Below are 143,601 nucleotides of genomic sequence, written 5' to 3' on the forward strand. Positions count from 1 at the left end.
ATAAATAGCAGCAGAATCGGTCAGGAATGCATCCGAGTAAACAAGCACATTTTTCGATTCCTGCAGGAATCATCCCATTTGAGCAGCCACCTAATCTCTGCCAGAAGATCATTCCACACGGCAGGTGCCAGCACCGAGTAGGTCCTGCTCCGCACCACGAACAAGTGAATATCCAGGAGGTGTAACTGCAAATCAACCCATTTCTAGTTCAGATTGTTCTCCCCTAGTTATATCTCATATCTCTGCATCGTCCCAGTGAAGCTCTGTTGCAAGACTGCCTATAGGATCTGAAAGATTTGTCCTTCTGCATTCTGCTGCCTGCCAGTGTAGACAAGGCTGAGGCAGTGGGGACTAATGTACTAACGTTTTCTATGTACAGCAAAAACATCTCGTTCCAGTCCCTGTTGTGATGGCCTGGGATTCAGACTTGGATACTGAACCTGAGGGATCCCAGCCTGCACACGATACCCCACCTCCAGAACCAGCTGAGTCAGGGCTGGGGCATGAGCCTGAAGGGTCTTCACCTGTGCTGGATCCTCAGGTGCAGGCACCAGCTGAGTCTGCTCTGGCTCCTGAGGGGATGGAGGACCCATTGCCCTCAGGTGCTCCATTCTCAGCCCATCAGGGGAAGCTGAGGTTGCCTCTGGGTCCGGTAACCCTCCAGCCTCTCCTGAGCTGCAGAGGCTCAGGGCAGAAAGGCGGAGGGAACTAAGTTCCCGCAGGAGGAGTGCTTGCCTCCAGGCCAGGAGAGGCGAGTCACCTGTGGACCAGGGCCGCCCTATGCCTCGGGGCAGATAAAAGCCAGCCAGCCCCAGTCCCAAGAGCAACATTGTTGGTTGCTAGTTCCTGCCTGTGGGACGTGGGTGGCACTGTGGGTTAAACCACAGAGCCTAGGACTTGCCGATCAGAAGGTCGGCGGTTCGAATCCTCGTGACGGGGTGAGCACCCGTTGTTTAGTCCCAGCTCCTGCCAACCTAGCAGTTTGAAAGCACGTCAAAGTGCAAGTAGATAAGTAGGTACCGCTCCGGCGGGAAGGTAAACAGTGTTTCCGTGCGCTGCTCTGGTTCGCCATAAGCGGCTTAGTCATGCTGGCCACATGACCCGGAAGCTGTACGCCGGCTCCCTCGGCCAATAAAGCGAGATGAGCGCCGCAACCTCAGAGTCGGTCATGACTGGACCTAACGGCCAGGGGTCCCTTTACCTTTACATTACCTTAGTTCCTGCCTGAACCGTGTCCTGCTTTTCTGCCAGAGCTCCTGACCCGCCCTGGCTCCCTGCTTGCATGCCTGTTCCTGACTTCACCCGACTCCCTGCCCTGCACCCAGCTTCAGCTACTACGGACTGCCTCCACGTTGCACCTTTGACCACGGACCGGACTTGGACCTCGCGTCTCGGGTATCCCATGGGACCAGCATACCTGTCCAGACTCAAGCAGTGGAACCGTTTAGCTGCCTGTTGTCTGCCTCGGGTGCAAAAACGAGTGAACTTCAACAATGCAAGGCCAGCCAGGATGAAATTAGATCATCCAACGGCAGCTGGCTGGGTAATCAGGACTCCACACTCCCATCTTCCCTTGGCTGCATGTATATAACTGCTCCTTCATTCAAGACAAGACCGTATCCTTTAAGTACTAGGGAATAAAGTTGCACTAAACTGAGGAGCTTTGCTGTTTTGGCAAGGTTAATGTTTTGTTTGTTATAATCAGCGCTTTTTTCCTTCTTCTTAAAAAATGTTTAGGGGTACTCTCATTTTGACTCAAGAAAATCACCACTTTATAGTTCAAATTGGGGGAAATAAAGACAGTAAATGGACAAAAGCACAAAGATTCACAAAATATTTAGGGGTATGCGTACCCTAGCGTCCCTCCAGAAAAAAATGCACTGGTTATAATGCATTTTTGTGTTTCCAGACTGTAAACAGCTCTGTGATCCTGGGTGGTCTATAAATTTAATACATAAAATAAATACAGTGGTACCTTGGTTTCTCAACGGCTTGGCTCCCGAACGCCGCAAACCCAGAAGTGTGTGTTCCGGTTTGCGAATGTTTTTTGGAAGCCGAACATCCGATGCGGCTTCCGATCGGCTGCAGGAAGCTCCTGCAGCCAATCGGAAGCTGCGCCTTGGTTTTCAAACTGTTTCGGGAGTCAAACGGGCTGAATCGAGAACCAAGGTACCACTGTAAATAAATAAAGCCTGAATAGGATTGGGCAGCAAGTCTTCAGCATACTTGAAACCAAAACTGCCCATGTTTCCTTGGAATCAAGTCCACCAAAATTAATGGGATCCAGTACCGAAACATCGCTGTCTGAACTTGTATTATATCAATATTACTACTGCTTCATTCATCATCTTATGCCACAAAAGCCTCAAGGCTTCTTGCAAAAGTAAGGTAAAGGTAAAGGGACTCCTGACCATTAGGTCCAGTCACGGACGACTCTGGGGTTGCGGCGCTCATCTCGCTTTATTGGCCAAGGGAGCTGGCGTACAGCTTCCAGGTCATGTGGCCAGCGAGACTAAGCCGCTTCTGGCGAACCAGAGCAACACAAGGAAACACCATTTACCTTCCTGCCAGAGCGGTACCTATTTATCTACTTGCACTGGTGTGCTTTCGAACTGCTAGGTTGGCAGGAGCAGGGACTGGGCAACGGAAGCTCACCCCGTTGTGGGGATTCGAACCGCCAACCTTGTGATTGGCAAGTCCCAGGCTCTGTGGTTTAACCCACAGCGCTACCCGTGTCCCCTTGTGAAAGTAATCACACACTAATTCCAACCATTAAGTCCACCTTCCCCAAGTCCACCAACACGATCACCATTAAAACAACGAATTAACAGAACCCATCTAGCAAAAGGAGAAGAAAGGAAGGACAACATGCCTGGGACTTGGAGTAGAGGAAAGTCTTGAACTGGCTCCAGAAAAAATAGTAATGTTAGCACCTTAGGTGAGTGTTCCACAGTCCAGGAGCCACCACCGAAAAGGCTCTCTCTTTTTTAGCCCTGCCAGAGGGGGGTCTCGCAGGAGATCCTCTGACGCCGAACTAAGCACCCAGGCGAGGTCACAGGGGAAGAGGTGCTGGGCATCTTTGAACCGAGCCCGGAAACATTTCGGAAAGCCAGCGCAGCCGGGTCAGAATCTGTGCCGCAAAATCCAAAGATGAAAGTCTGTGTGGCAAACCAAATCTCTCGTGAACAGTCTGTCTTGTAAATCGGAACGGAGTTAAGCGGTGAAGTGGCCTGTTCTCGTTTCTTATGACTTTATTAGGGCTCTTTGTTCCAGGCTTTAGATACTCGGCGTGATTTATAGGCAGACCGACAGGCTAAGACAAGGACCCTCTGCCCTGAAGCGGCAAGCTTTGGCGGCTTTTAAATCGCCCCTCGCTCCAGAGTAGTGACCCTCCTGCAATGGAGACGATTCACTTAGCATCGGAAATGCACGCTCAAGCATAATTTAGGAAATTATAACGCTTTCCCCCTTTTCATTTCCTTTTTTAGCTGTTCTTGGACCTGCCAAGGCTTGGTTCCGGTGATGACCCAACATAACGGCACCAGAATCCTAGAAGCCTCACGCTACCCCAGAACCACCAGTCCTTGGGACAACATGATTTGGGGCAGAAGGCAGGTGAGTCCTAACCTCAGAGTCTTCTGTCTTAAGCCACGTGCAAAAAGTTGCATGAGAGAGAGAAGAAAAAAATAGAATTAAGGAAAAATTGCCTGTGAATATTTGCTCACCCCATTTAAATCTGTTAACGGGCGATAGATAACATGGTGACCCCCCTGTATTGCAGCTACTTACTTGTGACAAAACAAAACAGGCGTTCTCCTGCTTCTTTTTAAACAGCAATACGCCAGGCAGAAGTCCAACAGGCTCACAGAGACACCTCCATCAACTGTGTCTTCAGTACCTGAGCAAAGTGTATTTGTTTCTACCTACATTTTTTAAAAAGATCAAGGGCTTTCACACTTCCTTTTTAACAGCAATATGCCAGGCAGAAGCCCAACAGGTTAAAAGAGATGCCTCCAGCAACTGTGTCTTCTTCTTTTTGTATATATATTTTTATTTAATTTTTCTGTTTTGCAACTTAAAACACTCATTTTACATCCTTAAGATATCAATGATTTCCTTTCTTCTCTTTCCACGGTTCATTTTACATATCACAAATCCCTGCATATTTTAAAAAAACTATACCATTCAGTATTCCATTATTGCGTCCATCAAAACTTGTTTACACTGTTCAATTTCTCTTAATTCTGCCAAGAGTTTTCAGTTGTACGCAATTATTTCCCATATATTCAATAAACGTTTTCCAACCTTCTTTAAACTTACGTTCTTCTGTGTTTGAGGAGTGTGCGTTTGTTGCTACCTACATATAAATAATAACAACCAGGGGCTTTCCCACTTCCTTTTTAACAACAATATGCCAGGCAGAAGCCCAACAGGTCAAACCCCCCCTCCATCCACTGCCTACTTCAATGCTTTAGGAGTGAGGGAGTGAATGAGTGTCCATTTTTTTGTGTGGTTTTGCGTGTGTGGTGGGGATTGGCCTGACCTGTTGGATTTCTGCCTGCAGGGGCGAGAGGCTCCCCCTCCCTCCTTTTCCCACAGTTGCCCCTCCCCCTCGTCTTACTTCTGATTGGCTCCTCCGCCTCCCTCCCCTTTCCAGTCCCTTCGCGGAAAAGGAGGGCGGGCGGGCGCTCGCGAGCGCTGATTGGCTCCGGCTGGCACTCTGTTTCTCCCTCCCACGCCGCACCCCCGCCCTTGCGCGGGCGGGCGGGCGGGCGCGCGCTGCCGTGGAACGCTGAGGCCGGCGCGCGCACGCGCAACACGCCGCCCTTTCTCTCTCTCTCTCTCTCTTTTCCCCCCGGGTCTGGCATGCGGGAGCCGCGAGGCTGCGTTGCTGTTGCTGGGGCGGCCGGCTGGCTTGCAAAGCAGCGGGCAAATCAGGTCAGTGGAAGCTGGGCTGTGTGCATGGGTGGGGGTGGGGCAGTGGAGGGGGTCTCCCCTCCTTTACCCTTCCCCCTTCCTTGCAAATCAGCGTTGCACCGCGTTTTACGGCATTGCAGCGCATATGCATTTTGCAATCTATTGCAAATCTATTTTGCAATAAGTCCGTGCAGCTGCATTGTGCATCGTTTGCTGCACCGCGCGCGCATCGCTGCTTTTTTTGCGCCTTGTCCGCCCGGCAACGGCATTGTGTGCTGCAAAAGGCAAGGGCGCCTCCCGCGCACGTGCAAGAGGAGAGGAGGCTCCGTCTGCAGTTGCAATGCACGCCCCGTTGTCCGCGTTGCATTTCCCCAGGTCGGGTTGCAAGAATCCGAAAAGGAAAGGCATGCATGGTTGTTGCAAAAAAAGGAAGGCGCCGCCGCGGAAGAGGGTGCGCCGCGGAAGCGTTGGGCGGGGCTGCAAAACTGCAAGCGAGAGACAGGGGAGATTTTGCAAAATTTAAAATAAAAATGGCTCGTGTGCGTTTCTGACGTGCAGGAGAGGAGCGGCGGGGTGAGGGAGGAAGGGCGCGCGCCTGTGCCATGCGGTGCACTCAAGAAACGGGGGGCGGGGGTGGAAGCAGGCGATCCTGCAGATAATCCTCCCCCCCCCCCGGCCTCCGCCTTCACTTTCGCCCCACTGGCTTTCCAGAGTGCGCAATCGGATGAGGTGAAAGTTGAAAGAGAATCGCTGCTGTGGGGAGAGGGTGGGAGGGGGTGACTGGGGCCCATGCAACCCACAGCCAGTTTGCATGCTAGGTCTTTGTCACCAAGCGCTCCTTTCCCTTCATCCCGGATTGCACCTGCCTTGCGCCACCTGTGTGATTCTCCATCAATGCAAAGGACCTGGTTTGGGGGACAGCGGACTTTCTGGAGGGCAGAAAGCTCATCTTTTAAGTGCTTGCCTGCCTTACGAACCTGTAGCGCCTGGAATGTGGGTTGTTAGCGGGCATCCGTGTGGCAACTGGTTGGCGTGAGATGCACTCAACTGGTATCTGGAGTTCCTCTTTGCTTTTCCACCCTCCGCTGCCTGCAGGATGCGTGATGTTGCTGCGCATGGATTGGAAGGCCCACTTCAGTTCATGTTGTTGTTGTTTAGTCATGTCCGACTCTTCGTGACCCCCTGGACCAGAGCACGCCAGGCACTCCTGTCCTCCACTGCCTCCCACAGTTTGGTCAAACTCATGCTGGTAGCTTCGAGAACACTGTCCAACCATCTCGTTCTCTGCCGTCCCCTTCTCCTTGCGCCCTTCATCTTTCCCAACATCAGGGTCTTTTCAAGTGAGTCTTCTCTTCTCATGAGGTGGCCAAAGTATTGGAGCCTCAGCTTCAGGATCTGTCCTTCCAGTGAACACTCAGGCCTGATTTTCTTCAGAATGGATAGGTTTGATCTTCTTGCAGTCCATGGGACTCTCAAGAGTCTCCTCCAGCACCAGAATTCGAAAGCATCAATTCTTCGGCGATCAGCCTTCTTTATGGTCCAGCTCTCACTTCCATACATCACTACTGGGAAAACCATCGCTTTAACTATATGGACCTTTGTTGGCAAGGTGATATCTCTGCTTTTTAAGATGCTATCTAGGTTTGTCATTGCTTTTTTGGAGACAGGACACCCATTTTAAAACATCTGAAGGGCTGTCCCATGGAAGATGGAATCAGCTTTAACTATACAGACCTTTGTTGGCAGTTCCGTTCATATTGAGCACCAAACAGATGGACGTTTTCCATGTCCTCCATGCACCGATCGAGCTGTCTGGCTCATGTTTGCAGCAGTTGGGGAAACTTTAGTTTAAGAGCATAAGAAGAGCTCTGCTGGACCAGGCCAGCATCTTGTTCTCACAGTGGCAAGCAAGCAGGATTTGAACCCAAGAGCCCTCCTGTGGTTTCCAGCAACTGGCATTTGGGAGCATTGCTGTCCCTCACTGTGGCATAGCCATTGTGGCTTATAGCCCACTCACTGCCCTCTCTCCATGAATGGGTAAAAAGGTAAAGGGACCCCTGACCATTAGGTCCAGTCGTGGCCGACTCTGGGGTTGCGGCGCTCATCTCGCTTTATTGGCCGAGGGAGCCAGCGTACAGCTTCCGGGTCATGCGGCCAGCATGAATAAACCGCTTCTGGAGAACCAGAGCAGCGCACAGAAACGCTCTTTACCTTCCCGCCGGAGTGGTACCTATTTATCTACTTGCACTTTGTGCTGGATTGGCAGGAGCAGGGACTGAGCAATGGGAGCTCACCCCATTGCGGGGATTCGAACCACCGACCTTCTGATCGGCAAGTCCTAGGCGCCACCCGCATCCCACCATAAATGGGTATTATTATAAGATTATTATTAATTTCATTTCTATACCGCTTTACATTTCAAATAAAAAAAATCTCAGTAGTCTTATAATGGCAGCGCCAAATAAAACAACCCAGAATAAAACAAATTCCAGCGCCAAGGAAAATATTTCAGATCCTTCTCTTAAGTGAGGGTGCTGGTTAGCCCTGCCTCATGTGGGAGCGAGTTCAATAGTTTTAACCGTGGGTAAGCAAACTAAGAACTGGGGATCCGGCCCAGTCGCCTTCTCAATCCGGCCTGTGGACGGTCCAGGAATCTGTGTTTTTACATGAGTAGAATGTGCCCTTTTATTTAAAATGCAACTCTGGGTTATTTGTGGGGCCTGCCTGGTTTTACACGAGCAGAATGTGTGCTTTTATTTAAAACGCATCTCTGGATGAAAGGAGGTAAAGGTAAAGTTACATTATATTAAGATAAATTATAGGATAAAAATTGGGAAGGATTTAAAGGATTTGCTGAAATAGCTAACCGAACTAGAATACAAAAAAGGGAGGTGTGAGGAGGTCGCTGAAACAAGTAAAAGAAAGTTAATAACACTGAAAATATAGGATGTTTTTTGTTTTTTAAATTTTGTTGTTGTTTTTTATGTATATGTAGTATTTTTGTCTTTGTATTGTATGGTTTTGTTATGTTTAACTCTTTTTCTTTTTTTTCTGTAACTTTCAAAACTTTAATAAATATTGTTTTTTTAAAAAATATATATTTAAAACGCATCTCTGGGTTATTTGTTGGGCATAGCAATTAGTTCATTAAAAAAAATAAATTCAAAATATAGTCCAGCCCTCCCCCCCACAAGGTCTGAGGGGCAGTGGACCGGCCCCCTGCTGAAAGAGTTTGCTGACCCCTGGCTGTGTGCCATTTGAATAATTAGTACAGTCATACCTCCGGTTGAAGTAGCCTCCGCATAAGTATTTTTGGGTTGCGCGCTGCGGTGACCCGGAAGTAACGGGGCGCATTACTTCCAGGTTTCGTCGCATGCTCAGACGCTCAAAATTACGCCATGTGCAGAAGTGGTGAATCGCGTTCGCGGGTTGAGTTCGCTTCTGGATGCGAATGGAGCGCCGGAACGGATCCCGTTCGCATCCACAAGTACCACTGCATTAGTAATAGAGTAATTTCATTTTAAAGGAAAAAAAAACTGTAAAGAATTCTTTGTGTGTTTTGCGACTGGCGTGGGTCCAGTTGCGACCACGTGGAGATCTTCAGGTGCCAGACCGCAAGCTTTTTTAAGCAGGTTAGCAGAAGAGCTTGTTCATTGCATTTAAATCCCACCTTTATTTCCAAGAACTTCATGGTTCACGTCCCCCCCAAAGTTAATGCCAGGCAGGTTAAGAGGCTTCAAATGACTCCAAAGTCAACCTGTGAGGTTTGTGATGGAGTGGGGGTTTGAATCTCAGTCTCCCAGTTTGTAGTCCGGCACTCTAACCGCTACACCCCACCTGCTTCCTAGGAGACATCTGCTATGGGGCACTGTTTAAATCAAGTAGGCAAATAAATATGGGGAAAGCCAAATGCCACTTAAGAGAAGGGCTTGAAGCCTGAATTTGTTTTATTCTGGATCGTTTCATTTGCTGGTTTAATGTTTGAGATTTTCTTTATATAGTGGAAGAGAAATGTAATGAATAATATTAATAAATCCCATTGGAGTGGGGGGGACAGGCCACCTAGACTTTCTGTGGTGGTGACTATAATGTAGGTTTAAGCTGCCATTTGGCGATTATCTTACATGCCTGAGTTTTCTAACACTGCCCCATTTCCAGCTCCAGATTAGGATCAGGAAATTTTCCAGGGCTTTCATTTTTCTGTGCAAGGTTTTCCATTTCTTAAGTTCGTTAGGAGCAACGAGTGGTGCCAGCAGCTGCTCCTGCAATATCTGGCAAGCTTGGCCACTGCAAAGTTTTGAGCTTGGTTTACTAAATAGAAGTAAAACAAACACGCCGAGTTGGATTACTCTCTAGGGCATCAGGAAATTTTCCCATGCAAGCCTAGTTTGTCTAGAGAGATTCTCCCGCCAAAAGCCCACGTCACCAAAACTGGAGAAGGGGGTTGATTGGATGCTGGGTGTGCAGAGGGAGATTTATGCGCAAGCTTCGCAAGATAACAGTGAAAGCATTTTGGGTTGCACAGTTGACATGCTTTTAGTAAATGTGGCAAAAGGCTAGGAACTGTTAGTCTCTCCTCCTTGTCTGATTTAGTCGCCTGCTCTGACTTCTGAGTCCTTAGCACACATTTTATATATATATATATTTAATAGTTTTTTAACATACCATTTTTAACAGTAATTAAACATGCTTTTACATCTTTACAGTTTTTTAGACTTCCATCAATCCTGTCTGAAAATTTTCCAGTCTAATCTCTTAGTATACATTTATTTTCCTTATTACATTTAAATTTCATAACTTACATCTCTATTCATTATCTATTTTGTAACATTTCACATATTTCTTCTTACAAAACTTCTTGTAGTCCTGCTAGTGTAATTTGTTGATTACAATTGCTCTTCAAATAATTCATATACTTCTTGCAATCTTCTGTAAATCTCTGGTCCCGCAGGTTTCAAATCCTTCCTGTCCTTTTGTCCAATTCTGCATAGTCCATTAATTTTATCTGCCATTCTTCTTTCGTCCTTAGCACACATTTCTTGCATGCTTTCAAACGTTCTTCACAGCCGGTCTAGAATAGGAATAATAGTAGTAGTAGTAATAATAATAATAATAATAATTTATTTATACCCCGCCCATCTGGCTGGTTTTTCCCAGCCACTCTGGGCAGCTTCCAACAGAACATTAAAAAACTGATAAAGCATCAAACTTTAAACACTTCGCTAAACAGGGCTGCCTTCAGGTGTCTTCTAAAAGTCAGGTAGTTGTTTATTTCCTTGACATCTGATGGGAGCAGGGAGCATGTGCTCCTGCAGATCTTGTTGAATGCCATCTCCCATCAGGCCTAGCTTGCTACATTGTCCATGGCCTTGAGAGATTTGAAGATGGCTATGCTATCTCCTATGCTTTTGAATTCTGGTGCTGGAGGAGACTCTTGAGAGTCCCATGGACTGCAAGAAGATCAAACCTCTCCATTCTGAAGGAAATCAGCCCTGAGCGCTCACTGGAAGGACAGGTCCTGAAGCTGAGACTCCAATACTTTGGCCACCTCATGAGAAGAGAAGACTCCTTGGAAAAGACCCTGATGTTAGGAAAGATGGAGGGCACAAGGAGAAGGGGACGACAGAGGATGAGATGGTTGGACAATGTTCTCGAAGCTACCAGCATGAGTTTGACCAAACTGTGGGAGGCAGTGGAAGACAGGAGTGCCTGGCGTGCTCTGGTCCATGGGGTCACGAAAAGTCAGATATGACTATACGACTAAACAACAAAAATCCTATCTCCTCTCAGTCTCCTTTCCCAAGCTAAACGTACGCAGCTCCCTCAACTGTTCCTCATCAGGCTTAGTTTCCTAAGGAGCTGGGGGGGGGCTGCCTTATTATATCTTTAGTTCAATGATTCTGGAGGATTTCTGTTAGGACCTGCTGGGGATCTAACCTTTGACCATCCGCTTGCAGGGCAGATAAGCCTGCCACTGAGCTATGGCCCTTCTTAGCACCTGGAGGATCCTAATTCTTGGTTTTGAACCGTGTTTCCCAAAGTTGGGTCTCCAGCTGTTTTTGGACTACAACTCCCATCATCCCTAGCTAGCAGGACAAGTGGCCTGGGATGATGGGAACTGTAGTTCAAAAAACAGCTGAAGACTCGGTTTGAGAAACACTGATTTGGAAGGTTTGCATTTCTTTTTAAAGTGAAAGGGGAGAATTCTTCCAGTTTTGCAAATACTGCATTCCATTCCCTGGTGTCGCCTACATTTTGGTGAAATCATGTTACCCGCTAAAGCCCTAGGTGCAGAATCGGGCATGTACACCTCCTACAAGCCCTTTGGGTGCTTTTTCTTTTCTTAAAAAGCATTGCCGTCAAAGGTCTTTGTGTGTAATTATTGAGGGGAAGTGCGTGGAACAGGTCTCGATGTTTTGATTTCTGGGGATAGAGTTGAGAGATGACCTAACCTGGGGAGAAAACAGCAAAGGTTATATTTTCTGAGAATCCTCCAGAAAAACAACCTCTCAAAGGACCTGTTGATGGCATTTTACCATTGTACTGTGGAGAGCGTATTAACTTATGGTCTGTGTGTGCTTTGGGAGCTGCACGGCCAGGGGAAAAACAATGCTTTCCAGGGTTGTAAAGACTGCGGAGAGAATAATTGGATGCACTCTTCCCACCTTGGATCAAATCTATGCTTCCAGGTGCCATAAGAAAGCTGCAGAGATAGCGCAGGACAGTGCGTACCCCGGAAATGATCTCTTTCAGCTTCTGTCTTCTGGAAGAAGGTACAGGGTTATAAAGACTAGGACTAGCCGCCTGAGAAACAGTTTCTACCCAAATGTGATTTTGGTTTTAAACGCAGTGTAAGGAGTCTCTATGGGAGTAAAAAGGTAAAGGGGACCCCTGGCCATTAGGTCCAGTCATGACCAACTCTGGGGTTGTAGCGTTCTTCTCGCTTTACTGGCCGAGGGAGCCGGTGTACAGCTTCCGGGTCATGTGGCCAACATGACTAAGCTGCTTCTGGAGAACCAGAGCAGCGCACGGAAACACTGTTTACCTTCCCGCCGGAGCGGTACCTATTTATCTACTTGCACTTTGACATGCTTTCGAACTGCTAGGTTGGCAGGAGCAGGGACCGAGCAACGGGAGCTCACCCCGTTGCGGGGATTCGAACCACCGACCTTCTGATCGGCAAGTCCTAGGCTCTGTGGTTTAACCCACAGCGCCACCCGTGTCCCCTCTATGGGAGTATATTGTATTAAAAAATGAGTATCAGAGTTTTTAGGGGGCTAACCAGGTTGTGATAGCAAGCTTATTGGTTTTTGAATTGTCTTATGTAGATTTTTCAATTTCGTTGTTCTGTATGGGACAACGACAATAAAAATTATCGTATCGTAATTCATCCTGTGCTGTCTGCTGACGGCATTAAGTGCCAAATGGGAACCGTGGGAGACCTAGAATTGGGTGTCAATCACAAGACTTGTCTGCGCATCGAAAGGAGCGGCTGTGGGTTAGGGCCGCATTGAGCGCCTTGGCTCTGTGTTCAATGCCTTGCTCTTAAATCCCAGGGTTAAGGAGATAGAAATGGCATTCCTGGAAGCTGGCTTCGCAGCTGTGGCGTCTGTATCGCAAATGTCTCCTGGAAAACCAAGCCTGGGAATAAGCAAGGATGATAGGGGCTCAAGTCACACAGAAGAGGGAAGAGATGCGGCAGGAGAGCCATCTGATGGAAATAATAGAATCACAGTTGTAGAGTCGGAAGGGACCCCCGCGGTCATCTAGTCCAACCCGCTGCAATCAGGAATCCTGCCCAAAGCCTCCTGGTTAACAGCCAGAGATTCTCTTGACACATTAATAATAATAATAAATTCTTATTTCCCGTATTTTTCACTCTATAAGACGCACCTAGTTTTAGAGGAGGAGAACAAGAAAAAATATATTCCATCCCTCTCTGCGCAGTGCCTCTCCAGCGAAGCGAAGTCAGAACAGCAAGAGGGATTGCTGCACAGCGAAAGCACCGATCCCTCTCGCTCTCCTGGCTTCAGCGATAGCTGCGCAGCCTGCATTCGATCCATAAGACGCACACACATTTCCCCTTACTTTTTAGGAGGGGAAATGTGCCTTATTGAGCGAAAAATACAGTATACCCTGCCCTTCCAGGTTTAAAAACCAGGCTCAAGGCGGCCAAACAGCAAATATAAAACATTGATTAAAATGTGGCTTTAAAACAGCATAAAATATAGCACAAAGTGAAGCATCAATATCAATAAAATAAAATTCAGGGGTCATTTTGGGGGGAAACAACAACAAAAACCCAGTCAGTAGACATCAAATGATCACCAGGGCTAACTGGCCAAGTTGGTCCTACTAGGGCCGGCAGTGGTGTAGCATGGGGGGTGCAGGGGGGGCTGGCCGCACCAGGCGCAACATCTGGGGGTTAGGGTTAGGGGGCGCAAATCCACGGGTTTGGGGGCGCAAATTACTTGCCTTGCCCCGGGTGCTGACAGCCCACGCTATGCCACTGAGGGCCGGCAAGGAGACCAGTGAAGAATTTCAATATGGGGTCCCAGAGAGGGTTTCTTCATAGAAGAGGAAAGGGAAAAGGGAATAGAGGACCAGGCTAATTTACATTAGGGATGATCCAGCTCTGGGTTTTCTGCATCAGCCAGGGGCTTGCATTACAAACTCCCTCCCTCCCATCTCTGTGGTTTTGTTGAGCATGGGGAGCTGTGGGTTTGTTTGCTGCTGAGGTGCTCAAACGCCACCCGTATCTGCAAACGATACTGCATTTCCGCGAGAGCGCATGTCGATTGGAAAATCGGTTCCCATGCGTTCGGTGATGCTTCCCCTGCCTCTCTCTAGCTTACCTGTATGCTGTTCCGCATTTCATCTCCCAAGACCTGCAAAATCAGCAAATAAATTTGCCAGGTGATGGGCGCCACCACATCCGGAGCCATCAGATCACTAAACTGTGATGCAATGCCCTCATGGTTCGCATGTTCACTCCAGCGCCAAAGATGGGTATGCTGGTTATACACCTGATGTTTAGAAAACAGCTCTGTTATTTTGTCAAATGTTTGCATCTCACCATTTAAAGTGCCATTTGGGCCCCGTAGGTTCATAAAAGTAGGTATACCGTTCCCACGGTGGGAAAGGGTTTAAAGACATTGCCAAAGGAGTTTGGATCCTGCAGTGTTCCCTATTTAAAGTTGCTGAGGTCATGTATCTTAGTGTGCACCTATTCTGTCCGGTGCTTGTCCCCTAATGGGGTGTAACTGTTGCTGACACCATTTAACCCAGGCATGTCCCAAGTCCGGCCCGGGGGCCTAACCCTGCCCACTGGCCGGTTTAACCTGGCCTCTGTGGCAAACTTTGGGGGGAAATACTAAAAGATGGTCAACAACTTCCCACCTAAAAAAAGGTCAACGACTTTAGTCGTTTGTTGATTTTTGCTGAGCTGCTTGGCTGAACTGGAAAGCTTGATTTTTGACATTGTGGCTTTGCTTCCTTCCTAGAATCATAGAATCATAGGGTTGGAAGAGACTCCACCACACTCCTTGGCAGCAGATTCCACTGTTGAACAGCTCTTACTGTCAGGAAGTTCTTCCTAATGTTTAGGTGGAATCTTCTTTCTTGTAGTTTGGATCCATTGCTCCGTGTCCGCTTCTCTGGAGCAGCAGAAAACAACCTTTCTCCCTCCTCTATGTGACATCCTTTTATATATTTGAACATGGCTATTATATCACCCCTTAATCTCCTCTTCTCCAGGCTAAACATGCCCAGCTCCCTTAGCCATTCCTCATAAGGCATCGTTTCCAGGCCTTTGACCATTTTGGTTGCCCTCCTCTGGACACGTTCCAGTTTGTCAGTGTCCTTCTTGAACTGCGGTGCCCAGAACTGGACACAGTACTCCAGGTGAGGTCTGACCAGAGCAGAATACAGTGGCACTATTACTTCCCTTGACCTAGATGCTATACTCCTATTGATGCAGCCCAGAATTGCATTGGCTTTTTTAGCTGCCGCGTCACACTGTTGGCTCATGTCAAGTTTGTGGTCAACCAAGACTCCTAGATCCTTTTCACATGTACTGCTCTCAAGCCAGGTGTCACCCATCTTGTATTTGTGCCTCTCATCCTCTTACAGCATAATTCTTAAATCTCAACCCCTTGCAGTGCAGGATTGTCCAGCTGCTACACACAGGGATCAAACCTGCAACCTTGGAGGTACAGTCATACTTTGGGTTACAGACGCTTCGAGTTGCGTTTTTTTGGGTTACGGATGTGCCGAAACCCGGAAGTACCGGAATGGGTTACTTCCGGGTTTCGGTGGCCGCGCTTGTGCAGAAGCGTTAAATTGTGCTATACGTGGAAGCTCCGAATCGCAACCCGTGCGTGCACACACACGGCGCTGCGGGTTACGAACGTGCTTCCCGCACGTATCACGTTTGCAACCTGAGCATCCGCTGTACATCAGCACCACGCTCTAACCACCCGAGCTGTCCAGGCTTTCTGTGTTCCTGTCTCAGTCATCCCCTCCCACACCTGATTATCTGCTCCATGGCCATGCTTCTACCTCTGTTAGAAGCCTTTGAAGCAGTCACAATTTCATTCCTACCTTTGGGAGGCTCATTTCTGAACCCTGCAGGGTCCTCTCCAGTCTGTCGATTGCTAATTTCTGCTGTTGCTGGAGGAACGACGACTTCTCCCAGGGTGCCGGGAGAATGGAGACTTCATTCTCTCCAAAATTGATGTCATCATTGGATGTAATCAGACAGAACATTCGCAGCCACTTTCCCCCTCCCGCTCGTTCCATACCGCGCTGCTAGCAAACTCTCCCTCATAATAACTTGGAGCTAATTTTCCTCGCTCTCGCCGTAGAGCTGGAGTGGAATGCATTATTTGCAAAGATGACACTTATTTGAGCAAACCCGTGCATATTTCCTATTTGGGCTTTTTATTTCGTTTTCCCATTACGACCTCTTCCCCATGGCCCTTCTTTTTTAGTGCCGTTTTTCCAAATTCGTTTGAAGTTGATGTTGTGTTTTCCCGTAGCAAAATGGAACCAGTCATAGGAGGTAGAGGATAGCGAATGCTGGACAGAGGAACAAGTTTTCTGAATCTGTTCTTGGACATTAAGACTCTCCGCATTATTATTTTTTAAAGACTCCAAATTCCTTTTTTCTCCCCATGCAAGCATAACACTTTTGCAATCTCCCAGCTAGTTTGTAGTTTCGCAAGTCTGCCCACTACGCTTGCTGAAGAGGCTACTATCCTGCGTTTCTCTCGCTTCTTCAATATATGATTCTAAAATTGCGGGTTTTGGGGGGGGTATTAGATTTCTATCCATCCTCTGTTCATGTCCACCACCAGCTTCAATTTACTGTCTTGCTGTCTAAATTCTCCTTTGTTCTTTGTTTCCAGGTGTCTTTGAAGTCGGGGTGGGGGTGGGGAGGAGTGGAATTCATTGTACCATCCTGTCTTCACCAACTTGGCCCCCTCCAGATGTTTGAGGCTATAGCCCAATGGGAATGAAAAGAATTGTAGTTGGAACAGACCCAAAGGGTCATCTGGCCCAACCCTTGGCAGTGCCATAGTCTAAAACTTCTGGGGCATCTCAGCTTTGTGAAGAAAATTCAAATACAATGGTAGCTTGGTTCTCAAACGCCTTGGCACGCAGAACAACTTGGAACCCAAACATTGCAAACCCGGAAGTAAACGTTCCGGTTTGCAAACTTTTTTGGAAGCTGAATATGCTCCGTTTTGAGTGTTATGCTTCCGATTTGAGTGCCACACTTCTGTTTCGAGTGTTATGCTGAGGTGTGTCTGTTTTTGCAATTTATTTTGCGTATTTGTTTTTGCGGCTTTTTGTTTTGTTTTTGTGACTCTGTGGAATCCAGCTCATCTACTGATCGATCAATAGTGTGACTGCAGTACACTGGTAGTACATCCACTACACTGGATCAATGGTCTTGTTAAATAGTAAAATTCATGTTAAATTGCTATTTTAGGGGTTGGAACAGGTTAATCCATTTTGCATTACTTTCTAGGGGAAAATAAAAAGTGCTACCGACGCGTGACTAGACATTCTTTTTTGGCACCTAAACCCAGGACCCAGAAGCCATTTGGCTCCTAGCTTTTTTCTCCTAGTTTCTAACGCTGGCTGTGACTTAAAAAATAAATAAATTCTAAAACAAGGTTGAAACGTGGTGTTATTTAGAAGAAGCTAGAAATTAGAGAGGGACACGGATGGCGCTGTGGGTTAAACCACAGAGCCTAGGACTTGCCAATCAGAAGTTCACGGTTCGAATCTTCGTGACGGGGTGAGCTCCCGTTGCTCGATCCCAGCTCCTGCCAACCTAGCAGTTCGAAAGCACGTCAAAGTGCAAGTAGATAAATAGGTACTGCTCCGGCGGGAAGGTAAACAGCGTTTCCGTGCGCTGCTCTGGTTCGCCAGAAGCGGCTTAGTCATGCTGGCCACATGACCCAGAAGCTGTATGCCAGCTCCCTCAGCCAATAAATCGAACGCCGCAACCCCAGAGTCGGCCACGACTGGACCCACAGCGCCACCCGTGTCCCAAGGTTGCGGTTAGGCATTGGTTAATTTCGGTTGGTGGAGGGGATGTGGTTGGCTGTGCCTGCCCCTCCAGTGCTGCTGCTGCAGGGATATTCCGTTAAAGGAATCCAGGGGCTCGCCGTGCTCTTGTCCAAACCCCTGGCAAGGGGCTAAGGCCACACAAGAGCCCCTGGGAACATTTGGGGAGAGGTGAGAGCCTGGCACCCAGCTGTAGTCTCTCCCCAAAAATGTTTACCCTTGCTGACTTCCGCAGGCTTGCGGTTGTCAGTTCTGTTCCTACCTCTGTGTAGGAACAGATAGTCGCTACCCAATGCCTAACCAACCACTCACATACTGTAATTCAATAAAGTTGTGGCCAAAATTATGCCGAAAACCAAAACAAAAGTGTTGTGTGAACTGTGTCTTTATATGGGCGTCAACACACAAACCTGTTGCCTCTTCCTCTCCTCTAAACTAAAAACACCCTGCGCTCTGCAGCTTTTTCTCATTGCAGCACCGCTGCACTCAATCGAGGCGCAGGGCTGCCTTAACGCTGTTTGCAACGTCACTTTCTAATTGCAAGCTGCATCCTTGTTGCTGCACAGCGGGGAGGAAAGCTTGGGAAACCTGGGAGATCTGAGGCTCCGTTAATGAGCTGAACTGATTAGTAGTAGCGGCTTAGCAGGGGAGGAATGCTTTGGCCCAGCACTCGAGAACGCAGCTCCCACTTTTATCGGGCCTTGAAGAGACAGCTGCAGACTTCTGAGCGGGGCAACAGATGCTGGTTTCAAGAGGTACTTTCTACGTCTTTTTGTCTAGCGATACAAAGGATGCTTTCTTTTTTCTTAAAGATTTTCTTGTTTTACAAAAGCGTGTGCAATCTCTCGCTCTCGTATATTCCCCCCCCCCCCCATGTAACATTTTTACAAATCAGTTTCGTTTGTTGAGACGTTGGGAAGAAAAGGGGGAAAGATGAGTGGGGATGAGGTTGGGTGGCGATGCTTCTATTTTACTTACTATATGTAGGGTTTGGTGTCTGCGTTGCTTGTGCAGGTTCTCTGCTAATTACTTGTGTTCCTTTGGTGGTGAGAGAGGTTGGGGTTGGCCTGGGGTGTGGTTGTTCATTTGTGGTTGGCTGTGGTGGTCTTTGTTTTCATGTGTGAGTGGGGTGGGTGGGTGTTTTGGGTCAGGTTAGCCATATTGATTTGTATGCTGTTAGTGGATTATTGCCATTGTCTTGTTGGGCTGTGTATGTGTTAAAGGGGAGCCATACCGGGGTGAAGACGTCTTCTTCTATTTGTCCCTGTGTCAGTTACAGTTTATTGGTTAATTTTTCTAGTAGGGCTGTTTCCCATACTATTTAGTACCATTGGTCCAGGCTTACTCCTGACAGGTCTCTCCAGTGTCTGGCTACGGTGCTCCTGGCTGCTGAAAGTAGGTGGGTTATGAATTCTTTGTGGTGTAAGTGGGCATTATTGTCTTGGAAGATGTTTGTTGTTGTTTGGTTGTGTCCGACTCTTGTGTCATGACCCCATGGACCAGAGCATGCCAGGCACTCCTGTCTTCCACTGCCTCCCACAGTTTGGTCAAACTCATGCTGGTAGTTTTGAGAACACTGTCCAACCATCTCGTCCTCCGTCATCCCCTTCTCCTTGTGCCCTCCATCTTTGCCCACATCAGGATCTTCTCCAGGGAGTCTTCTCTTCCCATGGGATGGCCAAATTCTTGGAGCCTCAGCTTCAGGATCTGTCCTTCCAGTGAGCGCTCAGGGCTGATTTCCTTAAGAATGGAGAGGTTTGATCTTCTTGCAGTCCATAGGTGACCCCCCCCCCACTCCCATTTCTTTAAGAACTTGCCATAGTTTGCTGTGGTCAACACAATCAAAGGCTTTTGCATAGTCAATGAAGCAGAAGTAGATGTCTTTCTGGAACTCTCTAGCTTTCTCCATAATCCAGCACATGTTTGCAATTTGGTCTCTGGTTCCTCTGCCCCTTTGAAATCCAACTTGCACAACATCGCCACAGTCGCTCCTTCCAAACTTCCTTGCACAAAAGCCCAACTCTCCACAGCCCTCAATGGTCAGTACAAGGACCCCTGCAATTGCACTTTTAAAGGTTTGTGGGATCACTAGGCACTGTTTTTACACATTATTTTGACTTTTCTGGGCTATTTGGGGGGCGTTTTTGCCATTTTTAAAGTCACTTTTGGATTCATCATGCGTGCGTGGCTGCGCATAAATCGGTCCTTGCCCATATTTTTTATTTATTTTCAGAATGAATTTTTTTTTTCATGAATGAAATATTTATTTTCAAAATGAGAGCAGAGAGTGTCAGGTGATACCCGAATCGCCTTTCAAACAGAGCGCTAGAGATGACTCGTTTATAATCCATAACCATTTTGGAAACGGTTCATGTTCTTAAGTAGCTGCGTTGTTTTGTACTTTCTGGGTGTCCCGTGATCATACTATAAAGTCACTGTGTTCTATGTTATAAATCAAGCATTGCTAAGAGTTGCTGCTTTTCTGTTTTCAAGTGCATTTTTTATCAATAAAAAAACATTTTTGCAAGCTGATTTTTATTCTGAAAATGTGGTCCTGAGAATAAAGTTTGAGAACCACTGTATTTGCATATGCAAGGTATATATACAAGGTAGGAGCATAATGCAAAACCTTTGGTCATGCACTAGAGAAGTATCTGTTTAGAGACAAGGTACAATTATGAAATTAATGGATTTCTGTCTGTCTCCGTACGTTTTCATGGACAGCAAGCAGAATCATCAGTCAACAAATTGTTGTCTTTATTACATGCGGGTTGGCAATTGGCAAAAGAGTGGCTTCAGTCCAAGAAAGATTAATAACGACAAAGTCCCAAAGGCTGAATTGATAGAGAAAATAAAGTTCGCCTCCACTGCTTTCAAAGAGAGTTAGTCATAGCAGGCTGGATTGGGGGCCAGTGCTTCTCTATGAGACAGAGTATGGCCATAATTCAACTGGACTTTAGGACTATTTAAATACCACTGATTCCTGTGAGCGATTAAAGCAAACTCCCGTTTCTTTACCTCTGAAGCCATTGCAAGTTTAAAATGACTTGTGTCTTAAAGCAATCGATATGTTCCGTTGACAGGAATAATAATAATTATAATAATAAATTTTATTTATATCCCGCCCTCCCCAGCCGAAGCCGGGCTCAGGGCGGCTAACAACAATCAAGTAATCAAACAGTCAAATAATCACACATTCTAAAAATATTTCATTATAAAAATTAATTAAAATCAAATTGATGGCAACCGATTAAGCAAAATTCCGTGCAGGTTGCCAGAGGAGGGAGTCAGGCTGCGCCCTGACCAAAGGCCTGGTGGAACAACTCTGTCTTGCAGGCCCTGCGGAAAGATGTCAGGTCCCGCAGATTGGAGCCACAGCCGAGAAGGCCCTGGCTCTAGTTGAGGCCAGCCTAACCTCTCTGAGGCCTGGGACCTTGAGGATGTTATTATTTGCAGACTATAGGTTTCTCTGTGGGGCATACCAGGAGAGGCGGTCTTGTAGGTACGAGGGTCCTAGGCCGTATAGGGCTTTAAAGGTTAAAACCCGCACCTTAAACCTGATCCTGTACTCCACCGGGAGCCAGTGCAGCTGGTATAGCACCGGATGAATGCGATCTCGCAGCGAAGACCCCATAAGGAGTCTCGCCGCGGCATTCTGCACCCGCTGGAGTTTCTGGGTCAGTCTCAAGGGCAGCCCCACGTAGAGCGAGTTACAATAATCCAGTCTGGAGGTGACCGTCGCATGGATCACAGTGGCTAGGTCAGGGTGAGAGAGATAAATGCTTATAACTTGACACAAGACCTATCTTGTCCCCTTTCTTTCACAAAGAAGCATAGCTGTCAACGTTTCCCTTTTTTTAAAGGGAAATTCCCTTATTCTGAATAGGGTTCCTTGCAAGAAAAGGGAAAAGTTGGCAGCTATGCAAAGAAGCAGACCAAGTTCAGTACACCAATCTAGGCATCAGTCCACACCATTGTTAAGTTGCCAACAAAGGTCCGTATGGTTAAAGCTATGGTTTTCCCAGTAGTAGTGTATGGAAGTGAGAGCTGGACCATAAAGAAGGCTGATCGCCAAAGAATTGATGCTTTTGAATTATGCTGCTGGAGGAGACTCTTGAGAGCCCCATGGACTGCAAGAAGATCAAACCTCTCCATTCTGAAGGAAATCAGCCCTGAGTGCTCACTGGAAGGACAGATCCCGAAGCTGAGACTCCAAGACTTTGGCCACCTCATGAGAAGAGATGACTCCCTGGAAAAGACCCTGATGTTGGGGAAGATGGAGAGCACAAGGAGAAGGGGACAACAGAGGATGAGATGGTGGGACAGTGTTCTCAAAGCTACCAGCATGAGTTTGACCAAACTGCAGGAGGCAGTGGAAGACAAGTGCCTGGCGTGCTCTGGTCCATGGGGTCACGAAGAGTCGGACACGACTAAACAACAACAGTTTGGTGTCTGAACGGGTAAACCGTGGCTTGCAACCAGGCAGCAAACCTAGAATGAGAAACCAACAGTGTTAGAAACTCGGATATATAAGCTTGGTGCTAAGTGGCTGAAGCCCCCAAAACGAAATGTCTAGTTGCTTTTTTTCAGGCCGTATTGCTTTAAAGTCTTATTTTTCAAGTGAAAAATGAGGGGACTCTGATTCTGATGAACGTGGCTCTGCTAGGAATTGCAGTCTGTGTTTCTTGCTTGTATCTAGCCTCTTCCTGTTTGGCTATATTGCTGTAGGTTGTTTTGCAAGTATTGCCTCGTCTGACTTCCCAGCTTTCACCATAGCATCACGTAAGGTGAGATCATGGGCTCCGCAGAACAGAAACCTGTCGTGGATGATTCTCGCTCGACTACTTAAACTTGGGGACAAGAGTCCCCATATCAAAATAGAACGTAACATGCAAAACCTTGTGTTCTCTGAACAGTTTTCCTGTGCTTAGAAACTTTGCCGTGAAGCAGAGTCTTGAGTCTTCTTACTTAACTGCAGGAAATTATGTGTGTCATCTACAATCCACAGCAGTTTTTGAGTATCTCTATGTTGTTGTCTGCCATAGAATCTCAGGCAGCTTTCGTGACCATTTTTAAAAAGTCGAGTGTGTGCCATCTGTGTACATTCTGTTCTCCCTGCAAATCTGTATTTTTACTTAGGATTGTGTTGAATGCATTTGCCTCGCAGCTTGTTGAAGAATCTTTGCGGCCAAAAAAGAAAAAAAAGAGCAGCGTGCTTTTAAATACTGTATTTTTCGCCCTATAGGGCGCACCGACCCATAGGGCACACCTAGGGTTTTTTTTTGGGGGGGAATAAAGAAAAAAAAAATCCCCCCCCCCAGGAGCAGGGCTGGGGTGATGGAAGCCCGAGGTTCCCCTGACCCCAGACCCCAGAACAGGCTGCTCTCCGCAAGCCTAGGGAGCCCAGCGGGAACTCCCGCGGGCTCCCAAGCCTTGCGGATAGCTTCCTGAAGCCTGGAGAGCGAGAGGGGTTGGTGCGCACTGACCCCTCTCGCTCTCCAGGCTTCAGCGAAAGCCTGCATTCGCCCCATAGGACGGACACACATTTCCCCTTCATTTTTGGAGGGGAAAAAGTTCGTCCTATAGGGCGAAAAATACAGTATACAGTTTAGGACGTCGGGATTTTGGCAGGTGTGAAATTCAAGCAATTCTGCTAAGCTTTAAATGGACTGGGCTGCTTTGTGTAGCAGCGGGCAATATCTAGTGCACCATTTACTTTGGTCTGTAACCGGCAGTGATGTGCTTGAGAACAGCGAGATCAGAAAAGTGAGCCAAGTTAGGTGGTTAGGGCACAGGTGGATTTTAAAGATAATCCTAAAGATCCATCGTAGCAGATGATATTATTTTATTTATACCCCGCCCATCTGGCTGGGCTTCCCCAGCTAGTCTGGGAAGCTTATAGCATATCTAAAAACATAATAATAATAATAATAATAATAATAATAATAATAATAATACAAATAATTGTTCCTGTTGTCAATATCTTTACAGGCGTGGGGCTTGGATGGTGACCTGGGAAACTGCTGAGCATGGAATTTGTTGGAGGCAGGTGAATTTACTGCTCCCGGCTTTTGAATCTGTTGGGAGATTTCTTGGATGCGTGTGCTGATTTAGGTAAGTAACTGTTATTTTTATTATTTGTATTATTAAAACAACATGGTTGTGATCCTCTTGAGCACACCTGACACTGTTCCTATGCGCACGCCTTGTGTTGACGGAGTTTTGACATTTGGACGTCTTTCCTTCGCTTGCCATTTTGTCGTTTTGGGTCCAGCCCACGGTCAGCATTCTGGGCAATGATCTGAGGGCGTTTCCTGTCTTGACTCTGTGGTGTTAGAGTAGGAGGAAGTTTTGAAACGCGGTGCCCTGTGTGTTGGTGTTTGGAGGTATTTTACCAACCTGAAGGTGCGTCATGTTCCTAAGGGCCGAAAGCAGGGGTCCCAGCACCCAAATGTGGCCCTCTGGTCTTCTGTACCTGGCCCTCCTCCGGCTTCACATCCTCCTTGAATGTTTCTACCTGGCTGGCGGGTGTTCTTGAGCTCTGATCATGCCTCCCTCCCCCACCCCCATATAAAGAATAGAGGTGTTTGGGTGTGTTGAAAGGACTCCAATGAAAAATGATTTTAATAGTAATAAATTATTTATACCCCGCCCATCTGGCTGGGTTTCCCCAGCCACTCTGGTTGGCTTCCAACAAAACACTAAAATACAATAATCTATTAAACATTAAAAGCTTCCCTAAACAGGGCTGCCTTCAGATGTCTTCTAAAAGTTTGGTAGTTATTTTTCTCTTTGACATCTGATGGGAAGGCGTTCCACAGGCCAGGCGCCACTACCGAGAAGGCCCTCTGCCTGGTTCCCTGTAACTTGGCTTCTCGCAGTGAGGGAACCACCAGAAGGCCCTCGACACTGGACCTCAGTGTCCAGGCATAATGATGGAGGTGGAGACGCTCCTTTAGGTATACTGGACCGAGGCCATTTAGAGCTTTAAAGGTCAGCACCAACACTTTGAATTGTGCTCAGAAACGTACTGGGAGCCAATGTAGGTCTTTCAAGACCGGTGTTATATGGTCTCGGCAGCCGCTCCGAGTCCCCAGTCTAGCTGCTGCATTCTGGATTAGTTGTAATTTCCAGGTCACCTTCAAAGAGTGCATTGCAGTAGTCCAAGTGGGAGATAACTAGAGTATGCATCACTCTGGTGAGACAGTCTGTGGGCAGGTAGGGTCTCATCCTGTGTACCAGATGGAGCTGGTAGACAGCTGCCCTGGACACAGAATTGACCTGCGCCTCCGTGGACAGCTGTGAGTCCAGAATGACTCCCAGGCTGCACACCTGGTCCTTCAGGGGCACAGTTAGCCCATTCAGGACCTATGTTGCTGTGCTGAATTTTGCCTCTGACATCTGGCCCCTGGGGGGGCGATGTGGCCCTTGATCTGAAAGTCACCCCCACGACAGGTTTGCACTCATCCTTTGCGACCCTTTCCTATTCTTCCCTTATCCTTTCCTGGCTCCCTCAATGTCAGGATTCCAGTTTGTATGCAGCTTGGGGCAGAGATTGCTCTTTTTCTGACGTGGCTCCTTGGTTGCAGTCTGTGGAAACTAGCCTACTTAGGAAAAAGCTTCAATTCATTGTCTCACGCACTATTGCCTCCGGCCTTGCCCATGGCATTCGGCCCTCAGAAGGTTTTCAATCGAGGAATGTGGCCCCCGGGGCGAAGTAGGTTCCCCATACATCCAAAATACCCAATACTGCTTCCATGTTGTTACGTCGCTCGCCTAAGGCGAGCGGAATATTCTCCGGGTTATCGGTCAGGAACGCGTGATGTGATTTTGTTCCCCTGCACAACAAATGGCTTGGTATTTGGTTCCTAGGGGTTAATAACCGTGCCTTAACTTTCGTGGACCTGCCTTGTGTGTTAGTTTTCTAAAGAATGTCAGAGTTGGAGCAAGGAAGACTACTTTGGTGTGAACCAGTGGTAATGCATTGCGAGGTGGATACAATCCAAAATCATTTGGTCAACTGTTCTTTAAAAGCCTTAAGTATATTGGAGCAACACACAAGATTATTGAATCCTCAGCAGCCTGGGCGCTTGAACTGATTTGATTTTTGTAACCAGCTTAATTGTGAAACACAGAAATCAACAGCTGCCAGGAACTGGAAAATATAACTTAGCAACGTTAGACAGAGTTCCTGTGAACGATCTCCTGGGCAGTTCTTCTCTTTTGATTTTAATTTTGGAGAGCCCACGTCGTCAACCTGCCAGAGCCAGGGTGGTGTAATATATAAACGTGCTGGACTAAGTCCTCAGAGACCAGGATTCGAATCCTCACCCACTGTCTTCCAGTCCAGCCCATTTCTCAGGGTTGCTGTGAGTTTAAAATGAAGTGGGGACAATGATATGAGGTCTCTGGAGGAAAGGTGGGTTGGATACGTAAGAAATAACTAAGTTGTCATTTTCCGTTTTAAAAAATGGAACAGGGATAGAAGTGGCAATTGCCGAAGGAGTCAGTTTTTGAAGATGGGTCAAGCAAAATACTGAGCAGGGCAATTCAATTTGAAATATGTGGCCTTTCTGCTGACAGTTGTGCCAAGCCTATGGCAAAGACAACCGTGCTGTCTTGAGAAACTTACCGATACAGTGTGCAAAAGGCAAAATTGCTTAGCTCGGAACAGAAATAAACAAGACGGAGGGTGTGCCCGTTTAGCGCATCTGTTCCTGTGTATTCACTTACGGTTCCAGTATGGAAGGGATTCATTGAAAACTTTAAAGCAGGCGTGTGGTGTTGTTTGTGTGTAATGCATCACACGTGCTTAAGGGAACACGCAAATCCCTGTGCGTCATTTTGGGGCGCATGTTACTGAGAGTGGTGGAAGGATCCTGCGACGCAAGGGACCACCCCCCTCGACTCAGCTGGCGATTTGAATTTCAAAGCAAGCTATTAAACCACATCAGAAATGCAGCCGCAGCACCAAAGCAGGGAGAGAAAGGGGGCGCAGCATTAAATTGTAACAGCGTCGGGGAATAGCGGGGTTGGCAAAATGTGTCCCTTATGAGAGCTTAAATACTTTAATACTTCCACACAGCCTCGGTTGCTGGCAGATTACGGGAGGCCCTTTCTGCTGGGGGGGGGGCTTTAAGAGACTGTGGGGCGTTGTATGTTGGGGGTGGGGTTCTTGCTCCCCTCTCCCTCCCCAACTCTTGCTTTTCTTCTCTGCCCATCCCCAGTTACACCCTTGTGCAAATTAAATGAAACAAACAATGTAGTTTATTGTACACATACATGTACAAAACTCACATATACGTACATTAGTAGCGGATATGACCTCCACTATTTTTAAGCAGCATTTGAACATGGTTTGGTGTAGAGTCTACTAGTTTCGAACAGTTATCTGAAGAAGTGTGCATGCACACGAAAGCTCATACCAAGAACTGACTTAGTTGGTCTTTAAGGTGCTACTGGAAGGAATTTTTTTTGTTTTGACTATGGCAGACCAACACGGCTACCTATCTGTAACTAGTTTCGAACAGTTGCTGTTGATTTTTGGATCCCTGTACTATTGAATCAGTGCCTGAATGAGCTTCTCCATAGTGATACAGTCTACAGCACAACACTTCTCGCAGTGAGAGAACCGCCAAAAGGCCCTCAGCGCTGGACCTCAGTGTCCGGGCAGAATGATGGGAGTAGAGACGCTCCTTCAGGTATACTGGACCGAGGCCGTTCAGGGCTTTCAAGGTCAGCACCAACACTTTGAATTGTGCTCAGAAACGTACTGGGAGCCAATGAAGATCTCTCAGGACCGGTGCTATATGGTCCTGGCGGCCGCTCCCAGTCCCCAGTCTAGCTGCCGCATTCTGGATTAATTGCAGTTTCTGGGTCATCTTCAAAGGCAGCCCCACGTAGAGCACATTGCAGTAGTCCAAGTGGGAAATAACTAGAGCATGCACCACTCTGGCGAGACAGTCCGCGACCAGGTAGGGTCTCAGCCTGCGTAGCAGATGGAGCTGGTAGACAGCCGCCCTGGACACAGAATTAACCTGCGCCTCCATGGACAGCTGCGAGTCCAAAATGACTCCCAGGCTGCACACCTGGTCCCTCAGGGGCACAGTTTCCCCATTCAGGGCCAGGGAGTCCCCCACACCTGCCCACCCCCTGTCCCCCCAAAACAGTACTTCTGTCTTGTCAGGGTTCCTTCAGATATACTGGGCCGAGGCCATTTAGGGCTTTCAAGGTTCGCACCAACACTTTGAATTGTGCTTGGAAACGTACCGGTGAAGGAATGGGTTTCCCAAAATCCAAAAAACTTGCTGTGCAGGCAGTTTTAAACTGCACCATTTTCCTGTCTTGGAGCAACACAGACCCAATCGGTGAACTCCAATAAGTCTACACTGGAAGCCAATGTAGGTCTTTTGGGACCAGTGTTCTATGGCAGTGTTTCCCAACCTTGGGCCTCCAGCTGTTTTTGAACTACAACTCCCATCATCCCTGACTAGCAAGACCAGTGGCAAGGGATGATGGGAATTGTAGTCCAAAAACAGGTTGGAGGCCCAAGGTTGGCAAACACTGTTCTATGGTATATAATCAGGTTCTCTCTCATCAATTCAAGTTTGCAATGCGCGCCCGGCCTTTCGAAACAGGCAGCATTCCGCATGCCAGCGAGCTCTACCAAATATGACCGGGCTTGATTAAATCCATTCATCAGGGATCTGCAGCCACAGGGCTGGCTGCTCGCTTTCCACAGACTCCGAGGTGCAGTTGGCAGGCCTGGGATCAAAGTGCCGATCTCTCTGTGGCTCGGTGTGGGAAGCAACCTCAAACAGGTTCTTGCCCTGCCAGGAAGCTGCCAAACTGGAGCCGCGCACCTGGTGCCAGAGGCGGGGAGGCCGTGTCGCTGTTGGCGGCGCTGGCTGAGTGCGCAGGAGGTGCGTTCTCTTTCCCACAGCTGCTCCTGCGAGAGGCAAACAAATGACCTTCTGATAAGGATCTCGCTAGACCGGTGTCCTCCCCTTTTCCTCTCGTACGCCTGTAGGCTCTCCTTCTCTCCCACTGCAGCTGGAAGAGCAGGGCTGTTTGTCTGCCAGGGATACGCAAACAGCCCCGTCTGACTCTTAGGGAAAGTCTTTCTCTCTCTCTCTCTCTCTCTCTCTCTCTCTCTCTCTCTCATGCTCCGGATTGAAAGCATGCAGACGGCTGCAAATCTGCCGGTAAGTGATAAGGCTCGGGGAGGAGAAAGCAGGGGAGATCCAGGGAGCCGAATGCTGAAGAGTCAAGGACAGGTAAAAAGAATATCCTCCTTCGCACAGCGCGTGGTTAATCTGCGGGACTCATTGCTGCAGGAGGGGCCCACCCAACTGTTGTTTGTTTAGTTGTTTAGTCGTGTCCGACTCTTTGTGACCCCATGGACCAGAGCATACCAGGCTCTCCTGTCTTCCACTGCTTCTCGCAGTTTGGTCAAACTCATGCTGGCAGCTTCGACAACACTGTCCAACCATCTCGTCCTCTGTCATCCCCTTCACCTTGTGCCCTCAATCTTTCCCAACATCAGGGTCTTTTCCAGGGAGTCTTCTCATGCGGTGGCCAAAGTATTGGAGCCTCAGCTTCAGGATCTGTCCTTCCAGTGAGCACTCAGGGCTGATTTCCTGAAGAATGGAGAGATTTGATCTTCTTGCAGTCCATGGGACTCTCAAGAGTCTCCTCCAGCACCAGAATTCAAAAGCATCAATTCTTTGGCGATCAGCCTTCTTTATGGTCCAGCTCTCACTTCCATACATCACTACTGGGAAAACCATAGCTTTAACTATACGGACCTTTGTCGGCAAGGTGATGTCTCTGCTTTTTAAGATGCTATCTAGGTTTGTCATTGCTTTTTAAAGCCATCCCAAATGGGATGGTTTTAAAAGAGGATTGGACAGCTCCGTGGAGAAGTCTTATCGATGGCTACTAGCCGTGATGGCCGTGCTGTACCTCCGCAGTTGGAGGCAAAAATGCTTCCAGGTACCTGTTGCGGGAAGGGAGAGGGCTCTTATGTTTGAATCCTGCTTGCTACAGGCCTCTGGTTGGCGGCTGTGAGAAGACGATGGGTGGAATACAGCGGAGCAGATGGGCCATTCGCCTGACCCAGCAAGATCTTCCGATGTTCTTATTTACAGAGCGTTCATCCTCATTTGTTCACAGCAGGCATGGCCAAACGTGGCCCTCCAGCTGTTTTGGGACTACAACTCCCATCATCACTAGCTAACAGGACCAGTGGTCAGGGATGGTGGGAATTGTAGTCCCAAAACAGCTGGAGGTCCAAGTTTGGCCATGCCTGGTTTAGAAGGAAGATGGACCAGTGGTTCCCAAAGGTGCCTTGGCTTTACATAGCGGGGGCGCTGAGAGGCAAGTGTGTGGTGGGGCAGGGGGGCTGCTGGGGGGTGTCAATGACTACCAGGCTTCAGAATCTGTGTCGCTGAAACTATAATTAAATAGTTTTGTTCGGATTTTGAATAAATGTGCAATTAATTGTCACTGCTTAAAAAAAATTTTGTGTCACTCGCTTCCTTTTGCAAATTGCCGCTTTTGAATGATGACGTTTATTATGGCACCGAGGGGGCCTTGCCCCTAAAACATTTGGGAACCACTGGGTTAGTTGACAGAACACATTTGTCCTGTTCTGTGATGCAGCGACTGTGATGCTGTGCATTTTCCATGTCACTTTTCTTCCTGCAAAAAATAATCTTTTGGGAATGTGGGATTTTCGCTCAGGACCAGGGGTCAGCAAGGTGTACCTCACCTGGGTCGGTTCACTCCAGCAGAGATCCTTCCATGGGGCAGATCACGCCCGCACTGGCGATATCCAGCGTCGGGTAAGATGCAATTTCTGGCGTCTGCGCAGACGCAGTTTCCAGTGCCACAGAAGCAGAGTCGCCGTGCCGCACTGTGCCAGTTTAACGCAGTGTGTGGGGACTCGCATAGCAGGCTGCTTGGTTCGGGAGCGGATCGTGGGCCAGTTAAACAACCCCCATGGGCTGCTTGTGGCCCATGGGCCTTAGGTTGCCAACCCCTGCTCATGACCTTCCAATCACTTGTAGCTGTGCCACCTGGTTTTGCTGGTACAGTGGTGCCTCGTAAGACGAAATTAATCCGCTCCGTGAGGCTCTTCGTATAGCGGTTTTTTCGTCTTGCAAAGCAAGCCCATTGACAGCTTAGCGGATTAGCGCTACAGCTGTCAAGCGGCTTCCAGCGATCAGCTGTTAAGCAGCTTATCAGCGGAACAGCTGATAAGCGGCTTAGCGGCTTCAGAAAAGGGCGGAAAAAGCGGAAAAAAACCGCGGGGGGATGCAAGATTTTTTTCGTCTTGCGAAGCAACCCCATAGGGGAATTCGTTTTGCGAAGCGCCTCCAAAACGGAAAACCCTTTCGTCTAGCGGGTTTTTCGTCTTGCGAGGCGTTCGTCTTGCGGGGCACCACTGTACAGTCATACCTCTTGTTACATTCGGTTCAGGTGACGTCTTTTCAGGTTGTGTCCCACGGCGACCTGGAAGTACCGGAAAGGGTTACTTCAGGGTTTTGCCGCTCGTGCATGCGCAGAGGTGGCGGCCCGCGCGGACACAAGTTGCGTTCCTTTCTGGTTACGAACTGGCCTCCAGAACAGAACCTGTTCACAACCAGAGGTACCACTGTATGTGATTGAACCCCCAAATAGTTGCAGTTTGGAAACAATGAGATTAAACTCTGGCGTTGTATGTAGCCATGGCATTAGAAGTTCTCGACGTTTTGGCTCAAGGTCCAGCAAATTCACAAGGCACAAAACTGGGAAAAACCCCTGGAGCTGCCTTTTCCTTATTCCGTCTTCGGATTAACCTTTCATTAAAGGTTCCCTGACCTTTAATGTGGCCGACTCTGGGGTTGCGGCGCTCATCTCACTTTATTGGCCGAGGGAGCCGGAGCACAGCTTCCGGGTCATGTGGCCAGCATGACTAAGCCGCTTCTGGAGAACCAGAGCAGCGCACAGAAACGCTGTTTACCTTCCCACTGGAGTGGTACCTATTTATCTACTTGTACTTTGATGTGCTTTCAAACTGCTAGGTTGGCAGGAGCAGGGACCGAGCAACGGGAGCTCACCCCGTTGCGGGGATTCGAACAGCCGACCTTCCGATCAGAAAGCCCTAGGCTCTGTGGTTTAACCCACAGCGCCACCCGCGTCCCTAACCCTTCATTGGGTGAGCGTAAACGTTGGAAGTGGGTTGAGATGGCTATTTTTGCAATGCTGTTGCGGAGAGTTGCGCAATGCCATCAGCAGGTCCTGATATTAAAGAGAAACAATATTCTGAATGAATCAAAAAGGACACGAAAATCAGACACAGAGGTGTGTCAGGTGCTCATTAACCACCCCCCTGCAGTTGTGAAGTCCTCAAACGCCCACCCCACATTTGCAGGGACTTTTTCCATTTATTTTCACCAGCTGGGTTTTACCGTAAGCGCCGAAATCATCGCGAAAGCAAAGGGCCCCTCGCCGCCGCCTTTTTCGAGTTCTGCTCCGCTCGAGTAGGCTTCTTTTCCCGTAAGATATTTGCATTTCTCCAAGGATTCTGCTCTACATGCAAATAGAATTAAAAATGTAAGCATATGTGCGGCGTTAAGCGCTTTTTTAGAAAAAAGAGTTTTGCATTTCAGAATTGGCTGTGACAAAGGGGAAGTGATTTTTAAATGGGGGGGGCGCGTTCTGGGTGGCAGTTGCCTTGACAAAAGTCTCTTAACAGCTGTATGTGTGATTCTTTTTTTGGATGGTGGAAAGAAACAGCACCATTCACACACACACAGGTATAAGCTGTTAGTTTCCTGTTTTGCTGTTTAACCGGCAATTATCAAGGGTCTCCAGCCACAGGGTTTCAGCATCTGTGTTTCATCCTGTTTTTGTCTTTTTCCCCCTCGTCTCTCTGTGTTCCCCTCCCTTCTCTGTCTCTCTCCAGATAAGAGCTGCTAGCATTTAAGAAATCACATTCAGCAGCTTTGCAAATATGCTGGTATCTGCTTGAATCCTGGAGGCATTCCAGGGCTTTGAGAGGTCATGAGGTTGGAAACCTCTGCTCTCTGCTAATCTGACCATTGGTGCATTTACAGACACGAAACTGTCTTTACTGGCCCCATCTATATCTCAAGATGCCCCCATATCTTGACTGAACAGGTAACCCCCCATGACCTGTGCTTGTCCTTCTCCCCTCCAACCAGTTCTGTGTTTATTTATTTCATGGGTAGGATCCGGCCCGGGTAGCCGGATCCGGCCCAATCGCCTTCTAAATCTGGGAAACTGTGTGTTTTTACATGAGTAGAATGTGTCCTTTTATTTAAAATGCATCTCTGGGTTATTTGTGGGGCATAGGAATGCGTTCATTTCCCCACCCCACCCCCAAAATATATATAGTCTGGCCCCCCACAAGGTCTGAGGGACAGTGGACCCGGCCCCCTGCTGAAAAAGTTTGCTGACCCCTGATTTATTTCATAAAATCTACATACCGCTTGATTGTAAAAACAAAACAAAAACCAACAACCTCAAAGCATTTATTATTGTTATTATTATTATTATTATTATTATTAATTAATTAATTAATATAATTAATCAATGTTATTAATTAATTAATCAATCAATTAATCAATTTTTATTTATACCTCGCCCTTCCCAGTTCAAAAACCGGGCTGAGGGTGGCTAACAACAAATTTAAAACACTTAATTATAAAACAAAATTATTAGTGAAAACAAAACATCCAAAGAATTGAAGCCAGCAATGACCTAAGAAAACCACACACACACACACACACACACACACACACACACACACACACCGGGATTCTGAATATCTGGGCAGACTTGCCTAAGCAAAAATGTTTTTAACGGGCAGCGAATGAAGTTCACGGAAGATCCCTGCCTGGAGTCAAGAGGCAGAGAGTTCCAAAAAGTGAGAGGTGGTTTTGCATAGTGGTTAGCGTTTTCAGAGCAGGAACTGGGAGACCAGAGTTCAGATCCTCACTCGGGCATGCAGCTCGCTGGGTGACTGTTGCCCAGTTGCTGTCTTCAAAGGCCTGGAAACAATGCCTTATGAGGAGTGGCTAAGGGAGCTGGTCATGTTTAGCCTGGAGAAGAGGAGGTTAAGGGGTGATATGATAGCCATGTTCAAATATATAAAAGGATGTCACGTAGAGGAGGGAGAAAGGTTGTTTTCTGCTGCTCCAGAGAAGCGGACACGGAGCAATGGATCCAAACTACAAGAAAGAAGATTCCACCTAAACATTAGGAATGACGTCCTGACAGTAAGAGCTGTTTGACAGTGGAATTTGCTGCCAAGGAGTGTGGTGGAGTCTCCTTCTTTGGAGGTCTTTAAGCAGAGGCGTGACAACCATATGTCAGGAGTGCTCTGATGGTGTTTCCTGCTTGGCAGGGGGTTGGACTCGATGGCCCTTGTGGTCTCTTCCAACTCTATGATTCTATGATTCTCTGAGCCTAACCCAACTCACAGAGCTGTTCTTGGGATTTAACGAGGAAGCGGAATAACCAAGCACATCAACTCAAGCTCCTAGGAGGTAGCACGTTTTATGCTCACTCCAAGAAGCACAGCCCACAGCTGCAAGCCTGCGGGATACCTAATTAGGTGCATTGTTAACCTGTGGAACTCCCTCCCACAGGATGGCTTTAAAAGAGGATTGGGAAAAATTGTGGAGGAGAAAAAGGCTCTCAGTGGCTGCTATCCAGGATGGCTGGGTTGTGCCTCCACCGTCGGAGGCAGTGATGCTTCTGAATACCAGCTGCTGGAAACAACTGGAGAGGAGAGGGGTCTTGTGTTCGAATCCTGCTTGCCTGTTTCCCACAGGCTGCTGGACTAGATGGGCCACGGGAGGCAGCGAAGAACTGAACACGCTTTCCTCCTTGTGTGCATTTCTTTACGTAATTTCCCCCTATTTTGGGGGTGGGCACACTTTTTTGAGTGTTGCATGATATCGCAAAAAGTTCAAAATTCAAAATGCGATTCTGTTCCGATCAGAGCACATTTGGAGTTCGAGGTATGCAGAGAAGACTTCAAAAAACAGTGCCCCAAAATACATACCTGGACTTGTTTTGATTAATGTCTGCAGGAAACTTTGTGGATACAAAAACCTTAACAATTATTCACAAAGGAAACGGGTTTATAAGAAGTAAATAAGGAGGCCAGATACAGGATAAAGGAAGTCTTTTATTTGGTTGGTTGTATTGTATTTATGCTCATTGTATGTTATGTTCATGTTTAATGAGGGTGGGTTTCTGTATTGGGGGATGGGGGGTTTATGTTAATGATTTAAATAAAATTTCCAATAAAAATTAAAAAATTGAGTTCAAAGTATGGTTTGCATGGGAAATCTACATTGCCTGCCTTTGCTGCCTTTAAAATATTCCGCGTGAATATTCCTGGCTTGCAAAGAAAGCAAAATCGCAGCAGCTTTTGTGTGTTTGTTGTTTTGCGGTCTCACGGTCGCTGTGAGCGCTGCTCCGGCTGAATTGCAAAAGGCACTTGAAGATTCGAGTCCGAGGCCCGGGCGGATGATGAGACAGTAACCTACTTTCTGTTTCTGGTTGACAGCCCAGATGCAGACCAGGAAATCTGCAAACAGCTAGTGTGTGTGAGAGAGAGACAGAGAAACAGCCAGTCATTCTTGAGTTCTTGGCGCTGCCGTCCGTTGCCAAGGGCGTAGGATTGGGTGGCCTGCGTGTCGGGGAGACTGGCATGCGCGGAGCATGTTCCTTGTGTCTATGTGAGGAAGAACACTGCGGCCTCAAAAGTTAAATGTCACCATAGGTCGCTTCTGATTTTAATGCGGCAGGCAGGCGCACTATGCGTTCCTACCCGGGGAACTTGGAATTCTGCCAACGTCATGGCAAGCGCCACCAATGTGCAGCTGAAAGGGCGCGGGACGCTGAAGCTTGTGGTGCTTCTCACAGCTCTGTGGTGGCGCCCAAATTTGAAATATCGCCGGGTGACGCATGGGGGCGTTCGTTTCTTGAGCTCGCGCACAATTGTCCGTGCAAAACCACTTCCAGGTGTTAATAATAATAATAAAATTTTATTTATATCCTGCCCTCCCCAGCCGAAGCCGGTCTCAGAGCGGCTAACAACAGTAAAAGTAACACAGTTTACATAAAATCACAATCAATTAATTGAAATACATTCTAAAATCAATTCAGAATCAAATTAATGGCAACCATTGGGCTAGAGTTCTATGAGGATTACAGAAGGAGGGGGTCAGACTGTGCCTTGGCCAAAGGCCTGGTGGAACAACTCCTGCAGAAAGATGTTAAGTCCCGAAGGGCCCTAGTCTCTTGTGACAGAGCGTTCCACCAGATCGGGGCCACGGCCGAAAAAGCCCTGCCTCTGGTTGAGGCCAGCCTAACCTCCCTGTGGCCAGGGACTTCCAAGATGTTTTTGTTTGAAGACCATAAGGCCCTCCGTGGGACATACCAGGAGAGGTGCTCTTCCCACGTGCATTCCCCATGTAAATGCTCACGATTGCAGAGTTGGAGAAATTCTAACACACTGCTTTGTTGTTTAGTCATGTCTGACTCTTCATGACCCCCTGGACCAGAGCACGCCAGGCACTCCTGTCTTCCACTGCCTCCCGCAGTTTGGTCAAACTCATGCTGGTAGTTTCAAGAACACCATCCAACCATCTAATTCTCTCTCGTCCCCTTCTCCTTGTGCCCTCCATCTGGGTTATTTGTGGGGCATAGGAATTCCTTCATTTTTTCCACCCTTCAAATATATTTTTCAAAATGTAGTCCGGCCCCCCACAAGGTCTGAGGGATAGCGGACCGGCCCCCTGCTGAAAAAGTTTGCTGACCCCTGGGCTAGAACCAGAGGAAATGCGGTTTCTGCCTTTATATCTGGGAGTGAAGGCGGGGACTCAAATCCCTTGGCACCCTTAGCAGCGAGCAGTGCATCATTTTTATTATTCCTGACCGAACTTGTTGCGTTTTGGCAGCGCAGCAGGAAGATAATCCTGTTTTATGCTTTTTGCCTGTTGGATTAAAGATGCAAAATACGAGTATTATTATTTTTTTATTCCCGGAGCTGTGGAATACTGCTTCAGAGCCTATTTGCAATGTGGAATACTACCCACCTTCGATCATCCAAATGCTGGCTTCGTCTTACCTTGTCCCTGTCGGCTATATTCCTCTAAGCAGGCAAACGTTTGCAAGCGAAGGTTTTCCCCACCTGTATTCTCCCACCCTCTAATTTTATTAGCTTGAGTTAGCTGCTCCCTCTTCGAGCAGGATGCTAGCGTTCTTCACCTCACGTGACCCCCCTGTGCCTTTCGCGGTATTGAACGAAGGGTGCTCTGTTGCATCACAGTAGAAAAGCGCTGTCTGGGTGGGTTAGAGGAAACTTTTTTTAAAAAAAAAATATTTATTGCTTTTCCAACAATTTAAACACTACAAAAAAAAATGAACAATACAATACAATACAATACAAAAACACTACATAACACTAACACATTAAACTAACAAAACAAAACAAAAACAGTTTAGAACACATCAAAGAATTTCAATATCTTATCTTTCATTCGCTTATTTCAACGACCCCCTCACACCTCCCTTTTTGTATTCCACTTCTGTTAATTGTTTCAGCAATTCCTTTCCATCTTCCTCTGTTTTCTATCCTATAATTATCTTAACATACTCTAACCTTAATTTTTCCTTTAATACACTAATAATCTTTTTGTACTCAGTTCCTTGTAACATTTCTACTAAAGCCATATAACTTCATTCCAACATTTTTCTAACATTCATTAATTTTACAGTATTTCTGTAAATAGTCTTTAAACTTTTTCCAGTCTTCTTCCACCGACTCTTCTCCCTGGTCTCGGATTCTGCCAGTCATTTCCGCCAGTTCCATATAGTCCATCAACTTCATCTGCCATTCTTCCCGGGTGGGTAAAGCTTGTGTCTTCCAATACTTCGCCATGAGTATTCTTGCTGCTGTTGTTGCATACATAAAAAAAGTTCTGTCCTTCTTTGGCACCAATTGGCCGACCATGCCCAGGAGAAGAAACTGTTCCTGCCAAGGACGTTCCCTTCTGGACCTTGTGTTCTCCTAAGCCCTGCAACTTTTGGATCAGTTAACAAAAAGAAATGGTGAAAAAGTTTCCTTCCTCCAGCAGATTGTTGCATTCCTTTTTTGGGGAACCTTCAAGGTGCGAGGTGGCCTTGTTGGGAGACAGGGCAAAAAACGATAGCTCAGTCGGTTAGAGCTCAGTGCCTGGTTAACGCCACAGTCATGGGTTCGATTTAGGACTTAAATATGTAAGGATAGGATTTAAGATGTTTAAAGCTAATTTAGAAAGAATGAAAGATGTTACGTGACCAAGTTAATTTTTTGAGAAAATTGATTTTGGAAAACTGTCAAAATGATATCTAATGAAATTCAACCAAGGGGATTTGAAGAAGTCACTTAATAATGTCATCAAGATTGGTTTAATTATAAATGGGATGTATGTGTGTTTGTTTTAAATTTTTGGAAAATTAATTTTAATAATTTGAAAAAAAGAGATGAGGTCAGGGATTGGTGGAGTGGTTTTGCTGGCACAAAGGCAGCTTTTGTTCCTAACTTTGCAGGAAATAGCATCCCCCCCCCTTGTGTTTTTTACCAGCGATGGGCATCGCCTCCTACTTTTGCCTCCCTCTCAGCTTTCTGACACCAACCAACCGCCTGCGTCAGCAGAAACATTCAGAAAGAGGGGAGCTTATTGGCAGAAATACTGATTTGCAAGTGTGTGGGAAGCGATTCTATTTAAGTGACGTGCGCACAGAACCGTGAAAGTTGGCCACCGTGTTTAATCTCATTGCGAGGCCTTGAGAAAGCAGATAAAAGGGTGCAAGGTGATCTCACGTTTCTGCAGGAATGCAGGGGGAAATAACTAATACGTCTTGCAGGCTCCAAGCCTTGTTTGACAGGTAGCCTTCTGAGAGGCTCAGGACTGCAGATCTGTTACTAATATCAGAATAAACGCTAGCAGGTGTGCTGTTGAAGTCAACAACGTGAGGGATATTGCTTTTGACCACTGAGTTCAGCCGTAAATGTCAGTGAAATTGCCAGAGGTGTGGTGTTGCCTGTGTGTTCCCCCCGCCTTCCTACGGCACTGTGTGCATTTAAATGAAAATTGTCACAGCCTATCTTGGAATCTTTGGTACTAATGGACACCAGCAGTCTTAGTTCAGTATAGTTATATGCCAAGTTAAAGATGTGTGTATGCAAAAAATATAAAAAATTCACCATTTTGAGTCAAGCATTGCGTTTGCTTTTCGTTTTGTTCTTGCCTGTTAAATCCCGTGAACTATTTGAAAGGAGGATGTGATTTTCAGGCCTATTCTGCCCTTAAACCAGAACCAAGCCATTTTGAGACAGGCTGCAATGTCTCTTGCTCTTACCAGTTTGTTTATTTATTTTTATTCAACTGGTGGCCTTGTGCCTGGCATCGCATGGAAATTCCCAGAAACCAGAAGATCTGATTTTGAAATCGCCGGTGAAAATCAGTTCCGTTCTGAAAAGCTCCCTCCGCCATCTTGATTCAGATTGGCACCCGGTTGTCTCAAGAATGGAAACAGAATCCTGTCCCTTCCTCTCAGGAGGCAGTGTGCCAAAAGAGGTGTCCAAATGCAGAGCCGACGACTTTCCAGAATATATAGCAGACGAATTATCCGGGTTGGAAAATCCCCAGGCGCCTGCTTACTCAGGTACCTGAAAATTGCAGCATGCTCATTGTTGGCTAGCAAAGTGTGGTTTAATCAGAGTCAGTTTAGCATGGGAAGTAAGCTTCCAATTTGGATCCTGCCCAGGCAGGATCTTGCCTCAAGACTTCTTCTCAGTGGGGTGATTTGAAATTTCTGCCAGCTGAGAGCACATCATGTAGAGTTTCCTTGGAAGTTTGCTCCTCGGATAGGTTTGCTTGACATTGGTCAATTGGAGATGGGTCATTGAGGTTGGTCTTTTGTCTCTGCTGTGTGTGTGTGTGTACACATGTATACTGTATATGTCTGATACAAACACTGGGTCACAGGAATGGGTGGCCCATTAGCTTTGGGGCCAGATCTCTGTGAACTTGACCAGTTCTTCTCCATACAGGATGCACTCATCCAAAGGGAGTGGGTGGCGCTGTGGTCTAAAACACGGAGCCTCTTGGGCTTGCTGATCTGAAGGTCAGCGGTTCGAATCCCTGTGATGGAGTAAGCTCCTGTTGCTCTGTCCCACCTCCTGCCAACCTAGCAGTTCGAAAACATACCAGTTGTTGTTTAGTTGTGTCCGACTCTTCGTGACCCCATGGACCAGAGCATGCCAGGCACTCTTGTCTTCCACTGCCTCCCGCAGTTTGGTCAGACTCATGTTCGTAGCTTCGAGAACACCGTTCAACCATCTTATCCTCTGTCGTCCCCTTCTCCTTGTGCCCTCCATCCTTCCCAACATCAGGGTCTTTTCCAGGGAGTCTTCTCTTCTCATGAGGTGGCCAAAGTCTTAGAACCTCAGCTTCAGGATCTGTCCTTCCAGTAAGCACTCAGGGCTGATTTCCTTCAGAATGGAGAGGTTTGATCTTCTTGCAGTCCATGGGACTCTCAAGAGTCTCCTCCAGCACCATACCAGTGCAAGTAGATAAATAGGTACCACTGTGACAGGAAGGTAAACGGCATTTCCGTTCACTCTGGTTTCCGTCACGGTGTCCCGTAGCGCCAGAAGCGGTTTAGTCCTGCTGGCCACATGACCCGGAAAGCTGTCTGTGGACAAACGCCAACTCCCTCATCCTGAAAGCGAGATGAGCGCTGCAACCCCATAGTCGTCTTTGACTGGACTGAACCGTCCAGGGGTCCTTTACCTTTACCTTTTTTTATGGCACCCATCCAATTCATTATGCTCTGCCCTGCAAGTCCATTCCAGCTGGATGTTGAGGCAGGCCCTTTGCAGAACCACAGATTTGCACGTGCTACGTTGGAAACCCAGTTCTGCCTCAGTTTCCTGGCCCTGCAGGCTCCCAGGAACGCCTTCCTGTTTCGCCCGGCTTTCACAGGAGTGCCCTAATTATTGGTTGGTGCAGTTTTACTTCTGCAGCCTGGGCTTTGTTTTAATTATGTGGTCTGTGATTTAATTAGATATTGCACAATGGGTTATATAATAAACATAGTACACACTCACTTACACACACACTGTCCCGGTAAAGTGCCCATCATGGGAAGAAGAGAAGAGAAAAGGCTGGTATATTTTCACCAACATTTGGAGGGGTGCAATATCTATCTGTCTATTTATTTATCTATCTATTGCACTCTCCCACCTAGCACTTTCTTCTTCTACAAAGTTCCCTTTCTGTTGAGTCTAGAGCATGGGTAGGCAATCTAAGGCCCGGGGGCCGGATCTGGACCAATCGCCTTCTAAATCCGGCCTGCGGACGGTCTGGGAACCAGTGTGTTTTTACATGAGTAGAATGTGCTCTTTTATTTAAAATGCATCTCTGGGTTATTTGTGGGGCCTGCCTGGTGTTTTTACATGAGTAGAATGTGTCCTTTTATTTGAAATGCATCTCTTGGTTATTTTGGGGGCATAGGAATTTGTTCATTTCCCCACAAAAAAAATATGGTCCGGCCCCCCACAAGGTCTGAGGGACACTGGACCGGCCCACTGCTGAAAATGTTTGCTGATCCCTGGTCTAGAGACCGAGAAAATCAAGTAAGGATTTGAGCTCGCAGCCGCAAAATGTAATGATGGATGCTATCTTTTAAGATGTGGAACAGTCTCCCTTGGGAGGTTGTGGACAAATCCTTCCTTGGAGGTTTTTAAGCAGAGATTTCCTGGCCATCTGCACATGGATTAGCTGAGACTCCTGCATTGAAAGGGGTTGGGCTAGATGACCGCTGGGGTTCCTTCCAGCTCTACGATTCTATGTCCTTTGCATCAGTGTTTGAAATTAGGAGTGTTTTGCGAATGGCACATGTCCGTTTGCGGCCACGTGGAGATCTCTGGGATCCCAGGTTGATGACAGATTTCTCCATCTCTTGTCCTTCCAGCTTTCCTAAACAGGTAAGAAGATTAACTTATTTATTGCATTTATATCCTACCTTTTCCTCCAAGGAGTACATGGTTCACCCCTTTCCTCAGGTAATCCCTACAACGACCCTGTGAGGTAGGTTGACTGTGAGGTAGACTGTGGTATGCAACAACAGCAGCAAGAATACTTACTGCAAAGTATTGGAAGACACAAGATCTACCCACCCTGGAAGAGTGGCAGATGAAGGTGATGGACTATATGGAATTGGCGGAAGTGACTGGCAGAATCCGAGACCTCGGAGAAGAGTTGGTGGAAGAAGACTGGAAGAAATTTAACAACTATTTGCAGAAACACTGTAAAATTAATGAATGTTAAAATGATGTTGGATTAAAAATAAGTGGCAATAGCAACAAAGTTAATAAGAATATGCAAAAAGGAATTGATAATGGATGGAAATATAGAGTTATAATATGTTAAGATATAGAGTTAAGATAAATGAAAGAGGGCAAGGATTTGCTGATTTGATTATGTAAATGGGATTACAAAAAGGGGAGGTGTGAGGAGGTCAAGGAAACAAGCTAATGAGTTTAAAGTTATAAAAAATGGATTTGTTTTTAATTTTTTCTTATTTTTTCGTCTTTTGTATTTTGTATTTTTATTTTTTATGTATTTTTGTATTTATGTCTTTGTAAAATCTTAATTTTACAAAGTGCAGTGCATGGGACGCAGGTGGCGTTGTGGGTTAAAGCCTCAGCGCCTAGGACTTGCCGATCGAAAGGTCGGCGGTTCGAATCCCTGCGGCGGGGTGCGCTCCCGCTGCTCGGTCCCAGCGCCTGCCAACCTAGCAGTTCGAAAGCACCTCCGGGTGCAAGTAGATAAATAGGGACCGCTTACCAGCGGGAAGGTAAACGGCGTTTCCGTGTGCGGCTCTGGCTCGCCAGAGCAGCGATGTCACGCTGGCCACGTGACCCGGAAGTGTCTCCGGACAGCGCTGGCCCCTGGCCTCTTAAGTGAGATGGGCGCACAACCCCAGAGTCTGTCAAGACTGGCCCGTACGGGCAGGGGTACCTTTACCTTTACCTTTTTTAAAATCTTAATAAATATTCTATAAAAAAAAGGTGAGGAGAGGCTGTGACTGACTTCAAGGTCACCCAGTGCACTTCATGACACACTGGGGATTTGAACCCCAATCTCGCGGGTCCTATTCCACTGTGCCACATGTGGCTTCCTAGAGCCCTTCTGCTGTTGGGTAGCTCTGTCAATTTTAAGTAGGTAAATAAATAAATTTGGGGACAGCAAAATGTCACTTAGAGAAGGATCTGAAACATTTTCCTTGAAGCTTGCATTTGTTTCATTCTGGATTGTTTCATTGAATGTTTTGATGTGTTGTATAGAGCTTAGAGATACAGTGGTACCTCTGGTTGCAAACAGGATCCGTTCCGGAGACCCGTTCGCAACCTGAACAGAACGCAGCCTGCGTCTGGGCAGGTTGTAATTTCCCACTTCTGCGCATGCGCGTGGCATCATTTTGCACATCTGCGCATGCTCGAGCGGCAAAACCCAGAAGTAACCTGTTCTGTTACTTCTGGGTCGCCGCGGGACGCAACCTAAAAACACTCAGCCTGAAGCAAACTTAACATGAGGTATGACTGTATTGGTAAAGGTTAAGTCCAGTCGCAGACGCCTGGGGTTGCAGCGCTCATCTCATTTTACAGGCTGAGGGAGCCGGCATTTGTCCGCAGACAGTTTTTCCGGGTCATGTGGTCAGCATGACTAAGCCGCTTCTGGAGCAATGGGACACCGTGAAGGAAACCAGAGCAGTGCATGGAAATGCCGTTTACCTTCCCGCCGCAGCGGTACCTATTTGTGTACTTGTACTAGTGTGCTTTCGAACTGCTAGGTTGGCAGGAGCTGGGACAGAGCAACGGGAGCTCACCCCGTCGCACGGATTCGAACCGCTGACCTTCAAACTTTCCTCTATTCACTTTGGGGATGAGTTTAGAGGTTTAGTTTAGAGGTCCCGGGCCCTAAGGAAGTCAAGACTATCCTCCACAAGGGCCAGGGCCTTTTCAGTGATGGCTCCGACCTGGTGGAATGCTCTGCCCCATGAGACTAGGGCCCTTCAGGGTTTAACCTCCTTCCGTCGGGCCTGTAAGACAGAGCTATTCCGCTTGGCCTTTAATTTGAATTCAGCCTGACCTTTTATTTCCCTCCCCCTCCCCTTTTATGAAGATCACCCACTCTGAGACCCCACAGCTCATTCTCCCCTGGCCTCCTTGCTGGCCCAAGTAGAATCAGTTCAGCCAGCTAGCCCTGGGGATTATCTAATGCTTATTTCCCCTAAATTGGTTTTTGAATTTTATTGTTATTCGTGTTTTTATACTGTATTTTATGCTGCTTTTATAATTAAGCGTTTTAAATTTGTTGTTAGCCGCCCTGAGCCTGGTTTTTGAACCGGGAAGGGCAGGGTATAAATAAAATATTATTATTATTATTATTATTATTATTATTATTATTATTATTATTATTATTTCCATAAACTCCTTACTTGCCTTTTCACTAAACTAAAAATTGCTAAAAGCTGCAAGCGTCCCTCATAGTGGAGCTTTCTCCATCCATTTGATATTTTTGGTTGCCCTTTGCTGAACTTTTCCCAGCTCTGCAACTTCCTTTTTTGTGGCAAACCAAGGATGGGTTTTCCACAATCTCTGGTGGAAGCCAACTTCCATTCCTCATCCTCCTGAGGTGCCCAGCTGTTCACTGGCTCCCAGAGTTGAGTATCTCAGAAAGACAGAGAGACACTTGGCAAGCAATGAATGCAGGCCCCCGTTTTCCCTCCCCCAGTGGAGTTTTGGAGCTGGACTATGACAAAGTCGCTAGACCTTGCAAAGTTGGAAGGGGGCGATGCTTAGCACATATAGCCTGGGAGATGCAGAAGCTGGCAAGCGAAGCGTAGGGAGGAAACAAACCAGGGACGTTTTCCGTTTGTTTGCATTGGTGTGGGTGAGCTGGTCTGGAGAACGGCGAGTTTGGCATTAGAAAAGTCCAGATCATGGCTTGGCATGTTGGAATGCCACTCCATGTGTAAAGAGGAAAGAATAATACGAGCAGGCAGAGAGAGGCCTGGACGCGTTAATTACGGCATTGGGAAGCTTGGGAACTGATGTACAGGTGAAAATTGAAAAATTAGGATATCATGGAAAAGTTCGTTTATTTCAGTGCAGTGGTACCTCGGGTTGCATATGCTTCAGCTTACAGATGCTTCCGGTTACAGCCTCCGCTAACCCAGAAATAGTACCTCGGGTTAAGAACTTTGCTTCAGGATGAGAACAGAAATCGTGCGGCAGCAGCGGAAGGCCCCATTAGCTAAAGTGGTACTTCAGGTTAAGAACAGTTTCAGCTTAAGAACAAATTAAGTACTTAACCTGAGGTACCACTGTAATTCAACTTAAAAGGTGAATCTGAGCTCCCATTGCTCAGTCCCTGCTCCTGCCAACCTAGCAGTTCGAAAGCACGTCAAAGTGCAAGTAGATAAATAGGTACTGCTCCGGCGGGAAGAAAAACACCGTTTCCGTGCGCTGCTCTGGTTCGCTGCTCTGGCTTCGTCATGCTGGCCACATGACCCGGAAGCTGTACGCCGGCTCCCTCGGCCACTAAAGCAAGATGAGCGCCGCAACCCCAGAATTGGTCACGCCAGGACCTAATGGTCAGGGTCCCTTTACCTTTCTCTTATGTATGAGATAGACTCATGACATGCAAAACAAGATACGTCAAGCCTTTATTTGTTATAATTGTGATGATCATGGCATACAGCTGATGAAAACCCCAAATTAACAATCTCAAAAAATTAGAATATTGTGAAAAGGTGCAGTAGCTATTCAATCCATAACCCCTGCAATGGGTTCCTGAGCCTTTAAATGGTCTCTCAGTCTGGTTCAGTAGGAAGCACAATCATGGGGAAAGCTGCTGACCTGACAGTTGTGCAGAAAGCCGTCATTGAGACCCTCCATAAGGAGGAAAAGCCTCAAACGGTAATTGCAGAAGAAGTTGGATCTTCCCAAAGTGCTGAATCGAAGCACATTAATGGAAAGTGATGCGGAAGGGGAAAGTGTGGAAGAAAAAGGTGCACAAGCAGCAGGGATGACCGCAGCCTGGAGAGGATTGTCGGGGAAAGACCTTTCAAACGTGTTGGGGACATTCACAAGGAGTGGACTGAGGCTGGAGTTAGTGGAGTTTTCATCAGCTGTACACCATAATCAAGCAGGACTCGAGTGCGAGAGCTGGTGTGTGAGATTCGGAAGTATTGCTTTGTCCAGTTGTGGAGGCTGATCTCATGTCAGCAAAGTGGCCTGTTCCTCCGTTCTCTTGGTGCATATTCATTCGGACCCATCTTCTTGTATTCAAATACCCCAGTTTAGTGCCAGACAAACTTAACTGCCCCCCTTGGTGTGTTTTTTCCCTTGCCAGGCCCCTTTGGTAGCTCACAAATTCTCTCCTTGCTGCTGCGCTGCTCCAGGCCTTGGCAGGCTGCCACCCCAGAGCTAGAGCACTCTTGCCTTTGCAAAGCTGCCAGTTTAAATGATTATGTTACGATTCCCCGTACAGTTGGCCTCCCTCTTCCCCCTTCTCTCCCTCCCCGGCGCTGCTTTTTCCTCTTAAATTGGCACTTGAGATTGCTAATTGAAGGCAGACATCGCCGCCCGGGACAGAGACGCCTTGCGTTCCCGTCCTTTTCTCTGGAAGACTCCAGTCCCCAAAGGCGACACTCTGCTTTGGGAGGAAAGCGGCAGAAGCGACAGCTGTCTGCAGCGGGGGCGACTCGCAAGGTAGGTCCGGACGCCTGTTTCGGCCACGTCACGAGGAGTTTCTCTGCAAGGTTTTTCCCGGGTCATCCACAGCCTCCTGGAAACTCTGGGAAATTTATTGGCTTCGCTGCGCAAGAGTTATCAGGGTTGGGAAAGTTTCTCCCTTTGAGATTGAGGACTTGCAGCTGTTGGCTCAAAGCGTGGAGTGGGGGGGGGGTTTGGTGGGGAAATCCCAGAAAATGAGGGTTTCTCCCCACTCCGTTTCTGCCGGGGTGGGCTGGGGATAAGCGAGGAGGAAGTGGAGACACCAAGCCGCTTGGAAATAGGCATAAAGGGGGAAGACCTGACGTTATGCGCTTCCAGGCTCTGCAAAGTTGCCAGAGCTGTGCGTTCCTTTGCCGGATCGGCCTTAATTCTTGCAAGCTGGAGTAGTCGAAGGGGCCTGCGGGAAATAAATGCATGCTGCAGGAAGTTTCCTTTCAACCGTGCCCTGGTTGGAGGATGGATGGTGGCTAATGGATTGAGGTTGAATGTTGACAAGACAGAAGTACTGTCTTGGGGGGACAGGGGGCGGGCAGGTGTGGAGGACTTGCTGGTCCTGAATGGTGTTACTGTGCCCCTGAAGGACCAGGGGCACAGCCTGGGAGTCATTTTGGACTCACAGCTGTTCATGGAGGTGCAGGTCAATTGGGTGTCCAGGGCAGCTGTTTACCAGCTCCACCTGGTACGCAGGATGAGACCCTACCTGCCCGCAGACTGTCTCACCAGAGTGGTACATGCTCTGGTTTCTCCCGCTTGGACTACTGCAATGCGCTCTACGTGGGGCTACCTTTGAAGGTGACCCGGAAACTACAACTAATCCAGAATGCGGCAGCTAGACTGGTGACTGGGAGCGGCCGCTGAGACCATGTAACACCGGTCTTGAAAGACCTACATTGGCTCCCAGTATGTTTCTGAGCACAATTCAAAGTGTTGGTGTTGACCTTTAAATTCCTAAACGGCCTCGGCCCAGTATACCTAAAGGAGCGTCTCCACCCCCATCGTTCTGCCCGGACGCTGAGGTCCAGCGCCAAGGGCTTCTGGCAGTTCCCTCATTGCGAGAAGCCAAGTTACAGGGAACCATTCAGAGGGCCTTCTTGGTAGTGGCACCCACCCTGTGGAACACCCTCCTATCAGATGTCAAAGAGATAAACAACTACCTGACATTCAGAAGACATCTTAAGGCAGCCCTGTTCAGGGAAGTTTTTAATGTGTGACATCTTGGTGTCTTTTTGATCTTTGTGGAAGCCGCAGCCAGATGGGCGGGGTACAAATAATAAATTATTATTATTATTATTATTAAGCATTGCAGCCGCTTGCACAATGCTTAACGTTGGCCCCGTGCTAGGTGCTGTACAGCAAGATGGAGATGGGAGGTGAGGTCTCTGTCGCAGAGATGGTTGGATGACAGCAAAACCCAGCCAGACGGGCGGGGTACAAATAAAAAAAATATTATTATTATTATTTAGGAAAAGCTGTTGAAGGGTAGGAAGGACTCCTTCAGAAGGGGGTGGTGGAGACTTCTAAGCAGAGGCTGGATGCCCATCTTTCCAACTGCAATTCCTGCATTGCAAGGGATTGGGCTAGATGACCGCTGAGGTTCCCTCCCCATTCTGCAATCCTGTGAATCTGCACCATGCCACTCCTCCTGGCAGAAGCCAAGCAGGTCTGCACCTGCTCACTGCCGAGATGGGTTTCATAATGGGGAAAAGGTGGACTGCAAATGAAAGAGAATCGATGTGCTAGATTGATAAAATGGGCAGGGATTGAGTTTTGCAGCGAGATCCATTTACCATTGTGTTTATATTCCTTTTTTTATTTTCTGGTTCACTGTCTTAATCCGTTTTGCTCTCTATTGCTTATTTGTTGTGAAGCCACCCAGAGGACTTCTCTCCCTGCCCCCAGCCGGCCAAATATTTTATGGTTTTCTCTTTATTGATCTCGTTGGGGGTGGATTGATCCTGTTGGGTTGCGAGTTTCATCAGCAAACCTTCCTCTTTTATTTGCATTATAGAGCTTTCATTGTTCAGAGAGCTTCAGCATAGGTGATCATCAGCAATAGAAACTCGGATCATGGAATCAGAGAACTGTAGATTTGGAAGGGGGACCCCAAGGTCATCTATTCCAACCCTCTGCAAATGCAGGAATCTCAGCTAATAGTTGCCAGATGGCATCTTAAACCTAGGTTAGCGTTGCCACAACAGAATGTCTACGGTGCCTCTTTTCTCCCAATGGAGTTGTTGTTTTCATTTCTACACTGCTTTATATTTTAAAGGAAAAAAATCTCAGCGGTTTACAACGCATTAAAACACCGAATGAAACAATCCAGAATGAAACAAAATTCAGGCTTCCAGGAAAATATTTCAGATCCTTCTTTTAAGTGGCAGTTGGCTTTCTCCATATTTAGTCACCTGCCTCATTTATATAGCTGCCCCATAGCAGAAGAAGTCTAGGAAACCAGGATTGTCTAGTGGTTAGAGCAGGCATAGGCAAACTTGGCCCTCCAGATGTTTTGAGACTACAATTCCCATCGTACCTGACCACTGGTCCTGTTAGCAAGGGATGATGGGAGTTGTAGTTCTAAAACATCTGGAGGGCCGAGTTTGCCTATGCCTGGGTTAGAGTGATAGACTAGGACCAGGGGGATCCAGATTCAAATCTTCCGCTGGGGATTTGCCACCACCTGACACCAGAACAGTGTGATTCTGGCGTCAGGTTTGTGGCATGGAAGCAGCAGCAGAACACGGAGCGTGGACTGCTGCTTCTCATCCCTGCACAGGAGGGGGTTGGGCTAAATAAGAAGAAGAAGAAGAAGAAGAAGAAGAAGAAGAAGATTGGGCCGGATCCACAAGATGACCCTCGGGTCCTTTTTCCACTCCTCATTTCCACGATCTGTACATTCTCAGGTTTTTGTTCACCGCGTTGATTGCGCAGGAAGCTGTCTTGAGATGTGCAGATGTTTTGGGGGGAGAGGGGTTCACTCATCTCGTGACCGGCTTCCAAAGGAGGGTCCAGCACGCAGCAACCTCTGAAATTAAAGTCACGGCCTACCCTAGCAACCGCGTTGGTGGACCCCTGCAGGCAATAACACGAGTGCTCCTCTCCATTGTGGATGGAGCAATGGACACATTCCTGCATTTATTTAGCGCCTGCATCCCTGTATTTATTTAGCGCCTGCATCCCTGTATTTATTTAGCGCCTGCATCCCTGCATTCATTCAGCGCATGCATCCCTGCATTCATTCAGCGCATGCATCCCTGCATTCATTCAGCCCATGCATCCCTGCATTCATTCAGCGCATGCATCCCTGCATTCATTCAGCGCGTGCATCCCTGCATTCATTCAGCGCATGCATCCCTGCATTCATTCAGCGCATGCATCCCTGCATTCATTTAAACCCTCCGCTCCCTTTCCTCTTTCTAACCCTCCCTTCTGCAACCCACTCCAGTCCTTTCTCTCCCTCCTGCTCCTACAGAGCAACAAAATTCCCTCCCTGCTCCTTTCCAATGCATGGATTTTTCTCCCACTTGCTCCCAAGCGCAGGGGTGGAGCGCCGGACAGAGGTTCCGGTTCGTGAGTAATCGGGAGGTGCGCGAGTCTCTTGCTACCTTTTCCTCCTCCAACCTTTTAACCAGGTCACTGTGAGCACACGCTGGCCTGTCTTTGTGGGTTCGCTGTTGTTCTTGTTGCTTTTTAAGAAAGAAAGAAAAAAACTCAAAGGAAACAGAGGGAGAGAAAGCGGGGGAAAGGGAGACAGGAAGGTGAACTCCCGGAATGTGCATTTTGGCGTCCTTTTTATAGCAGATGCCGTTTCCTTTTGCTTCCAAATGCAGAAGCTCTTTTGACAGCGCCTCTCTCTTTGGAGCTGTCCTGCACATTTCCTGCCGGAGTGGCAGATGTCTGCGGCTATTGGTGGCTTTTGTTCATCGAGGGGGAATAAACCGTCTGGGCGGATGACACTCTGTTGCTTCCTCTCGTGCTCCCTTCCCATCTTTCCAGCTTCCACTTGGCCCCGTATTCATGCAGATGTTTGGGGCGTCCCCCCCCCACCCTTCCCCGCCTCTCCTCCTCCCTCTAACCCTTTCATCTTCCACATCCTGCTTCTCCACACCCTTCCACCCACTGGGAATCGGGCGAACTTTGCTTTCCTGTTGCTCCTTTGTGCCAGACGCACTCAACTGCTTCGCTCTCTTTTCTCTCTGTCTCTCCCCCCTTTTCTTTTGTCTGGAAAACAGTCCTCAAAATTGCAAGCGGGGGAATCCGGCCGCCGCAGTGAATTCAAGCAGAGGTCCCCCGATAGAGTAGGGTGGGCTCTAATCCTTTGCTGCTGCTGTGCCGGCTCTTAAACCTCCCCAGTTTGGTTTCTCTTTTTTAAAAAACAAACCACTAAACTTAAATTTTATTATGCCTATTAACACACGCACAAATATATTCAGAATTGAAGAGGGTGATCAACACAGCAAATCGTAAATAAGTATTCAATCTCCTCTTTCCTTTAACACAACTCTCTGTGTATTCTAAATATAAAAGGTAAAGGGAGGACGCGGGTGGTGCTGTGGGTAAAACCTCAGCGCCTAGGACTTGCCAATCGCATCGTCGGCGGTTCGAATCCCCGCGGCGGGGTGAGCTCCCGTCATTTGGTCCCAGCTCCTGCCCACCTAGCAGTTCAAAAGCACCCTTAAGTGCAAGTAGATAAATAGGTACCGCTTTATAGCGGGAAGGTAAACGGCGTTTCCGTGTGCTGCTCTGGTGCCGGTTCGCCAGAGTAGCTTCGTCACGCTGGCCACGTGACCCGGAAGTGTCTCCGGACAGCGCTGGCCCCCGGCCTCTAGAGTGAGATGAGCGCACAACCCTAGAGTCTGTCAAGACTGGCCCGTACGGGCAGGGGTACCTTTACCTTTACCTAAAGGTAAAGGGACCCCTGACTAGTATGTCCAGTAGTGACCGACTCTGGGGTTGCGGCGCTCATCTCGCTTTATTGGCCGAGGGAGCCGGCGTGCAGCTTCTGGGTCATGTGGCCAACATGACTAAGCCACTTCTGGCGAACCAGAGCAGCGCATGGAAACGCCGTTTACCTTCCTGCCATAGCGGTACCTATTTATCTACTTGCACTTTGATGTGCTTCTGAACTGCTAGGTTGGCAGGAGCAGGGACCGAGCAACGGGAGCTCACCCCGTTGCGGGGATTCGAACTGCCAACCTTCTGATCAGCAAGTCCTAGGCTCTGTGGTTTAACCCAGAGCGCCACCCACGTCCCATTCTAAATATGCAGTTGCGTAAATAACCCAAACGTCATTTCTTCTGTAAATTTTGGAGCAAAAGTATGGAATTGTCAGTATAAATTTTTGTGTCGGATCAGAGTTAAAAGGCATGCCAGTAAATAGATAAGCAGGCTAAATTTCATTTGCGCAATGCCCTCTTAAACCACATGCTGTCTGTTCTTATCCCCATTTCTCCTAATTCTTTCTAGATATGTCGTAACTCCATTTTATTTTTTTTTGTATTCCACTGGAGGTTACTATCGTGTCTTGACACTGTGGTTCACTTTATAACTTCTGGTTTGCTTTCCCTGCTTCATGACCCTTGTCTGGAGCAGGTCCTTGGTGCATAGCCTTGCCTCCTGGGCTTCACTAGAATCTTATAAATTTAGAGATGGAAGGCACCCCAAAGGTCATCCAGTCTGACCCCTGTGCATTGCAGGAATCCTGCCCACAGCTATCCCTTGGGTGAGCTCGTACCACCAACCTTCTGGTTAACAGCCAGATGCACTGAGCCATTGTGATTAGTGTCTTGAATGAACAGGGTGACCCCTCCAAAGGAACACCCCAATATATCAGTGGATTTTGAGGGGGGGATGTGAAGGAGTAGCAGTGGCCGAGCTGTCTTTTGTGGGGCCTTGCCTCCCATGATTAAAGTTAGAGAGGCTCCAACACTTACAGTGGTGCCCCGCAAGACGAATGCCTCGCAAGACGAAAAACCCGCAAGACGAAAGGGTTTTTCGGTTTTTGCGTCGCTTCGCTAGACGATTTTCCCTATGGGCTTGCTTCGCAAGAAGAAAGCCCATAGGGAAATCTCCGGCGACCTCTTTTAAATGCTGGCAGTGGGGAGCAAAGCCTTCCCCCCCCCCCCTCCGGTCTTCAGAAGAGGTCCAGGAAGGCCGGCGGGGGCCGAAAGGCTTTGCTCCCCACCGCCAGCATTTTAAAATAATAATAATAATAATAAATTTTATTTATATCCCGCCCTCCCCAGCTGAAGCTGGGCTCAGGGCGGCTAACAACAGTCAAAATAGTTCAACATTCAAAAAACATTCATTATAAAATTAATTAAAATCAAATTAATGGCAGCCATCAAGCAAAATTCTGTGTAGGTTGCCAGAGGAGGGGGTCAGGCTGTGCCCTGACCAAAGGCCTGGTGGAACAGCTCTGTCTTGCAGGCCCTGCGGAAGGATGTCAGGTCCCGCAGAGCCCTAGTCTCTTGTGACAGTGCATTCCACCAGATTGGAGCCGCGGCCGAGAAAGCCCTGGCTCTAGTTAAGGCCAGCCTAACCTCTCTGTGGCCTGGGATCTTTAGGATGTTTTTATTTGCAGACCGTAAATTTCTCTGTGGGGCATACCAGGAGAGGCGGTCCTGTAGGTACGAGGGTCCTAGGCCGTATAGGGCTTTAAAGGTTAAAACCAGCACCTTGAACCTGATCCTGTACTCCACCGGGAGCCAGTGCAGCTTGTATAGAACTGGATGAAATGAACTGGATGGGCCGGATCCGGGCCTCGGGACTTTCTGTATTTTTCTCTCTATAAGACGCACCAGACCATAAGACGCACCTAGTTTTTGGAGGAGGAAAACAAGAAAAAAAGTATTCTGAATCTCAGAAGCCGGAACAACAAGAGGGATCGCTGCGCAGCGAAAGCAGCGAACCCTCTTGCTGTTCTGGCTTCTGGGATAGCTGCGCAGCCTGCATTCGCTCCATAAGACACACACACTTTCCCCCTTACTTTTCAGGAGGGAAAAAGTGAGTTATAGAGCAAAAAATACGGTAGTTTGCCTACCCGTGTTCCAGACGCTTAGTCGTGTTTTTTTGGGGGGGGGGGTTAAAAGATATTTATTAAAGTTTTCAATATTAATACAATAAAAAAATCAAAAAATAATAATAACAAAAATACAAAAATAAAAATAATTAAAAACACACAAAGTTTCCATAACTTATTTTCCATTAACTTATTTCCCAGACCTCCTCATACCTCCCTTTTTTGTATTCCAATTCAAATTGTTAATTCAGCAAATCCTTATCAATAAGTTTTAACCTGCTTCTAAACCTTTGTTTTCATATTCTCTTAAAACATTCCAGCTAGAAACCGCTTAATTTCTATCCGACATCATTCTAACATTCATTAATTTTGCAGTATTTCTGTAGATAGTCTTTGAATTTCTTCCAGTCTTCTTCCGCTGACTCTTCTCCCTGGTCTCGGATTCTGCTGGTCATTTCTGCCAGTCCCATATAGTCTATCACCTTCATCTGCCATTCTTCCAGAGTGGGTAGATCCTGTGTCTTCCAGTACTTTGCAATGAGTATTCTTGCAGACGCTTGGTCGTTTTGGTGGCCCTTTACTGAACCTTCTCCAGCTGCACGGTATCCTTTTTCCTTACAGCAGGATGGAGGGGAAAAGGAAGTGTGTTGCTGTAACTTACTACTTTTCTGGCCTTGTAACGCAGCAGCCATCCTGCAACGGAAGGTGAGCTCCAGGCTGTGTCTTGAGATGGGGTTGAGGCGAAGTTTGCCAAGGTGGCTCAGTTTTCCCTGCACCTGGACAAGGAATAGGACCAGGGTGGATTTGATTTAAATCAAATCAATTTAAATCACTAGTCAGTAAGAGTTAAAATCGTGGGGTTTTTTGCTGGTACAGTCATATCTCGGGTTACAGCCGCTTCATGTTGCGGACCGCTGAAACCTGGAAGTACCGGAATGGGTTACTTCTGGGTTTTGGCAGTCACGCATGCGCAGAAGCTCTAAATTTCGCTTTGCACATGCACCGAATCGCAGCATGCGCAGACGCGATGCTGCGGGTTGTGGGCGTGCATCCCACACGGATCGCGTTTGCGACCCTAGCGTCCACTGTATAATCTTATTATTTGCAACCTGATGAAGGTTTCATTTTTGGAATAATAAATTTTCAGAGTAGCTTTTACGGTTACATCAAAAACTACTGATTTGGTTATGCTGTTAGAAATATATCAACATAATTATGAAATTATTGTGAGGTTTAATAAGTTAACTGTTTATATTTGGACAACTTTTCTGCTGTACTTGATTGGAAGGAGAAATATAATCCTTAGTAACATGTTAAACAATTTATTTAACTAAAACAATAGCATCATAGCATATGTATCCATGTTTGTTAACTGACATTGTTAAACTTTTTTTTAAAAAAACCAAAACCCTAGACTAAGTTTCAGCACACATGCAAATCTTAAAACAAATCCTTATTTCCTGATGGACTATATAGCCTTTGGGCTATCATGCATCCTAAATAGAAAACTATCTTTAGAAAGATTTTTCCTGCAAAAGCATTTTATTTTAAAAATCCAATTTAAATAAAAAAAAATCTGATTAACAAAAATCTGATTTTTTTAAAATAAAAAAATTATATCCACCCTAAATAGGATGCAGCTCACCAGACTGGGCTGTGACAGCTTTGGGGTGATGGGGCGGGGGAGAGATAAATCTTTCATCTCAAAGGAAGCCGTCTTGGAGAGGAAGGAGGAATGAGCAGACGTGCTGTGACACAACCGTTTAATCTCCAGTGAGCAATCTAATCCTAGGATTTTTGCAAGATGCGGCTGTACCTGGGCGAGGTGAAAGAGAGAGCTAATGCCGCTGGCCGCCCCCCAGCTGTGCTCTAGATTCGATGGCTTTCGTCGTTGTTGTTGTTTAGTCGTGTCCGACTCTTCATGACCCCATGGACCAGAGCATGCCAGGTACTCCTGTCTTCCACTGCCTCCCGCAGTTTGGTCAAACACATGCTGGTAGCTTCGAGAACACTGTCCAACCATCTCATCCTCTGTCGTCCCCTTCTCCTTGTGCCCAAAAAGTTCAAAAGCAGTTCAAAAGCACACCACAGTGCAAGTAGATAAATAGGTACCACTCCAGCGGGAAGGTAAACGGCGTTTCCGTGCACTGCTCTGGTTTGCCAGAAGCGGCTTAGTCATGCTGGCCACACGACCCGGAAGCTGTATGCCAGCTCCCTCGGCCAGTAAAGCGAGATGAGCGCCGCAACCCTAGAGTCGGCCACCACTGGACCTACTGGTCAGGGGTCCCTTTACCTTTTTTTAGTTACAGGGTGAGCGGGCTGCTTTTAGATGGCACCCCCTTCTCTTCCTCTCCCCCGTCCCGTCCTGCTCGCGGCTTCCGCAGTTACGGCCAGTTTGAGGGTTCTGGAAAAGGAGCTCGCGGCAAAATGTAATAGCAGCCTGTCTGTTGCCGGGGCCTTTTCGTTAAGGAGAAAATGAAAGGCTCGGCATTTCCTGGAGTTTCACTTGGTCCGTACCTGAAAATTACTGCTTGTGCCTATATAAATCAGGAGGCATAAAATTGTCCTGCTGTTGCCAGAATCTCACAGGCTTTTATGAGAGATTCTGACGGTTCTGCAGGCTGGGGCTGATGGCAATTGAAGGCACAAGCACTTGTGTGGTGTCAGACTGGGGGAAAGCTGTTTGAGCATCTGTAGAACAACACAACAAACAATACAAGCAACACAGAGACCAGTATACTAGATAGCACTGTAATTCTTATTGTATAATATACATAATTTAGTAACAAAAACAAAATGTGTGCACTTGTAAATTCTCTAATATATTATTATACTTCTGCGGACTTTCAAAGATTGACAGTCGTGTGTTCAATTGATTTCAAATATGTTGTTGTTGTTGTTTAGTCGTTTAGTCGTGTCCGACTCTTTGTGACCCCCTGGACCAGAGCACACCAGGCACTCCTGTCTTCCACTGCCTCCCGCAGTTTGGTCAAAGTCATGCTGGTAGCTTCCAGAACACTGTCCAACCATCTCATCCTCTGCCGTCCCCTTCTCCTTGTGCCCTCCATCTTTCCCAACATCAGGGTCTTTTCCAGGGAGTCTTCTCTTCTCATGAGGTGGCTAAAGAATTGGAGCCTCAGCTTCAGGATCTGTCCTTCCAGTGAGCACTCAGGGCTGATTTCCTGAAGAATGGAGATGTTTGATCTTCTTGCAGTCCATGGGACTCAAATATATTAGAGAATATATTTTCAAAACAGGGGTTTGTTGTTCTGTAGAACAACACAACAGCAATTAGGACAAAGATACCGCCCCCCAAAAATAGCCCAATGTTTCGGCAATATAAACATAACAAGATTACATGAAACGCATTACACCTCTTGGCAGTAGCAGGAAAAAACAAGGGAGCTTAAATTTTCCGTCTTGCTTGTGTGTCCTGAAAGGTAAAAGTGCAAGGAACGTGACTTAATTGCTTTTCAATTAATGGTTTTTCACCCCTATGTTTTTAGCTCTTCTTTCTTTTACAGTGGTACCTCAGGTTAAGAACTTAATTCGTTCTGGAGGTCCGTTCTTAACCTGAGGTACCACTTTAGCTGACGGGGCCTCCTGCTGCCACCACTGTTCTGATTTCTGTTCTCATCCTGAAGCAAAGTTCTTAACCCGAGGTACTATTTCTGGGTTAGCAGAGTCTGTAACCTGAAGCATCTGTAACCCGAGGTACCACTGTATCTGTTAAACCACCTTCAGTCCCTGTCCGGGGGAAAGGTGGGGATATAAATAAAAATATATTAATAGTAATGGGGGTTGATGTAGTTTGTGTGTGACAACTCTCCTCCTGTCGTTCATTTAAGAATTGTGTGCTGACCCTGAAATTTGCTCGTAAGCTAACTTTGGTCCGAATCCCATTTTCTTTTAGAAAGTAACCTTCTCATTGTCCTAAAAAACCTTATTAGAACCCAGATCACACATCACACTAACAGTTGACGGTTTACTCTGAACACACATCACCGGGGCTTTTCGGAAACCACAATCCCTTGCTTCAGCCTTAGGTCTGTGCCGGGGGTGTTGTGGTTCGTATCCCCTTCCAGCAACCCCACTATCATTAAACCAAGGACACACCTGGGCTACAGGTTATAATCCTTCCTCTGGGCATATCGCTAAGCCTGGTATCGCGGTTTGTTTCCTCCTCCCAGACGCAAGAAGCCGAGCAGATTCAGTTTCCTGGCATACAGTAAACCGCGGTTCATAGCTTACCGTGATGCATGAACTTCCACTTTTTAAAGCAAGACTGGCATAATGGTAAACTTCCTCTTGCACCTTTGGACTGTGTTTTCCAAAGAAACCAGCCTCCTGGAGAGAAGCATTGTACCCTTTTGTGTTCAAGGCAGTAAATGCACACTGCTGTACCCATCTGTTTGCTATTGGGAACAGAATAGTGGATCTTGCTCTGTTATAGGAACGCAGTAGGTTGAAGTGGCCTTTCATTCCCTCAGCAAAAACAGTCTTTCCTCCCTGCAGGAATAGAATTAAATAATTTTTAGATCTTGGAGGGACCTTGCAGACCATAGAGCATTGCAAGGAAGAGGCTGGGATGGAAACTTTCCCCCGGTTGTTTTGGGGGTTCTTTATATATATATATGTGCTCTACATGGGGCTACCTTTGAAGGTCCCAGAAACTAGAACTAATCCAGAATGCGGCAGCTAGACTGGTGACTGGGAGCGGCCGCCGAGACCACATAACATCAGTCTTGAAAGACCTACATTGGCTCCCAGTACGTTTCCGAGCACAATTCAAAGTGTTGGTGCTGACCTTTAAAGCCCTAAACGGCCTCAGCCCAGTATCCCTGAAGGAGCGTCTCCACCTCCACCGTTTTACCCAGACACTGAGGTCCAGCACCAGGGGCCTCCTAGTGGTTCCCTCACCGTGAGAAGTGAAGTCACAGGGAACCAGGCAGAGGGCCTGCTCGGTGGTGGCGCCCGCCCTGTGGAATACCCTCCCATCAGATGTCAAGGAAATACAATGGTACTTCAGGTTACATACGCTTCAGGTTACATACACTTCAGGTTACAGACTCCACTAACCCAGAAATAGTACCTTGGGTTAAGAACTTTGCTTCAGGATGAGAACAGAAATCGTGCTCTAGCGGCGCTGCAGCAGCAGGAGGCCCCATTAGCTAAAGTGCTGCTTCAGGTTAAGAACAGTTTCAGGTTAAGAACGGACCTCCGGAACGAATTAAGTACTTAACCCGAGGTACCACTGTAAACAACTATCCGACTTTTAGAAGACATCTGAAGGCAGCCCTGTTTAGGGAAGTTTTTAATGCTTGATGTTTTATTGTGTTTTTACTGTTCTGTTGGGAGCCGTCCAGAGTGGCTGGGAAAACCCAGCCAGATGGACAGGGTATAAATAAATTGTTGTTGTTGTTAAATTGTTGTTGTTGTTGTTGTAAAGGTAAAAGGACCCCTGACCATTAGGTCCAGTTGTGGCTGACTCTGGGGTTGCAGCGCTCATCTCGCTTTATTGGCCGAGGGAGCCGGCGTACAGCTTCCGGGTCATGTGGCCAGCATGACTAAGCCGCTTCTGGTGAACCAGAGCAGCGCACGGAAATGCCGTTTACCTTCCCGCCGGAGCGGTACCTATTTATCTACTTGCACTTCGTGCTTTCAAACTGCTAGATTGGTGGGAGCAGGGCCCAAGCAAAGGGAGCTCACCCCGTTGCAGGGATTCGAACCGCCGACCTTCTGATCGGCAAGCCCTAGGCTCTGTGGTTTAACTCACAGCACCACCAGCGTCCCATTATTATTATATATCTCCCCTAATTGCAATCTGATGTGGTTTAAGTTCCTTCTTCCACCTCGTTCAGGGGTACCCGCATGAACCTTGGATTCACCCAGCAAAAGTCATCACCGAAATTTGTACGTTAGGAGGCAACAGCTTCATAGCTCCTTCTGCAAACTGCCGAGCGTCACTGATACCCTCTGTATCCTTGGTGAAAAGCCTAGACAGCCATCACCTTGCAATTATCTTAGTGACGCTGCCTCTGTTTACAGGGACATGCAGACATCTGCCGCAGCTGTCAGGCTGACGATTAGTTTCCAGGGTGGCCTTTGAGGTTACAGTCATCCACCGCCTAGGTGCAAGGTGGCGTCATGCTCTCTGGGGCCGCTGGCTTTCCCACGCCTCACCTGTCAAGCTGAGCATTGTTTACTGTTCAGGATTTAACGATGGCATCCAGTTCCCCAAGCAGGAGCTGCTGGAGCTCAAACTGGGAGAGTTGGTATCTGAAGAAGTGTGCATGCACACGAAAGCTCATACCAATAACAAATGTAGTAGGTCTCTAAGGTGCTACTGGAAGGATTTTTATTATTATTATTTTGGGAGAGTTGCAGGGATCTATGCCTATGGCATAAAAAGCAGAGACATCACCTTGCCAACAAAAGCCGTGTAGTTAAAGCTATGGTTTTCCCAGTAGTGATGTATGGAAGTGAGAGCCGGACCCTAAAGAATGCTGATCGCCGAAGAATTGATGCTTTTGAATTATGGTGCTGGAGGAGACTCTTGAGAGTCCCATGGACTGCAAGAAGATCAAACCTCTCCATTCTTAAGGAAGCAGGGTTCGAAACTCCCATTGTTCCAGCTGTGTGAAGAAGGACTCTTCCTCGATCTGTCCCGAAACTTCTTTTGGATTTCTTTTCTTTCTTTTTTTTAAAATACATTTTTATTAATTTTTTAGCATACCAGTTCAAGCACTCCTACAACATAACTTCTCGTCTTATACAATGTTTTAGACTTCCGTCAATGCCTCTGATGATTTTCTGTTTTTATCACTTATTCTGCATTTCTTAGTTTCTATATTGCATTCAACTAATAATTCTTTTCATAGTCTTTCTTGTAATATTTCAGATAATCCACCTTACAAAACTTATTGCAGTCCTACTAGCGTAATCTGTTCATCACAATTACTTTTCAAATAGTTCATGTATTTATTCCAGTCCTCTAAGATTCTTAGATGCTTTTGGATTTCTTAATCCTAATGCGTTGTGTGAAGTAACACACACATCCCTTTGTGTTGAGTTCCCCCAACGCCCTTCGCGACAAAGCACAGGGCTCGCAGCTCTGCCTTTTCCTCTGCCAGAAACTTGTTCTTCTGCATGCAAAACAGGGGCAGTCCCTACCTGTCTTCCAGGTGGTGAGCTTTCCCCTTTCCAGCCTTTGATGAAAAGCTTTTTCTGCAGACAGGCAGCATGGGTTCCTCTCAGCCATGTTCAAACTGGTCCAGGCCTCCAGGGCTAAAATATTCCAGTACCTTCATATGTTTCCTTTCTGTTCCTCCAGATTTCTGTCTCCGAACTTCGGAACTGGTTGGTGGGAATGGGGCTCAGCAGGGAAGGCTCTGGTGCTGATGATGAGCACCGTAATTTCTGCAAATGTTTAAAAGGTATTGATCTCAGTGGCCACGTGTCCGGAGAGAAACGAGAAATCGACATCTTCTGTGCCACTGCAAGCTTTTCCCCGCTAGTGAACGCTTGCATTTGTTGTGCATGTTGCAGGATTCATGCAGAGTTCACATGGGGAGACATGTGTGGAGTGAGGAGACAGTAGTGTGGAGACATGAAAGGCTAGGCCATACGCCGTTTGAGTAAGCTGCTCGTGAATCCTAGAATATGTCCCAGACTCCACTGTGTGAAACTTGAAATACAGCCTTTTGCAACTTCTTTCCCCAGCAATGGTGTTTGTGGTGTGATGGTTAGAGTGCTGGATTAGGACCTTAGAGACATTTGGCTTTCCCCATATTTACCGTATTTTTCGCTCCATAAGACGCACTTTCCCTCTTAAAACCTAAGGGGAAATGTATGTGCGTCATATGGAGCGAATATGTGGTCCCTGGGGCTGGGGGGCCGGCTTTCCCCACCGCCAGCCCCACAAGCTTCGGGAGGCTTCGGGGTGCCTTCTGCTGAAGCCTGGAGAGTGAGAGGGGTCGGTGCGCACCGACCCCTCTCCTCTCCAGGCTTCAAAGATTCGGGTTACAGACTCCGCTAACCCAGCAATATTACCTCGGGTTAAGAACTTTGTTTCAGGATGAGAACAGAAATCGTGCTCCGGCAGCGTGGTGGCAGCAGGAGGCCCCATTAGCTAAAGTGGTGCTTCAGGTTAAGAACGGACCTCTGGAACAAATTAAGTACTTAACCCGAGGTACCACTGTACAAGGCTGAAAATGAATGAAATGCAGCTAAAATATTGTGTTCCTTTTTCACACGGTCTAGTCCTTCCCCTGCCCACACCCTAATATTCTTAAGAGAGTCTCTTCTCCAGTCTTCTGAGAGCAGCTGGAAGCAAAGTCCTCCTTTCCTTCATCCTGAAGCAAAGTCCTCCTTTCCTTCCACTCTGCAGTTTTAATCTGAAATCACTGAGCCCAGAGCTCAGAAACGGCTCGCGCTAATGAAATTCCCTGCTGCAAAATGCGCCTGGAACAATGGGAGTTTCGAACCCTGCTTCCCATTATCAGACAGCTTCCTGGTTTTCCACAGGAAATGTGACGGCTAACAGGAGGAGATTTGTTCTGTGACCTGGAGAAGGGACCAGTCATGCAGTTTGCTCCATTTCAGAGTACAGTGGTACCTCGCAAGACGAAATTAATTCGTTCTGCGAGTTTTTTCGTCTTGCGAAGCACGGGTTCCCTGGGTATTAATGGTTTTAAGAAAAAGGAAACAAACTCGCAAGACGTTTCCCATAGGGAAATTCGTCTTGCAAAGCAACTCAAAAAACGAAAAACTCTTTCGTCTTGCAAGGTACCACTGTATATTGTTCTGAAAGACCCTGAGTCACGGCGCAATGTACGCGGTGCAAAGAAACACATGCGCCACGCATTCCCCGGGGTCCCCACTCCACGTTTCAGGGCGAAATTCTCCCCAGAGAACGGTGGGGAGAAGGTGTCTCTGTAGCCTTTTCCACTCCAGTAGCTTTCGATGTGTTTGAAATCTGGATCAAGTTGGTTAAGAGTTTGAGCTCCCTGTGATCCCTTCCTAAATCCTCCTGAGCGCTTACTCCCTCTGTTATGCGCGCAGAGAGCTGCCAGATGAATAATAGCTTGGCAGGTGGTGAGCTGGCGTCATTGTTGGCCTGTCTGTATTTGTGTGTGTGTGTGTTTTGTGCCCGCCTGCGCAGTGTTCATATTGCCGGCGTTGAAGCGTTCGGACGCTGGTTTGTTGCACCGCAAGTGATGTTGAAATGTTTGTGGGCATTCCGTGACCGATAGAACTGTCAGCGTAATGTTCGCAGACTTAGCCCTGTGGGGAAAGGGGCGCTTGTTGGTTTGGCTGGGATTACGAAACCGTATGGGGGGCAGGCTGGCTGGAAAAAGAACAGAGGCTGCCCAGATGAAATTAGGTTGGTGAAGGAGCAAATTAACCCTTTCCAAATCTGGAGAGGCTGGCGGCTGAGCCAACTAGCACTCTGTTTCCTGTTTTTATCAACCTGATGAAGTTTTCAAAACATGCTTTTCCACTGGTCTGTGCAAGTGCACTTGGATTTTCAGGAGGCTGCTTTCATGGGAGAACCCAGACACAGTTGGATTATAGGCAGTAGGGGGTTGAGCTACATGACCTTTGGAGGTCCCTTCCAGCTCTCCAACTCTGGGCACAGCAAAGAGGGAACAGCGTCCCCTTTGTGCTTTTCTTCTTGGCTTCCAGATAGCCTTGCCCGCTGTTGGGGGGGGGGGGTTGTGGTGGGAACAGGATGCTGAACCAAGTGGATTTTATTCGGTCTAAGCTAACAGGGCTGCTCTTAGCTTCTTTTAAGTGTTTTCGTAAAGTCTTCCTCCCAACGGTTTTTTTCCCCCTTGCCATCTTGAAAACAAAAGCCAGATGTTTGCGCCAAGCAGATGTGGGGCAGGTGTCCGTTGCGAGAGAGGAGCCCGCCGATGTTTATCAAACAGCCCTGAGAAGTTTGCACAGGATATGAGGGTATGTCCTTCAAAGCCCAGCGGCTGCATCCTGGCTCTGGTGGGTTCTGCGTAATGTGATTTAGGGTTATAAATAGACCCCGGGCCAAGCAGCTTCGCTTTGCTCCCCTCTCTCCCAAGGGGGATACCAGAATTTCTCGCACTTTAGAACTGTTTAATCACATCATCAAGAGCTATGGGTCAAGGGATAATTTCTTCCCTTTATGCGTCTGGGGCTTGCCGGTTATCAACATTATTCCTAAGTTGCCAGAGGTGATGGTATAGCACCGCTGGGAGTGACTGCTTGCATTTTTTAATAGTGGTTTTCCATTACTATCGCTGCTGTAAAACTCTCCAAGGTACCGAAGTTGTTCTAAGCACCTCTCATAATTACTGTAAAATGGGAAATGGATGCAGCCTTGCTGGGAACGGATAACGCTAGAGACCGCTGGTGGAACAGTTTGTGTGTGCGCATGCGCGCTCAGGCATGCTCATGCCTTCTCACATTTTACATGCACAAACACAGAGCTCATCTTTGCACTGGGAAACACTGAATTTGCTCGTGACCCATACGCGTTACCTAAAATAAGCATATCTGCACGAGTAAGCGTCATTTGCAAGATTCTTTTTAGTCACAGAAGAAGGCTGATGCAAATGTACACACACACACACACACACTGGACCTGGCTTCTGAGATCCTACTAAGCGTTGTCTGTAGGTTTTCAAAGCCATTTTTCCAATGCTAAAAAAAGAGGTGGATAGTAATAAACAACAATAATAATAATTTATTATTTATACCCCGCCCATCTGGCTGAGTTTTCCCAGCCACTCTGGGCGGCTCCCAATCAAATGTTAAAAACAGCACAGCATTAAATATTAAAAACTTCCCTAAACAGGGCTGCCTTCAGATGTCTTTTAAAGATAGGATAGCTGGTTTTTTTCTTCACATCTGAAGGGAGGGCGTTCCACGTGGTGGGCGCCACTACCGAGAAGGCCCTCTGTCTGGTTCCCTGTAACCTCACTTCTCGCAATGAGGGAACCGCCAGAAGGCCCTCAGCGCTGGATCTCAGTGACCGGGCTGAACGTTGAGGGTGGAGACGCTCCTTCAGGTATACTGGACCAAGGCCGTTTAGGGATTTAAAGGTCGAATCCCCGCGGCGGGGTGCGCTCCCGTTGCTCGGTCCCAGCACCTGCCAACCTAGCAGTTCAAAAGCACCCTCGGGTGCAAGTAGATAAATAGGGACCGCTTTCTAGCGGGAAGGTAAACGGCGTTTCCGTGTGCAGCTCTGGCTCGCCAGAGCAGCGATGTCACACTGGCCACGTGACCCGGAAGTGTCTTCGGACAGCGCTGGCCCCTGGCCTCTTGAGTGAGATGGGCGCACAACCCCAGAGTCTGGCAAGACTGGCCCGTACGGGCAGGGTACCTTTACCTTTACCTTTTACCAGCACTTTGAATTGTGCTCAGAAATGTCCTGGGAGGCAATGCAGATCCCTCAGGACCGGTGTTATGTGGTCCCGGCGGCCACTCCCAGTCACCAGTCTAGCTCCCAGGATGCTGAATTGCGAGCCTCGATTTCCAAATCTAAGCAGCATTGCTGCGTTAACGCTATCCAAGTTGGAACAGTGTGCAGAGAGGGGCTTTGTGTGTGGGGCTTCAAGCTTAGAGCCTTGGCTTGTGTCAGTTGCTGGTGGTGTGTGTGTTTGTGTAGATTTAACATGACCTACACTGGAAGCAAGGGTGAAGCAGATAACCAGGGCTCGCCCTTAAGAGCTAATGGGATTTAGAAACACATCAACAATAATATTTCCCAAGGGCTGCAAAAGTGGAAAGGGGGGTCTCCTTGGGCATCCCCCTGCCTGCCACATTCTGAAGCCTTTATCGGCCACCTCTCACAGGCACCCACCAAAATGCAAAGTTGCCAGGAGCATGAAGTAGCCTGTAGCAGCAGCAACAACAACATGGAACTCTCATTATAAGAAAAAAGTTGCCTTCTCCTTTTTCATTGCTGCTGCTGTTTTGTGCAAAGGGAGGGGGGGCGATTGACAAAGATTCACTCTCTTCTCTGTCCGTCCGTCCATCCCCCCCAGCTGCCGTGTCCCTTGCATCATTCAGCTTCCCTGTTCCCGTTTACTTATGTGCTTAGCCCTTGTGTTCTATTTTGAGGCTCTGTGCACCCGGTGCTAAGCAGCGGATGACCCTGCCGAAGGTAAGCGTTGCAAAACAAGAGCTGTCAGGCGGATCACGCCACTGGCTTAGCCAAGCCGGCAGCCTCTTCAAAGGGGGACTGAGCAGTCCTCAGCAGGGCGAAAATCTGGCTGCAAGAGGCGTTTGGGCAACCTGGAGGTTCTCCTCTTCGGAAAGGTAAGCCTCGGGTATCAGAAATCAGACTCCAGGGACTGGTTTTGTTTACCTCCTCCTCTTGCAGAACTTTTAGCCAGCGATTTTCCCGAGCCTCTTTCCCCACCACCCTCGGACGAACGCTTTGTACTTCCTGCAACAGGAGGTTCATGCATGGACAGGCGATGCCTTCTTAAAGCTGCTTTCAAAATTGCTTCTTCCTTCCTTTAACCAAGCCCAGGTATCTCAGCACGCAGCTCTTCCTAAGCTATAGGTTTGCAGATTTCCAAATTTATAATTCACCAGCTCGTCAAAGCAGCACGTTGTGGGCAAGCTGGTAGGGGTTCCGGAAAAAGGAAAGCAGGAATAAATACGTTGTGGGTGGGGGAAAGTTTCCAAGTTTGGGGGGGGGGGATTTTCAAAGTCCCCGGTCTTCTGTTTGGGAAGGTCCATTGCTTAGCAGGGGAGAATTTGCATTGTAGGAGAGCCCCCTACGAGGAATGGAGCGGGGCATATTTAGCTTGGAGAAGAGGAAACTGAGAGGTGATGTGATAGCCATCTTCAAATATCTCAAGACTGTCACATGAAAGATGGAGCATGCTTGTTTGCTGCTGGTTCGAAGGGCAGGACCTGAACCGATGGATTCAGATTACAAGGAGATTCCGGCTGAACATCAGTCAGAGCTTTCTGACAGTCAGAGCTGTTGGACAGTGGAACTGTCTCCCTCGGGAGGTTGTGGAGTCTCCTCCCTTGGAGATTTATAATTGTGATTCCTGCATTACATCATCAAAGGAATGCTTCTGCACTCTTACAAAGACCATTAGAAAGAAACAAAAATTTAAAAGCTAAGAAACTGCCTCAAAGGCATTTTTACAATCCTTCCTCCACAATAAGGTATTAAATAATCCGATCTTTTCACAAAACGGCTCTCTGCATCTGCTCTGGTGTCTTTTGCCATATCATTGCATATTTATGCATGACTGAGATAAGTTTCCTTAACGATGTTATTCAAAAACCTGAAGCTGTTCTTTTACCTCTGTGAAACCTTTTTTAAAAGAGTTTTCTCAAAGTTTCGAAAAGCTATTAGCCACCATCATGGTGTAATAAGACATAATGTTTTCCTTTTAAAAATGTAAGTGCGTGTGTAGAGTTAAGAAGCTGTTGTACATTTACGATTTAATAAAATAATTCTAAAAGGGGGCGGGGGAGATTACTCTTAAGGTCCCTTCCAAATCTAGGATTCTGTGATATCATGCATACATCCCCCCCCCCCCCAAAAAAATACAACTGTAAAAACAGGATCCTTTCCTACCTGAAATGAGTTTGACAGCAATGATAACGAACAGCGGTAGTTGAGATTCCTGCATTGCAGTGGGTTGGACTAGAGGACCTTCAGGGGTCCCTTGCGACTGTACAATTTTATGATCCTATGCATGGTGTACAAGAAGTCTTGGGTTCAGTCCAGAGACCCCTGCCTCTGAAACCCTGGGGACCCCTTAGCAGCCAGGACAGACAACGCTGATCTATACGGACCAGTGGTCTGACTTGGTCTAAAACCAAGACTCCTGGAAGTTTTGGCTTCATATCTCAGACTGTCTTTTCTCACAATCCCCACTTGTTGCAAAGACTTAGAATCTGCGAGGCGTGCGGGGTTCTCTTCCCCCAAAGCCCTGGGATGCTTAGAGCGACACCAGCCCACTCTCTCTCTCACACACACACCCCAATTCCTGGCCTTGGCTACCCAAGCGAGCAGGCGTCGCTGGCAGCGATCCCAGTCCGTTTCCGATTCAGCGTGTTTCTGGTCTGCGGATGTTTGTGTGCTTGTCTCTCTCGACACAGCAGTTTCTGGGTTGGAAATAAGAGGAAACTGCCAGTGTGACGAAGGCCTGGCACACCCAAGGCTTCCGTAGGAGGGGCGCACAAGGCTGATGCTTGCCTCTGGCTTATTCTTAGCACGCTGCAAGCTTCAGAGCTCTTGAGTCGCTGCCAGAGCCAGCCCCAGCGCACCGGAGGCGCACGCTTTGCCGGTGCTCCTTCCGCCACGCACGAACAGGCTTTCTGGCTGCTCGCTGGAGTGCCTCTCCTACTTCAGAGAGAAGAGGCAGCGACGGGGAAGCAAAATGCCTTTGAGGAGGTGGGAGAAACACCTTCGCGCAAAGCGAAGGTAACGTTGGGAAGGTTTAGGAGCCTCTGCCCTCGATGGACCCGGAACCTACTCGCAGAACCACGTCCCAGGGCTTGCCCAGTGCTTTTGGAGCCGTGTGAGGATTGGAGTGCGTGCCTCAACTTGCCGCACCTGCGCTCGGTGTGCGTTGTGTTGGGAAACACTGAACAGGGGAAGGTAAGGCACCCGTCGGCTGTCGTTTCCCCCACACGCGTTTTTGGTGCGTGATTTTGTCCAAATGGCACCCGCTTTCTAGAGAAGGATGGGCCTGTCTCTCTCTGCAAATCTTGTTGCAAAATGAGCACATTGAACCTAAAATAGTTCAGCTCCTGTTTCTTTTTTAAAAAAAGGAAGACTTCCTCAGCGGTGAGAAGCCAGCTGTTCGTGTGTGTGGTGTGTGTGTGTGTGTGTGTGTAGATTAGCATCAAAGGAAGGAATAAGGCTGCCATTGTTTGAGAAGCAAAGTGAGGCTTGGGTAGTCATTAAGCACCAATAAAATTACTGTATGAATATTGGTCCCAATCTAGTGCTCTCTGATTCCGATATGATTGCAGAGGTTTCACGTCAGATGGGTCAGAGACCTGCCGATATTACTCATACTGGATTTCAGTTTGTAGGGTCTTTGGTTTAAACCTGTTCTAAACATGTCTGAGCCCACAGAAGAGGAAACCGAGGCTACACGCATTTCATTGCAACAGAATAAACTGAATTCTATTCAACCCGGTCCCATCTCCTCAATTTCGCGACGAAATGAGGCTGGAGATTTCTCAAAATGTACTTAGCCCCATCTCACCCACTGGTGGTTATCGACACTGCAGATAGGAAACAAGGTTTCTTTGGCGTCTCTCACACCTTCTCTTGTGTTAATGGGACACAAAATTTGTTGGCTTCTAAGTCAGCTGGCCTGTCTTAGCGCAGCACCGCTGGGCATATTGTGCCAAATCCTTCGTCATAAGTAAATTTGTTTTGTTGTTTAATTAAAGAAAAAACCCTATACCTTTTTACTTTACATACCCATGCTCTGACTTCCCCTGTTCTGGAGGGTTTGCAGTCTGTAATCTGGCATCTTCTAGAGGAAGGGCATGGCTGCTGTTAATGGGGTGGTAGGAAAGCCTCGCCCAGGACTGATTTCGGGAACAACAGGGAAAGGACAGGAAATTCTTTAGGACACACCCGTTCCCCACAGCTGGGAGCCTCCGCTATCAGGCAACCTGTTGTGTTGTTTTGTTTTGTATTCTGGGCATGTCGTGTGACCGCTTTTCCACGCTTCTCTCCCTGAGCCTCAGTAAAAGCAATTCTCTCCTGGGAGGGGTGTGTGTCATAGCTGTCAACCGTCCCTTATTTGGTGGGAAACTCCCTTATTCCAGCGCCGTGTCCCGCTGCTGTCCCTTATTGATGATGTCCCTTAAATTTCCCGGGTTTCATGCTCACCCGGCTCAGGAGGGAAGCAGCAACGCGCGAGAGAGAGTGCACGCGCGAGCTGCTGCGTCTCCATCTCTCCCTTTTCCCCCTCGGGCGCGTCGTGAGGAGACGGGTGGCGGTGGGCGGGCAGCCCCTCTCTTGCGAGACTTCCACTGCGCTGCCAGGGAAAGCCGGAGGCGGCAGCTGAGGAGGCGGCCTGAGGGAGGAAGAAGAGGAGGGGATGGGGAGGGACGCAGAAGGGCGGCGCTTCAGCGGCCGCACCGCAACCGCCTCATTCCGGGCTCGTGGGCAGCATGAGTGAGAGTCTCTCTCCCTCCCTCCCTCTCTCTCGGGCGGGGAAGGGCCAATGGAACTCCTCGCGCCAGGACGATGGCAGCCCCAACGTGTTGCTTAGCATACCCTCCAACCAGTGCAGCACCTTAATGTAGTGATGTCCCCCTCTGCATCCCTTTCATAACTCTATTTTTATTAATCATTTGTCCATCCATAGTTTAAATTTTACTACAAGTTTTCTGTCAATCCTACCAATGTATGTAACTCTTTACAATAGCTTTTCAAATAAATTATAAACTTTCCCCATTCTTTATTAAAGAGGTCCTCTTCCTGGTTTCTAATTCTGCCTGTAAGCTTTGCCATCTCGACGTCGTTCATCAGTTTTCTCTGCCCCTCTTCTTTGGTGGGAGGTGTAGACCCTTAGGATCATCTAGTCCAACCCCCTGCAAAACACAGTCAGTTGCGGCAAAAGCAGCATGGCTCCATCAGTGCCAGATTTATGTATAAGTTAAGCAAAATCCCTTATTTTGGCTGCTGATCCCTTATTTTCAAATCTGTAAATTGACAGCTATGGTGTGTGTGTGTGTGTGTGTGTGTGTGTGTGTGTGTGTGAATATTTGGGATCTGCCGAGTAGAGCATATGTTTCTCAGTGCTTGTATCTCTCCCAAAAGAGCAAGCGGTGTTTAGACGGTCCAAGAAGCTGTTTGGTCTGCTTTGCATTATCACCCCGTCTCTTGGCCCGGTGGAGAGATGCAAATCTCTTGCCATGTAGCCAGGGCCAAGATCTTTTCAAAGGAAGAAATTTGGCCACGGCTAGATCTTGCTTTGTTGGCAGGGCTCTCGAGAGAGTGAGATAAAAGTTCAAAGCACCGTTGACAAGCTCTTGGACGTTCCCTCTTGCAGGTGCCGTCGACGTGGTCTGATACCGTCATTGCCACGACTTTGCTGGCCTGGGATTTCCCCAGCAGGGGAGGGCTAATCAGAACTTAATAAGGCTGTAGGCAAACTCATCTCCGTGCTGCAAGTCGTTGCGGTTAAAGTGGGACAGAACAAGATATAAGGTCATTGGGAAGATTGGAAATTGTAATTATTATTATTATTATTATTATTATTATTATTATTATTATTATTTATTAATTATACCCCACCCATCTGGCTGGGTTTCTCCAGCCACTCTGGATGGCTTCCAATAGAATATTAAAATACAATAACCTATTAAAGATTAAAATCTTCCCTAAACAGGGCTGCCTTCAGATGTCTTCTAAAAGTCGGATAGTTGTTTATTTCCTTGACATGTGATGGGAGGTGTTCCACAGGGCGGGTGCCGCTACCGAGAAGGCCCTCTGCCTGGTTCCCTGTAACTTGGCTTCTTGCAGCGAGGGAGCCGCAGACGACTCTAGAGGTATGGCTCTCATTTCGCTTTATTGGCCGAGGGAGCCGGCGCACAGCTTCCGGGTCATGTGGCCAGCAGGACAAGCTGCTTCTGGCAAACCAGAGCAGCGCACAGAAACACCGTTTACCTTCCCGCTAGAATGGTACCTATTTATCTACTTGCACTTTGATGTGCTTTCGAACTGCTAGGTGGGCAGGAGCTGGGACTGAGGAACGGGAGCTCACCCCGTTGCAGGGATTCGAACCATCGACCTTCTGATCAGCAAGTCCGAGGCTCTGTGGTTTAACCCACATTGCCACCCACATCCCTTTGATACTCCTTAGGGTAGTGATAAAGCGGGATATCAAATCCAAACTCTTCTTCCTCTTCCTCTTCTTCTGCCTTCCTCCTCTTTCCCCCTGCAAACAGCTGCAGCTCACCTGCCAGGAAGCGAGTGTAGTGTCTCTGCCCCACATCCGGCGACATATTTATTTCCTCATCTTTTCAATCCCTGACAAGGGCGAGTTCATGCATGTTGATGAACCACGAGAAAAACTTTAAAATCACCCGAGGTCACTGAACCACCCTGCTCTTCTGAGTCAGCAGTTTACAATATTCAGCTGCAAGTTGTTCAGTAACGGCTGTTTGCAACCGATGCTTGCATATGTATGAGTTAGCTCCAAACTGCTGGCGTTTCAGGTTCCGGGTGCAGTTGGGAAGTCCATGCCATAACGCCCGGCAGCAGGCAGGGGCAAGAAGGGAAGAGGGGTGATATCCACAGGCAACCATCTCAAGATGCTTGGTCCAGGTGCTTTCCTTCCTGGCGAAGGGTCACATCACACTGGTTGAGGCGTCTAAGGACCAGGTAACAGGTGTTGAGAAAGACCTTCCTTGGCTAGAGGACTCCTATTTGGGGACTTCCCTGGCTTTTTTTCTGGCCCATGTAGAACCAGTCTGGATAGTTAGCCTTGGTGAAGACTTGACGTTTTCATCCCCCCAAAAATTTTGATTTGAGTTTCCATTGAAATGAGGCTTTATTTTCATGTTTTCATGTTGTAATTTAATCTTGTTTTTAAGTTGTATTTCAATCAATTTGTTTTATATCGGGTGTTAGCCGCCCTGAGCCCGATCTAGGCTGGGTAGGGCGGGGTATAAATAAAATTATTATTATTATTATTATTATTATTATTATTATTATTATTATTATTAAGCTGCTAGCCATCCAGTCTAACTGTGATAGCACTAGACGGTCAGATAATCTGATCCGGTATAAAGTAGCTTCATGGGAGAAGTTGCACTCAGACTCTCAAAATCCTCTTGCTTCGACATGCAGACTCATTAAAACATGGTGCCGTCTCCATTCCCTGCGTTCTCTGAGGTCTCGGATCATTTGCTGAACCCCTTCATTACAGAATTGTAGAGTTAGAAAGGACCCCAAGGGTTGTCTTGTCAGCATCCTTCGGGGGTCAAGAAGCCAACTGGCTAGTCCTCAGCTGGATCGTGCCCTTCCAGCCATGACGATCCCTCGACCTCTGGCTAGACGTAAATCAGCGACTCAGGCTTCAAAGCCTGAGCGCACTTTATCAGCAGAGCAAACTGCGCAAACGGAAGAGGCGTGAGGCTTGTGGAAACATACTAATAAGCTACGGATTTATTAAGCATAAATCAGGACAAAGAAAACATGTCATCTCTCATTGCCGTCTCCTCAGAGAGTCAAAAGCCAAAGCGATACACAACGGAAGTTCCCAGCAAACTGTGCTGGAATGTAAACAGACATGTTGCATGTAACAATCTCACATGTCTGCAACTAAAGGTGGAAATTTCCAACGCGTCTAACCCAGCAGTTGAAATTTGCCAGGTAGATTTTGCACCTGGCTGCGGGCCAGTTGTCACCAAGTGAAGAGGGCCTTCTTGGTAGTGGCCCCTGTGGAACACCCTCCCTTCAGATGTCAAGGAGATAAAGAACCGCACAACTTTTAGAAGGCATCTGAAGGCAGCCGTGTATCAGGAAGTTTTTAATGCTTTGTGTTTTGCTATTTTTATATATATGCTGTAAGCTGCATATATATGCAGAGTGGCTGGGGAAACCCAGCCAGATAAGTGAAGTATAAATAAGTATTTTTTATTATTATTATGAAGATGCCCGGGTGCCAAGATGGCACCTGATGCCTCCACCATCTGGAGGTAATTGCCTGGGGATCCCTGGATATTGGCTACTTTCACAGATACACAACACATACTATAGAATTCTATCCATGACATTTTATCTGCACAGACAGAACAAAATGTCAGGAACCCCCAACAAAAGAGGAAAGGATTTTGAAGTTAATGGACTAAGTTGAGCAGCAAGGATCCTAATTGCTAAAAACTGGAAAAAAGAAACCGTGCCAACAAAAAAAGGAATGGTAAGACAAACTGTTAGAGTATACTGAACTGGCTATCAGTGGTTCTCAACCTGTGGGTCCCCAGATGTTGTTGGACTACAACTCCCATCATCCCTGAGCTCTGATCTTGCTAGCTAGGCATGATGGGAGTTGTAGTCCAACAACATCTGGGGACCCACGGGTTGAGAAATGCTGGGTTGGATTAACAGAGGCTATTAGAGATCACACCAGACAAGAGTTTCAAAAAGCATGGGGAAAATGCATAGAACACTTCACAAAACAGTGCCCTGAAATACATTCCTGGACTTGTTTCGATTAATGTCTGCAGGAGACTTTGCGGATATTTAAGTTATAATTAGAAAAATCTTAATAATTATTCGTAAAGAAAACAGTTTGTAAGAAGTAAATAAGGAGGCCAGATACAGGATAAAGGAAGTCATTTATTTGGTTGTTTGTATTGTTGTATGTTATGTTCACTGTATGTTCCATTCACGTTTAATGTGTATAGGGGGTGGGGGGTTTGTGTTACGTTGTAAATAAAATTCGAATAAAATTAAATAATTGAAATTGCAAGCAGGTCTTGGAAGTTTAAGCAAGGGAAGGATTGTAAGAATGAAGGGAATAAAGAAATTTATAGTAGAATAAGAATTGTGTATAAGGCATAGAGATGGAAAGACCTTGGGAAGCGGAATGGGAAAAAACAGGTTTTTCCCCCAAAGCGCTTTTTTTTCCAGGGAAAAAAACCACACTGTAGAATATTCCAACTATATCAAACTGATTGTTTTTTCATTTTTTCAGGGGGGGGGCTTGGTTTCCCCAAAAAAATTTTCCAGGGTTATTTCCAGGCCTTGCCATCTCTAATGAGGCAGCAGGTAATTTGTCTGTAGGGAAAAATCACATGAATGTAAGGCTTGGAAGTCAAATCGCTAAGAAAAGTGTATGAATTGCACTTGGTGTAAAGTTTATAAAACCAATAAGAATTTAAATATAAAAAAGAATGAATTTGAGGAACCAAAGAGTCATATTGAAAAATACGACCTTTGAGCCGACTGGGCCCAAAATGGCAGCTAGACATTCCATTTTGGTCACCGTAACCCTGGTTTAAGGAGCTGTTCCTATCTTATATATCTTGAGTTTCTAACACTGGTCTAGTTCAGCTGCTTCCCAGTCCAGGATTAACGGAGGATGAAGAATGGGGGCAGATTTAGGAAGGCGCCTATTCTCTCCCCATCCCCTTCTTCCGTCATTTTAGTCCTATTTATTTCGTAAACTTTGTACACCCCTTGGTTGCAAAACGTCTCAAAGCGGGTTTGCAAAAGAGAAAAAAAGACCTTGCTCCCTCTTGGCTAGAGGATGGCTTCCCTGGTCCATATTGTGACCTCACGTGTTGCATACTGTGACAGCAGAATAGGCTGGGCAAGTTCAGGCTAGTGATGTCAACCTTTTGGGTACCACTTCCTAGCAAAAAGAGAGAGAGAAGGAGGGATTATCTGCTGTGCAATGCTCATCCATACTGGATAGTAAAGTGGGTGCCATTATTATTATTATTATTATTATTATTATTATTATTATTATATTTTAAATGAAGTGTTTAGACAGTGCTTCTTACCAGTGTACATTGGTACCTTTGTTCTCAAACGCCTTGGTACTCAAACAACTTGGAACCCAAACACTGCAAACCCGGAAATAAGTGTTCCAGTTTGCAAACTTTTATCGGAAGCCGAACGTGCTCCGTTTTCAGTTTTACGCTTCCGATTTGAGTGTTACGCCAAGGTCTGTCTGTTTTTGTTGTTTATTTTGCTTTTTTGTTTGTGTGACTGTGTGGAACCCAGTTCAGTTACTGATTGATTGATTGATTGATTGATTGATTGATTGTACACTGTTTATTGCTTTCATTTTATGGATCAGTGGTCTCGATAGATAGTAAAAATCATGTTGAATTGCTGTTTTAGGGGTTGTTTTGAAAAGTCTGGAATGGATTAATCCATTTTGTATTGCTTTCTATGGGAAAACGCACCTTGGTTTTGGAATGCTTGGGTTTTGGAACAGACTTCCAGAATGGATTAAGTTTGCGAATCAAGGTACCACTGTACTATATATCTGTATATAAGAGCCGGTGTTAGAAACTCATATACAGTGGTACCTCTGGTTGCAAATGGGATCCGTTCTGGAGACCCGTTCTCAACATGAAAAGAACGCAACCTGCAGCAGCGCGTCTGCGCACACGCAGGTTGCAACTCGCCACTTCTGCGCGCACACATGACATCATTTTATGCTTCTGCGCATGCGTGAGCGAAACCTGGAAGTAACCCTTTCTGGTACTTCCGGGACACCGCGGGACGTAACCTGAAAGAACATGACTGTATATAAGTTGGATGCCAAATGGCTCCTTAAACCAAGGTTGAAGTCGCCAAATTGGAACATCTGGTTGCCTATATTATTATAGGTTATTGTATTTTAGTGTTCTGTTGGAAGCCACCCAGAGTGGCTGGGGAATCCCAGCCAGATGGGTGGGGTATAAATATTATTATTATTATTATTATTATTATTATTATTATTATTATTATTATTATTATTATTATCATCATCATCATCATCATCATTATGTCCTTATCGATGGAGACTTTTCCACTGACCAGAGACCCTTTCTTTCTTTCTCTCTCCCCCATTTCTTCCAGATTGTCTCGTATGCTGAAAGGCTGTCGATTTATGGAGGGTCCCGGGTGCAGCTTTGAGCACTGCCCCGCGCAGCATCCTGCCCGCTGAAGGAAGGACGCCGCCGCCCCGCCCAAAACCGGGCGCCCTGAGTCGTTGGGCTTCACCATTCAGGTCTCCTGTGCATGGCTCTTGCAGCCCGAGGAGGACTTTTGCCGCCCGCTGCCCCAGCCTGAGCCGTCCCGGGTCCCCATCGCTGCCCCCAAATATTCTACATATCCAGATGGGGTAACGTGATGGCGCAGGACGGACGCCGGTGGGGTTAACCGAATGCAGAGGCCTTTCTAAAGAGGGGGAAGAGAGAGATAGAGAGAGCCCAGGCAGGGAAGCGAAGCAGCAGCGAAGGACGTCTAAAATTGCACACACAAAGGAAATTGACACTACAGCAGGTTTTGGTTTTGTTTTGATTTTTTTTGCTCAGCAGCAAGCAAGCACAGGGTTCCTTTTTTCCCCCCTTAACTGTATGGTTTAGAGAATCCAGCCTGCGCTCTCCCCAAAGCTGGGAATATTTTGCACAACATTTGTGTTGATCAGGGGGGAGAAAAGATAGCCTTTTGCCAAACTCTTCCATTTCCTTTTTCGCCCTGCAAATCTCTCTTTTTTTTCCCCACCTCCTTTGCGGGCGTGTTGGATTTTGGTGTGTGTGCATTTGTTTTGTCCCCCCCCCTCCCAAACCAATCTTGAGACCCCCACTCCTTCCTCCGCCATGGCCCGCATGAACCGCCCAGCGCCTGTGGAGGTTTGCTACAAGAACATGAGATTCCTGATAACTCACAACCCAACCAACGCCACTCTGAACACCTTTATTGAGGTAAGTCCACCTGAGCAAATTGGAAAGGTTGGGGTTGAATCGGATTCTGCGTTTGCCCATTGGTTTAAAGGGCCTCTTGCAGGTTCCACCCAGAATAATAATAATATAATATTTGTGCCCCGCCCATCTGGCTAGGTTTCCCCAGCCACTCTGGGCAGCTTCCAACAAAGATTAAAAATACATTAAAATGTCACACATTAAAAACTTCCCTGAACAGGGCTGCCTTCAGATGTCTTCTAAATGTCAGGTAGTTGTTTATCTCTTTGACATCTGATGGGAGGACGTTCCACAGGGCAGGTGCCACTACCAAGAAGGCCCTCTGTCTGGTTCCCTGTAGCTTTGCTTCTCACAGTGAGGGAACTGCCCGAAGGCCCTCAGGGCTGGACCTCAGTGTCTGGGCAGAACGATGGAGGTGGAGACTCTCCTTCAGGTATACTGAGCCGAAGCCGTATATGTTGGGGTTCCGCTGTAACAAATTCTTTTGAGCGGGAACAGATGCAAAGGGCAACAGCCAACGAAACAGTTGTGCGAGGGGAACGAGGAACATGCACGAGGGACACTCCGGCCACCCCCAAATCTGCTTTATTTGGTTCTGGGAAACCGCAGAACCGATTTAGGGGATAACCAGGGAGGAAGAATCCCATAGTCACTGCTTTGAGTACAACCCAAAAAAAGTTAAGACTACATCACTTTTCCAGGAGTCTGTTCCAGGAATGTTGCAACGAAAGAGGGGGATTCCTGGTCCCTGTCCAATCCCAGGTCAAGGACACATCGAGTTAAGAGCTGGAGAGAAAGACTCTCTTTTCTCCCACCCCAAAAGCGCTCCCAGGGATTTCAGGGAGTTGGAGTAGCTGTAGAGTAGAATTTGGGGAGTCTCCCATCTCGGTTAAAGACAACGGGTGAGAGTCTTAAGCCTGAAGTTGCACATTCTTACATGTCAAACAAAGAAGGGTGTATTTCCCCCCGACGTTCTCTCACTTGTTAACTGGAGAGGGATTCAGTCTGAATGTTAGGTGCCTTGTTCAGAAAGCCTCCTTAGTCACCATGGGCGCTTGACGGCTCCAGAGTATGTGAAGATTACCTGTAGTTCTGACGTACTTGGAAAATTCTCAAGGAGCTCAGCTGCCAGCGGTTCAGATAAGCCACAAACTTTTGGCACCGGCGCTCCTGCAGAAAATTGGTTGTGCTGTCTTCACATCCAACTCCTAGACGGAGGGACTATTTGTTTAGCCTACTTAAGGGTTACGTCACATTTGTAGGCTGCAAAATAAAACCATTTTGGATAGATCTGTGGTTCCCAGATACTTTGAGGTTCTGCCTCCTCAGTTCCAGAAACTCACCCCCAAATTCCCCTTGCCCTGCCCTATGAAAAAAGCATCAATCAGAATATCGGTTTTCACAGCCCACTAAGGAAGATAATAACACAATAAAATTCAAAACAGTAACAATTGCGCTTTCATTCTGAATGCAAGTAAAACTGTTTAGTTGGATTAAGACCAGCTTTCCAAAGCGTGAAATTCATTCCGCACCCCGCTTGCCCCTTAGCACTGACCCCCAAGTTATCCCAGTGCCCCCAGCGGGTGGTTCCTTTTCTCCCTGTTTTCCTGGAGGTGATTTTTACTTGCTCGGCAAGGGATCTGGTTCACAGAAAGATTGTTTTGGCTGAATTGTAATTGGCTGGGCCTGGAGAGTCAACAATCAGAAGGAGTTTACCTTTGAAAGTAAGGTAATATTTAGACCAGCAAGGTCAAAGCTGTCTGCATGGAGCCAGCGGAACAGCTCAAAGTGTCATCATTCTTCACCCCTGAGAGTTTCCATTCAGCCCCCTAGAACAGCAAGTTGCCCACATGAAACGGGGTGGTCACCCTTTTAGCCTCTTGAAAGGGCACTCAACTACAAATCCCATCATCCTTGGCCCTGCTGGCCAGGGACGATGATGATAATAATAATAATAATAAATAATAATAATTTATTATTTATATCCCGCCCATCTGGCTTCCAACAAAGTATTAAAATGCAACCAAAATGGTCAAAGGCCTGGAAACGATGCCTTATAAGGAACGGCTAAGGGAGCTGGGCATGTTTAGCCTGGAGAAGAGGAGGTTAAGGGGTGATATGATAGCCATGTTCAAATATATAAAAGGATGTCACATAGAGGAGGGAGAAAGGTTGTTTTCTGCTGCTCCAGAGAAGCGGACACGGAGCAGTGGATCCAAACTACAAGAAAGAAGATTCCACCTAAACATTAGGAAGAACTTCCTGACAGTAAGAGCTGTTTGACAGTGAATTTGCTGCCAAGGAGTGTGGTGGAGTCTCCTTCTTTGGAGGTCTTTAAGCAGAGGCTTGACAACCATATGTCAGGAGTGCTCTGATGGTGCTTCCTGCTTGGCAGGGGGTTGGACTCGATGGCCCTTGTGGTCTCTTCCAACTCTATGATTCTATGCAGTATGTTAAACATTAAAAGCTTCCCTAAACAGGGCTGCCTTCAGATGTCTTCTAAAAGTCTGGTAGTTGTTCTTCTCTTTGACATCTGGTGAGAGGGCGTTCCACAGGGCGGGCGCCACTACCGAGAAGGCCCTCTGCCTGGTTCCCTGTAACTTAGTTTCTCGCAGTGAGGGAACCGCCCGAAGGCCCTTGGCACTGGACCTCAGTGTCCGGGTAGAACGATGGGAGTGGAGACGCTCCTTCAGATATACAGGACCGAGGCCGTTTAGGGCTTTCAAGGTCAGCACCAACACTTTGAATTGTGCTTGGAAACATACTGGGAGCCAGTGTAGGTCTTTCAATCATGGAGTTGCTAGTGCACCTGGAAGAGCAAACTGGGAGGGGTAGCTAATACCGCAGAAGACAGAATCGGGATTCAGGGTGACCTTAACAGACTGGAGAACTGGGCCCAAACTAACCCAGTGAATTTCAGTAGGGACAAATGGCAGGTTTTGCTCTTGGGCAGGGAGAATTGGATGCAAAAATGCAAGACGGGGAACACCTGGCTTCCTAGCAGTACATGTGAAAAGGATCTAGGGGTCTTGGTGGGTCACAAGCTGAACATGAGTCAACAGTGTGATGCAGCAGCAAAAAAGCTAATGCTATTCTAGGCCAAATCAACAGAGGTACAGTGTCCAGATATAGGGAAGTAATAGTGCCACTCTATTCTGCCTTGGTCGGACCACACCTGGAATACCGTGTCCAGTTCTGGGCACCACAATCTAAGAAGGATGTTGACAAGCTGGAAGGTGTGCAGAGGAGGGAGACCAAGATGATCAGGGGTCTGGAAACCAAGCCCTATGAGGAATGGTTGAAGGAGATGGGTATGTTTAGCCTGGAAAAGAGGAGACTGAGAGGAGATATGATAGCCATCTTCAAATATCTCAAGGGCTGTCACATGGAAGAGGGAGCAAGCTCGAACCCATGGCTTCAAGTTACAAGAAAGAAGATTCCGACTCAACATCCGGAAGAACCTTTTGAGAGCAAGAGCTGTTTGACAGTGGAACAGACTCCCACAAGAGGTTATGAACTCTCTTTCCTTGGAGGTTTTTAAGCAGAGGTTGGATGGCCACCTGTCATGGATGCTTTTGTTGAGATTCCTGCATTGCAGCGGGTTGGACTGGATGACCCCTGGATCCCTTCCAACTCTGATTCTATGATGCCACCAGCCACAACCCTGTTCTCTTAGGCTGTGTGCACATTTTACCTTTAAAGCCCGTTCCATGAACATTTGCCTGCCCCCAATTATTCTGGGCAATGTAGTTTGTCAAGGGTTGTTTGGGATTGTGCCTCTGCGAGGGGAAAACTACACTGCCCAGAATTCTTTGCTGGTGGGGGGGGGAGTGATCTGATTCTGCTTTAAAAGGTATCATGTAAACCTAGCCATAGTTCCCCCTCTCCCCCCCCCCATTTATTTATTTTTATAGGGGTGTTTGAGATGCAAGTATTCAGACTACATTTGGCAGGAGGTTCTGACCGCTTTGGCGGTTGAGCTTGCCCAGGCAGATCCTTGGGAATGCTGAATTACGTCACCTGGTAACCAAACCAGGTGCCTGTTCTTCCCAAAAGCAGCCCTTGCTTTTACTTTGAATGAATGTACTTCCGTCACTCTGCTTTGCCACAGGTCCCTTTCTGCATCCCTATTGCCTTTTGTTTTTGTTTTTAAAGCCCACCCAGATCTGCTTAACATTTGCTGGGCAGCTTTTGCCCTCCCCTTTATACCTGGGCTTATTGCCAGGATGCTGTTTTTAGCTGTTCGTCTCTTCTCTCTCTCTCCCCCGCCCCATAGGCCCGCAAAACAGCTCTGTTGACCGCAGATGTTGATCTGGTTACGTGGGCAACTCAGCGAACTTGCAGCATACCTACCAGGATTAAAAATAAATGCCCTCTTTTAACCTTTGAGGGAGCAGCAATGAATATTCTCTATTCTTTCTCTAAAGTAGGACTTGGAAGGAGGACCTTGTGGGAGGAGGAACGACTAGGCCAAGGATGCCGGACCTCAGCGAAGTGTAGCCTTCCAGACCTCCCTCTCTGCCCCATGAGATCTAGTAACTTCATCCTGTATTTAAAACCCACAAGATCTGCTGAGAGCAAGTCTTTGCCTTCCTCTTTGTAGAAGCCCTTTGGGGTTTTTAAGACAGTCGTCGATGGCCCCACTTTGGGTAGTACAGTGGTACCTCTGGTTGTGAACAGGATCCGTTTCGGAGCCCCGTTTGCAACCTGAAAAGAAGGCAACCCGCGTCTGCGCATGTCACGATTCGCCGCTTCTGCGCATGCCGTCATTTTGAGCATCTGCGCATGCGCGAGTGGCGAAACCCAGAAGTAACACTTTCCGGTATTTCCGGGTCGCCATGGGACGCAACCTGAAAAAGTTCAACCTGAAGCAAAGGCAACATGAGGTATGACTGTAGCTGCATCGGGGGCATAGAAGCCTAGATTTGTAGTGTTGTCAATCTCAACTAAGGCATCCATGATAGGTGAATGTCCAACCTCTGTTGAAAAACCTCCAAGGAAGGAGAGTCCATCACTCTCTTACTCTCAGAAAGTTTTTCCTGATGTTAAACTGAAATCAACTTGTAACGATGCCACGGGTTCGAGTTCTACTCTCCAGCTTGCCAACAGCCTTCTTAAATTGTGGCACCTAAAACTGGACACAGTACTCCGAGGTGTGGTCTGACCAAGACAGAATAGAATGGTACTATTACTTCGCTTGGGACCCAGGTGGTGCTGTGGGTTAAACCACAGAGCCTAGGACTTGCCGATCAGAAGGTCGGCGGTTCGTATCCCCGCAACAGGGTGAGCTCCCGTTGCTCAGTCTCTGCTCCTGCCAACCTAGCAGTTCGAAAGCACGCCAGTGCAAGTAGATAAATAGGTACCACTCCAGCGGGAAGGTAAACGGCGTTTCCGTTCGCTGCTCTGGTTTGCCAGAAGCGGCTTAGTCCTGCTGGCCACCTGACCCGGAAGCTGTATGCTGGCTCCCTCGGCCAGTAAAGCGAGATGAGCGCCACAACCCCACAGTCGGCGGCGACTGGACCTAATGGTCAGGGGTCCCTTTACCTTACTATTACTTCCCTTGATCGGGACACTGTACGTCTGTTGAGGCAGCCTAGAAACTCCTCTGTAACACCTCTCTGGGGGGCACCAGTTTGGAGAAGGCTGCACCCAATACCAGTGTGGGGAACATGGGCAGAACGTTTTTAATAAGTTGCGCAAGGCTGCATCAAGGAAGGAAAGAAGGAAGCAGTTCCGCTTAGCCGTTGCAGGACTCCTGCCTCACTGAAGCAAAACGGCTTTCTGAACTGGGCTTCCGGTCGGCAGAGTGCAAGACTCTTAATCTTAGGGTTGTGGGTTTGAGACCAACGTTGGGCCAAAGGTTCCTGTGCAACAAGCAACACAAAGACCAGTATACTAGATAGCACTGTAATTCTTACTGTGTAATATACATGATTTAGTACAACAAAAACAAAATGTGAACACTTGTAAATTCTCTTAATATATTTGAAAACAAATGAACACAAGTCTGTCAATCTTTGAAAGTCCGTAGAAGTATAATAAGTCTATGGTTGAAACGAAGTAATAGATGCTGTCCTGTGGGCTAAGCGTTAAAACTTTTTAGGTGTTCATGGTGCTGAAGTAGTAAGTGAATAACAACGTAGGACAGTAATCCCGGATAGCGTGATTGTTTCGCTGGAATCTTCAGCACCACTACAAAATAATTCAAATATGAAACAATGACCTGTGTACATGAAAGCTATATAAACTTCACACATATATTAGAATCCTGAAGGAGCGTCTCCACCCCAATCGTTCTGCCCGGACGCTGAGGTCCATCGCTGAGGGCCTTCTGGCAGTTCCCTCATTGCAAGAAGCAAAGCTACAGGGAACCAGGCAGAGGGCCTTCTCGGTAGTGGCACCTGCCCTGTGGAAACCCTTCCAGCAGATGTCAAAGCGATAAACAACTACCTGACATTCAGAAGACATATTAAGGCAGCCCTGTTCAGGGAAGTTTTTAATGTGTGACATCTTAGTGTATTTTTGGTCTTTGTGGAAGCCGCCCAGAGGGGCTGGGAAAACCCAGCCAGATGGGCGGGGTACAAATAATAAATTATTACTATTATTATATGCTACAACTACAATAAGAAGGACAAAGGTACAAACCCATAGATTAGAAAATGCACAAGGAGCTGTGGTCATGTGGATATGTAACCACTGCTACCAGTTGCATGAAACCTGAAGTAACAATTCGCAGGTGGCGCTCATTACAGGGCGACTGAATTGCAGCAATTCAGTTTAAAGGTACAGAGCAATATTACAGCAATAAGAAATCATTATACTTCCACGGACTTTCAAAGATTGACCGGTCTTCATGTTGCTTGTGTTTTTGTTGTGTCAAGTTTGCAACACAAGGGTTTGTTGTTCTGTATTAAAAGATTCCTTCACGGAAGATTGTTTTTGTTTTGTTTTGTTTTGTTTTGTTTTTTGAAATGATATTTTATTAAGTTTTAACAAAAAGAAAATTACAAGACAATAAGCAAAAGAACACAAGAGAAATACAAAAACACAAGAATACAAAAATTTAAATTTAGCATAAAAATAAAAATAAAAAGTCCCTCTTTATAATTTCTCACCATTCATTAACTTATTTTCCTGACTTCCTTACACCTCCCTTTTTTGTATTCCAATTAAAAAATGGTTCAGCAAATTCATACCTCTTAATTTATCCTTAATTATTTATCCTCACATATTATAGCTTCAAATTTCTAATATCAATCTATTCTTGCATATTCTTTTTACCTTATTACTAGAACCCCTTCATTTCATTTCAATGTCATCAACATTCAAAAATTTTACAATGTTTCTGTACCTTCACGGAAGGAGATTGGACCAGAATGACCCTTGTGGTCAGTCTATGAAGCCATGATTCAGGCCAGGCGAGCTAAAGTCTTCTTTCCCCTTCTTCCCCTGCACAGGACCTGAAGAAATACGGTGCAACGACAGTCGTGAGGGTTTGCGAAGTTACCTATGACAAGACTCCGCTGGAGAAAGATGGCATCACCGTCATGGTACGTGCCCTGGTCCCATAGACAGCCTTGGGAAGGCTGAAATGTCTCAAGCGTCTTCAAGTTTCCAGGTCTGATAAGCTGGTGGATTTTGTTTTACTTTTCGCAGGCCATCAGACAGGTATCCTCGTACAATGCTTCGGTGTACATTGGTTGTTTAAGGAGTGCTTTTTAGCTCTGTACTGTTCACGCCTTCGCATTGTGGCCGCCTACCATTAGTGTTTTGCGATAATCTGGTTTCCAACATTGTGACAGACCGCAAACTTAACTATCGCGATACACCAGTATAAGTTACAGGGAACCAGGCAGAGGGCCTTCTCGGTGGTGGCACCAGCCCTGTGGAATGCCCTCCCACCAGATGTCAAAGAGGAAAAACAACTACCAGACTTTTAGAAAACACCTGAAGGCTTTTAATGTTTAATAGACTATTGTATTTTAATATTCTGTTGGAAGCCGCCCAGAGTGGCTGGGGAAGCCCAGCCAGACGGACAGGGTATAAATAAATAAATTATTATTATTATTATTATTATTATTATTATTATTATTATTATTATTATTCATGATGCTGAGGTCCTGGGCTGAGGAGGGAGGGAGCAAGAGGAGCGTAAGAACCCTTCAGTGGTTCCCAGCAATGGCCCCTCGTGGCAATATACTGTCATTCTGAAGCCATTCTCGTAATCTTAACTTCAAATTGGTTTCACGCCATTTATTGATAGACCACTCACCCCTACCTAACATGACAGCATTTCTCTGTGAGGTAAAACACGGTTGATGTGGGTATCGATCTCCTCCAAGACTAAAATCATTAGGGTGTTTTGATTTTTGGAAAACATAGCCCTCAATATGCTTGTTTTCTCCTGCACTGGAAGGTAGGACTCGAACTCATGGCTTCAAGTTACAAGAAAGGAGATTCTGACTAAACATTCGGAATAACTTCCTGACAGTAAGAGCTGTTTGACAGTGGAATGGTCTCCCTCGATAGGTGGTAGATTTTCCTTCTGTGGAGGTTTTTAAGCAGAGATTGGATGGCCATCTGTCAGGAATGCTTTAGCTGAGATTCCTGCATTGCCGGGGGCTGGGCTAGATGACCTTTGATATCCCCTTCCAGCTCTTAAGATTCTATGAATATAAATGGAGATGGGATCAACTAGAGCAAATATTAATATAATATAATATAATATAATAATAATTTTTTATTTATACCTCGCCCTCCCCGGCCAGAGCTGGGTTCAGGGCGGCTAACACCAGTAAAATTACAGTAGGAAAAAAACACAACAAATTAAAACACAGGTTAAAATATAATTTAAAATGCAGCCTCATTTTAATAGTAGCCCATAGATCAAAACCATAAGGGGAGGGAAACATAAAGGTCAGACTTGAGTCCAGACCAAAGGCCAGGTGGAACAGCTCTGTCTTGCAGGCCCTGCGGAAAGATGTCAAGTCCCGCAGGGTCCTAGTCTCTTGTGACAGAGCGTTCCGCCAAGTCGGGGCCAGTGCTGAAAAGCCCCTGGCCCTAGTTGAGACCAATCTAACCTCCTTGAGGCTCGGGACCTCCAAAGTGTTGTTATTTGTGGACCTTAAGGTCCTCCGTGGGGCATACCAGGAGAGGCGGTCCCATAGGTACGTGTGTCCTAGGTCCACAGGAGTGCTGGGGACTCAGTAAGGTTGAAAACCTCTGAAAGGCACACAAGGGAATACCAGTAGAAGTAAACTTAGAGGGGTTGGGTCCTGCAAACAGCTTAATGCCCCAAACTCATAATAGGTAAAAGTAAAGGGACCCCAGTCGTGACCAACTCTGGGGTTGCGGCGCTCATCTCGCTTTATTGGCCGAGGGAGCCGGCGTACAGCTTCCAGGTCATGTGGCCAGCATGACTAAGCTGCTTCTGGCGAACCAGAGCAGTGCACAGAAATGCCGTTTACCTTCCCGCCGGAGCCATACCTATTTATCTACTTGCACTTTGACGTGCTTTTGAACTGCTAGGTTGGCAGGAGCAGGGACCGAGCAACAGGAGCTCACCCCGTCACTGGGATTAAAACCGCCGACCTTCTGATCGGCAAGTCCTAGGCTCTGTGGTTTAACCCACAGCGCCACCAGCCTAACAGGCTGTACTTTTAAATAAATAAGGTATACTTCATTGTATTAAATTGTAGATTTCAACGGAAGTCTCATAAAGTTCAACGAAGGTCCATACATGTATAAGTGTCTATTCCACCTGTCTGTTCATTAATCCAATAATCCACGTGAAGGGTTGTTACAGTTCCACAAAATCCTTTCACAGAGTCTAAGAAAAGGATTTCTGGAATATGAGCCTTGTTTCGCCATCCTAGGCCTCATCAATAGTACAGGCTCATATGTAATATTACAGGATAGTGGATCTTACAGCATAGTAGTGGTTGCATAAGGGTCAGACTGAGTTCAAACCGAAGGCCAGGTGGAACAGCTCTGTCTTGCAGGCCCTGTGGAAAGATGTCAAGTCCCACAGGGCCCTAGTCTCTTGTGACAGAGCATTCCACCATGTCGGGGCCAGTGCTGAAAAGGCCCTGGAGCCTAGTTGAGACCAATCTAACCACCTTGCTCCCTCCAGAAGCAGGAAGATGCCTGGGCAAGCTGGCTCACCCTGTGACTTCTGCAAGGAATGAATGGTGAAGAGGTTTAAAGGGGCTTGGATATGAAACCAGCTGCTCGCTTTACCCTCTGTGATTATCTCGCAGGGAAGGAATGAAATTGCGCGTGTTTCAGCAGTTGTCTTTGATTGTTTGAAGCCGTCAGCAAAACTGGGTTTTGTTTTTTTCAAGCGCCTGTTCTGCCCTTTTAATTAGAAATAATTAAAGACGGTGTTAAGACACAATCTTCTGTGCTCAGGGCAAGGAACGGCGTGGGAGAAGGTTGTGGCTTCGCTCAGGTGTAATCTTTGCTTCCTGCTCCAGAATGCATGCTTACAGATCAGTAGTATCGTTTCAGGTAGATCTGTCTAGTTTCAAGCCTGGACTCAGGGCAATTTGCTTCCCAAAAGTCGGGAGGTAACTTAACCGGTGGGGACGCGGGTGGCGCTGTGGGTTAAACCACAGAGCCTAGGACTTACTGGTCAGAAGGTCGGTGGTTCGAATCCCCGCGACGGGGTGAGCTTCTGTTGCTCAGTCCCTGTGCTTGCCCACCTAGCAGTTCAAAAGCACGTCAAAGTTGTTGTTGTTGTTTAGTCATTTAATCGTGTCCCACTCTTCGTGACCCCATGGACCAGAGCACACCAGGCACTCCTGTCTTCCACTGCCTCCCGCAGTTTGGTCAAACTCATGCTGGTAGCTTCGAGAACACTGTCCAACCATCTCCTCCTCTGTCGTCCCCTTCTCCTTGTGCCCTCCATCTTTCCCAACATCAGGGTCTTTTCCAGGGAGTCTTCTCTTCTCATGAGGTGGCCAAAGTATTGGAGCCTCAGCTTCACAATCTGTCCTTCCAGTGAGCACTCAGGGCTGATTTCCTTCAGAACGGATAGGTTGGATCTTCTTGCAGTTCATGGGACTCTCAAGAGTCTCCTCCAGCACCAGCACGTCAAAGTGCAAGTAGATAAATAGGTACCGCTCCGGCAGGAAGGTAAATGGCGTTTCCGTGCACTGCTCTGGTTTGCCAGAAGTAGCTTAGTCATGCTGGCCACATGACCCAGAAACTGTACGCCGGCTCCCTTGGCCAATAAGGCGAAATGAGTGCCGTAACCCCAGAGTCGTTCACGAATGGACCTAATGGTCAGGGTCCCTTTACCTTTAACATAACCAGAGGTCTCTTTACATAAGCTTTGGTAAGATCTGAGAAACCGTACAGTCATACCTCTTGTTACGTTCGGTTCAGGTCAGGTCTTTTCAAGTTGCAACCCGGAAGTACCGGAAAGTGTTACTTCTGGGTTTCTGCGCATGCGCAGACGTGCAAAATGACATCATGCGCAGAGGTAGCAAATCGCGACCCACCTGGGTGCAGACGCAGGTTGCGTTCCTCTCAGTTTGCGAACGGGGCTCCGGAACGGATCCCGTTCGCAACCAGAGGTACCACTCTACAGTGGTTCCTTGGTTCTCAAACTTAATCCGTTCGGGAAGTCCGTTCCAAAACCAAAGCGTTCCAAAACCAAGGCACACTTTCCCATAGAAAGCAATGCAATATGGATAAAATCTGTTCCAGACTTTTAAAAACAACTCTTGAAACAGCAATTTCACATGAATTTTACTATCTAACGAGACCATTGATCCATAAAATGAAAGCAATAAACAACGTACTGAAGTCACACACACACACACACACACACACACACAATCAATCAAATCAGTAGCTGAACTGGGTTCCACAGTCACAAAAACAAAACGAAAAGAGCCGCAGAAATGAAAATAAATAGCAGAAGCAGACAGCCCTTCGCGTAACATTCAAAACGGAAGTGCGGCACTCAAAATGGAGCATGTTTGGCTTACGAAAAATGTTCGCAAACCGGCACACTTACTTGCGGGTTTGCAGTGTTTGGGTTCCCAGTTGTTTGAGTACCAAGGCGTTTGAGAACCAAGGTACCACTGTACAGGAGAGCCATTTTGACTCTCCCAAAAGGACCTCAAACACTCGAGAATCACCTGCCTCCTTCCCGGCAAAAGATTCTCTGGGGGCCCCCTGGACATCGTTTGGTTGATCATTCATGAAGATTTCATAGAATCATAGAGCCACAGCTCAGTGGTGGAGCTTTGCGCCCTGGGTTGAATCCCTAGTGTCTCCTGTTAAGATCAGGTAGCAAAAGAAGGCAAAGATCTTTGGTCAGTGAGCCACTGAGAAGTCAGAAGGCAGCCTGCTTAAGTTCAGAAGACGAGGGCATGAGCTGCGTCCTGATCAAGGGAAGGGATAGGGCCACTCTTATTCTGCCTTGGTCAGACCACAACCGGAGTTCTGAATCTTAAGAGTTGGAAGGGACACCCAAGAATCATCTGGTCCAACCCCCGACAATTGCAGGAATCTCGGCTAAAGCATCTCTGACAGATGGCCATCCCACCTCTGCTTAAAATCTTCCAAGGAAGGAGAATCCATCACCTCCCGAGGGAGACCGTTCCACTGTGAACAGCTTTTGCTTTCAGAATGCTTTCCCTGATGTTCAGTGAGAATCTCCTTTCTTGAAACTTGAAGCCACTGGTTCGAATCTTGCCCTTCAGAGCAGGAAAAACAAGCTTGTTCCCTCTTCCATGGGACAGCCCTCAAGACATTCTATCGTATCTCCTCTTTTCCAGGTTAAACATGCCCAGTGTTCGAAATTAGCTGGGCACCAGTCACTTTTTATAACTGGCAACCCGGCCTTTTGAAACTGGATGGGAGATTCCACATGGCTCCTAGCCTTCCTATCCCAGTTTTCTAACACTGGTTCCAGCTTGTCAGCATCCTTCTTAAATTGCGGTTCCCATAATTGTACACAGAATTCCAGGTGGTATTTCTGCTCATGGTGGTATCTGGCCAGTTAAGGTCTCTTCTTAGGTTTTAAAACTCCTTTAATCTTTACTATTTTGCAGTAGAAAATAGTTTTGTTGGTCTTTGGGGAAGAGCTGTGCAGAGCATTAAAACCCTTCTTCCACCAACCAAAAACTTATTCAACTATTTCTCGCTTCCTGCAATTTCAGCAGCCGTCGCCCAAGTAGCTTCAAGCATATCTCCACAGCCATATGGACTAGAAACTTAATTTTTTGAAAACGTATGAGTGAAAACTGAGCCCCTTGGCACTTGGTGGCTTCCAAACACTTTTCAAAGTAACCAAGATCAGCTGATAATTCTGCACGCAATGTGCTTTTTGTGCTGCAGAGGAATTGTGACCTGTGCATGCAGTAAAGGACCATTTCTTGCAGTCCAGGAGCAGATTGCAAAACTTCCCTTGCCCCGTGCTGGAAATGGCCACCAGGAATGGAGTTTAATCTGGCTTCTGTAGGAAAACATCCTCTCTGGCGCCCATCTCGCCAGCCGTGCTGCCTATATATTTTTCATTTAAGTACCTGTGCCATACCACAATTTTTGTTTCATTTTTAACTTGTGGCACCGATCGCCCACCCAAGAGAGGTGGAGCCACTGGTGGTTTAGCGGTTAGAGTGTTGGACTGGGACTTGGGAGACCAGGGTTCAAATCAAAGCTCAATGGACAACCTTGGAGTCAAGTCACGGCCTCTCAGCCTAACCTACCCCACAAGGTTGTTGTGAGGACTGAGGGGTGCAACTTTGATCTCCTTGGAGATATGGGATATAAATGCAATAAAATCAATCAGTCATTAGGATTCATAAATACTGATTATGACAAATGCTGCAAAATTAGCATGAGAAACCTGCTTCAGAGTCTTATCGGGGCAGAGGGAGAAATCCCTTAAGATGGGACGTTGTTACGAGTGGCTGGCAGATGAGCCAAGGCAACAGGGTGTCGCTGGGAGCGAAGATTTCATCCGAAGGCACGAGCCAGCTTTGTGAGCCTGGCATAAGGCGATTAACTGTCAAGGAGCAAAGGCAGGGCAGGATTTGGGTAAAAATAGAAGGCACAGAGGCAGACTGCAGAGTCCTTTTAACTTTTATTTGCACAATCTGCATAATAATAATAATAATAATACAGTGGTACCTCTGGTCATGAACGGGATCCGTTCCAGAGGCCCGTTCGCAACATGAAAAGAGCGCAACCTGCAGCGGCACATTTGCACACGTGCGGGTTGTGATTCGGCGTTTATGTGCATGTGCGTGGTGTCATTTTTGCGCTTCTGCGCATGCCCGAGCGGCGAAACCCGGAAGTAACCCTTTCCAGTACTTCCAGGTCGCCATGGGATGTAACCTGAAAGAACGTAACATGAAGCAAACGTAACATGAAGTATGACTGTAATAATAATAATAATAATAATAATAATAATAATAATAATAGTAATAATAATAATGATGATGATGTACCTGCTTGTCCCTTCAGGTTCGTTGTTTGCAAATGTCAATAATTAAGGAAGACTTGGGGTGTTGGGACCCCCAAGTTGCTCTCCCTGTGGCCTGGTTCACGTATCACAAGTAAGCCAACTTCCCTTACCACGAGCTGCAGTCAAGGCTTATTCTTAGCTACAGCTCGTGGTGAGCGAGAAATGAGCTTTTCCTGGGCACAGCGGAGAAGCAAAAGGAACCAGCACACCCTCACGGTGCCAGTAAGCCCTAGTTACAGTGACACGTGAGTGAGGCATGTTGTTAAGAGTCGGTCACGACTGGACCTAATGGTCAGGGGTCCCTTTACCTTTAAGGTTGTATCATATTACAAAATCTGGAAGTAAGAATTGTTGGAGGAAATGTGGAGTGATGTAATGGTTCTAGGGGGTTGCTGGTGCGTAAATTGTCGCCACACCTGGCTGGGTTACCTGGGTGAACCCTTTCTGTCCGGACAGCCACCCATCCGTGGCTGTCTCAATCGCTGGCAGAATCCGTTAGTGGGCGTTTCTTGAACTTCTTCCAGCAAAGAAGTTCTTTGACGCCAAGTCTCCTCCTACTCTCCCTGCGCGGAAGTCTTCTGCGCAGGGAGGGTGTGGGCAGCGGAGGACCCGTGCTCTCCCTGCTGGTCTCCGGTGAGGAGTCCAGGAGCCTTCTCTCCGATTCCCCCATCTGCCCCCCTTCTCCACTGGTGCTACGCTGATTTCCTTCCCCAGCAGATGGGCTGCCTCTCTCCCTACTGGGACCCTCTCCGGCATCCCTCTGGAGCCTTCCCTCCGCCTCTGGCTCCGATGGCAGTTCCCTGACAGGAACGTACAGTCATATGCAGTGGGATTGTCCGTTAGTTAATGAATTTTGGAAACGGATTGGTATAGAAATATCGGGACTTGTGGGTAGGAAGCTGGGAATATCTAAATTAATGGTTCTTATTAGTCTGAGTAGCACCAAGTTAAAAACAAAAGAGGAATGTAAATGGGTAAAATCGATGGTAACTGCAGCCAAACAGGTTATAGCGAGTAATTGGAAAAATGCAGAAGAGTTAGGGGTGAACCAATGGAGGAAAAAACTGAGTAATATTATAATTTTAGAATATCTAACTGTGAAGATACACAGAATGAAAGGGTTTAAGGTCAGGGAGAAAGAGGAGCATTGGTTTGTGAAGATGCTGAATTATTTGGGTAGGTCTGAACAATTTGGGGCAGCTAAAATGTTAAAAGTTAAATAAACCTCGTGGATGGAGGAGCGTTAACGTATATAAAATTGTACATATGGTTGATTTGAATATGTTTTCTTGATTATGTGCCTAGACATTTGGTTGTCGCGACCATAACCTAGGTTTCAGGTGCTATTTGGCAAACAGCTTGCATATCTGAGTTTCTAACACTGTTTTCCCCGGGGCACAAAATGTTGGGGTGGCAAGAGGATGGAGGAATAACTTAACCCCACTATTTTCTCTTCGTTTTATTTGCATAACACACCTCTTCCAACCCTCCCTCCCCCCCGCTGAAATTAGGCTTGAAAATAGCATTCGGTAGCAGCCGATGAGTTGTGTTGTGTGTATATCATTGTTGTGACGGTGGTGCGTACATTGCTGCTGTTACTCATAAGAGTTGGGAGGGAGAGTTGAGAGTTTTTGCAGGGGTGTTGTGAATTTTTGGGGGGAGGGGAGCCATCTTCGCCACCTTAGGTTCCTTGGAAGAAAACGGTGGTGGTGGTGTTGTTGTTGTTGTTGTTGTTTAGTCGTGTCTGACTCTCCGTGACCCCCTGGACCAGAGCACGCCAGGCACTCCTGTCTTCCACTGCCTCCCGCACTTTGGTCCAACTCATGCTGGTAGCTTCGAGAACACTGTCCCACCATCTCATCCTCTGTTGTCCCCTTCTCCTTGTGCCCTCCATCTTTCCCAACATCAGGGTCTTTTCCAGGGAGTACTCTCTTCTCCCGAGGTGGCCAAAGTCTTGGAGCCTCAGCTTCAGGATCTGTCCTTCCAGTGAGCACTCAGGGCTAATTTCCTTAAGAATGGATGTGTTTGATCTTCTTGCAGTCCATGGGACTCTCAAGAGTCTCCTCCAGCACCAGAATTCAAAAGCATCAATTCTTCGGTGATCAGCCTTCTTGATGGTAAAACGGTGATATGTAAATGTAATAAACAAACGGCAAGTGGAATTTTGGCAGAGGCAGATATAGGGGTGCATGACTGCTTTGTCTGCCCTGGGTACCCCAAGTGTTGCAGACAATGAAAGGCAAGGGGGAGGCCCCCAATTTTGGCGTCACACTGGGCACCACTGAAATACTAAAGCCTGACGTCCACCACTGAATTTTGGACGCGTGGAGCTGTTTCACTCTCACTGGACACACGTTCTCAGCATCCTGCCTCCTTGTCGCTTTTATTGTAACTCGCTCTACGTGGGGCTGCCCTTGAGACTGACCCAGAAACTCCAGCGGGTGCAGAATGCCGCGGCGAGAGTCCTTACAGGGTCCTCGCCGCGGGATCACATTCACCCGGTGCTATACCAGCTGCACTGGCTCCCGGTGGAGTACAGGATCAGGTTTAAGGTGCTGGTTTTAACCAGCCCTATAAAGCCTAGGAACCTAGTACCTACGGGACTGCCTCTCCTAGTATGTCTTACGGAGGACCTTACAGTCTTCAAACAAAAGCATCTTGGAGGTCCCGGGCCACAGGGAGGTTAGGCTGGCCTCAACCAGAGCCAGGGCCTTTTCAGTACTGGCCCCGACTTGGTGGAACGCTCTGTCAGAAGAGACCAGGGCCCTGCGGGACTTGACATCTTTCTGCAGGTCCTGCAATACAGAGCTGTTCCACCTGGCCTTTGGCCAAGGCACAGTCTGACCCCTTCCTCACAGAACTCTAGCCCAATGGTTGCCATTAATTTGATTTTGAACTGATTTCAGAATGAATTGATTTTAGAATGTTGTGTTACTTTTATTGTTACTAGCCGCTCTGAGCCCGGCTTCGGCTGGGGAGGGCGGGATATAAATAAAATATTATTATTATTATTATTATTATTATTATTATTATTATTATTATTATTATTATTATTTTTATTCCTTCTCTCTTAAGAGATGAAACAAAAGGGGGCATTCATGCGCCCGAATCTGTTTCTGCTTTGTGCGGGTGCCGTTGATTGCGTCCCCGCATGGTTCTCGTTTCATGTCGAACAAGGCGACATTGTGGCTTCCTCCTTATCGGCCTCGCATCGCGTTTTGCGGCCGGGAGCCTGAAAACAGCCTGTCCTATTTACCTTGCATGGCCCTTTTCCTCCCCGACCCGCCCGTTCCTTGGAAAGGATTTGTGGAGGCTTGGTTGGTGAAACTCGTCTCTCTCTCTCCCCCCCTCACCTAACCCCAAACCCGTTCTAAATGGGCAGCTTGTCGAGAGCTGCCCCTGGACACCGGCCAGCTTGCAAACATTTTTTCTCTACGCAAAGAAGAGAGAGAGAGCCTGTTTGCAAGATGCAGCTTTGGGGCTCCAGAGAGAAATCACTCGGAGTCTTCCCTTTCTCTGCAACCCTCTTTGGGGGTGCAATCTTGCTTTTGGGAGGGGTGTTGCCTACAGGCTTTCCTTTCTCCTTTTTGCAAAACGGGCTCTGCTATAAGGCTGATCCTAAGAGCAAAGGCCTAGCCTGCCTTCCAGGTCTCCGTAGCAGGGAGAGAAGACAGCTCCGCGTCCTAGAAATGAACTATTTACGAGCCGCATCTGTGAAACCTCCTCCTTGGGTCGGTGCCTCGCCGATTACGCACAACCAGTGGATTTATCGCCGGCCTCAGGGGGAAGGCCTTCTCCGGGCTTGGCTGGCCGCCCTCTCTCCCTGTTCCCTTTCCTATCCAAGCCTGTCTTCCCTTCGTTCGAGAACGGGCGGCCGTTTATGGTGCAGAAGGTTTTTCGTGTGCCTGCATGCTCTTGTTTGCAAAGGGGTGGAATCAATCCGGGGTTGAAGTCCTTTTGTCGACTGCGGAACTCGTGGATGATCCCAACACGGTTGCACAGGGAAATCCAGATGGATTTATCCCATGTCACATTGCAGCTAGAAACCCAGAACGGTGTGTTATATATCAAGTCAGGCCCAGGTCCCGTCTAGCTTAAAAAATATATTTTACTGGAAGAATTTTTATTTATGAAAAGATAGAGTGACAAAGAAGAATGAAGAAGTGAGAATGGAAAAGAGACTAAAAAGTTACTTTTCTATAAATTATTATGGAATACAGTGGCACCTCTGGTTGTGAATGGGATCCGTTCTGGAGGCCCGTTAGCAACATGAAAAGCCCACAACCTGAAGCGACGTATCTGCACAAGTGCGTGGTGTGATTTGGTGCTTCTGCACATGCGCGAGCGACGAAACCCGGAAGTAACCCTTTCCAGTACTTCCGGGTCGCTGTGGGACGCAACCTAAAAAAACGTAACATGAAACAAACGTAACATGAGGTATGGATAATAATAATAATAATAATAATAATAATAATAATAATAATTATACCCTGCCCATCTGACTGGGTTTCCCCAGCCACTCTGGGTGGATCCCAACAGAATATCAAAAACATGATAAAACATCAAACGTTAAAAACTTCCCTAAGCAGGGTTGCCTTCAGGTTATTATTAGTTTATGCTCTGTCCTTAATACACATATAGTTATCAATAACCTTATATAGTTTGTGTAAAACTCACTCCAAATATCATTGTATTTATCCAAAGGAAGTCTGCGTCTGTTAGGGTTAGGCGATATCTGTTTTTCAACATTGCGATATATCACCAGCTAAACATTGTGATGTACTGATACATCACGATGTCTGAAATAAGGATGGAGCTATGCGTTGGCTGGCTGCACGGTTTTTTCCTGCGTTGTGTGCTTTTGCGTAGCACACGAAACATATGCATCAGGATTTGCGATATATTGCCAAGTCAGAAATTATGGAACCAATATCACAATATGGACTTCAAAGCAGTTTGAGACTATATACTGATATATCTCCCAGCCCTAGCATCTGTAAGCAGCCTTTTCATATATTGTTATGTTAAACTTTGAGTTTATAAAAAGGGCAAATGTTTAATGAAGCCTTTCTCAACCTGCGGATCCCCAGATGTTGTTGAACTACAACTCCCATCATCTCTAGCTAGCAAGGCCAGAGCTCAGGGATGATGGGAGTTGTAGTCCAACATCTGGGGACCCACAGGTTGAGAACTGCTGGTTTAATGCATACTTTTAAAGCCTTGTGTATAACTTTTTTAAGTTGCTTGGAATAAGATGAAGAAAGTTTTAAAAATGGATTATTAAAAATATAAGGTGTGCATGAACAAGTCTAAAATAATGGAACCAAGAAGGGGAGTGGAGGGAAATCAAGCAACATGTTATGGTTTAAAATGTGTTTATATATATTTAAAATGTGTTTATATATATATATATATTCAATAAATTGTAAAAAAAACACACATATATTGTTATGTTCATATGTTTTTAGGTTGACAAGCCATTGATTAAGGAGAATCGTATCTCTATTCTGCCAGTTTCATCAGTATCAATCTCATTAGTGCGCTTAGAGTAATTCTGAGAATAAATTTTTAAGAAAATTAAGGAATTTTGGAATGTAATTTATAATGAATGATTAAGATATCCTTCATTAAAAGAAAAAAGAAAAACCTTAGGCATTTCTCCTGGGGATACTAGGTCCAGATATACCTTAAAATGCGAGAGAAATATTCTTTTACACTGCAGTAGCTGCAAGAATACTAATCAGCACAAATTGGAAAGGAAAGGGAAACCCCACAAAGTTAGAGTGGCTGGAGTACGCCCACTTGGCAAAAATGACAGAAAAACTGAGAGATCATACTGATCAAACATTTATTACGAAATAGGAAATGTACAAAAAAATTATCTTATTGAATACCGTAATAACATCACGCCAGTGGCAGGACTTTGAATAACTTCTGTGGCAGGAAGATCAATCATAAGAGAACATAACACTGATGAAAATTTTAAAAATTAAAATTAATTGTGCGCTAGATGAAGCAGTAAATACATGATGGGAAATGGTTAGAAACTCAAGAAGAATGTACAGTGATGTGACGCAACAAATATTATTGCTTTCTTTGCTTTTTCCTGATTAACCCTTATGTTTGTTACTTCTTTTTAATCTCAATAAAGCATTAAAAAAGGAGGTAAATAAACCTCTCTCCATCTCTCTTTGTGCCCCCTCTCCTCCAGGACTGGCCCTTTGACGACGGCGCTCCGCCACCCACCAAGATTGTGGACGACTGGCTCAACCTGCTGAAGACCAAGTTCTGCGAAGACCCCGGGTGCTGCGTGGCTGTCCATTGCGTGGCTGGCCTGGGACGGTAAGCCGGAGCTCCGTGCTCTCAAGGGAGCCTGGGACGATATGGAGCTCCCCTTAGTCATAAGTCGGGCCATTCTTCTGTCGGGAAAACATGAGGCTCTTCGCCTCTGGGTCGCGAATTGGGCAGAAGAGTCCTGCATTGGGCAGAAGAGTCCTGCAGATTAGATTTCTCAAACTTGGGTCTTTTTTAGGACCACAACTTCCTTCATCCCTACCTAGCGGGGCCCGTGGTCAGGGATGATGGGAGTTGTAGTCCAACTACAGCTGGAGACCCAAGTTTTGGAAATCCAGGACTACATCAAGGGAAGTAATTGTCTAATAATAATAATACAGTGGTACCTCTGGTTGCGAACAGGATCCATTCCGGAGCCCCGTTTGAAACATGAGCAGAACGCAGCCCGCTTCTGCGTGGTTCGCGATTTGCCGCTTCTGCGCATGCACGTGACGTCATTTTGAGCGCGAGCGGCGAAAGCCAAAAGTAACCCTTTCCAGTACCTTTTGGTTGAATCCTAAAGGCCAGATAGAGTGGCCACATGTAACACACTCAGTTCAAAATGTTGGTGCTGACCTTTAAAGCCCTAAGCGGCCTCAGTCCAGTCTGAGGGCCTTCTGGCGGTTCCCTCACTGTGAGAAGCCAAGTTACAGGGAACCAGGCAGAGGGCCTTCTCGGTAGTGGCGCCCACCCTGTGGAACACCCTCCCTTCAGATGTGAAGGCAATAAACAACTATTTTACTTTTAAAAGACAACTGAAGGTGGCCCTGTTTAGTGAAGCTTTTAATGTTCAATAGACTATTGTATTTTAATATTCCGTTGGAAACCGCACAGTGTGGCTAGGGAAACCCAGCCAGATGGGCAGGGTACAAATAATAAATTATTACTATTATTATTATTATTACTATTATTATTATTATTATTATTATTATTACTACTACTACTACTACTACTACTACACACCCACGTCTCTGGTTCCCCACCCCTGCATTAAAAAGTGTGAGGTGCAAGGTAAAGGGACCCCTGACCATTAGGTCCAGTCGTGGCCGACTCGGGTTGCGGCGCTCATCTCGCTTTATTGGACAAAGGAGCCGGCGTACAGCTTCCAGGTCATGTCGCCAGCATGACTAAGCCGCTTCAGACACACCAGAGCAGCGCACAGAAACACCGTTTACCTTCCTGCTGGAGTGGTACCTATTTATCTACTTGCACTTTGACGTGCTTTCGAACTGCTAGGTTGGCAGGAGCAGGGACTGAGCAACGGGAACTCACCCCGTTGCGGGGATTCGAACCGCCGACCTTCTGATCGGCAAGTCCTACACTCTGCGGTTTAACCCACAGCGCCACCCGTGTCCCATGAGGTGCAAGCATGGCACAAAATACCAACAAGACAACCAGCTGCGCTTATAGGGAGAGTGACAAGGGCCTATGCAGGGCTTTAACCAGCTGTAAATATCTAAATGCTCAAGTTGGGACAGAAACTGATTGAAGTCCTGTACCTTCTTCCTCCTCCTTCCCCCTGCAAAAATAAAAATGCCAGCCGTTTTTCTCTAGTTGAACCCTGTTTCTTCTTACTAGTGTGGTTGTTTAATCTTCTCTCTCTCTCTCTCTCTCTCTCTCTCTCTCTCTCTCTCTGTTTTAAACCAGAGCTCCGGTTCTTGTCGCGCTGGCGCTGATTGAGAGCGGAATGAAATACGAAGATGCCATTCAGTTTATTAGACAGTAAGTGCCTCTGAGCCACCTGCTAAGATCCAGATTAATGGCCCGGCATTCCTAGACTGGCTTGATGCTTGTGGAGAGAGGAGTCGGGGGTTGCTTACAGAAAAATCAGAGGTCGTTTGGCCTAAGGAACGCACCCAAAATGGCGAGCGTGTGGCTCGCTGGCATGGGTGCGCTCCACCCAGGAAGCCGATCGGGTGCAGGCTCGTAAAAGATGCCTGGGACAAGTTTCTACCCCTTCTCTTGAACTCTTTGTTTCGGTTTAGCTGAATGAATCGGAACCTGACCTACAAATTTACACAGGCAAATCGGTTTGTTTATGGCCAGGATCCAAGGCCCATGGAAATTTAAACAGCAGTCTTTCCCCCCGCCCTCCCCAAAATTGCGATTCTGCTACGGAGGGGACTTTGAAAAGCACTTTGTTAAATGCTTCTGGGCACTCCCGTGTCTCAAGACGCAGCTTTTAGACCCCAGCCTCGGTCTTCCATACTTGATCATGGTAATGGGTAGAGATACTGCTTGGGTTATAAATGGACTGAGTTTAAGGGGCAGGCTTTTATTATGATATGCCACTCGGCTTTCTCTTCCTGTCCTCAACAACTCGACTCACGGCACACCTGACGATGATCTCAGTTTTGGTCCTGGTGCTAAACATCTGGAAGAACTTTCAGACAGTAGGGTTCTGTTCAGCAATGGAATAGTCTCCCTCAGGAGGTTGTGGACTCTCCTTCCTTGGAGGTTTTTAAGCAGAGGTTGGATGGCCATCTGTCAGGGATGCTTTAGCTGAGATTCCTCAATTGCAGGGCTGGGTTGGGCTGGATGACCCTCGGCGCCCCTTCCCACTCTTAAGATACTATCATTCTACTCTGCTGGAGTCATAGTGGTGGCTGTACCACTTCATAGTCCTAAGCAGTGTCTCACATCTAATTTCCCTTCCTACGGCAGCAGAAACCTAAATGGAGAAAGCTAGCCTATCAAGAGGGACGCGGGTGGCGCTGTGGGTTAAACAACAGAGCCTAGGACATGCCGATCAGAAGGTCGGCGGTTCGAATCCCCATGACGGGGTGAGCTTCCATTGCTCGGTCCCTGCTCCTGCCCACATAGCAGTTCAAAAGCACGTCAAAGTGCAAGTAGATAAATAGGTACCACTCCAGCGGGAAGGTAAACGGTGTTTCTGGTTCGCCAGAAGCGGCTTAGTCCTGCTGGCCACATGACCCGGAAGCTGTACGCCGGCTCCCTTGACCAGTAAAGCTAGATGAGCACCGCAACCCCAGAGTCAACCACGACTGGACCTAATGGCCAGGGGTCCCTTTACCTAGCATATCAAGAAGAAGGATTTAGCTAAGCCTTGTTCTCCCTTAGAGACTAACTCTTCCCATGCAAAGATGCAAGAGGATTCCTGTAATCTTGTAACAGTGACACCGTCACAGCGATACAGGAAGGTGTGTCATACAGGCCAGGCCATTGGTCTTCTCTAGGTTAGTGCTGTCTACACTGACTGGCAGAATCTCTCGAGGGTTTCAGACAGGGAGTCTTTTCCAGCTGCACCCAGAGACGCTCTTGGGGGATTGAACCCTGAGCCTTCTGCATGCTGAGCGGACGCCCTCTGGCTGAGCTCCGACCCTTCCCCAAATCCCACACTTCTAGCAGAAACAGTACCTAAAGAGGTAAAGGGTAAGGGGACCCCTGACCATTAGACCCATTCGTGAACACGAACAACTGATTCTATTTGTCTCTGTCCACAGGGGCATAGTCTCTCTAAGAGTATTGTTTTCTGGAACTGGGATGACTACTTTATTCAGGGTGCTGTGACTTGTTAAAAAAGGTCAAGGACTCCTGACAGTTAAGTCCAGTCGCAAACGACTCTGGGGTTGCGGCGCTCATCTCGCTTTATTGGCCGAGGAACCGGCATACAGCTTCTAGGTCATGTGGCCAGCATGACTAAGCCGCTTCTGGCGAACCAGAGCAGCGCGCCGAAACGCCGTTTACCTTCCTGCTGGAGTGGTACCTATTTATCTACTAGTACTTTGACGTGCTTTTGAACTGCTAGGTTGGCAGGAGCAGGGACCAAGCAATGGGAGCTCACCCCGTCGTGGGGATTCGAACCACTGACCTTCTGATCGGCAAGTCCTAGGCTCTGTGGTTTAACCCACAGCGCCACTCACGTCCGACCTAAAGAGAGACTGTGCCAATCTACTGAGAACCAGTCAGTCTGAGTCAGGGATGTTTCGATCGCGTGACGAGGGACGCTGCAGGATTCTGCACTAACTGATGATGTTGGGAAGTTTAACCTGGAGCCTTCTGCATGCCAAGCAACTGATCTCCCTCCGAGGTGCAGCCCGTTGCTGTCGCATGGCACACCCACCCACCCTGCCTCTCGCTTTCAGGGGGGTTATTCTTGGGGAGCGGGGCGTTGTTGTTCTGCCAGAAAGTCATCTGGGGTTAGGGAAGGACTAAAATGAACCTTTGGGGGGGGGGGAATCCAGTGAAAACTGTCCGGCCGGATCCGGCAAGGATTACGATCCATCTGGCCACATCTCCTGGCTTGCAACTGTAATAGCTGTGTGAGCCCTTCGTCGCTACCAGTTCTGCTTATGAGCTGCAGCTGAGGCTCCTGCTCTCAATCCCTCCTCTAATCTCCTTAGCGTGTTCTGCTAAGGCCACACAACGGGGATTTTTCCTTCAGGCTCTCCCTCATGCTCGTGGCAGAGCAAGGACCTTGGGGAGGGGGTCGAATGGCCGGAAACGTCTCTTCTTGCCGTGGGATCACATTCATCCAGTGCTTTACCAACTGCACTGGCTCCCGGTGGAGTACAGGGTCAGGTTTAAGGTGCTGGTTTTGACCTTTAAAGCCCTATACGGCCTAGGACCCTCGTACCTACAGGACCGCCTCTCCTGGTATGCCCCCGGAGGACCTTCAGGTCCACAACTGATAACATTTTGGAGGTCCCAAGCCTCAAGGAGGTTAGATTGGTCTCAACTAGGGTCAGGGCCTTTTCAGTACTGGCCCCAACTTGGTGGAACGCTCTGCCACAAGAGACTAGGGCCCTGCGGGACTTGACATCTTTCCGCAAGGCCTGCAAGACAGAGCTGTTCCACCAGGCCTTTGGTTTGGACTCAGTCTGACCCTTATGTTTCCCTTCCCTTATGGTCTTGATTTATCGGCTACTTTTAAAATGAGGCTGCATTTTAAATTGTTTTTTCTTTTTCTTTTCCCCCTATCATCTTTTTTACTGTGATTTTATTGGTGTCAGCCGCCCTGAGCCCAGCTCTGGCCAGGGAGGGCGGGATATAAATAAAATTTATTTTTTTATTATTATTATCGTTATTATAAACCCCACCCTCCCGCATCTGGAGTCGAGAGCACACCTGGGGCTGCTCCTACCAGCCCTTTCTGCGGAAGAGAGAGTTTTGCTGCTGCACAGCCTTGGAAACACCTAACTGGGGCTGGCAAAGATAGCTTTTTCTTCCGGCATGTGAGGGTCTCTTCCAGGACTTCAGGAAAGGTTTTACTTGGGGCCAAGAAGCTGTGTGTGTGTGTGTGTGTGTGTGTGTGTGTGTGTGTGTTTTCAACACTTGCAAGGTGTTTTTGATCAGCACACCAAAGCTTTGATTTTTCTATCCCCTCCCTCCCTTCTTTCTCTCTCTCCTCGCCAGGAAGCGCCGTGGAGCCATCAACAGCAAGCAGCTGACGTACCTGGAGAAGTACCGGCCCAAACAGCGGCTGCGTTTCAAGGACCCACAGAACCACAAGAACAAATGCTGCATCATGTAACCTCAGTAATAGCCTTTTGCCAAAACACACACACACAAACTCCGCAAACACAGGGCTTGACCTCTGAAGTCCCAGGCGGCAACTTCCCCACTGGGCAGGATTCCCCTTGTTCAGCACCACCAAATCCGGCAGCGCTGGGATCTGAGCCTAGGAGGGATCCATTCCCCCTCCACACAAAAAAACTAGAAATTATGTTGTCGTTTTTCCCCCTGTCCCCCTCTCCTCGCAGAACACTCGCCAAGTGCGACGATGGCACACCACAATGCAATTGTGCTTCTATTCCTTGGTGCTGGGGTGTATCTATCTGGGACCACCACAGCTCCTCTTCCGTGCCCCCCCAAAACCTCCTTTCCAAGCAGGGGCAGGTCCCAGCAGGGACCGAGTGGGATCGCTTTGGGTGGGATAGACTTCTTGCAGCTCAGATCCCTTGCCACTGCCTCAGCTCTCCCTGATGCCAGCGTGGCTTCCAACGCACCAAGCCAAACAGCCACCCTGCCACTGCCCCCCCTTTCTGCTGGGGGTGGTGGTCTCCAATTGACTTGGTGGGCACCACAGGTTTTGCCAGGCCTCATCGAACCCAGGTGGCAAGTTGGTTTTGGCCGGAGGGATGGCATTGGTTGGGTAATGGCGTGATGGGTCAGTTGCCACCTTCTTGCAAGGTAGTCTTTCTGGCGAGGTAGTCCTGTGGTCTTCTTGAGTGATCTGCTGTGATCTTTGATCTAACCCCATGAACGGGGTTTCCTCCCTCCATTTGGAAAAGGTACAGGGAAATTTCTCTGCAATGCACATCAGAAAAGCAAACAGGCTCTCTGCCAAAGGCATCGTAGTTCTACCTTGTGAGATTCCGTCTCCCAGGTGCTACGATTCCTCTCTGTGTGAATGTGTGATCAGAAGTTGGTCCCTTCACGTTTAAATCATCCGATTCCCATCCTTGCCTCTGCTTGCAAGGGCATCCTAGGGTTGTAGCTCATTGGCAAAGGTTTGGCTTACCTGCACGAGAGACCAAGAGTGAATTCAGGGGAGGCAGGTAGCTAGTAAAAAATGGTTTTTGGTCTGAGAACGGAGGGCTTCAGGAATGTTTGGCATTGGGCTCAGGAACTGGGAAGAGGTGTGAGAGAGACAGACAGCTGTTTCATGCATGGAACGACATCTGATTTGGACATGGAGGACTGCACAATTTATTCCTGTCTCCGCCCTAGGCCTTAAGAGATCAGGCCAGGGAAAAGGAACCTTGCAGCTATTCCTGCGGTCGTGGGACGTTTACGAGGAGATCCCACTTCGCGGGAGAAGAATAAATGAGCATGCAATGTAATTTTGGCACCCAGGGAGATCCCCGGACCTTGTGGGTCCAGTTCTAAGAGAAAGAGGAAGCTGGACCCAGGAGAAGGCAGGCTAATAAATTCTCCTCTGACTCTTCACAGGTTATGAGGAGGTTGCCGGAAGCTTTAAAACCCATTTTCCGTGCTGCAGTTTTGCCCTTGTCAAGAGCACCCAAGCCACACCGTCGGTTTTGATGCTTAAAGTTTTTAATCGCTATTAAACACACAAGTTATTTCTGGTGATTTTGTCTTTGCAAAGCTAAATTGCGCCATATCCACCTGGGTGCTTGCAGATTTGCTGTGTGTGAGCATAGCAGCAGCGGCTGGTCCTATACCGAAGCCATGCAGAAATCACAGCCCCCAAATCCCCCCCTTCAGCAGGGAAATGGCTGTTCTAGGGAGCTGCTCACCTCCTCTTCCCTCAAAGAGAACTAAGCCTATGTGCCCCTCAGTGCAAAAAAACAATGGTAACAATTCTACCCCCCCAATGCATTATGGGTCAAGAAATCAGGGGACTGCAGGAGGGGGGGGTGAGGAATAATAATTCTGCCCCTCTTGCCTCATTCTGGTTTCCCTAGTCCTATTTTGCAGTTTGGCTACTGAAGCCCCACTTCCAAATTATGAAAATCTTCAGCAGGGATTGCTCAAAAGTCATGAGATCCTGAAACTTGCTTCTTCTTTTTTTTTTTTTTTTTTTTTGCTAGCAAAAAAAATGGGAATTCTGGGCACATAGCCATGTTTTGTGTGCTCTCCTCCTTTTCTGGCGCTTGGGAATGGCATGCAGTGTTAATCACAGGCGTGCAACTGGTTGCAGGTGCACACATACCATCTGCATGCAGAACGCCCTGGCCGAAGTGGTAATCTGTGTCAGAAATAGATGATTTAAAGTCCCCATGAGCAAATCGAGGATCTTTGCTTTTGGCAAACGTGCGCTGAGACTCCCTCTGCCTCTGTAAGCCTTGGTATTATTAGCGCTCTAAAGGTGAACATGCCCCGATCTGAAATACGCAGCCCACAGAGACGCCACAGCTACTGCTTTCCTCTTATTTGTGTAGCAAAGGTTTCAGTTGCATTTTCAATACCTTCAAGCAAAAAAGTTCAGCATTTTGCTTTTTAAACTTTTAAGTTCGTCTCCCTTGGCCCGGAAAGCTTTCTTCCGGTTGACGATAAATGTGCAGTCCTCTTGACAGCTTCCATGCGTGGGTGGGAGCGATTTCCTGTGCTGAGAGCTCAATTGTGCAGCCAGCAGGTTATGGGATGGAGGATGGGTGGGAATTGTTCAGCCTGCAAAGGCGTGACTTGGTGGAGGGAACAGTTGGGGGGGGGGCAGGCAGGCAGCTGCTTTGCGTGAGCTTCTACCAAATTGGGGGGGGGGTGAGATTTATGGGGGGGAAAGCCTTGCTGACTAGGGTGGACTCAAGCAGATCGCAGCACAAAACGCACATGGCCTTATTTTGCGCCTGCGCCCAAATTTGGGCTAACTTGTGGCAGAAGCAGGATTGCACCCTTTCCCCAGGATTTCAGGCTGCATGCAGAGAGACTGTTGTGCGGAAGCTTTGACGCACTTGGCCCCTTGCATGTAGACAGCTAGCATGTCGGGGAGAAGGAAGACTCTGCCCACATGCCTCTTCTGGCATATGGCTTTTATGTGGGCTGCTGGGATTCCCTCCCCATCCTGCCTCCCACGTGAAACATTAAAATAATTGGATTTCCACTTCCCTCGGACTCAAGTGGTGCAAATTAGGACAGGGATGCCAACACAACTTTATCCTGACCCTCCCGCTTTTAATTTTTAATTTTATTTCTTAAATGTTGCTTATAGTTGTCACGTCCAAGGAGTGAAGCATTGGGCAATATATAATTTCACTGCCAGCCTCCAGGTAGAGGGGATCTTTCAGGAAGGACATTCCTCACTTTGGCCCCTAGTCAGCAACCTTTTGCCATCAACACATAATGTGCCCAATTGTGGTGAAACCTCATAGCCTGGAGATGCCATCTTTACGATAGAGTCTGGCCACTCAGCTTGCTCCAGAGCCCAAGATTAGTATCTGGGGAACACAGTGCCCTCCCTCAAATTAAAAGTGACCACCATTTTTGCTGACCATGAGCTTGTAGGTTGTGTGTATGGAGAGCAGTGGTCAGCACAGGCAGGGAAAAGTTATTTTTATCTACCTGCTGCATCAAGAATGTTCTTTAAAAGGGCACAAGCGCCAACTTTTTTTAGGAAGATCCTTTCCGAAAAGCGCCCTTCTTTCTCTCAAATGTGCGCCTTTTGCAAAAAAATTCCCCATCGGTCTCTTTTTAGAAAAATAAAATTTAAAAAATCATAGCACATAAAATGTCTTCAGACCTTACTTCAGACACAGACATACCAGCATTCTTAATAGCCTTATAGTGTGGAAATCTTGAATTCAAATTTTAAAAAATGAAGGCTTGCGTGTATCCTCTAGCAGGGAGATGGGGGAAAACATATATATATATATTTGCAATGCCTCTTGTGGTTTTTGTGTGTGTGGTATTGGGAGAGGCGATTGCTCTCTCCCGACTGTTGTAAAGCAAAAGTGATTATTTTCCTCCACAGATCTCAAGGCTCTTTGCACCACATCGCAGCCGAGAGTGGGGATTTGAAACGCCCTCTTGGCTCTGGTATGATATGGCTCATTACAATGTCCAGGAATGTGAATTTAAATGATGTGTGTGTGTGGTTTTTTTAATTATTAAAAACGACGATAATGTTTTTTCGGAGGGGGGATTCCCAACTGCTAATGCAAACGTCGCAATGAAATGACGTTTTATGGTTCCAGGGGAGAAAGGGGGCTTCCAGCATAACTCCAAGCCTCATTCCACCATAGCTGTCAACGTTTCCCTTTTTTTAAAGGGAAATTCCCTTATTCCGAATAGGATTCCTCGCAAGAAAAGGGAAAAGTTGACAGCTATGCATTCCACCCCAAGGCAGCCAGAGAATTCCTCAGATCCTCCTTTGTTGCACCTTCGATGTAACATCCCAGAAGTGATGGGCGTACAGTTTTCCCAACGTTTCCCCGTGCGCAAGTTTTTCCCACCAGAAAGCAATTGATTGCATTGAATGTGCAGCACGGTGGGGTTGTGCAAGGGCTCCCCTGTGGCATCTTTCGGGGCATCGAAAGAGCCTTTTGGGATGAGAGGGGACGAAGGGGACACACCTAGCAGGAAGGAAATTGGAACGGCTGCCGCCACATCGAACTCACACCCTGTTTAATCTTCCAGTGGTCTGGGGGGCGCCTTAAATTCCGCCGACTTCCTCCCACACTGCTCTTGCGCTATCGAGGCGATGGGGTGGCGTCCTAGCTTGAGCATCGCCCGACCCCAAGTGGCCGAGCAAGGTGGAGGGGACAGCCATGCATTTGGCGCAGAGCATTCCTGGCACACCAATGCTCCCAGGCCAGTTTGGGAAGACTTCATGAAGAAACAGCTCCCACTTGGAAAGCGAATTAAACCTTGGTGAAATCGCTGGCGGAAGGTTAATGTTTTAATCGAGGGTAGCTTCTAATCCCTGCTGAGGGCGCAAGGGGGCATTTTTCTGGACTGGTATGCCTGGCTTCAATATTTTAGTGTTCTGGGATGTGTGTCTGAATTTTCCCAACCCACCCTGTTTCTTTTTGAAACGTGTTTTCCCAAAGATACACCGGACGATCCTTCTGATTTCTTTCAGCAGTGGGATTTTACACGTCTCCCTTTACTAAAAACTCGGTGCACCATTAGTTCATTGGTCTGCCTTCCCTAATTCGACGGCCTGCCACTCCCATCAGCCCCGCCTAAGGCTTCTGGGAGTTGTAGTTCAGAACATGGAGAGAGCGCCAAGTTGGGGAAAGCTGTTGTAGACGGAGACCAGTTATTTGGGGTATTTGTTGGTTTGTTCGTTTTTCCTCTGAGCCATAGCTAAATTATTATTGTTGGTTTTTACTATTATACCCAGTGCTTTTATATCGGGCAAGCATCACTTTGGCAGATGCCAACGAGGTCCAGACACTTTATAACCATTTTTTAAAAGAAGAATTATTAAAAAAATAAAATAAGTGAAAACTTGTCTGTTTTTTCTGCTCAAGTCCTGTGTAAAACTGTCAATGCCTTTTTTAAAGTATTCATTTTTTTTTAGTTGTGAAAGGTTTCCTTAAAAGTGTAATAAGGCTGTCCTTGCCTCCGACCGCAACAACAAAGGAAAATTTAAAAAATAAAAAGGCTTCACTGTTTTGTATGAGACTCTGTGTTGCAGTGTGTTTATTTATCTCTCCTTCCCTTAAGGTAAACTTCGAAGCTGTCCATTGAAATAACCACAATCTGACTCCTTTCCAAGTCACTGTGGTTTGAACGCTGAGTTTAGAGGCATCATAGATTGCTCCTTCAAGGTAGAAAATCAGATATATAAGCTAATCGCCAAATGGCACTTCAAAACTTACATTGTGGTCACCACAACAGAATGTTTAGGTGCCCTTTTTTTTTGCTGCAAAAAAATATTATTGTTCATTTCATTTCTATACTGCTTTATATTTTAAAGGGGGATAATCTCAAAGCTGTTTGCAACACAGCAAACAAATCCAGAATAAAATTCAACCTTCATGGGAAATATTTCAGATCCTTTCCTATGTGACATTTTGCTTTTCCTCATATTTATTTACTGACTTTATAGAGCTGCTCCATAGCAGAAGTCCTCTTAAGAAGCCAGTGAGGGGCAGTGGTTCTCAGCCTGTGGGTCCCCAGGTGTTGTTGGACTACAACTCCCATCATCCCTGAGCTCTGGCCTTGCTAGCTAGGGGTGATGGGGGTTGTAGTTCGACAACATCTGGGGACCCACAGGTTGAGAAAGGCTGGATTAGAGGGTCGGACTAGGAACTGGGAGATCAGGGTTCAAAGCCCCACTCCGTCATGAAACCCACAAGGTGACCTTGGAGTCAGTTGCAGTCCCTTAACCTACCTCACAGGGTCGTCGTAGAGATTAACGGGGTTCTAGCCCAGGGGTCAGCAAACATTTCCAGCAGGGGGCCAGTCCACTGTCCCTCAAACCTTGTGGGGGGCCGGACTATATTTTGAAAAAAATAATGAACAAATTCCTATGCCCCCCCCCAATAACCCAGAGATGCATTTTAAATAAAAGCACACATTCTACTCATGTGAAAACACGCTGATTCCTGGAACGTCTGCGCACCAGATTTAGAAGGTTATTGGGCCGGATCCGGCCCTGGGGCCTTAGGTTGACTACCCCTGTTGTACAGAAAGCCAAGGAAAGTGAAATTGCAAGAAGAAGAAGAGTTTGGATTTGATATCCCGCTTTATCACTACCCTAAGGAGTCTCAAAGCGGCTAACATTCTCCTTTCCCTTCCTCCCCCACAACAAACACTCTGTGAGGTGAGTGGGGCTGAGAGACTTCAAAGAAGTGTGACTGGCCCAAGGTCACCCAGCAGCTGCATGTGGAGGAGTGGGGAATCGAACCCGGTTCACCAGATTACTGCTCTTAACCACTACACCACACTAGCAGCCTCGAGCCATTTCAGGATCGGCGTGGGTGGCTGAGGGAAGGAGGCGAAGAACAGGAGTTCGAATGCACCCAAAGCCCAGGTGGAACGGGAGTAGAAGTGACTCAGGCCCTTTTAAGGGCGGGAAAGTTCCTGATCGTACATGTACAGCGATTGGCGTTGCTCGCCCCCAGAGAGCAGTGCAATTAAGATGGCTATCTTCAGCTGCTTAATCTGACAGCGTGCCAATGCTTTTTCCTTAAGCAATGGTAAATCAGCATTGCAGGAGCTCCATTCCTGCTCGGGGGCTAATATTTGCAACTCCCCCCGACAGCAGCTTCTTCCTAAAAAATGCAGGCCGCTTCGTCTGCTAGCAACAACGCAGACCCAGCTCTTCTGTGCGCCATGTGAGATGCATTCAGCAGCTGCAGGGCTCTGTCTGCCAACCCAAACACATTTCTGCCTGGCCAGAGTTCGCTTTGCTGTTGGCATCTCTTGATTTTCCCAGACGATAATGCCCACCTGTTTTGCAGGGCACGGCTGAGGGCTGGAATGTGGAGAGGCATCCTTGAAATCTCTGGGTGTGCCTTCGCTTTTCCTTTGTCGTAATGCTGTGTGGGCCATGCACTGAGAAACAGGGTAACTTTATCCTATACTTTGCGGACTTTGCAGAATGGATAGGTTTGATCTTCTTGCAGTCCATGGGACTCTCAAGAGTCTCCTCCAGCACCGTAATTGAAAAGCATCAATCAGCCTTCTTTATGGTCCAGCTCTCACTTGCATACATCACTACTGGGAAAACCATGGCTTTAACTATACGGACTTTTGTTGGCAAGGTGATGTCTCTGCTTTTTAAGATGCTGTCTAGGTTTGTCATTGCTTTTCTCCCAAGAAGCAGGCGTCTTTTAATTTCGTGGCTGCTGTCACCACCTGCAGTGATCATGGAGCCCAAGAAAGTAAAATCTCTCACTGCCTCCATTTCTTCCAGTCACACAGTTTACCTGAAGACAAATTGCATGCTGCTTATTGATGCCAGGGTCCCCGCGCTAATATTTCCCAGAAACATCCCATTGACAGCTATCTGTCAGGGATCCTTTACAGTGGTACCTTGGTGCCTTGGTACTTGAAGCAGAGGAGGGGGGTCAAGAAGCCATTTAAGAATCCAGGGAATCTCCCTCTCCTGCTATGACAAGCTCCCCTCCTCACTGGTCTCCAAGAATGTGCAGAATAAGGAGAACAGAGGCCAGAGGTGCACAGACCCAGCTGGCGCCTCCATGGGAAACATCTGGAAGAGGAGGAGCCTTAGAGAGTCCTGGCAGCTGTTCACTGGGGGCAAGACCTGCTACTGTGGGTTGCAAAGGTGTCTGCCCATTTCCTCAAGGAAAGAGTTAACTTCCGCGTCTGGCTCCTGATTTGCGGCACCACCACCGAGAGTGTTCTCCAGCCCCTTTAACCTTCAAGCCCGGACCCAAAACTTCAGGCTGCACTCAGTCAGCTTGCAGGGCTCCCAGCCAAGGTGTCACAAGGGGGTTGCACATGTGATATGGATAAATGCTGCATCGGTTTAAGCCCAAAAGCGGGAAATGGTGGGCAGGTATAGACTGTAATTTAGCAGGAAAAGTGCAGAATCTGCTGCCTTTTAATTTCGCTAGACGGCCTCCCTCTTTGTCCTTCCACCAGCAGGTGAAACCTTCTTGTTCCAACAGGCTGTTAGCAACTGGCTGCTTTTAATGAAAGGGCTAGTGCTGTTTTATTGTAATTATCTGTGCATTTAAAACATAGTCTGAAGCATATAGTTTTACTTCTGTCCGTGTTTACTCGTTCGGTGTCGATTCTTCTATGTTTTTATCCGTACGTCTCCTTGAGTCCCATCATGAGGAAAGGCTGGGTATAAATAAATAAATACGGAAGAAGAAGAAGAATAACAACCATTTTAGATGAAATGTGCTTGAAAGTGTTTGTGCAGCACCAGATGCCATCTCAAAATTCAGAGGTGTTATGATTTCCAGTTACGGAGCTCAGGTGCTCTTAAATAACGCAACAGGCATTGCAGGAATCTAACTGCAGATCCAGTTTGGCCCGTAATCCTTGCTTCTGTATTCCTAAGGCAGCTTGCCAATAATTTATCTGACTTGTAGTCATGTTCCTTATTACGGAGGTGCAGAACCTGTCAGACTCCAAGCCCCCATCACCCTCAGTTAGCATGGGCAATGGTCAGGGTTGATGGGAGTTGTAGTTCAGTAGCACCCGGATGGTGTCAGGTTTGTTGTTGTTGAGTCATTCAGTTGTGTCTGACTCTTCGTGACCCCATGGACCAGAGCACGCCAGGCACTCCTGTCTTCCACTGCCTCCCGCAGTTTGGCCAAACTCATGCTGGTAGCCTTGAGAACACTGTCCCACCATCTCATCCTCTGTCGTCCCCTTCTCCTTGTGCCCTCCATCTTTCCCAACATCAGGGTCTTTTCCAGGGAGTCTTCTCTTCTCATGCGGTGGCCAAAGTATTGGAGCCTCAGCTTCATGATCTGTCCTTCCAGTGAGCACTCAAGGCTGATTTCCTTCAGAATGGATAGGTTTGATCTTTTTGCTGTCCATGGGACTCTCAAGAGTCTCCTCCAGCACCAGAATTCAAAAGCATCAATTCTTCGGCGATCAGGCACAGTTCTCTGCTCTAAACTTTCATTCCCTCACCTCTCCTACTCTTTAAAGATCCCCTTGATTTCTGCCTCTGTGGGATTGTGAGGCCTCAGGCTGGAACTTTATTATTATTACTTTTTAAAAAATTAATCTGAGGTTAAAGTGCTTGTTTTTCCGAAGTATATTGCACCTAGCAATAAATAGCACCCTTGCCAAATGAAATCCAAACAGCAGGGCGAGATTTCTTTGGCGATCACTTGTAACTGAAACTATCAACAGAACTGTACGGAACAAGCTTATATTTTCAGAGCAAAATATCTTCTTGAATTATATACCCAACACATGGAACCTTTTGTAAAAGGACAATGTGAGTGGACTCTCTGTGCCCTTACCACAGCAAAAAGACTGATCCTGGTGAATTGGAAAAATAAAAATGCATCTCCCTTCTAAGATTGGATTGAAGACTTACATAAACTTGCAACATATGTACAACTTGCATACAAACACGGAATTTCCATGCAGAAATTCAGTGATATTTGGAATCTATTCCAAATATGACCTCTATAACCTCCTTCCCAATTTTCCGCAAATTGGTGGCTCTCGTTGTTCAATTCAAAATCCTTTATTAGGCATAACACACCACACATTCACTAACAAGCATCATATACAGACTGTATAAAATACGGGCTCAGCAAACACAGTTTATCCCAGTCTTATTCTTAACTCCAAGAAATAAATTGATGAACATAGATAATATAATACAACATAGCAACATCACCTACCATTAAAAACCATTCTCGTTGTTGCTGTTGTTGTTTAGTCGTTTAGTCGTGTCCAGCTCTTCATGACCCCATGGACCAGAGCACGCCAGGCACTCCTGTTTTCCACTGCCTCCCGCAGTTTGGTCAAACTCATGCTGGTAGCTTCGAGAACACTATCCAACCCCTCAGGGCTGATTTCCTTCAGACTGGAGAGGTTTGATCTTCTTGCAGTCCATGGGACTCTCAAGAGTCTCCTCCAGTGCCATAATTCAAAAGCATCAATTCTTCGGCAATCAGCCTTCTTTATGGTCCAGCTCTCACTTCCATACATCACATGCCTTAATTTCTGCAGTAACCAGACGCATGTCTCCCAAGATGGTTCAGAATCCATTTCCTTAAGGACATAGCCTTGAACAGGACCCACGGCAGGAAAGAGAAATGTCCCGCCGCAACTTGACCTCGGATTGTCCACCACCAGAAACTTCCAAACTTTGTTCCATTTTAGCTCAGCTGGGATGGCATGAGACTCTTCATCTCAGGGTTGTGGGTTCGAATCCCATGTTGAGCAAAGGATTCCTATGTTGCAGGGGGTTGACCCTCTAGATGACCCTCAGAGTCCCTTCCAACTCTACAACGCTATGATTGGTGCTTCTGTGGTGCAGTGGGTCAGTGCGTCAAGCTGTTAAGCAGAAGACTGGTGGTTCGAGCTTTTGTAAACAAAATCTGCCCTTTTCCCCTTATGGGGTACCCAAGAGTCCTTATATAGATTCCCTATTGGTAGGAGAAAATAACAGAGCATATTGAGAAGCAAAGCAGCTAGTAAGCCTGATCTTTATTTATCTGTTGCAACAGGGTGCTCCCCTCACACGAAGGAAAGGAGGAGGACCCAGAACAAAGGTGTGCCTGCCCTTATATGTGTAGACATTTTAAATTCCCTGCCCTGGAGCTCAAGACCACCCCTCCATACATCATAATGAAGCCTTATTTACCTAGGGACCCATCAGCCTCGCCATCCCCGGACCTTGGAGGGAACAAAAGTACCAGGAAAGCAAAATCTTCTTTGGAGAAAAAGAGTTTATTGCAATCTGTGCACAGAGACAACCAGCAGGATAGCTCCTGAAAAACTGGTTGTGAAGCAATGTACTTCAGCAGACTTTCTTATACTTTTCTGAACATTCTCCCCCCTCCCATACCTTCTCCAAACTTCCCCAATCAGCTGGCAAATGTTCAACTTATTCCCTTATATGGCACATCTATATTGCTTGCTAAACACATCTATACTGCTTGCTAAACATTCCATCTTCCTCATACCTATCTTTCTGCTGGCTAAGCACTCCCCCCTCCCCTCTTGCTTGTACGTGTCTCTTTGCTAAAGCAGGAAATGCAAGGCAGGAAACGGCCTCCTTAGCAGGCTGGTTAGATTTGCAAACAGCTGCAATTTCTTGCTAGCTGGCAAGGCAGGAAATGGACTCTTGACCTGCCAGACAGACTTAGCAAACAGCCACTGACCACAATTGCAGAAGTAAGCTTGATGCAAAAACTCACTATGTGCAGATAATATTGCAAGTAAAATTCCTTCTTAGGTACAAGGTACAGAGTGAGTGAGTGACCCTTCCCATCTCCCTTCAATAATACATCACAGAAGGGGTGTAACCCAAAACCACCCCCCTCTAACATCATACCTATGTCTCAGAAAAGGTGGTCTACAACAGAAATTTGAATGTTGTTGTTTTTCCTGTTTGCCAGGTTAACTGATAATGCCTTATCTGATTGCCTTTCCTGGTAGTTTGGCCATTCCTTTGAAATGGTGATTACTAAATTCCTGTAACAATGGGAAGGCTCCCTGACCCCCTCCCTCCTTGCAGAGAAAACATTTGGTCAGTTTGGGAGTCAAAATGGTTTCAGGTCAGTCTTCCCGTGCTGATCTATGTACGTGCTTGGTTGGTACATTTATGAACATTTATTATATATATAAGACCTTAAAAGTTTTATAACAGAGCCCACCCAGGGATGCCTGTGGGCAGGATTCTAATTCTATGACTGGCTGCATTGCTCATGCAAGAGGGAGAGACAGTGTGGAGCGATATGGTTGGATAATGTTGGAGCAGGACCAGGAGGACCAGGGTTCGAATCTCCGTTCCACTATCCATGAAGTTCAATGGGAGACCTTGGGCCAGTCGCCATCTCTTAGCCGCTCCTACCTCACAGGGTTGTTGTGAGCAGGAAATGGGGAGGGGGGTAACCACATACACCACCTTGAGCTCCTTGGGAAATAGCGCTGGCATATAAATGCAAGAATATCAAACCTCTCCATTCTTAAGGAAATCAGCCCTGGGTGCTCACTGGAAGGACAGATCGTGAAGCTGAGGCTCCAAGACTTTGGCCACCTCCTGAGAAGAGAAGACTCCCTGGAAAAGACCCTGATGTTGGGAAAGATGGAGAGCACAAGGAGAAGGGGACGGCAGAGGACGAGATGGTTGGATAGTGTTCATGAAGCTACCAGCATGAGTTTGACCAAACTGCAGGAGGCAGTGGAAGACAGGAGTGCCTGGAGTGCTCTGGTCCAGGGGGTCACAAAGAGTCGGACATGACTAAACGACTAAACAACAACAACAACATAAATGTGATAAAGAATAACAAATTGTAATAAACAAAAACAGCCCTTATTCCCTTATGGGGAACACAAGAGCCCTTACAGAGTCCTTTACAGGTTCTCTGTCAGTAGGAGAAAATAACAGAGGCCAACCAGAGACTATTGAGAAGCAAAGCAGCTAGTAAGCCTGATCTCTATTAAACTATTGCAACAGGGTGCTCCCCTCACACGCAGGAAAGGAGGAGGACCCAGAACAAAGGTGTGCCCGCCCTTATATAGACATTTTAAATTGCCCGCCCTGGAGTCCAAGACCACCCCCAGAAACATCATACCTACATCACAGAAGGGGTGTAACTCAAGACCACCCCCCAGACACATCATACCTACATCACAGAAAAGGCGGTCTACAACAGAAATCTGAGTGTGTTGTTTATCTCCTGCCTGGCAGGTTACCTGTTAATGGTCACTTGACTGGATACCCTGGGGAGCCTGGCCAGTCTTTTGTAATGACAAATACTTAGTTCCTGAGCCAGGTCACAGGCTTACCCTATTCATAACCAGACAAACCCTTAAGACAGGATTTGTGAAGGAAAAGACAATAGGGAGGCATTTACATTTTCCTTTGACCTTGCAGAGAAAACATTTGGTCAGTTTGGAAGTCAAAATGGTTTCAGGGCTGTTTTCCTGTGCTGCTTCAGACATGTGGTTTATATATTTATGTACGTGTTTGCTTGATATTCATTTATGAACATTTATTATTATATATAAGACCTTAATTTTTTAATTTCAAAATGAACCAAACAGATTGGCGGAGATCACCTGCCCTTTTTATATATTTCTTTTTATATATTTCTTTGTTTTTCTTGCTTCCTCGGAAGACTAGGCTTTTGCAAAAAGAAACCCGACTCCTTCTGTTCGCTGTGGACCCTTTGAGCTCTCCACACACACACACACACCCCTCAATCCGTTAAGGAAGATGGAGGAACGCTCAGAGCTGGATTTCCCCACTCGCAAGTCCCACCCAGAAATGCACATCTGCTGAAGTTATCAGAGGGTGGAAACTCAAAAGTCAAACGGAGGTTAAATCTCAGCAGGAGCTCCATGTGCTGCTTGGCACCAGAGCTATCGCAAGCAGGGGAGAGGAGAGGCCAGTTCTGCTGGCCCAACTGCGCTTAGACACTCTGTCCTCTGTTTGCACTAGGAAAACCTGGCTGGAGGTTTGGGCTGACATTCCTGCAGCCAGCCACGTCCCGCGCAGGAGTGGGTGGGTGCTTGGGTGCTGTTCTGGGTCCTCGCCGCCAGGGCTGGATTTAGGTTTGATGAGGCCCTAAGCTACTAAAGGTAATGGGGCCCTTTATATGTCCAGCTGTCCTTTGTCAACAGCAAATGGTCGCTGTTTTTTGTTGCTGAATAGATGCTATATGGTAATTTATGGACCTAGTAGCTATCTGGGACACGGGTGGCGCTGTGGGTTAAACCACAGAGCCTAGGACTTGCAGATCAGAAGGTCGGAGGTTCGGATCCCCACGACGGGGTGAGCTCCCGTTGCTTGGTCCCTGCTCCTGCCAACCTAGCAGTTCGAAAGCACATCAAAGTGCAAGTAGATAAATAGGTACCACTCCAGCGGGAAGGTAAATGGCATTTCCGTGCGCTGCTCTGGTTCGCCAGATGCAGCTTAGTCATACTGGCCACATGACCCGGAAGCTGTACGCCGGCTCCCTCGGCCAATAAAGCGAGATGAGCGCTGCAACCCCAGAGTCGGTCATGACTCGACTTAATGGTCAGTGGTCCCTTTACCTTTACCTTTAATAGGTATCTAAAGCCATTTGCACATGTTGCCATGCAACCAGTCCATACAGAATGTTGTTGTTGTTGTTTAGTCATTTAGTCATGTCCGACTCTTCGTGACCCCCTGGACCAGAACACACCAGGCACTTCTGTCTTCCACTGCCTCCCACAGTTTGGTCAAACTCATGCTGGTAGCTTCAAGAACACTGTCCAACCATCTTGTCCTCTGTCGTCCCCTTCTCCTTGTACCCTCCATCTTTCCCAACATCAGGGTCTTTTCCAGGGAGTCTTCTCTTCTCATGAGGTGGCCAAAGTCTTGGAGCCTCAGCTTCAGGATCTGTCCTTCCAGTGAGCACTCAGGGCTGATTTCTTTCAGAATGGATAGGTTTGATCTTCTTGCAGTCCATGGGACTCTCAAGAGTCTCCTCCAGCACCAGAATTCAAAAGCATCCATTCTTCGGCAATCAGCCTTCTTTATGATCCAGCTTTCACTTCCATGCATCACTACAGTGGTACCTCAGGTTAAGAACTTAATTCGTTCTGGAGGTCTGTTCTTAACCTGAAACTTTTCTTAACCTGAGGTACCACTTTAGTTTATGGGGCCTCCTGTGGCTGCAGCTCCGCAGGAGCACAATTTCAGTTCTCATCCTGAAGCAAAGTTCTTAACTCAAGGTACTATTTCTGGGTGAGCGGAGTCTGTAACCTGAAGCGCCTGTAACCCAAGGTACCACTGTACTGGGAAAACCATAGCTTTAAATATACAGACCTTTGTGGGCAGAATGCAGAATGTAGGTACCCTATATATAGAAATGAGCAAACCAGTGATATTTTAGGGATCAGGCTAGCAGGATGGGCCCATTACTTAGATCATAGGAGCCTACACAACACAATACACTGTTGCTGTATATAGGTTTATTTTATTTGTTTTTTATCTTATATTTTGGAAATGTACATCCAGGTTGTTTTTTTCTGTTGGGGCCCTAAGCTATAGCTTGTTTAGCTTATACATAAATCCTGCACTGCTCACTGCCATGTGTCGCATCCAAGGCAGCAAAAGAGGCTAGCCGATTTTATGAGAAATATCTCCCCCTTTTCTCCTTCCCTCAATGCTTCTCTGTGCGCAACACAGACCTCTGCATGCCCTTTCTGCTTTCAAGGGCGCAGCCTGCAAAAGGAAGCTTTTGTTCAGTCCTGGATGCGAAACATATGGCTGGAAAGTGAGGGGCGGCCGAGGCCAAACTCATGGCGAGCACTTAAGGCAGGAGAGACGTTCCTGGGGACCGTGACTGTTCCGGCGCATTAGGCCGATGTTCAAAGCTGGCTTTTAATAAAGAATGGAATGCTCACGCAATGGAAGGTCAGCTTTGGGTAAAGAGGCCTTGAACTGGACGTTATTCAAAGTCTCCTAACTGTTCATTTTGAAGTGCCCGTCTACAAATGAAATTCAATAATCCTGCAGCAATAAGTAGATATCTGGCAGCCGCTGGGCCAAATCCAGCCCATAGGTAGGCAGTCAACAGTGGCCACCCAGTGGCTGAAATTAAGCTGCATTAGAATCAAATATAGGAATGCGGGTGGCACTGTGGGTTAAACCACAGAGCCTAGGGCTTGCCAATCAGAAGGTCAGCGGTTCGAATCCCTGCGTCGGGGTGAGCTCCCGTTGCTTGGTCCCTGCTCCTGCCAACCTAGCAGTTCAAAAGCATGTCAAAGTGCAAGTAGATAAATAGGTACCACTCCGGCGGGAAGGTAAACGGCATTTCCGTGCACTGTTTCGCCAGAAGCAGCTTAGTCATGCTGGCCACATGATCCGGAAGCTGTATGCCAGCTCCCTCGGCCAATAAAGCAAGATGAGTGCCGCAACCCCAGAGTCGGTCACGACTGGACCTAATGCTCAGGGGTCCTTTTACCTTTACCTTTAGAATCAAATATATGCTCCCAGTTTCGGACTATATGGAACTGGCGGAAATGACTGGCAGAATCCGAGACCAGGGAGAAGAGTTGGTGGAAGAAGATTGGAAGAAATTTAAAGACTATTTGCAGAAATATTGTAAAATTAATGAATGTTAAAATGATGTTGGATTGAAACGAAATGGCTTTAGCAACAAGGTTAAAAAGAGTATGAAAAATGGATTGATAATCAGATGAAAATACGAAGCTATAATATGTTAAGATATAGAATTAAGATAAAAACAAAGAGGGAAAGGATTTGCTGAATCAACCATGTGAACTGGAATACAAAAATGGGAGGTGTGAGGTGGTCAGGAAACAAGTAAACAAAATATAAGACATGAAAAGATTTATTTCTTTTTAATTGTTTTTTTTTATATTTTTCATGTATTTTGTATTTTTTCTTTATATTTTTGTACCTTTTTTGTTATCCTTGTTTTTTCTTTCTTTATTCTGTAACTTTGTTTTGTCTGTAAAACTTAATAAATATCATTATAAAAAAAACAAATATATGCTCCCAGTTTCATGCATGTTGACTCTCCAAGTTACTAACCCTCATTGAGGCGAGTTCTTTTCCTTCCAGATCAACTCTTTGCATGTTCAGCTGCCGCTACTAGGCTTAAGCTTCCCAGGCTCTGTGTCCCCTGAGACACCATTGTGCCTACTTACCTGAAAGCCAGGTAGGATTTATATACTGACAGATATATATTATGGTCCAGGCTGACACTGAGAGCTTGTTTTAAGGCCAAACCTCTGAGCATAAACCGAGTGCAACCATAGAACTCTCCCAACCATACTATGACTGTAGCGCATATTGAACTAGACTAGGCTTCCTTCTGAGTAGACGTGCACTGTTACAGAAATTATTATTATAGAAAGCTTTTCATTCATTCTAGGTATGTAAAAGCTTTCATCTGCATCAATAAAATGCAGTTATTTTCTCTTTGACTTACATATGCCTGAGGCAAACAATTTAACCATTAACACAGGGCGGTGTGGGAATAATGGTTAGTAATGGAAGTTTGTGTTGGTTATGAGGACATTGCTGATTTCTCCATTAATTTCTTTTGTTGCCCCACCTGGGAATGGGTAACTGAGTAAGATTGTCTTCCATGAGCACAGTTTTAACGGTGAGTCCATAAGTGACTGTGGAGGCCAATTCTGGATCCATATGTCCTTCCACAGTGGGGACATTGGTTTCCGGGCGAGAGCTGATCACAGTGTGGATTTGCCAAGCATGCCTTCCTCCTAGCACATTTCTCCCTTGGGTCCTGAGTTCAAGTGTCTTCAAAGCCCATGACACCTTTGGTAAACTGTTTTCCAATTGGAGCACTCGCAGGCCAGTGTTTCCCGGTTGTTATGCTACATTTTTAAAGATTTGCCTTGAGACAGTCTTTAAACCTCTTTTGTTGACCACCAGCATTACGCTTTCCATTTTTAAGTTCGGAATAGAGTAGTTGCTTTGGAAGACGATCATCAGGCATTGGCACAACATGGCCAGTCCAACGAAGTTGACGTCGAAGAATCATCGCTTCGACACTGGTGATCTTTGCTTCTTCCAGTACGTTGACATTAGTTCGCCTGTCTTCCCAAGTGATGCGTAGAATTTTTCAGAGACACCGTTGATGGAGTCTTTTGAGGAGCTGGAGATGGCGTTTATAAGTGGTCCACGTTTCACAAGCATGCAGTAAGGTTGGTAGTACAACAGCTTTGTAAACAAGCATTATGCTCCTTTCCAAAGGTTTCCAGCAACTAGTATTCAGACGCACTGAAGGAGAGCACAACTACCCTGGCTAGCAGCCACTGACAGACCTCTTTTCCATGAATGAGCCTGATTTTATCCATTTCCTTCTTTGATCTGGAGATCTTCTGTCTATGTGGGCGTCCTGGAGGCATCTGCATTGCCGCTAGATGAAGCAGGGTGCTGTCTTGCTCTGATACTGCAGGACTCTCCTCATGTCCATCCTTTCTCACCTTTGGTATGTTGGAATAACAGTTCAGCGATGCCACCTCCCGGCTGTGCATGAGCATTGCATGCAAGCAGAGGAACAGCCAGAGAGGATTCAACACTTGTTGTTGTTGTTTAGTCGTTTAGTCATGTCCGACTCTTCGTGACCCCCTGGACCAGAGCACGCCAGGCACTCCTGTCCTCCACTGCCTCCCGCAGTTTGGTCAAACTCATGCTGGTAGCTTCGAGAACACTGTCCCACCATCTCGTCCTCTGTCGTTCCCTTCTCCTTGTGCCCTCCATCTTTCCCAACATCAGGTTCTTTTCCAGGGAGTCTTCTCTTCTCATGAGGTGGCCAAAGTCTTGGAGCCTCAGCTTCAGGATCTGTCCTTCCAGTGAGCACTCAGGGCTGATTTCCTTCAGAATGGATAGGTTTGATCTTCTTGCAGTCCATGGGACTCTCAGGAGTCTCCTCCAGCACCATAATTCAAAAGCATCAATTCTTCCATACATCACTACTGGGAAAACCATAGCTTTAACATTCCCCACTTACTTTCCGTGTTAGTAAAGGTAAAGGGACCCCTGACCATAAGGTCCAGTTGTGGCCAACTCTGGGGTTATGGCGCTCATCTCACTTTATTGGCCGAGGGAGCCGGCGTACAGCCTCCAGGTCATGTGGCCAGCATGACTAAGTCGCTTCTGGTGAACCAGAGCAGCGCACAGAAACGCCATTTACCTTCCCGCTGGAGCAGTACCTATTTATCTACTTGCACTTTGATGTGCTTTCGAACTGCTAGGTTGGCTGGTTGGCTAGGTTAACTTTCCGTGTTATCCAGTCCTGGGCCGAGGCTGTTTAGGGCTTTAAAGGTCAGTACCAACACTTTGAATTGTGCTCAGAAACGTACTGGGAGCCAATGTAGGTCTTTCAGGGCCGGTGTTATGTGGTCTCGGTGGCCACTCCCAATCACCAGTCTAGCTGCTACATTCTGGATTAGTTGTAGTTTCTGGGTCACCTTCAAAGGTAGCTGTGATGGGATAATGAGCTGCTTGTGCGTAAAAAGCTGAATCCCTCAGAGCTTTGCATAGGTCTCAAAGCTCTGCCTTTACGGGAGCCCTCAAAGCATGACTCCCTCAATCGCTGGCAGTATCCGTCAGTGGACGCTTCCGGAATTTACGCCAACATAAGAATTCCTTAACGGAAACTCTACATCTGGATTCTCTGCGTGACAGTTTCCTGCGCGGAGTAGGCGTCCCCAGCGGAGGTCCTGAGCCCTCCCCGCTGTTCTCACTGGAAGCATCTTGGAGCCATCCCTCCGCCTGAGTTTCTGCAGGAACTCTCCCTCTCCCCCTGCTGGTTCCTTCCTCAGCATCTGAGGGTCTCTTAACCTCCTTGAGCCCTTCCACCACCTGACTCTCCGATGGCAGTTCCCTGACAGTAGCCCCACGCAGAGTACATTGCAGTAGTCCAAGCAAGTGATAACCAGAGCATGCACCACTCTGGCGAGGCAGTCCACAGGCAGGTAGGGTCTCATCCTGCGTACCTGGTGGAGCTGGTAAACAGCCGCCCTGGATACAGAATTAACCTGTGCCTCCATGGACAGCTGTGAGTCCAAAATGACTCCCAGGCTGCGCACCTGGCCCTTCAGTGGCACAGTTACGCCATTTAGGACCAGGGAGTCCTCCACACCTATCCCCTGTCCCCCAAGAACAGTACTTCTGTCTTGTCAGGATTCAACCTCAATGATTGCATTTATAGCCCACCTTTTTTGTCCAAAGAGCTCCGCTTCCTCATTTAATCGTCCCAACATCCCTGTGTGGTAGGTCGAGCTGTGAGGCAGCCACTGGCCCCAGGGAGCTTTATGGCAGAGTGGAGATTCGAACCCAGGTCCTAGTCCGATGCTCTAACCACTACACTGGCTCATTTTATTCAGGTGTATTAGTATTCATGTGATGCCATTTCATTTCCAATCGGTGCATGTCCTGTAACTTTTTGCTGAAACGCCACAACCTTCCATACCACAAATATTTCGGGGAGAGTTATTTGTCCTGGTTTCATTGCATTATAAGCCCTCCAGACAAAAATAAGGTATTGGGGAAGCACTGTAGAACAACAAACAAAGCGGAATAAATCTATTATTCTGTCAATAGCATGCTGCAGAAAATATTTGCAATTGGACACTCCGTTCTCCAGTTCCCTGTTTAGGGAAGTTTTTAATGTTTGGTGTTTTGTTGTGCTTTTATTATTCTGCTGGGTGCTGTCCAGAGTGCCTGGGGAAACCCAGCCACATGAGCAGGGTATTATTATTATTATTATTACTACTTCTACTACTAATGTATTATTAATAATACAGAGGGTAGAAAAGGAAATACTTTGACCAAGGTTGTGGGTGTCATTCCACACAATGGCCAAGAGGTGGCAGCAGAGTCCTATCCATTAGTTCATGCCTAAAAGGAGATACTGTATTTTTCTGTGTATAAGGCTGAGTTTCTTCACAACAGTCAAGGGAATGTAAGTAGTGCTGTTGTTTTTAACCCCTCTGCATTCACCATCCGTGTACAAGACAACCCCCAATTTTGGAATGAGCTTTTAAAGCAAAAAATATCATCTTATACCCGGAAAAATACGGTAATTATTTACAAAAATGCTCACACAAGATGAGAAGTGATGTTGCTTTAATGGTCCACCGATTTAGGCATATGCACACCTCCATCACAGATGATTTTGGGAACTGGTTGAAGGCTGTTACAGTAAAAATGATTTCTCCTCTAGTAGGGATAGCTGAATCAAAGTTCAGTTTACCTCATCAGTTTTTTATTTGTTTGTGTTTTTAAAAAGAATACTCATGAAAATTTGTATTTTAGCAAAGATTTGTACAGTTTTCTATTTTGCCAAATATAGGGTTGCCATATGTCTGTTATTTCCCAGACATATCTGGAACATTGCAGTTGGAAGCGGTGTCCAGGCAGAAATCATTAGAACGTCCAGGAAAATCTGGATGTACGGCAATCTATGTTAGCAGTGTTGTTTTTAGCGATTTTCTATTAAAAAATGGCTCAAAACTTTTTTTCTCTTCCTCTTCCTCTTCTTCCTTCTTTTCTAGATTTTGCAAATTTGCCAAAAAAGCTCAACAACTTTTCTGCCCTGATTTTCACTATTTGAAATATGGCAACCCTACCTAGTATGAACAATTTTGCCAGCAATTGGCCCCAACAGAACACTCTTTTGTATGTTTCTTCCAGACATCCACACACACTTTCCCCTAATGTACAAATTGTTGCACACTCATGTTCCTCAGGAACCTGGTATTCAAACACATACGGCCTCTGATACAAGTACACAGCTTTTGTGGCTCATAGCCATTCATAGCCTTAACCTCCATGCATTTGTCTAGTCCAGGGGTTCCCAATTAGCTCATTACTGAGCACCCCTTATTTTTCAAAAGCCAAGCCATGGACCCCCTACTTTTGAACATTTTGATAACTCTATGGTAGTTCCCGCTGCAAAGCAATTTTTGGAACAAAATGTGGGGTAGCCCCTAAGAAGCAGATTTTAGGTATACCAAAAAACAAACTAGGGCTGAGCGATGCCTGGTTTTCAACACCTTGTTACATCAACAGCTAAACATCACGATGTTCTGATATTCTGATATACCGTACTTTTTGCTCACTTTTTCCCTCCTAAAAAGTAAGGGGAAATGTGTGTGCGTCTTATGGAGCGAATGCAGGCTGCGCAGCACTCCCAGAAGCCAGAACAGCAAGAGGGATTGCTGCTTTCGCTGCACAGAGATCCCTCTTGTTGTTCTGGCTTCTGAGATTCAGAATATTTTTTTTCTTCTTTTCCTCCTCCAAAAACTAGGTGCGTCTTATGGTCTGGTGCGTCTTTTTTTTTTTTTAATGATTTTTTATTAATTTACATCAAAAGAAAAAACAAACAAAAAACATATTAGTTTCTCATATAAGTCTGGTGCGTCTTATAGAGAGAAAAATATGGTATTCTGATACCATAAAACCTGTGATATTACCATGCAGAAATGACAAAAAAAAAAAAAATTAGTTGGGGGAAGACAAGGAATGGGGCTGCAGACCCCCTGGGTGCCTTCCACGGACCCCTCCAGGGGTCTCTAAACCCCAAATTGGGAACCACTGGTCTAATCCGCTTTCAAAGCCACCCAAATTGGTGGCCATTCCTTTCTCCTGTGGGAGCAAATTTCATCGTTCAATTATATGTTCTGTGAAGAAGTACTTTCTTTTGCCTGCCCTCAGTCTCCCAAGAGTCAACTTCATTGGATGGTCCCACTGGGTTCTAGTATTGTATGAGACAGGGAGAGAGAAACTTCTCCCAATCCACTCTCCACACCATGAATAATTTTATATTCTCATTTTCTCGAAACTAAAAATGCCCAAATGTTGTAACAATTCCTCAGATTGGAGTTATTTCAGCCCCTGAAGCATTTTGGTTCCATTTTCTGAATCTTTTCCCAACTCTACAATGTCCTTTCTGAGGTTCAGCAACCAGAACTGTACATAGTACTCCAAGTGCAGTTGTGTCGTAGATTTGTGTGATGGCATTATGATGATGGAGAGCCATAATATGTCAATATTATGACTAGTATTGTGTCAAATCAGACCTCAAGACACTGTAAACTTGTGTGTTCATCCTCTTTGGAGAGAAAGGAGATCAGCAGTTTTCACATTCTGCTTTAAGCTAACCACAGTTCCCTGTGATGTCCAAATTTAAGAAACCATGGCTTGTTTAAACAATGTCTAGTAAGAACAAGCCAAGATCAAACCATGATTTCAGATGCTGGCTTGTTCTCAAACTCCTTCCAAACCTCCGAACTGTTTTTGCTTCTCTCGCCAAAGTCAAGCTGTCCGTCTCAGATCAAAGTCGAAAGCTAGCCTTTGCTCTCACCTAAGAAGGAGTGTGTAACATCCTTTATCTGCCCTTGTGGTGTCTAGCATACAGACCTGTTGGTTGGCCCATTATGAACCAGACATCATTAAGATTTACTGAAAGAGTCACTCTGCCTAATTAAAGGACACAGGGAAAATGGCCGACTCGCTCTTAGAATAGGATGCCAACATTTCTCACATCACAGAGCTTGTATGGTACATAGAAATTGTTCTCTCTCTCTCTAGGTTGGAACGGTTTGCCCTTTCCAATCTCCCCAAGCTCTTTCCAGAAGTCCAGTGTGACCAACTTCAAAGTTAGCAGGGTTTCGGGAGGGGGCACGTTTTTCCAGACTACAGAGGCTAGAGGTTACTCTGTTTCATATTTCCCTGAGAATTATTGGCAAAGGAGTCGTTCACTCACTGGGATGCTCGCGCAGTGGGAAGAAGGTTGCAGGCCTGAAGGCTGTTATCATTGCTAGGGCGGCTTATGTGCTTAGTTCCTTGGCTGTTTTATTTTGCCAAGAGAAAATAACGCAGCCTCGTGGATCTTTCCAGCCAGCTTTTGGAGGGTTCTTGAAGAAGAGGCCGTTCTGCTCACCTTCTACAGTGAGTCTACTTCCTCATCGGCTGGGCCTCCTCAAGAACATGAGAGGATCTGGCTGCTGGGTCAGCCAAAGTCCTATGTAGCCCAGAATCCTATTCTAACTGTGGCCAAACAGAAATTCCAAGATGAAGCCCGTGCAGCAACTCCTCTCCTGTGGGATTCCCAGAAACTGGAATCCAGAGGTCTTCTGCCTCCAGCAGTGGAGGGAGAACTTAGCCGACGAGGACCTCAAGGTAGCTACCATAATGTCCTGCTATAAGAAAGCACGGCAAAAAGCCTTTACAGTCATACCTCTTGTTTCATGTTACATTCTTTCAGGATACGTCCCACAGTGACCCGGAAGTACCAGAAGTCACGCATGCGCAGACACGCAAAATGACGTCACACACATGCACAGAAATGGCAAATCGCAACCCACACACATGCAGATGCGGGTTGCATTCTGCTCATGTTGCAAACAGGGCTCTGGAACAGATCCTGTTCGCAACCAGAGGTACCACTGTATAGAGGATTTCACCCCAAAACAACTACTACAACAACAACAATTTATTATTTATACCCCCCCCCCCATGGCTGGGTTTCCCAAGACACTCTGGGCAGCTCCCAACAGAATGTTAAAAACACGACAAAACATCAGACATTAAAAACTTCCCTAAACAGGGCTGCCTTCAGATGTCTTCTTAAAGTCAAATACAGTGGTACCTTGGTTTAAGAACAGCTTAGTTTATGAACAACTTGGATTAAGGACACTGCAAACCCGGAAGTAGGTGTTTTGGTTTGTGAACTTTGCCTTGGAATAAGAACATGTTGATCACTGCAGATGGTGAGATCACTGCAGATGGTGACAGCAGTCATGAAATTAAAAGACACCTGCTTCTTGGGAGAAAAGCAATGACAAACCTAGACAGCATCTTAAAAAGCAGGGACATCACCTTGCCAACAAAGGTCCGTATAGTTAAAGCTATGGTTTTCACAATAGTGATGGTATAGAAGTGAGAGCTGAAACATAAAGAAGGCTGATCGCTGAAGAATTGATGCTTTTGAATTCTGGTGCTGGAGGAGACTCTTGAGAGTCCCATGGACTGCAAGAAGATCAAACCAATCCATTCTGAAGGAAATCAGCCCTGAGTGCTCACTGGAAGGGCAGATCCTGAAGCTGAGGCTCCAAGACTTTGGCCACCTCATGAGAAGAGAAGACTCCCTGGGAAAGACCCTGATGTTGGGAAAGATGGAGGGCACAAGGAGAAGGGGACAACAGAGGATGAGATGGTTGGACAGTGTTCTCGAAGCCACCAGCATGAGTTTGACCAAACTGCGGGAGGCAGTGGAAGACAGGAGTGCCTGGCGTACTCTGGTCCATGGGGTCACAGAGAGTCGGACATGACTAAACGACTAAACAACAACAACAACATGTTTTGCTTCCTGTTGAGTGTGTTCCATTTGCAAATTGAGTCCTCCATTGTTATAGCAAAGCACACCTTGGTTTAAGAATGCTTTGGTTTAAGAACGGACTTCTGGAACGGATTAAGTTCGTAAACCAAGGTACCACTGTAGTTGTTTATTTTCTTGACATCTGATGGGAGGGTGTTCCACAGGGCGGGTGCCACCACTGAGAAGGCCCTCTGCCTGGTTCCCTGTAACCTCACTTCTTGCAGTGAGGGAACCGCCAGAAGGCCCTCGGCGCTGGACCTCAGTGTCCAGGCAGAATGATGGGGGTGGAGACGCTCCTTCAGGTATACTGGGCCAAAATTACTGTAGCAGAAGGAAGTATTTCAAGTATTTGGAAGGCACAAATGCATCACTACATTAATAACTAGGGTGTTTGCAGAATGTAATTCACCTAAGTATTTTAGGAAAAGTTTGGAAGATTCAGATGCATCCCTTAGTAGGGATGATGCTACGTCACCAGGACATTTGCAAAATGTAATTCACTTAGGAATTTCAGGAAAATATCTGAAGACACAGATGCATCTTGACGTCATCAGCTAGGGTGTTTGGAGAATGCAATCCACCCAGGTGTTTTAGGAAAAAAGATGTAGGATGAGGCTACGTCAAGAATGAGGCTGTTGGAAAAACCAAACCCCCTTAGGTATTTCTGTCCTGTTACATTTTAAGTTGAGCTCGGAGTTCACTGAGCTTGTTCTTAGCAGCAACTGGAGAAAATTTACACCTCCCTATGTTTGCGCCAACCATCACAACTCATGCCGCGTTACTCTGTTTTGTGTCTCGCGTTGCTTATTTTAACAAGAAAAAGAAAAAGATACACAGGGAGGTAATTTATTGCCATCATGTTTGGAGAGGCATTATGAACGGATGTTTAGTTTTCTGGCACTCCCCGCACTTCTCTTTCTCCTGTCGTTGTTGACAGCTGGTTAAAAATAACTGTTTAAAAACTCCATGCGTTTGCTTTGAGGAGCCTGAAATGTTGGAAGGAGGTGAAGTTTAGAGTTAGCAAAGCAACGGAGCGGAGACTGGAGAGCCTTTGAGAAATGTGGAGAAAGGAAGACTAGCCAGAAGTGCCCAGCTCTACCCAGGAATTCAAAGGGAGAAAAATAAAGTGGGATTTTTTTAAAAAAAAGCACATTGTGTAATTTGTGAGTTGGGGTGGGGAGTACTTGTCCCACACTTTTGGGTTGTGGGTTCTCTCCAGTATGGAACATTCCTAATGTACTTCCTACAGTTCTAGTTACAGGTAGGTAGCTGTGTTGGTCTGCTGTAGTCAAAGCAAAATATTATTTCCCCCCCTTCCAGTAGCACCTTAAAGGTAAAGGGACCCCTGATGGTTAGGTCCAGTCGCGAACGACTCTGGGGTTGCGGCGCTCATCTCACTTTATTGGCTGAGGGAGCCGGCATACAGCTTCCGGGTCATGTGGCCAGCATGACTAAGCCACTTCTGGCAAACCAGAGCAGCGCACGGAAACGCCGTTTACCTTCCCGCCGGAGCGGTACCTATTTATCTACTCGCACTTCATGCTTTCGAACTGCTAGGTTGGCAGGAGCAGGGACCGAGCCACGGGAGCTCACCCCGTCGCAGGGATTCGAACCACCAATCTTCTGATTGGCAAGCCCTAGGCTCTGTGGTTTAACCCACAGCACCTTAGAGAGCAACTAAGTTTGTTATTGGTAAGGTGCTTCTGGAAGGATTTTTTTTTTTTTTTGTACTTCCTACACTCTGGGTTCAAACAATCCTGTGCATCTTAAAACAATCCAAGAAGATATCAAACGGCAAGGCACATCGAAGATGGTCAGTGCTACAACTTTAGTGGATTGCATTCAGTAACAACAAGCTCAACCAGTGTGTGTGTGTGTGTGTGTGTGTGTGTGTGTGTGTGTAGAGGAAATTGGAATTGAACTGATGTTTCCTGGCTCTCTTCTGCCTCAATCCTACTACAATTTTCACAGCATCTCATAGAAACTCCCAAACTGCCCCGTGACATCTGAATTTCCACAATTCTTCCCCAGTGTGGCACAACCCCAGATGTGTGAGCCCCTGACCTAACTATCCCTCTGAAATGCTTGTATTTTCCGTGACCTTCTTTCTCTGAGCTGAACTTCTCCCCAGCTTCCAGGAATCTGCTATCCTCTCTCTGATCAGAATGATCCGGTTCATTTAAGAAGGAAAACGAAATATGCCCTGCTCTCACAGAGCAGAGGGATGCTGGGAGAAACCAGCTACGGAACCCCTGAGGGAGGGAGGCTCAGAGCCCAGGGATTAGTGGCGGGACAATGATGAGTGATCAGAGGGAGAAGAGGGAGCAGATTGGGGGAAAGAGGTGTTGGGAACTGGATAGGACTTAGTGAGCAGGGAAAGTCTGTGGCAGAGGCAGAAACTGAAGCAGGAGAAAGGGATGAGGGAGACCAAGAGGCAGAGATGAGTCAGGCTGGGGATTCGAACTGCCGACCTTCTGATCAGCAAGTCCTAGGCTCTGTGGTTTAACCGACAGCGCCACCCGTGACCCTTTCACCCCGGTGTGGCTCCCCTTTATCATATACACAGCCCAACAAGACAACGACAAAAATGCACCAACAGCATACAAATCAATATGGCTAAGCTGATCCAAAACACCCACCCACCCCACTCACACATGAAAACAAAGACCACCACAGCCAACCATAAATGAATAACCACAACCTAGGCCAACTTCAACCTCTCTCACCACCAAAGGAACACAAGCAAACAGCAGAGAACCTGCATAAGCAACGCTGACACCAAACCCTACGTATATTAAGTAAAATAGAAACATTGCCACCCGACCCCACCCCACCCCATCTCCCCCCCCACCTCTTTTCGCCTTTTCTTCCTAATCTCTCAACAAATGAAACTGATTTCTAAAAATGTTACATGGGTGGGGGGGAATACACAGTGGCGTAGCGTGGGTTGTCAGCACCCGGGGCAAGGCAAGTAATTTGCGCCCCCTAACCCATGGATTTGCGCCCCCTAACCCTAACCCCAGATGTTGCGCCCAGTGCGGCTGGCCCCCCCCTGCACCCCCCACGCTACGCCACTGGGAATACAAGAGAGAGACATTGCACACACTTTTGTAAATCAAGAAAATCTTTAATAATAATAATAAAACAAGCAGAGAGCCATGCTAGCTTTGAGTTGCCTTTTAGGATATTTTAGCATCTTATATTTTTTAGCACAGTCTGAAATGTGGTCTACAAGCAGGATCCCTGCCCTTTCCCAGTCTGCTCTCTTCCACCAAAATGAGGTCTCTGTACCAACGTAACTTAAGTGCTGCACCTTCTCTGAAAACACGGACATAGTCTTGGGGTGTTGGGGAATACCCTTCCCACTTTATAGTACTTCTCCAAGTTATAAATCGCTCAGCTCTCTGTATCCTGCTGGACTCAGGCTAGTGCTATGTGTCAGAGACCGATGGGAAAGGGTGATTCAGGAAAAGAGTTTCTGCTGGTACATGATGAGCCCGTAGACTGTGAGCAGTTTTCATGGGGATAGATAAAGCCTGACTATAGCCTGACAGCATCTCCCAGCAATGAGTCCTTGGCCGGTGTCCCACAAAGACCCAGTCCTGGAAACGGACTGAAATCTCCATAGCAGGAAGGCATTTCTTGAACGTCAGGAGAATTTGCAGCCGTTTTAACACCAGGCCCAAACGTGGCCGATGCAAACATGCAATGGTGGTGAAATATACTCAGAGTCGAGAGTGGATTTCATGCTCTTTATTCAGCTCATAGTGGTGAGGAGGAATGGAAGTTTCCCCACAATATATGCTTTATATACATTATTTACACAAGGAGCTGCACGTGATTGGCTAATTCCGGGATTCTCCTGTAGGCCAATCAGGTTGTGGATTCACTTCCACCTGGAGCTGGATTGGGTGGCTCCTGTGGACCAATCATACTGCTGCATTGTTCTAGGACCAATCAGACTGCTGTATTCTGAATTCTATTGTTCTAGGACCAATCAGACTGCTGCATTTTGGATCCTATTAAACTCAGTACATAACGCCAGACATGCATTTTAAATGCTGGAAGGAGAAGGAGCACGAAACTGAAGTTTGACCTGACAGAGCCCCCTGATCTACTTGACCTACTCAGCTAGCCTGGAAAAATAAAGGACAGTGAAGATTAATTTTGCTTACGGAGGTGTCGAACAGGGCTGTCCTGGACTACCCACACAGAGAGAGAAACCAGCTTTTAGCCTGCTTATGAGAATCATCAAAGATCGCAAAGAAAGGAATACGATAACAACAAGATGAAGAAAATATATAAAGAACTATCTGGATCAAACTGGATAGAACTGATTAATTAATGCAGTAAAATAAGTGAAGTCTGGAAATAGTCGGAATTTTGGACTCGTGCGGAGCTTGATATATGGGTACTCCCAAAAAAGTTAAAATTTGGCTGTATAATTTGGAACCAATGTGATTTGAATAATATGATGTGATTGGCCTGTTAATAAAAAATATTAAAAAAAAACAACAGACTGCTGCATTTTGGATCCTATTCAACTCAGTACATAACAGGTGGGAATCCAAATTGGCAAAGATGGAACTGCACACTGGAACAAAGCTCTCTTGGATAGTCAAAGGGAAGAAGAAACCATTTTCCTTGTTTTGGGAATCCCGGGGCTCAAGGACACACAGGAGTGAAGAGCGCCTGTCACCAACAACACACAACTACTTCAAGGTGGGGATGGCTAAGCTGCTAAAATGTTGCTGGACTCCAATTCCCATCAGGCCCAGCCAGTATGGCCAATGGACAGGGATGCTGGGATTTGTGATCCACTAGTGATCCTCCTACCCACCTGAATCTTCCACCTGAGGCAAACGCCTCACTTTGCCCAACGGTAGAGTTGGCCCCATGATCAGTGCCATATAGAAAACGAAAACACATAGCCAGGCCCTGTGCCTGGTTCCCTGTAACCTCACTTCTCGCAGTGAGGGAACCACCAGAAGGCCCTTAGACCTGGACCTGAGTGTCGGGGCTGAACTATGGGGGTGGAGACGCTCCTTCAGGTATACTGGGCCGAGGCCGTTTAGGACTTTAAAGGTCCTCACCAACACTGAAAATAATCCCCAAGTGGAAGTTCCAGAGCCTTGTGTATGTGCATCCGTAACCATGCAGATGATTTTGACTTTCAGCATGCATTGGCAAGAGAATTTGGTCAGCTTATGCTTTAGCTGCTGTTATCTGCCTTGGCTTGTAATATGCAAAAATGGAGTGGAGCTTCTTTTGCAGAAGGTTAGGATGACCCTGATTGATTCAAGACAAGACCAGACAAAACATGGCAGGATTCCACAGAGCTTCAGAAAGCTGAAGAGTGTCCGCTCTGAAAGTGAAGGTGATTTTTGAAAAACAGAGTGGATGTGTGGGTGTGTTTTTAATGAAGTAGCTTCTCTCGCAGATCATTCTGGCTATGTCCCATTTGATAAAAGTGTTTGATTAAGCTGGGCGAGATTTGGAAGCAAAAAATATTCAGTATGTGCGTGTTAACTGTGATGTCTTGTGGAAAGGAGAACTGGACCAGGACACAGAGAAGCACGGACAGCTTTAGAACAACACAACATGTCATGCTGAAAGGAAAAAAACCAACAAATTGTGTCCTCCCTAAAAGAGGGCACGTGTTGTGGTGAGACCTGGACAACCGACACCAGAGGAAACTGGTGTTTGTGAACATGGCCAGCTTTGAACAGATGAGCCTCATGGTCCCTTCTAAGTCTGCAATTCCACAACACTGACAACAACACACAGGTTTCCATGGCTGGTGGCCGCCATTTTATGTCTCCCAAGATTCCCACGGTGAAGGTGTTATGTCTCTAAGGTCTTATAATTCTATAATTCGAAGGTCTTATAATTCTAAGGTCTTATAATTCTAAGGTCTCAAATACAGAATAAATATTTATAAATGCACACATATCTAAATATATGAACTATGTGTCTGAAATAGTATGAGAGAGCAATCCTGAAGCCATTTTGGCTCTCCCAGTGACCTCAAATATTCCTCTGCAGTAAGGGAGGCAAATGGGGAAAGTCTTCCCTTACAAATCTTGTCTTAATAGCGTATTTGCATATGAATAGGGTGAGCCTGTGACCTGGATTCAGGAACTAAAGTATTAACCATCACAAAAGAATGGCCAGGCTGCCCAGGTAATGCAAATCGGTTTTCTCCCTTAAAGAGACCACTAATTGTGGTGAGACCTGGACAACCGACACCCTCTGTTGTGGGTGGTTAGCCACAACACCTGATTGGTAGGTCCCTCAAAGCTGGGTACAATCTGGCCAATGGGACGCAGACTAAATGGACCGAGGGACCTATTTATGCCCATGCACGTGACCCAGAGCTTCCTCTTTCGGCGCATGCATTCAGAACACCCACCCACCTCTCCCTACTTTTAGGGCTTGTTGCGCTTGACCTTGCTATGCCGTCGTGTGTCGTCTGTCTTTGGGACAGGGGCACGGCAGGAATTTTCCCCACTTGGCTGATTGGCTGTTGCCATTTGAGTTTTGCCTGCTGCATAGCAAATCGTCACAACTTATAAGGTTGCGGATAGGCACTGGTTCAGGTGATAGGGATGGGAGAACGTTCTCACCATCCCTATGGGAAGGGTATTCCGTTAAAGGAATCCAGGGACTCAGCTTGGTTTGGGAGGGGGTTGTGCCCGTGTCTGAGTCCAGGGGAGCATCTGGGGAGTGAACAGAGTCTGTTCCCAGGCTTTTCACCTACCTCAGGTGTTCACCCTTGGCTGACCTATGATGGAGCTTTGGGTCAGAGCTACCTGCAAGGGTGCAGGGAGCTAGTCGAACCAGAGCCTATGCAAGCACTCAATTTTCTGTAACCAATAAAATTGTGGCCTAAATTCTGCCAAAAACCAGAACTTACATTTGAGTGAATTGTGTGCTTATTTAGGGGGGAGGTCTCTGGGTCTGAACATGCAACATAATTGGATATAACAAAGATCAACACTTTGGGATGTAGGGTGTGTAGGAAAAGGCTGTTGAAATGGGCATTTGCAGGACATATAGAAGAAAGCAGTGCTGGTATGGAGACCCAAAAATTTCAAAAGATGGGAATGGGTGGATGATATCAAACTAACAGCAGAGCTTACGTGGATGAAGGAAGCAGAGAACACCGCAAAATAGTGGCAAGTCCAGTGACATTCACTGATGTACCATGATGGTGTATCAACAAAAAGCCACAGTTCCTCAACATGAGGGTCATCTAGTCCAATGCAGGAATCTTTTTGCCCAATGCTGGACTCGAACTCATCGCCCTGAGAGCCTTGTGCCCTACCGACTGAGCTATCCTCCCCCCGCAACTTCCCTTCTAGTAACAAGCAGGAGAAAAAAGGAACTGCACAAGACTGATGGATCAAATAGATGGATATTAGCGCAGTTAAGGTTGAGAATCAATCTTCCGTCCTCCTGTGTTTAGCAGGACAAGCAATCTGCTTTTTATCCTGGCCAAAAATATATATGATTTTTTCCTCTTGCAAAGGGACGCTGTTTCCACCCTCGGTGCTAAACATCTTCTTTTGAGCCAGCATGCTAATGAGTCAAAGAGATGAATTGCAGCGATTTTGTCCTCGTAGGTAATGATGTATACTGCTGCTTTTTCATTAGAGCAAGGGTCAGCAACCTTTTTCAGCCGTGGGCTGGTCCACCATCCCTCAGAGCATGTGGCGGGCCAGACTATATTTTTTGGGGGGCGGGGGTGGAAGGAACGAATTCCTATGCCACGTAAATAACCCAGATGAAATATACTCAGAGTCGAGTGTGGATTTCATGCTCTTTATTCAGCTCATAGTGGTGAGGAGGAATGAAAGTTTCCCCAAAGTATCTGCTCTATATACATTATTTACACAATGGGCTGCGCGTGATTGGCTAATTCCGGAATTCTCCTGTAGGCCAATCAGGTTGTGGATTCACTTCCATCTGGAGCTGGATTGGGTGGCTCCTGCAGACCAATCATACTGCTGTATTGTTCTAGGACCAATCATACTGCTGCATTGTGAATCCTATTGTTCTAGGACCAATCAGACTGCTGCATTTTGGATCCTATTCAACTCAGTACATAATACCAGACATGCATTTTAAATAAAAGCACACATTCTACTTATGTAAAAACACCAGGCGGGCCCATAGCTGTCAACTTTCCCCTTTTCTTGCGAGGAATCCTATTCGGAATAAGGGAAATTCCCTTTTAAAAAGGGAAACATTGATAGCTAAGGGCAGGCCCCATAAACAACCCAGAGATGCATTTTAAATAAAAGGACACATTATACTCATGTAAAAACACGCTGGTTCCCGGACCATCCGCAGGCCGGATTGGGAAGGCGATTGGGCCGCATCCGGCCCACGGACCTTAGGTTGCCTACCTCTGCATTAGAGGGTCAGATCCTGCTGGCGGACCTCTCAGACTCGCCAGCTCTGCTCTGAGATCCTATTCACCTTGAGTTGTGAAGGGTAAGGAGGCAATAAGGAAAGGCTCTAGGGCTCCAGTAGGACAGCTTGGTTGGTCAACCACAGCCTAATAACACACACACACCTGCACACACAGAAAGTGAGAGGCAGATTTAGGGTACTGAAACCGGTTCGGTCGCACTGGGTACAGAGCCACAGGGCGTAGCAGACTAGGATGCAGAATGGAAGGGGAGAGGTGAAATTCTGGCATTGCCACTGAAACTGAAGACCTCAAGGTCTACCACTGATGCTGCCAACAAGGACTGAACCTGAAGTGAAATCGGTTATGGTACACCGGGCAAAAGATTTTGGATATAATATACAGCTAAACGCGGGTGGCGCTGTGGGTTAAGCCACAGAGCCTAGGACTTGCCGATCAGAAGGTCAGTGGTTCGAATCCCCACAACGGGGTGAGCTTCCGTTGCCCAGTCCCTGCTCCTGCCAACCTAGCAGTTCGAAAGCACAAAGTGCAAGTAGATAAATAGGTACCGCTCCGTCGGGAAGGTAAACGGCATTTCCGTGTGCTGCTCCGGTTTGCCAGAAGCGGCTTAGTCATGTTGGCCACATGACCCGGAAGCTGTATGCTGGCTCCCTCAGCCAATAAAGCGAGATGAGCGCCGCAACCCCAGAGTCGGCCATGACTGGACCTACTGGTCAGGGGTCCCTTTACCTTTACCTTTATACAGCTAAGAGAATGGGAGAGGCTGTGGAAAGAGAATATGATGAAAATGATGTATAGATGGTATATTACACCAGTGAAATTAGCTAAAATGTATAAGAAAAGTAATAAATGCTGGAAATGTAAAGAAAAAGAAGGATCATTTTATCATATATGGTGGGAATGTAAGAAAGTAAAAAACTTCTGGGAAATGATGTATAATGAGATGAAAAAGATGTTGAAATATACATTAAAAAAAAACAGAAGCATTTTTACTTGGCATTATAAGTGAGGATATTAATAGACAGGACATTAAATTGTTTTTATATGCAACAACAGCGGCAAGAGTATTGTTGGCCCGGAAATGGAAGCAAGAAGAAATACCGACGAAAAAAGAATGGCAGACGAAATTAATGGACTACGCAGAATTGGATAAAATGACAGGAAGGATTCGAAACCTGCGGGACCAGAGATTCACAGAAGATTGGAAGAAATATACGCATTATTGGAAGAGCAAATGTAATCAATAATTACAAAGTAGGACTACAAGAAGTTTAGTGTTATGTACTGAAGTTCTCACCCTGGGCCAGCTGGGGGATATTGTAGATAGTTTTCAGTCAGGTCCACATATGCAAATAAGGAATTGAAAGTGACGTTCAGTGATTGGATAGTTACAGAAAGTTGTTACTGTTGCGTTGTAGTGAATAAACAACAGCTGTTTCAAGAATCGCTGTGTCGTCTGATATATTCACCCACAACTTAACATTTAATAAGGAGGAATATATGAAATATTGCAAAGAAGAGAAAGAAGAGAGATATAAGTTTGATATTTAAAAGTAATAGTTAAAAAATAGTTTAAAAACTAATAAAAATATTTAATAAAAAAACAACAAGGATTGAACCTGCAACTTTCTGCATTTGAGGTCACACCTCACCTGGAGTACTGTGTCCAGTTCTGGGCACCACAGTTCAAGAAGGACACTGGCAAACTGGAACGTGTCCAGAGGAGGGCAATCAAAATGGTCAAAGGCCTGGAAACGATGCCTTATGAGGAACGGCTAAGGGAGCTGGGCATGTTTAGCCTGGAGAAGAGGAGGTTAAGGGGTGATATGATAGCCATGTTCAAATATATAAAAGGATGTCACATAGAGGAGGGAGAAAGGTTGTTTTCTGCTGCTCCATAGAAGCGGACACAGAGCAATGGTTCCAAACTACAAGAAAGAAGATTCCACCTAAACATTAGGAAGAACTTCCTGACAGTAAGAGCTGTTCGACAGTGGAATTTGCTGCCAAGGAGTGTGGTGGAGTCTCCTTCTTTGGAGGTCTTTAAGCAGAGGCTTGACAACCATATGTCAGGAGTGCTCTGATGGTGTTTCCTGCTTGGCAGGGGGTTGGACTCGATGGCCCTTGTGGTCTCTTCCAACTCTATGATTCTATGATTCTATAAAGCAGATGCGCTATAGCCCTTTCTGTAAAATACCAGGCCCATTCCTTCCGCGGTCGATCTGTGTGGCCGCCGCTTTCTCCCTGTGCCTCTCCCTTGTCTAGTTCCTCTGTCTCGTCCGGTTCAGGAGGGCAGGAATTTGGTTTCCCCCCCTTTCCACCCACCCTCTCACTCTCTGTTTATTCAAATACAAGGCAAGACCCATCTCGGCAGAGATTTCGTCACAGCAAACCGTGAACGTTTGACATAACGGGAAGAGAGGCCGGCCGCTTTGTGTTCCTTGTGGTTTAAGCTGTGTAAACCATGTCAGCGGCTTTACAAATCCCCTTTCCAAAGCAAAATAAACCCAGTGCGCCCGAAATGCGAGGAAACCGCAGACGAGGAGGCCCCGTGTGGCTCTCGCATCTTGGAGAATCTTCCACAGCATACTTTCAAAGCAATGGAAGGAGACCGGCTGGTTGTTCCATCCAGCCATTATCCTTTCCTTGCTGTGGTAATGGCACCCATTTTTTTTTCTACTTCAGGTTTCGGTTGGTAAGGAGGTAGGCCTGGAGAGGGGGTTGCAGACCCTCCAAATTGTCCCCATTTTCCAGGGACGTCCCAGATTTAGAGAAGCTGTCCCAATTTCTGATCTGATCTCAGAATGTCCCCGTTAGGAGAGATCATCAGGGGGTTTGGGCTGAGTGTTCATCAGTATGCGGATGATACCCAGCTCTACCTCTCTTTTAAATCAGAACCAGTGAAGGCAGTGAAGGTCCTGTGTGAGTGTCTGGAGGCGGTTGAAGGATGGATGGCGGCCAACAGATTGAGGTTGAATCCTGACAAGGCAGAAGTACTGTTTTGGGGGGACAGGAGGCGGGTGGGTGTGGAGGACTCCCTGGTCCTGAATGGGGTAACTGTGTCCCTGAAGGACCAGGTGCGCAGCCTGGGAGTCATTTTGGACTCATAGCTGTCCATGGAGGCGCAGGTTAATTCTGTGTCCAGGGCAGATGTCTACCAGCTCCATCTGGTACACAGGCTGAGACCCTATCTGCCTGAGGACTGTCTTGACATAGTGGTGCATGCTCTAGTTATCTCCCGCTTGGACTACTGCAATGCGCTCTACGTGGGGCTACCTTTGAAGGTGACCCGGAAACTGCAATTAATCCAGAATACGGCAGCTAGACTGGTGACTGGGAGCAGCCTCCGGGACCACATAACACCAGTCCTGAGAGATCTGCATTGGCGCCCAGTACATTTCCAAGCACAATTCAAAGTGTTGGTGCTGACCTTTAAAGCCCTAAATAGCCACTGTCCTGTATACCTGAAGGAGCGTCTCCACCCTCATTGTTCAGCCTGGACACTGAGATCCAGCACCGAGGCCTTCTGGCAGTTCCCTCATTGCGAGATGTGAGGTTACAGGGAACCAGACAGAGGGCCTTCTCGGTAGTGGCGCCCTCCCTTCAAATGTGAAGGAAATAAGTAGCTATCTTATCTTTAAAAGATATCTGAAGGCAGCCCTGTTTAGGGAAGTTTTTAATTTAATGCTGTATTGTTTTTAACACTCGATTGGAAGCCGCCCAGTGTGGCTGGGGAAACTCAGCCAGATGGGCGGGGTATAAATAATAAATTATTATTATTATTATTATTATTATTATTATTATTATTATTATTATTTTCCTTAGGATAAATGTTGGCGGCTATGAAGTTATCCGACTCCCAAGCTGTCTGAAGGCAATCCAATATTGGGAAGTTTTTTTAATGTTTAATGTTTTATTATGTTTTTAATATATGTTGGAAGCCACCCAGAGTGGCTGGGGACATCCCTATTTTCGTCAAAGAAATGTTGGCGGGTATGCAGATTTCCTCCCGTCCCCTCTTAGCATTTTCTCCACGGCAAATGTTTATGAGGGATGGAAAACGACAACAAGCATGCTTCTGACTATTCCAGAAGTTGGTCACTGCAGCAGCGGGGAGTGGTCTTGTGTTCGAAACCTGATTGCGGGTTTCATAATAGAGGTATCTGCTTGGCCACTGTGAGAACAGGGGGCTGTTCCCTCCTCCTAACATCTTTTAACTGATACAAGATGTTCTCCATATTATTAGGCCATGAAACAGGGGACCTGTTTTCGAGAGTGGGGCAAATTTTGTCAGGAGAAGATGAAACTCACAGACATTCCTCTCTGCTCCCCACTGCTGTAATCTGGAATACAGAAAGGAGATTTGGGGTAATAAATATTGTGGCCAGCAGAACAAAAAAAAAAAAGCCAAACAAACCAGGATGTGACCTTTGCCACTGCGCCTACAATTTCTTTTGTACCTCCCAAAATGCAGAACAGAGGAATAGTTTCACATTAGTGACTTTCTCCACCCTGAAGACAGCCAAAAGGACTCAGCAAAGAACTTTCAGTCAAATATTTGAGCTATTGGGGGGGGGACTTCTATTTTCTCTTCCCCGTCACATTAGCCCTAAACTATTCAATCAATCAATCAATCAATCAATCAATCATTGTTTTTATGTACTTTGCTTTGTTGTTGTTGTTTAGCTGTTTCGTCGTGTCCGACTCTTCGTGACCCCATGGACCAGAGCACGCCAGGCACTTCAGTCTTCCACTGCCTCCCGCAGTTTGGTCAAACTCATGTTGGTAGCTTCAAGAACACTGTCCAACCATCTCGTCCTCTGTCGTCCCCGTCTCCTTGGGCCCTCCATCTTTCCCAACATCAGTGTCTTTTCCAGGGAGTCTTCTCTTCTCATGAGGTGGCCAAAGTATTGGAGCCTCAGCTTCAGGATCTGTCCTTCCAGTGAGCACTCAGGGCTGATTTCCTTAAGAATGGAGAGGTTTGATCTTCTTGTAGTCCATGGGACTCTCAAGAGTCTCCTCCAGCACCAGAATTCAAAAGCATCAATTCTTCGGCAATCCGCCTTCTTTATGGTCCAGCTCTCACTTCCATACATCACTACTGGGAAAACCATAGCTTTAACTATATGGACCTTTGCTGGCAAGGGGATGTCTCTGCTTTTTAAGATGCTGTCTAGGTTTGTCATTGCTTTTCTCCCAATTAAAAGGCGTCTTTTAATTTCGTGGCTGCATGTACTTTGCTAGGAACCTCATAAAACAAGCCCTCTCTGTGCAGCATACAGGATCGGTTAAAAATGTAATACAATAGAAAATCCATAATAAACCTGAAATATACTCAGAGTCGCAAAGTGATTTCATGCTCTTTATTCAGCTGATAGTGGTGAGGAGGAATGAATGAATCCCCTCAAAGTATCTGCTTTATATACATTATTTACACAATGGGCTGCACATGATTGGCTAATTCCGGAATTCTACTGTAAGCCAATCAGGTTGTGGATTCACTTCTATCTGGAGCATGATTGGGTGGTTCCTGCCAACCAATCATACTGATGCATTGTTCTAGGACCAATCGGACTGCTGCATTCTGAATCCTATTGTTCTGGGACCAATCGGACTGCTGCATTCTGAATCCTATTGTTCTAGGACCAATCAGACTGCTGCAGTTTGGATCCTATTCAACTCAGTACATAACAAAACCTTTAAAACCTAACCCTGTGTCAAACTCCAGGCAGAGAGAGACAAGCACAGAATAGTACAAAGTCACAAGCACTGAAACCACCAGCCTCATTCCACAGGGACTAAAGTCACAAGATCTTATTTCTTACTGGGAGAATGAAATTCAGGATTCTGAAAATCTATGCCCTTTGCTAGGGGGGCGGGGAGTTTAATTCCATATAATCAGTTGGGAGTACAGATCAGGTAATATTTTTCTTAGAAAGGCATGAAGTCAATTGAATTGTGTGATTTATTTGAGTAGGGTTAGGAAAGCTCATGTTTGACTGATGGTTAAAATATTTACATTTTGTTCATTACAATATTTATCAGGCCCACATATTGTATTAAATGTGCAGAGCTTTGATTTATTCATATTTTGTCCCCTCCAACTTTTCCGGAGCCAAAGCCTGGGTGAGTCATTTGACCCATGCAGTACTCTCAACCTGGAAAAGAGCTTTTTCCAGGGTGAGATCTTGCAAGGCACCCTAAAAATCCACATTTTGGGGAACTGCATGAGATCCACAGTATAAGAGAGCACCCAAAATGGCTGCTGTGATCTCACGTGAAAAAATGGAATGTCCCTTTTTGTTCTGGAGCACTTGGAAGATATGATATTTATATCTCTATTTAACTTCTTGTATATTTCTCGTATGAATAATAATAAAACAAGAAGGAGAGGAATTCAGTGTCGATCTAAGGAGATCTCCCCTCTTCTCTTCCTCTGTGTATTGTTCTAGGGCTTCTTCTGACACACCACAGACATTTGGGGGGGGGCATGCAAGTTGAAGGGACGCAGGTGGCGCTATGGGTTAAACCACAGAGCCTAGGACTTGCCGATCAGAAGGTTGGTGGTTTGAATCCCCGCAACAGGGTGAGCTCCCGTTGCTCGGTCCCTGCTCCTGCCAACCTAGCAGTTTGAAA

The 143,601-nt window shown here is 46.9% G+C and overlaps 1 protein-coding gene and 1 long non-coding RNA gene across 6 annotated transcripts; one reads left to right on the forward strand and one right to left on the reverse strand.

Annotated features, from left to right (window-relative positions):
• The first annotated feature begins 4,664 nt into the window (after window positions 1-4,664).
• PTP4A3 (protein tyrosine phosphatase 4A3) lies at window positions 4,665-108,678 on the forward strand. 5 transcript variants are annotated; one of them, XM_083749488.1, is made up of 7 exons: window positions 4,665-4,938; window positions 23,488-23,610; window positions 75,964-76,811; window positions 84,266-84,358; window positions 97,505-97,635; window positions 99,274-99,348; window positions 103,003-108,678. In XM_083749488.1, the coding sequence occupies exons 3-7, from the start codon at window positions 76,707-76,709 to the stop codon at window positions 103,118-103,120; spliced, it is 522 nt and encodes a 173-aa protein (XP_083605614.1). In that variant the 5' UTR covers window positions 4,665-4,938; window positions 23,488-23,610; window positions 75,964-76,706; the 3' UTR covers window positions 103,121-108,678. The 5 variants fall into 5 exon arrangements, with proteins under 5 accessions (XP_083605614.1, XP_083605618.1, XP_083605617.1 ...); XM_083749492.1 differs by lacking the exons at window positions 4,665-4,938; window positions 23,488-23,610 and adding an exon at window positions 28,531-28,700; XM_083749491.1 differs by lacking the exons at window positions 4,665-4,938; window positions 23,488-23,610 and adding an exon at window positions 46,079-46,351.
• Window positions 108,679-116,077: 7,399 nt separating this feature from the next.
• LOC310849079 lies at window positions 116,078-116,609 on the reverse strand. Its single transcript, XR_014566766.1, has 2 exons — window positions 116,301-116,609; window positions 116,078-116,249 (listed from the first exon to the last, which is right to left on the reverse strand). It is a non-coding gene; the product is annotated as an uncharacterized lncRNA (long non-coding RNA).
• Between the last annotated feature and the right edge of the window lie 26,992 nt (window positions 116,610-143,601).

Source organism: Podarcis gaigeae (assembly GCF_964106915.1).
Source record: "Podarcis gaigeae genome assembly, chromosome: 7".
NCBI lineage: Eukaryota > Metazoa > Chordata > Lepidosauria > Squamata > Lacertidae > Podarcis > Podarcis gaigeae.

Bases quoted from the DNA above. Each gene is read 5' to 3' on its own strand.
- PTP4A3 (XM_083749488.1), top strand. From the start codon at position 76,707: ATGGCCCGCATGAACCGCCCAGCGCCTGTGGAGGTTTGCTACAAGAAC. The intron at 76,812-84,265 runs GTAAGTCCACCT...TCCCCTGCACAG, and splicing joins CTCTGAACACCTTTATTGAG to GACCTGAAGAAATACGGTGC. The intron at 99,349-103,002 runs GTAAGTGCCTCT...TCTCCTCGCCAG, and splicing joins GCCATTCAGTTTATTAGACA to GAAGCGCCGTGGAGCCATCA.